The sequence below is a fragment of the Salmo salar genome, chromosome 11 (assembly GCF_965601325.2).
Source record: "Salmo salar chromosome 11, fSalSal1, whole genome shotgun sequence".
NCBI lineage: Eukaryota > Metazoa > Chordata > Actinopteri > Salmoniformes > Salmonidae > Salmo > Salmo salar.
In genome coordinates, this window is record NC_138301.1 from 7,536,191 (window position 1) to 7,680,369 (window position 144,179).

General features: G+C 42.5%; 2 protein-coding genes across 2 annotated transcripts; both read right to left on the reverse strand.

Annotated features, from left to right (window-relative positions):
* Window positions 1–276: 276 nt before the first annotated feature.
* Window positions 277–8,027, reverse strand: LOC145858956 (SH3 and multiple ankyrin repeat domains protein 2-like). The gene is made up of 5 exons (XM_082957617.1): window positions 7,970–8,027; window positions 7,660–7,788; window positions 4,847–5,279; window positions 858–991; window positions 277–329 (listed from the first exon to the last, which is right to left on the reverse strand). The coding sequence occupies exons 1-5, from the start codon at window positions 8,025–8,027 to the stop codon at window positions 277–279; spliced, it is 807 nt and encodes a 268-aa protein (XP_082813743.1).
* Window positions 8,028–19,140: 11,113 nt separating this feature from the next.
* LOC106561908 (SH3 and multiple ankyrin repeat domains protein 2) lies at window positions 19,141–64,697 on the reverse strand. The gene is made up of 10 exons (XM_082957618.1): window positions 64,527–64,697; window positions 52,364–52,567; window positions 42,185–42,256; window positions 40,623–40,731; window positions 36,792–36,943; window positions 36,292–36,459; window positions 26,976–27,092; window positions 23,338–23,415; window positions 19,373–19,439; window positions 19,141–19,175 (listed from the first exon to the last, which is right to left on the reverse strand). The coding sequence occupies exons 1-10, from the start codon at window positions 64,695–64,697 to the stop codon at window positions 19,141–19,143; spliced, it is 1,173 nt and encodes a 390-aa protein (XP_082813744.1).
* Window positions 64,698–144,179: the final 79,482 nt, after the last annotated feature.

Below are 144,179 nucleotides of genomic sequence, written 5' to 3' on the forward strand. Positions count from 1 at the left end.
CCCAACCACTCTCCTATTCCCAAATATCTGGGTCAGCATGCTTAATGACTTACGCATCCTCTCCTCGCTGGGCTTGGCAGGAATCTCCTCCACGCACTCCGCAGGAAACCAGCCCACCTGGCCCCGGGCACTGCCTTCCCAGAACCCCCCCTCTCCGATGCTCAGAACTGGAGCGAGGGGAGGGGGAGTGTGGTGAGAGAGAGAGAGAGAGAGAGAGAGAGAGAGAGAGAGAGAGAGAGGGAATCATTATAAACAGCACATGTACTGTAGTAAATGTCACTTGCGGATCGCATGGTACCTGTGTTTATCGAGCTCGCCAGCTTGTAGTCCTAAAAACCAGAAATGAATTACCTCTGGTTCGTTCAGCCATTCCTATGAATGGGGAAAGAGTGGGGTTTTGGGATAAACGCCGAAAATAAGGTCTGAGGTTAACACAGGCTAAGGAGATCTTATATGTTTTGTTGTATGAGCCAGTTAACATTACCTTTAAGAATTATGTAGCATTTATGTGGTTTATGTGCTTGTTTTAAATACATAAATACTTCAGCTGATGAAGATGATCTCATAGAACAAAACAAATAAGATCTCCTAAGCCTGTGTTTACCACAGAACTTATTTTCTGTGAGTATCCAGAAAACCCTCCAAACCCCCCATAAACTTTGGCCAACAATCCATTATTATTGCTCTCTATCAGTTTATTTCTCAGGGACGACATGCCCAACAAATGTTGCACCAGATTTAGCTATACACACAGCTAATTTCCATCTGTGTTACAAATGTTTCCAGTGGTAGAGCAGTGTTCAGCATAATACAATTATATCTGTATGTTCTCTCCTTAACACTCCGTAATGTCTCACCTTTAACTCTGTCGTTCTTGTAGAGGGTGATCTCTCCCTCGGCCTGTGGATGGTAGGCGTGGACCACCACAAAGTGCCTCCCTGGCACAGCACTGTACAGCTTCCTCCGCTGGACCACCACCTCCATATTACTACTGAGGATGGGACAGAGAGGTGGGAAGGAGGGAAGAGAGGAGAGGATATGGAAGAGAGGGTGAGAGAGAAGAGGAGATAGGAGAGACAGAGGAGGTAGATAGAGGAGGAGTGCATATCAGCACATGCCACATTTGGCAGAGTATTACAGTATACACAGTATATATTGTAAACTCTTAAGTTACACCGCTGTCCTTAACAGAACCAAGAGGGGAGCGAGGGGTACCGGAAGTGTCTGATTTATGGAGCTTGTAAATGGGGCAGGATGGAAGCTGGCCCACATAAAGTATCGCTGATCCCTGCAGTGTCCTCTGGGTAGGAAAAAGAGGACACTGGGTTCACCCACAACACAAACAGACAGACATCCCAACACAGGGAAGAGAGAAAGAGTCTGTCCTTACCTTTCTGAGATGCAATTGATACATTTCCCACAGAAAGTCTCAGATCTTTCTTATTATTTATTTTTTGCGAGTGTACAAGCCAAAACCCTGCCAGCATAACCAAAGGAGAAGAAGAAGCACACGTGTACATTTGCTTGAGTCCAACTACAGATGAAACCACAAGTTTACTACACTACTGAGATGGACCTAATGTTGTGTATTCATTGGTGTCTGGGTTGATCTGTTGTAGTATTGTATTGGAGCTCCACTTGGTGGTAAGCCCCAGCAACAGCACCATGGTAAGTACTCAAGCACAGCCACAGAGAGAGAGAGAGAGAGAGACAGCGAGAGAGACAGCGAGAGAGAGAGAGAGAGAGAGAGGAGAGAGAGAGAGAGAGAGAGAGAGAGAGAGAAGAGAAAGAGAGAGAGAGAGAGGGGGAGAGAGAGAGAGAGAGAGAGGGAGAGAGAGACAGGGAGAGAGAGAGAGAGAGACAGGGAGAGAGAGACAGGGAGAGAGAGACAGGGAGAGAGGGACATGGAGAGAGAGACATGGAGGGGGATAGAGAGAGAGAGAAGGTAAGTGGGTCGCCTTATCCTGAACACCACTCCCCTCCTCAACCCTGAGTCTATGGAGATCTAGCCCCATTCCAGATCTATACACACACACACACACACACACACACACACACACACACACACACACACACACACACACACACACACACACACACACACACACACACACACACACACACACACACACACACACACACACAGATTTGAATTATTATGACATTTCAGGACTTTTTGGGGAGTAAACATGTTTGACCATTAAAAATCATACTTTCCCTAACCCTTAACATAACCCTAACTTTAAACCTAACCCCAAAACCCTAAACCTAACCCTTAAGCTTAAAATAGCATTTGAACAAATTCAGGACATGAAAAAAGTCCTGACTTTTCAAAAAAGTTATTGTTTTTCTACCTTGTCAGGACATAGAGGTGAATTGTTAGGAAATTGGTGTGCTGATAAGGTAGAAAAAGAAGTACACAGACACACACACACACACACACACACACACACACACACACACACACACACACACACACACACACACACACACACACACACACACACACACACACACACACACACACACACACACACACACACACACACACACACACACACACACACACACACACACACACACAAACACACACACACACTTAGGGGAAAGCCAGGGTTGTATAAAATAAAATAGGGGGCATGACTTTCCAAACCATAAATAGAAAGAAAGAATGTACCGATCAAATGCAAAGACTTCCAAATGGCATCAGTTCTAAACGCTACTTAGCTCAACCCCTTTTGGGAAATATGGGCCAAGAGGAGTCCATCCTATTGCTTTGACCAATTCCATTGATCTCTCTTGATCAGTGACAACAATGGGGAAGGACGGGGAAAAGAGGAGAAAAAACAAAGGAGTGTTTCTTCTAGACGAATGGCCACATTGCCTGCTGTGTCTTGGCAATTAGTGGAGCGGCTTTGAAAATATGTTAATTAGACAATACTCAGTGTTGACTAAAAGCTCCTGTGTAAGTTCACTCTGTTAATCAATGATGCCCTAGGAGAGAGAGAGAGAAAGAAAGAGAGACTTGCCTTGACACATCCTCTCTCAGACGGTGCTCAGGCTGATTTTCAGTATAAAGGGATCGTCCACTCAAAATACAACCTAACCTGATTAAATCATTGTTGGTTATGTTCAACAGAGTTGGATGCTTCTTTTTTGTCCCAATTGATTGTAGAAACGAATCTGGGTCATTTCGGTGGCTGAAGACCACCTTAGCCTTCCAAGCTATAGCCCAAGGCATTACCTTTGGCAGCTAATATGCATCTTCAGGTTTCAGGTAAGGTTAAAACACACACCATACTAAGAAAGACTTCCAGAGTCAAATACTGATCTTATTTTATCTTTTAGTCCACATTGTATTTCTGTATTGGAAAGTCTTGGGTAAGAATATTCTTGCAGGAGAGAGGGAATCTGATTTGATTTGTCTAGACTCTCTGGAGAGTGTGTGAATTAGGCACAACTCAGGCTATAGGACGAGGATCCGTCGCCATAGTTTCTGATTCAGCTATGCCTTGAGTCTTCTTTCTAGAGCAAAAAAGTCAGAGGAGAGAGGGAAAGGGAAAAAAATAGAGGTGAGAGGATGGATGGACGGAAAGATAGAGAAGGGTTAACAAAAGGAGAGAAAAGAGGAAGAAGAGAAGCGATGGAAGAAGTTGCTGAAAAAATGGGATGGAGGGAGTGGGCAGAGGACAGAAGAAAGGCGTCCGCATGCTTCCCACCTGAAACAGTTTGGTAGAGTTCGGAACTGTATACTTGCTACGGCATCTCAAAATTGACAAACAGTACTATTGCCGCTTTTTTCTTGTTTTTTGATCTAAGTTCTTTTAAGAGAGTATTCGAGCACAGTCGTTCAGTTCGGCTAGGCGTCAGCTGAACTGAAACATGTTGACGCCTTAAGGGGGAAATGGAGGTAGTGGATGGACTGAGAGCGGAGAGGAGAGTATGATGGAATGACTGGTAAAAGGGAATTAATAAGGAGGGAAAGGCTGATGGATGGAAGGAGAAGGGATTGAAGGAGATGAAGAAGTGGAGAGGACAAGAGGCAAGATGGACATGAGATTGGAAAGGATTTGGAGGGGAGGATGGAGATAAAGTGAAACTCCAATGTCCAATCCATCCTGGGTTGCAGTGTTAAACATCCAAAATAGGAAAATGACATGGCTGTCATCATGTCAGGGCAAAAGACACACTTATCCCCTCATTCCCTTTTTGCTTTCTCTTGTTTTCCATCACTCAGGATGTCTTCTCTCCTCCCTATCTTGGGCTCCCGAGTGGTACAGCGGTCTAAGGCACTGCATCTCAGTGCTAGAGGCGTCACTACAGACCCTGGTTTGATTCCAGGCTGTAGCACAACAGGCCGTGATAAGGAGCCCAATATGGCGGCGCACAATTTGTCCAGTGTTGTCCGGGGTAGGCCGTCATTGTAAATAAGAATTTGTGCTTTACTGACTTGCCTAGTTAAATATAATAATTCAAGAAATATTCCTCCCTCTTGCCCATTGTTTCTCTTTGTCAAGCACTTAATTGTTCTCTCCTTCTTTCCCTCCTCGCTCTCTCTCTTTCTCTCTCTCCCTTGTTCCCAGACAGAAGGAATGTGATGGACAGTGTGTCAGAATGTGTGGACGAATGAGTGCCATTTGTCTGTATTAATCTGTCAAGGAGGACTGTGCAGATCCAAGGTTAAGTCACCAGCAATATAAAGCCTTCAGCGTCTAATCCGCAGTGCGCAAACACACACAAACATACAGCCACACACATGTACATACACATACATGTGTGTGGGTAAAGTGTGTGTGCCTACATGTCTGTGTTTCTGTCTGTTTCTGCTGCTTCTCCTCCTACTGACCTGGGCTGTCTGTGCTGCGTCTGCTGTGTCTGTACATGTGTCTGCGGGTGCGGCCTGCGGGCCTCCTCTCCCAGCCGGTTGAGGGACGGGGACCGACTCCGGGGGACCACCCCCACGCTGGTACTGCGGGACCCCTGGCCCATGGTGCTCACAGTGCCATTGGGGTTCCCCTGCATCTGCTGGAGCAGCTGCGGAGAGAGGATATGGTGGGAGGTGGAGGTGGGGGGTCCGACCCCTCCGTGTTGGGGTCCGTGGTGCTGGGGGTGTCCCTGGGGCTGGGACCAGTCCTGGGGGGGGCCCTGGCTCACCGTGAGGTTGTTGTCACTGTTGGAGCGCAGCAGGACCCGGGGGGCCGCCAGGGAGCTACCGCTGCTGCTGGTAGGGGGAAGGGCCCGACGCCGCTTGGAGTATTCCGGGACCTCGTGGAAAGGCACTGGGTATGAGAGAGAGAAAGAAAGAGCAAGAGATAGGGACATTCATTGATTATCTGATAAACCAGTTCTACCTGACCCTTGCAAGTAGGTGTCTGTGTCTTATGAGCCATTTCACTCTCTGTTCATGATCATGTCTTAGAGAGCTAGACTTTGTGGTGGAGAGACATGTGAGGAACAGAGTAGCACTCCTACCTTTCCTTTCCTTCACATCTACTGATATGGAACTAGTCTACCTGATAGGTAGGTAGAGAATGAAATGGAGAGCCCTCCAAGAGATAACCTTGAATAATTAATTTATTGCCCTGTGATTTTACTCACATTCACACAAGCACACATGCAGGCATGTTCGTATTTACGCACTTACTTGCTTACTAACACGCACGCACGCACGCAGACACACGAACACAGAATTTCAATCACTACTTGTACGGAGATGTGTCTGATTGATTTTCTTGATGGGAATCAGTCAAGATCAATTTTTTTCCCAAAGGCATCCATCTATCCCTAATTGTAAAACAGTTGCCCCCCCCCCACACACACACACACACACACACACACACACACACACACACACACACACACACACACACACACACACACACACACACACACACACACACACACACACACACACACACACACACACACACTTGCCTGGGGGATGTCTGCTCTGCATTATTCGATAGTCCTGTCTGGCCCTCTCATAAACATCCAAGTCATTATGATCTCAGTATGATGATTATTATTATTGCACTGAACACAGCTGAGCTCCTCTTGCCCACCAGCAATGGTGTGATTGAACCATAATGGAGGGCCATGCTTATTTCCCAGTGGAGTTTCAGCATTAGAGTATAATATCACACTGACAAGCGTGCAACTGCGGCACTTTCGTCTCCATTCGCAATTAAAGCAGTGGAGGAAGTAGCAGGAAGGAGCCTGCAGTCGCACCAAAGTCCCGACAACGCTTTCAATGTGAGAAGGTGATCAACAATAGAGCTAGCATTAGCATTTGTTGTTAAACTTAGACTTACAGTAGTAGATTGGATGCTAGGATTTTGATCACAGTGGCTAAGTGTCTTATAGGAATTAAATGCTAGTAGCTACAGCACAGCTAGCCACAGGTTAGCCTAGCCTCTAGTGCTAAAAGCGCTCACTTAGCCCTAGCCTCATCTAAGAGGGTTTCAATACATCATTGTCTGTGTCAGTGACAAAGTCCTAGACCGTTTTGCCATCACATCACTTTCTCTCTCCTTCACCAGGGTGTAGAGATGAAGAGAGACACTAATGGCTAATGAGTTAACATGCTAAGGTGCTGGCAGCTCTTCTGCCCATTAGAGGCTGGTGTGTGTGTGTGTGTGTGTGTGTGTGTGTGTGTGTGTGTGTGTGTGTGTGTGTGTGTGTGTGTGTGTGTGTGTGTGTGTGTGTGTGTGTGTGTGTGTGTGTGTGTGTGTGTGTGTGTGTATATGAGATATGAAGCAGCCTTTGAGTGCACTGGACTAGAACCACATGCATTTCACACACACTGCGGGGTTTGATACCTGAGAGAGTGTGTATGTGTGTTTGAGAGAGAGCGAGAGAGTGTGTGTATGTGCCAGCCAGGCTTTTGGCTTTAGCAGAGACTGGAGCCATCTTAATACACCTTCACGCTACCTAACAATAACCATTATCACAATCACAGCCTGATCAATTCTAACTCAACCTCAACCAGGCCCACACTGCTTTACAAACCACATCCTGTTTAATCACTAACACATACTCTGACCACAACCACACTTGAAGTAACACTTCACCACAAGAGTATATACCCTGACCACAACCTTTGACCACAACCTGGACCACATTGTTATCTTACCACACCTCCAACATTAACAAACCACATTCCAAACACTTACAGTAAACCATAAGAGTGCACAGCTTTTGTGTGGGCATGAAGACAGTATCCTCATGTGTAGGAGGATGCTGAACATGCTTGGCGTCACTGACGTGATTACGTTACACACAAAGGCTATGACTACACCTAAATCAAGACAAATTGTAAGGACCGACGCTGGAGATGAGAAGCAGGTACGGGGAGTCAACATTTAATACGGAACAGACAGGGAACAAGACAGGAACAGCATCAGCACACAGGTATACAACGACAAATGACAATTAATGCAGCAGCGGAGGAACAGAGATGGGGAACTGCCAAATATAGGGGAGGTAATAAACAGGTGATTGAGTCCAGGTGAGTCCAATAATACGCTGATGCGCGTGACGGGGAAAGGCAGGTGTGCGTACTGATGGTGGCAGGAGTGCGTAATGCTGGGGAGCCTGGCGCGAGAGCGGGAGCAGGCGTGACAGAACCCCCCCCTCTAGGGGCGCCACCCGGCATCCCACCTGGGCGAGCCTGACGGGCTGACCGAGGCACGGGCGCTGGACAAACTGGCTGGGCGTAAAATCCCAACGAACCGGCAGGGGCGTGGGAGCCTGGCGAACCGGCTGAGGCGTGGGAGCCTAACGATCCCGCTGAGGGGTGGAAGCCCTATGATCCGGCAGAGGCGTAGCAACCTGACGAACCGGCTGGGCGTAAAAACCTGACGATCCGGCTGAGGCCTGACGTAGGATGGGCGACTTCCGAGCCAACCGGGGCAAGAAACCTCTCGAGCCAGCTAGGGAGTGACAGCCCAATGAGCTGGCTTAGGCACACCCGGTTCCATCGGTGTCGGCCCCTGACCCGACGTCACCACCAACTGGAACGTCAGCATGCTTCGTATGATGGCTTCTGCATCTCTATAAAGACTGGCGCCGGAAATGAGAAGCAGGTACAGGGAGTCAACATTTAATACGGAACAGAAAGGGAACAAGACAGGAACAGCGTCAGCACACGGGTATACAACGACAAATGACAATTAACGCAGCAGCGGGGAACAGAGATAGGGAACTGACAAATATAGGGGAGGTAATAAACAGGTGATTGAGTCCAGGTGAATCCAATAATACGCTGATGCGCGTGATGGGGGAAGGCAGGTGTGCGTAATGATGGTGGCAGGAGTGTGTAATGCTGGGGAGCCTGGTGCCTTTGAGCACCAGGGAGGGGGAGCGGGAGCAGGCGTGACACAAATAAAACACTACATTTTCTGAAAGAGATATTCAAATAGTAAAAACAATAATAAAATAACAGTGGATATGAGAGACTAATGCATTATATTTTTATGTACATATTCGTATTCATTCCTTTACACTTGTGTGTATAAGGTAGTTGTTGTGGAATAGGTAGATTACTTGTTAGATATTACTGCATGGTCGGAACTAGAAGCACAAGCATTTCTCTACACTCGCATTAACATCTGCTAACCATGTGTATGTGACAAATACATTTGATTTGATGTGTCTTCCGCATTTAACCCAACCCCTCTGAACCAGACAGGTGCGGGGGGGTTGCCTTAATCGACATCCACGTCATCAGCACCCGGGGAACAGTGGGTTAACTGCCTTGCTCAGGGGCAGAACGACAGATTTTTACCTTGTCAGCTCGGTGATTCAATCCGGCAACCTTTAGTTTACTGGCCCAACGCTCCTACTCGCTAGGCCACATGAAGTTCAAACTTCTCGACTCCTTTGATTGGTTCTATTGTACTGGGAAAACTAAATAAAGTACTTGCAAGTATTTGCCATAGTTTGACCCAGAACTGACAGTCAGACATACATGCAAGTATGCAGTCATGTACATGCACACATGCACACACACACACACACACACACACACACATGCACACACTCAGCCCTTAATTGTGCTCACAATTGTGGAATGTAATAAGCACACATTCCCTCTGTAGGAATAGAGAACCAAGGAAAAGAACATGACAAACATCCAGAGCTGTCTTATATAAGAGAGGAAAGCAATCAGTGTGATATATATCATTTACTGCTGCTCTCTAATACTAAGAGAACTAAGGTCAAAGGCCAATGAGTGATCAGCTCTGGTCAGTGTCTTGCAACCAAGGGATTTGACATAATGTAGTGAAACCAATGAAACTATACCAAGCTTTGAAAGAAAACAAAAAAATGCAGTACTCATAGATCCAGTTTGAGTATATCTCATTGAGAAATATCATGTCAGGTGGAAGTAAAGGGTTAAGGAACCAACTGTTTTCACACACAGGCAGATGGATCCATAATGCACCCGGCAGAGCCGTTTTGGTGACGTACATCATCCACTCATTTTGGTGGGTGTGTTTTCTCCCCCGTGGACCAGGAGAACGATAGACACACTATGTGTCCTCTCGCTGGCTATAATCTACATACAGTAGTTGATTGGTGAAGGAGACTACTATAAATACCTTTTGTAGAAGACTGAATCATAACACATGTATTTGGAAACCACTCAAATGCGTGCCAACGTTAAATCTATGACATAAGCTATAATCTATCCTACATGTTAAATAACCTCTAGCCTAAAAAGAACGACACATGTAAAAACCACATAATTGTATAGGTGTTGCTAGTTTAAATCAGGACAACAATTGCATGCATGAATCCACAACGCAAAGACCTAGCTATATTCGTCACATTCAAAAAAAGCCCGAAATGTAGAATAACTTACTGGAGCAGATGAAATTATTGAAAGTGTGCCACGCAGCGATAAAACAATATCGCCTGAGAAAGTTGAAAGTGAACGCGTGGTAGCGAAGGAAGAGAATCCCATCTAATTATGAGACAAAAGCAAATAAAACTTGCACCCAGACTCGTAAAGGTGATAGACCTACCTTCCTTTTTTAAGGCATTGAGAAAAGACTTCATTTTCGCCCCTTTTTATGTTACTCCAATATTCAGAATACCTGCATAATCAGTGCACTTTTAAAAACAGCACAGGAAAAAAATAATAAAATCTCAGAATTCCACGGTGGTCACTGAAGAATGTAGCAGCAGGTACCATGGACAGCGACTGATGGAGTTTAGTGCCGGGGAAATCTGACGCCCGAGCGCAGCGCACAGGAACCGGCCTGGCAGAGGCGCGAAAGCACACTCACTGCCGCACCGCCAGTCATATCTCTCTCTCTCTCTCTCTCTCTCTCTCTCTCTCTCTCTCTCTCTCTCTCTCTCTCTCTCTCTCTCTGTGGGATTTTAAGGCGAACTTGACATGCTTCATTGACAAATGTTGTTAATTCATTAAAATATCATTCCATATGATTTCAATCATTTTCTGACTGCACTCCTTTTGATTTGAACAAAACCTTCCACACATATTCGCCCATGGTGGAAGTGGCCAGAAAGTTACATGAATGATAAAACATTCAGGAGATTGAGGTGCTCAAAGTTGACCCATTTTGCATACACCATCCGACCACGAGACATCCATGTCTTCATCGCTGAAAAAGATAAGCATTTGAGCTTGATATAATTTGAAAGCTTACAAACAGGGTGGTCAAACTATTCTATTATTTAGTTAAACAGGATCCTTAGCTTAGTGATGAGCTTTGAGGGCACTATGGTGTTGAACGCTGAGCTGATGTCAATGAATAGCATTCTCACATAAGGGTTCCTTTTGTCCAGGTGGGAAAGGGCAGTGTGGAGTGCAATAGAGATTGCATCATCTGTGGATCTGTTTGGGCGGTATGCCAATTGGAGTGGGTCTAGGGTTTCTGGGATAATGGTGTTGATGTGAGCCATGAGCAACTTTTCAAAGCACTTCATGGCTACAGACGTGAGTGCTACAGGTCTGTAGTCATTTAGGCAGGTTGCCTTTGTGTTCTTGGGCACAGGGATTATGGTGGTCTGCTTGAAACATGTTGGTATTACAGACTCAATCAGGGACATGTTGGACATGTTGGAATGCCTTGGAATGTCTTGGAACGCCTTACAAAATACTTTTAAACTGGAAGAACTTGTCCCGATTGGTATTTTTAAATCACTGATGAATGATCTTGAGACTGATTCCCTGACATGTCAATGTTTTTAATTTGCTGTTTTTGATGTTGTTATATTCTTTGTTAATTCTATGGTTTTTACTAGATTACTTGTAGTTTTTCATGTTGTTTCTCTGTAATTTTTGTAATGACTTGGCGCTGCCTATCTTGGCCAGGACGCTCTTGAAAAAGAGATTTTAAATCTCAATGAGCCCTTCCTGGTTAAATAAAGGTTAAATAAATAAATAAATGTTGAAAATGTCATTGAAGACACCTGCCAGTTGGTCAGCACATGCTTGGAGCACACGTCCTGGTAATCCATCTGGCCCCGCAGCCTTGTGAATGTTGACCTGTTTAAAAGTCTTACTCATGTCGGCTACGGAGAGCGTGATCACACAGTCGTCTGGAACAGCTGATACTCTCATGCATTCCTCAGTGTTGCTTGCCTCGAAGCGAGCATAGAAGTTATTTAGCTCGTCTGGTAGGCTCGTGTCACTGGGCAGCTTGTGGCTGTGCTTCCCTTTGTAGTCTGTAATAGTTTGCAAGCCCTGCCACATAAGACGAGTGTCGGAGCCGGTGTAGTATGATTCAATCTTAGCCCTGTACGCTTTGCCTGTTTGATGGTTCGTCGCAGGGCATAGCAGGATTTCTTGTAAGCTTCCGGGTTAGAGTCCCGCACCTTGAAAGCGGCAGTTCTACCCTTTAGCTCAGTGCGAATGTTGCCTGTATTCCATGGCTTCTGGTTGGGGTATGTATGTACAGTCACTGTGGGGACGACGTCCTCGATGCACTTATTGATAAAGCCAGTGACTGATGTGGTGTACTCCTCAATGCCATTGGAAGAATCCAGTCCTGTAGTTAAGCATCTGCTTCATCTGACCACTTTTTTATAGACCGAGTCACTGGTGCTTCGTGCTTTAATTTTTGCTTGTAAACAGGAATCAGGAGGATAGAGTTGTGGTCGGATTTACCAAATGGAGGGCCAGGGAGAGCTTTGCATGCGTCTCTGTGTGTGGAGTACAGGTGATCTACAATTATTTTCCCTCTGGTTGCACATTTATCATGTTGATGGAAATTTGGTGGAACTGATTTAAGTTTCCCTGCATTGAAGTCTCCAGCCAGTAGGAGTGCCGCCTCTGGGTGAGTGGTTTCCTGTTTGCTTATTTCCTTATACAGCTGACTGAGTGCGGTCTTAGTGCCAGCATCTCTCTGTGGTGGTAAATAAACAGCCACGAAAAGTATAGCTGAAAACTCTCTAGGCAAGTAGTGTGGCCTGCAATTTATCACAATATACTCTACTTCAGGCGAGCAAAATTTTGAGACTTCCTTAGATTTCGTGCACCAGCTGTTGTTTACAAATATGCACAGACCGTCCCCCCTCGTCTTACCAGAGTGTGCTGTTCTATCTTGCCGGTGCAGTGTATATCCTGCTAGCTGAATATCCATGTCGTCATTCAGCCACGATTCCGTGAAACATAGGATATTACAGTTTTTGATGTCCCGTTGGTAGGATATTTTATGATCGTACCTCGTCTAGTTTATTGTCCAATGATTGCACGTTGGCGAGTAGTATTGACGGTAACGGCAGCTTTCCCACTCGCCTTTTCCGGGTTCTGACCAGGCATCCGGCTCTTTGTCCTCTGTACTTGCGTATCTTCCTCTTGCAAATAACGGGGATGTTGGCCCTGTCGGGTGTTTGGAGAATGTCTTGTGTCTAATCCGAGGTGAGTGATCGCTGTCCTGATATCCAGAAGCTCTTTTTTGCCGTAAGATACGGTTGCAGAAACATTATGTACAAAATAAGTTACAAATAACGTGAAAAAACCCACATAATAGTACAATTGGTTGGGCGCCCGTAAAACTGCTGCTATTTCTTCCGGCGCCATTTACTTCAGTCCAGATCAGAGAAGGCCGTATTAAGACAGATTTAGACATTGCAAATAATTTAACAGTTCCATTTCATGTTATGCTGATCATATAAATTATTTATTATAATTTGCAATTATTTATCCTGGGAAAAGTGAATGGGTTTGGGCGGGAAAATCCGGTAAATCTCTGTAACCCGGTTCCTGCCATTAAACCCTAATCCACACCCACCACAACACACATGTTCCACTGCAGCAAACTAGGACACACAATACACTTCTCAACCTTCCGCTCAACAGCAGGAAGTTAGCTCTCCACTTCCTATCATCTTCCTGCGGCTGCCTGTTTTTAGTCTCCTCTAAATCCCATTACTATAGGGCACTCTCTGGCTGTCTCATCAAAAGCTGTGTAGAACAGGCTGCAGTGAACCGTGCCACCAGCTACTCAGAGCCACGCAGGCTGTGTTTGTTCTTTAATTAGGGAGACTGGATTAGCTAGTCAGTGACATTAAGACAAGAATGCATTACCATAGTACACTAAGGAGGAGACATAAGACTCCTTTGAACTGCTATAAAGTGCAATTAAGAAATTACGCCCTGCATGAGTATGCCATGTTGTCACTGACCATTGGTTGAGTGGGTGTTTGGTTGTCTGTGTGTTTAGTTGAGTGTTTGTTGGGATGGCCATTTGTGTGCTAAGGAGTGTGTTGAGTGTGTGTGTGTGTGTGTGTGTGTGTGTGTGTGTGTGTGTGTGTGTGTGTGTGTGTGTGTGTGTGTGTGTGTGTGCATGCACGTGTCTCTGTGTGCATGTGTGTGTATGACGCACACATTGTGTATCTGTGTGTTTGATTTGGCCACCATGGCGGATTATCACACTCTTGCAGCGTGAGGTCTAATACACACATCTGCCAATCATTCTTAGAGAGGCTTACCGGCAGAATGGGAAAAAAACTGACTGGATTTAAGAAACAGATTTACTGACCTATCTACCAAAGCAGAGTGTCTGGACACATTCATTTGCGCCTAGTTACTAAAGCACTGATCGATTGGACACATTGCACACTAACTCCTATCTCAATTTAACCCCCTTCCTAGCTCTACTTACTACCCCCTCTATCTACGTATACCCCTCACCATCTTTATTTGCCACCCCTCTCTGCTAAACTTCTCCCGGGGTGCTGCTCTGTGGCTGACTATGTTGCTGTGTCAGATTGATATGAGGATATGGATGAGTGCTTAACTGTGACCTAAATGTGTTTTTGGCATATTCCAATTGTCCCTGAGAAACCGGAGAGTGGGGTAACATCCAGGGTGCTCATTATCCAGTGACCCTGGAGCCTTGCTCATGGGCACATGGGTCGATTGTTCACCTTGTCAGCTTGTGGATTCAAACTAGCGACCTTTCGGTTTTCTGGCCCAGGAGTACTGTGTCAGTAAAAATATGAATTTCTGTGAAAATGGACAATAAAGTCCTATTCTATACTATTATCTTTCTACTAGATCCCTCTCTATCGCTACAGTACTTATTTCCCCTCCCTATCTCCATCTACAGTATTTGTCACGCCCCCTGATGTATTTCACCTGTCTTTGTGATTGTCTCCATCTTCCCCATTATCCCCTGTGTATTTATACTTCTGTTCTCTGTTTGTCTGTTGCCAGTTCGTCTTGTTTGTCAAGCTTACCAGCGTTTGTCCTGTCAGCTCCTTTTTTTCCCCAGCCTCTCTTTTTCTCGCCCTCCTGGTTTTTGACTCTGGCCTGTCCCGTCTCTGTACCCGCCTGCCTGATCACTCTGCCTGCCGCTGACCCTGAGCCTGCCTGCTGACCTGTACACTTGCCACATCTCTGGATTATTGACCCCTGCCTGCCTTGACCTGTCTCTTGCCTGCCCCTTGGACTATTAAACCATTGTTTATTGAACGTGTCTGCACCTGGGTCTCCTTGATTCCTGATAGTATTAGCCCTTTCCAACTATACTTTTTCTACAACATCTCTCCACCACCCCTATCTCCTTTATCTCCAATTATCCACTCTGTGTAACTTTCCTTTAAACTGGGAATTGTACCTCTGCCCAAATTTCTCTTACCATTTGGAGCATCAGCCAGACGCCATAGTCTTTTAATGATAAGCACACAAGCCCTGATGCCATGGTAACCTGGTTGCTGGTTCGGAGTGTGTTGCTTTCCCGAGGAGCAAGAGTCAGCTGACTCAAAGAGATGAACACTGCGAGACTCACATGCACACGTGCAAATGAACACACAATCACACGCATGACACACATTTATGGTTATTGACGCTTCACTCAGATTTAGGTTCTGTGACTTTATGTCTTGTACAGAACATGTGGATATTCCTAAGCCTCTCTGACTACATTACACACATTCCAATGCTATTCTCATTACTCCCGCCATTATCTGTGTCATTACTATGGATGTAGGTCACACACACACACACACACACACACACACACACACACACACACACACACACACACACGCACGCACACACACGCACACACACACACACAGACACACACACTTGAGAATTCTCACTATAGGCTGAGCTAAAGAATGATGCCTTGTCCTTCGAGGAGCATTATTTCTGCTCTATCCATCTATAATTCATCCACTTTATTATTCACATTGCAGCGGTTGCAGGACAGTATGTGCCAGCGAGTTTTCTTTGTTTTCTGGCTGCCAGGACTACGGACAGCAACGTGCAGTATTCCCCAGAGGCAGGACCATGGACAGCTCAGGTGAAAACTTCTAGACTGCAGCAGAACAGCCACACCTGTCTCCAGTTGTAATCAGAGCCAAACTGCAGACAGGTGAAACCAATCAGGGCCTCTACTTAACCTGTTAGGGCTAGGGGGCAGTATTGACATGGCTGGATAAAAAACGTACCCGATTTAATCTGGTTACTACTCCTGCCCAGTAACTAGAATATGCATATAATTATTGGCTTTGAATAGAAAACACCCTAAAGTTTCTAAAACTGTTTGAATGGTGTCTGTGAGTATAACAGAACTCCTATGGCAGGCCAAAACCTGAGAAGATTTCAAGTAGGAAGTGGTCTGTCTGAGAAGTAGTGTTTCATCTTGGCTCTTTTTATTGAAGACTCAGGATCTGTGCAATAACGTGACACTTCCTACGGCTTCCATAGGGTCTCAGAGCCCGGGAAAAAGTTGAACAATATCGAGGCAGGCTCTGGCTGAAACACTTTATCGCTTTTGGCAAGTGGCCACTCAGAGTACTATGGGCTTAGGCGCGTGCCCGCTTCGACCGAATGCTTTCTTTTCCTTTGTCTGTTTATCTAAACGCAGATTCCCGGTCGGAATATTATCGCTTTTTTATGAGAAAAATGGCATAAAAATTGATTTTAAACAGCGGTTGACATGCTTCGAAGAACGGTAATGGAATATTTAGAATTCTTTTGTCACGAATTGCGCCATGCTCGCAACCCTTATTTACCCTTTAGGATAGTGTCTAGAACGCACGAACAAAACGCCGCTGTTTGGATATAACGATGGATTATTTTGGACCAAACCAACATTTGTTATTGAAGTAGAAGCCCTGGGAGTGCATTCTGACGAAGACAACAAAGGTAATAACATTTTTCTTATAGTAAATCTGACTTTGATGAGTCCTAAACTTGCTGGGTGTTTAAATAGCTAGCCCTGTGATGCCGGGCTATCTACTGAGAATATTGCAAAATGTGCTTTCCCCGAAAAGCTATTTTAAAATTGGACATATCGAGTGCATAGAGGAGTTCTGTATCTATAATTCTTAAAATAATTGTTATGCTTTTTGTGAACGTTTATCGTGAGTAATTTAGTAAATTCACCGGCAGTGTTCGGTGGGAATGCTAGTCACATGCTAGTCACATGCTAATGTAAAAAGCTGGTTTTTAATATAAATATGAACTTGATCGAACAAAACATGCATGTATTGTATAACATAATGTCATAGGGTTGTCATCTGATGAAGATCATCAAAGGTTAGTGCTACATTTAGCTGTGGTTTGGGTTTATGTGACATTATATGCTAGCTTGAAAAATGGGTGTCTGATTATTTCTGGCTGGGTACTCTGCTGACATAATCTAATGTTTTGCTTTCGTTGTAAAGCCTTTTTGAAATCGGACAGTGTGGTTAGATTAACGAGAGTCTTATCTTTAAAATGGTGTAAAATAGTCATATTTTTGAAAAATTGAAGTAATATCATATCTAAGGTATTTGAATAACGCGCCACAGGATTCAACTGGCTGTTGAGTAGGCAAGCGTCCCACATAGCCCATAGAGGTTAACGACGCCCTGTTTTTTTTCCCCTTTGTCTTTTCTTTGACCCCAGGAGGTGAAGGAGTAGGATGTTATTGGGAAGACAGAACGTACGGTGGAGAAGGAGGTTTAACGGAAGGAAGGAATGGGGGGTTCCATTCAACAAGGATGGAACCCCCCAACGACCAAGATTGGAGGACCTGCCACTGGTGACGAAGTGTTTACTCTATTTGTTTTGTATATAAGGAACACTGCCGAAACCTGGTAGAAATAAACCGATTTAACCCTTCACTTGGACTGGTGGTGTGTGTATGTGTAAACCCTGCCTTAAAAAGATCTTTGCGCTGAAACCGCTACAATATCCTGTCACTATATTATTCAGTTAGCCTTGTGTTCACTAACCCAGTCCAAGAACCTAAACATACATTATATGGCAATATAACCCATCCACCATAATCTATCCAACCTGTTTCTATTGCTTTGGTCTGCCTCTCTGGTATCTCCTATGGGTCTAATACAGAGATTGAATAACAGACTAGTTAATTGAATATGAGTGTTGGGGCATACCATGTTAGTAATTCAATATTATACTGATTCATGAGCACGTTGAGTTGGGTTACAAGATAGGCTAGGCAGTGTCAGGAACAAGGGAGCGAGAAGGATTGAGGGAGAGGGAGTGAAGGTGTGTGAGTCTTAATGACGCATAGCTCTACTCACTCATTACTCTTTCTGGGCTAATGCTCTTTAGTGCACATTCTAAATACTGTATAGGCACACACACACACAATCAATTCTGTACCCATGCCAGGGTAGTGCCTCAGCTCAGGCAGGATAGACAATTACCCACCATACCGCAGATACACAATTCTACCTGTATCCCAACATAGCAAGCTACCGCCCACACGGAGCGGGCGAGAAGGGGACTAGAAATGGCAGGGAAGAGGGTAGAGGAGGTAGGAGAGTGGTGGTTGAGCTTCAGAGCACCCACCTTTCTCTGATTTGCAACATGCAGAACCCATGGCCGATAATCCAGCAAAGAAAATATCCCATTACAGACTCAGTGAGGCACGGCTGACAGTGACCCGAAAGATAGAGATAGAAAGAGTTAGAGTGAAAGTAAAAGCAACGAGGACTGTAATAGAGGACAGTTATCCAGGCCTTTTCATTCCACTAGAACGGCTAATGGTCAATGGCGGAGTTCGGGCACGGTATGCTCTCATGGCTCCACCGGAGTCGAGGTGTGACGGCGTCCCGGTGTGAGAAGGTTCATGCTGAACGTGGGGAGCAGGATGGGTGGCCCGAGAAGGGGGAGCGGGGACGATGGCGGCAGATGTGAGAGACGCGGGGTAATCCTGCAGCGCTGCGTTTCATCTAGCCCTCGCTGCAGCTGTGAGGCCTGGGGAATCTTGCTCGGGGGGGAAACAATTGTGGATTACATCTTTAGATTATTTTATTTATTTATCTATTCACTCTTTTTCTATTTATTTATTTCATTTTTATTTCATTTGTCTGGGGATGGTAATCCCTCCCGCTTAACCTTTTTCCCTCCATGTGAAATAGTTTAATTAAGAAAGATGATGCCGTTGTAGGGCAGTGGGGGGTGTGGGGTGCACGGCAGATAAACCCACAGAGAAAAACGAAAGAGTAGAAATCTATTTTTAAATTCCTTTGGGAGAAGGAAACAAATGTTTTTTTTTGCGGGATTTAGTATAGTCATTCTATCCCTCCCTAACCCTGCTCTCATATGCCACCTGAGGGATCCTGGATTCCCCAGTGTGATAGGGTAATCCCATGAAGGGAAGGGGGCGGGGGCAGTAGACTGAATGACAAATCCTGTCATGGTTCTCTAGCACCCACGCACAAACATGCACCTGCACGCACAAACACACACTCACACATGCGTGATGGAGAGCATACTTGCAGAAGGGAAGACGCACACACATATACAACAAGAAAAGATCATACACAAGAAAAGATCAACAACCTATTATCGAATAACATATACCTTTCAGACAGAGAAAAGTGGGAGGGGGAGGTGGAAAAGAGGAGGGTAACCATGGTTACTCACCTATATCTGTCTCTTTGTGGTTCTTGACCAGTTCGGCCAATTCAAAGTTCCCCGCGATGATGGCCACCTGTGAGAGGGAGAGAGAGAGGGGGATTGCAATTTGAGGGCCACATTTCATGTCCGTAAATCAGCCTTTACATTACTCTACAAATTCAAACAACTAATTGTGTGTGTCTGTGTAGCAATTCGGACATGATTCTACTAAATTCCTATCTGGATTTAACCATCTGCAGCCTGTTACGAATCCAGACCTTTTAGCATGACCGGGAACACACACGCACGTGCATACCAATGTGCATACACACATGCCCACACTCACCTACACCCACCATCGGAAGAGTGAAAGTTGGTGAGAGAGAGAGAGCAGTGGTGGAAGATAGCATGTGCGAGAAAGAAAGTGAGGAGAGGTAGCAAGTGCGGGATGAATGAGAAAGCAAAGGGTCGCTAGAGAGAGCAATATAGGGATATGTTGTGAGAAATGCTTGAGAGGTCATGCTACCAACATATGAGAGAGAGAGACAGAGTGTGGTGGCTGGTGGGTCAGCTCTAGCATCTTGTTAGCATGGCTCTAATGGAAGAAGGACCTTTTCACTAGCCCCGTGTGACGTGTTGGGTTCTGAAAATATGAAATATATTTATTCATGTCACTGAGGGAGAGAGGGGAATGTATAACGTTTACATTCTGTCCGGACATGTTATTGTTAGCCATCGGGGATCCTATGGGAGGAGAAGAGACACAGTCTGGTACAAGTCAACATGACAGCCGTGAGTTGGGGAGGAGCGAGCAATTTGGGGCTGAAGTCAGTTCAGATGAAGTGAGGAAGAACAGATATCACTAAGTTTCTGTCTAGCAACAGAGATGCATTGGCTGTTCAAATATGTGGGAGGAGACTCAGTATAGGATAAAGAGTTAAATATCAGTGCTTGTGTGAATATGTATTTTGTCTTATGCAGCTGTATGACCCAATGGGTGAATAAACTTTGTTTGAGCTTTATTAAGCGTCAGTGAGTTCTATTTGGTTCATTTAGAACTTAACACATGAAAGACTCATAAAACCCACATTCACCCTTCCCCTCTCTCATCTCACTCTCCTCTCTCATCTTTCTCGTTCTCTCCTTCTCTCTTCGCTTTCTCTTCATTTCCATTTCTCCATCAATGTGACAAAAACACATGTAAATATAGCAGCAAGCGGCCATGACAGTGTTAAAGCCTTATGGCACCACAGCGCCACTATAAGCTGGTCAACATGGCAGCATGGGCAACTATGGGTTGATGACAAGTCACCTCCAGTCCTACCCACTGGAGGAAAGGGAGCAATATCATAGTGTCCCCAGGGGGCAGTGGAAGTACAGTAGTGTACAGTGAGAGGAACAGAGCTTTGATTACATTACAGGAGAGATCATTCCTGGGAGAGGAAGTAGGGAGGGATTTGGAGGAGGGGGAGGGTGGGTTTACTGCAGTCTCTTTGGGCAACACTTAATAACAAAATACAAACCTTCTTTGCTTAAACATAACATGCCCTCATTGCTTATGAGCCATTGTGATAGGTATAACTCTGATTGCAGATCACTGGGTGTCATAATTTAACACTGGTAAACTGAGAGCGATAGCACTGTGAGGAGATGAAGGTATAGAATGAAGCCTACAGCTGAAGTGTACACTATTAGAAAAAAAAAAGTTATTCGGCTGTCTCCATAAGAGAACCCTTTGAAGAACCCCTTTTTGGTTCTACCTGGGTTCTACCTGGAACCCAAAAGGGGTCTCCTATGGGGACAACTGCAGAACCCTTTTTGAAAAAATTGTTCTCAGAGTGTATAGCTATAGTGTGATTTAAAGCCTAAAGACCACATCTAAGCCACAAGGCCGTAGTGTAGAGCACAGGCATGTATAGGGGAAAACACCCCACTGACGCCTTCATTGCCACCCCCTCCTTTACTCCCTCACTCCTTCATGTTCCCAACGCATAGGAATGCTGGGAATGACCCCTTGTTTCCATGAAGACACTGTTGTCTATGGTGGTGGATGAGAGGAGGAGGAGGAGGAAGAGAAGGAGGTAGGGGAGGAGGAATGGGTTGAGAATTGTGCCTGAAACTATATCCAACAAATCAGGGAGGAAATTCATTCTGATTCAAGACCAGGGAGAATCCTTAAAGGGCCAGGCACATAGGAGAATGCGAGTAGGGAAGATGGAGAAGACAGGAGGAAATTGGAAAGGAGGAATTGTTAGAGATACAGAGACAGACAGCAGAAATACTCTCTTTCCCTTCCCCTCGTTCTTGAATTTGCATGTTCTTGTTTCTCATCATGAGTCTCTCAATACTGATAAACATCATCCCATGCCCTGGGCTAAAGGGGTAGACTTTCGCTGAGAGACAGATAGCGATTGGAGCTTTAGTATAAAGTTGAATACTTCTGCATGTTTCTCATTCCAGTTTATTATTTCACTTCCCACTGGGCACAGACAGTTCAACGTAATTTACTTGAAATGACACAGAAACAAAGTTGATTCAACCAGTGTGTGTCCAGTGGGATTCCAGTCTCATCTGAATGCAACACATTGAAAGAAACTGACACCACAGGTGACAGAATGAAAGAGGGAGAGAGAGGGAGAGAAAGGAAAGGGAGAAATAAAATGGGAGAAAGGAAAGACAAGGAAGCAGAACATTTAGAGAGAGAGAGAGGAGAGAAAAGGAGAGAAATGTGAGAAATGAAAAGAGACAGAAGGAAGGTGGGGGAGAGGAAAGAAGAAAGAAAAGGAATAGAGGAGAAAAGGGGATAGTGAATAAATAATCAAATAAGAGACTGAAGAGGAGAGCGAGAGAAAAAAAAATGTGAAAGGGATAAAGGAGGAGGGAACTATAAAGACATTGACCATCACACATCTGGGAACAAGGGAGGAGTTGGAGAGTGAGGTTGAAATAGGCAAACGCTGTATAGAAGAATCTTGTGAAACACCTACATCCAGAGTCTGGGCCAACACAGGAGGGATTTTGAGCTACTCAGCAGAGCTCTAATTGTGCTGCTGGGACTCTATTTTTAGCTACAGACACACAGGCAGAGCAGCAGAGACACACACTATCACATATTTTCTCTACCCCAATAAGTGACATTACTTGATCAATTATTTGGCAACTTTGATAGAGCCATCTATATTTAGTTTCTGGGGCCCATACAGGAATTGTACCCACAGCCATGGTATTGGGAGCACCATGTTCTAACCCACTGAGCCATACTCTGCTTGTGTCTTCACCTTGTCTCCTCTAGATATTTCAAGTATAACAAAACCAGTGCAATTGGAAAAGAATAGGAGACAATTAGACAAGTTCAACTTTTGGGACCAACCCCACTGATGAAAGCCAGAGAAATTAAGAGGGCCACTGGAGTGCCTGTGGAGGGCCACCGAGGATCCGAGGACTGCCTTACATAAAAGCCTGCTTCAAAACGCTCCTTTGTGACTCAGACGTGACTCATGCAGGACTCTCATTGGAATCAATAGTGTCAGCTGCACTGCCTTCTGTGTATTCAAGCAATTATCTCTGCAAGACACACACAAAATATCTAGCTTAACCCATGGACGTATGCAACTTTGTAAGATGTCTACAACTGCATCACACACACAACTATGTGACCTAGTGACACTCAGCCCATTCCCTTCAGCACTTGCTTTTCAGATGCAGATAAAAGAGAAGAGTCAAGTAGAGGAGTTAGGTAGAGGAAGCCACTTCAGACTATTGAGATGCATCCTTGATATTACTTGGGACTTGAAACGTGTGTTTTTCTCAATAGAGTCCCATTCACACTGCCATCTCTGACCCAGGTTTTACCTGCTGATAAGAAAACTTCTTCAGTATATATTCTGTATATTGGATAAACTATGTAGCCCATGAAGGAATTAAACCCACAGCTCTGGTGTGTCAGAACTACAGTAATGGTTTTGGATGAGAGGATGTATTACAGGTCTCACCTGGAAGGGACTCTGGCTGTTGTAGTTCTTCACCGCTTTGTCGGCTCCACGGACCAGCAGCACCCTGGCACAGTTATCCTGGGAAAGAACAGGGAAGAACAGGAATTTGAGGAGTGGCTCTGAATTTCTTGGGAATGATCAATCTCTATTAGTCCCATGCTTCCCATACGACACAAAGACTAGACAGAACACTTGTACAGTAACCCCAATAGTCCAGAAGCCAGTTTTTGATTACTTGAACTAGCAGTGGAAAAAGGCAATATACATCCTCCTTTGAATCCCCAACTTTTAAAAACAAGAATGTAAGGAGAGGAGAGAGAGAGAGAGAGAGAGAGAGAGAGAGAGAGAGAGAGGAAGAGAGAGAATAAAATAGATATTGACAGAAACAGAGTGCCTGCTACATGTATGAAGGGAGATTCTGTGTGAAGAAAAGAAAAAAAGCTGTTGAACAGAGAGTGTGAAAGAGAGAAAGGGAGAGACAGATAAAGGGTCTGAATGTGCTGCACAACTCGCCCACAGAGTGCTCAACCATGCATGAACAGTATTGTATACAGAAACACACACACACACACACACACACACACACACACACACACACACACACACACACACACACACACACACACACACACACACACACACACACACACACACACACACACACACACAATTCTGTACTCATGCCAGTTTGCAAAGTAACTAACATGAAGGATGTCAATTCCGGCATTTGTAGGGTGTATAATATGTTCTCTATATTTTGACACGTTCAACAAACTAACAATCCCACATATTGGCATTTTATAACCTCCATTTGCGTTGAAGCTCATTTGGAAATAGAAATGGATGACGTGTAACCCCCCCCCCCCCCCCCCCTCTCATTCTGCCTGTATTCTTTCGCTCTCACTGACTATCTCACTCTGCCTCCCCCCTCCCCCATCTCTAATTGTAGCCCTGTCACAGGATAATACGACTTGAAGGATTAAATACCAGGAGAACAGTGTATGTGTGTACAGACACTAAACTACAGAACATTAGGAGACATGGGGATTCCGCCTCAACGGTTTGCAGAAAAATCCCCAAATGTGAAAGGGATGAAGAGAAAGAGAGAGAGATGAAGAGGAGGCGAGATATAAGACATGATAGAGGGACATGTTCAAAACATGAATTCGTTCCTTTTGCTGTTGGACTACTAAATGCAAAATACATTTTATCGGTACACGTACTTATCTATCCAGTGCAGTTGGGACAGCGGTCGGATGTGAGTGAATGTATTAATGTCCTCTATGTTGTTAGTGGATGCAACATGATGGACTGACTGGTTTAAATGTGTATAATGTGAGAATGTATGTGTGTGTGATCCTTTAATGGAAGGTGATGCCAAAGAAAAATGTCCATCCTGGATGGACAATAAAGTTGTATTCTATTCTATTCTAGGCCATAGCGCTAATTGAGTCAGGTGATTCAGAATACGGATATAGTGGGAGAGTAGAGAAACAAGTGGGTTGAGATGTGAAAAGCTTTTCAAGCAAGAGAAGGGTCAGGACTCAAATGCATTTAAGAAATGCTATGATGTAAGATTTGATGTCGAATAGAATACATTTACCTAATGAACATGTACAGTGGGGGAAAGAAGTATTTGATCCCCTGCTGATTTTGTACTTTTGCCCACTTACAAAGAAATGATCAGTCTATAATTTTAATGGTAGGTTTATTTGAACAGTGAGAGACAGAATAACAACAAAAAATCCAGAAAAACGCATGTCAAAAATGTTATAAAATGATTTGCATTTTAATGAGGGAAATAAGTATTTGACTCCTCTGCAAAACATGACTTAGTACTTGCTGGCAAAACCCTTGTTGGCAATCACAGTGGTCAGACGTTTCTTGTAGTTGGCCACCAGGTTTGCACACATCTCAGGAGGGATTTTGTCCTCTTTGCAGATCTTCTCCAAGTCATTAAGGTTTCGAGGCTGACGTTTGGCAACTCGAACCTTCAGCTCCCTCCACAGGTTTTCTATGGGATGAAGGTCTGGAGACTGGCTAGGCCACTCCAGGACCTTAATGTGCTTCTTCTTGAGCCACTCCTTTGTTGCCTTGGCCGTGTGTTTTGGGTCATTGTCATGCTGGAATACCCATCCACGACCCATTTTCAATGCCCTGGCTGAGGTTCTCACCCAAGATTTGACGGTACATGGCCCCGTCCATGTACATGGCCCCGTCCATCCCTTTGATGCGGTGAAGTTGTCCTGAACCCTTAGCAGAAAAACACCCCCAAAGCATAATGTTTCCACCTCCATGTTTGACGGTGGAGATGGTGTTCTTGGGGTCATAGGCAGCATTCCTCCTCCTCCAAACACGGCGAGTTGAGTTGATGCCAAAGAGCTCCATTTTGGTCTCATCTGACCACAACACTTTCACCAGTTGTCCTCTGAATCATTCAGATGTTCATTTGCAAACTTCAGACGGGCATGTTTATGTATTCTTGAGCAGGGGGACCTTGCGGGCGCTGCAGGATTTCAGTCCTTCACGGCGTAGTGTGTTACCAATTGTTTTCTTGGTGACTATGGTCCCAGCTGCCTTGAGATCATTGACAAGATCCTCCCATGTAGTTCTGGGCTGATTCCTCACCGTTCTCATGATCATTGCAACTCCACGAGGTGAGATCTTGCATGGAGCCCCAGCCCGAGGGAGACTGACAGTTCTTTTGTGTTTCTTCCATTTGCGAATAATTGTACCAACTGCTGTCACCTTCTCACCAAGCTGCTTGGCGAAGGTCTTGTAGCCCATTCCAGCCTTGTGTAGGTCTACAATCTTGTCCCTGACATCCTTGGAGAGCTCTTTGGTCTTGGCCATGGTGGAGAGTTTGGAATCTGATTGATTGATTGCTTCTGTGGACAGGTGTCTTTTATACAGGTAACAAGCTGCGGTTAGGAGCACTCCCTTTAAGAGTGTGCTCCTAATCTCAGCTCGTTACCTGTATAAAAGACACCTAGGAGCCAGAAATCTTTCTGATTGAGAGGGGGTCAAATACTTATTTTCCTCATTAAAATGCAAATCAATTTATAACATTTTTGACATGCGTTTTTCTGGATATTTTTGTTGTTATTTTGTCTCTCACTGTTCAAATAAACCTACCATTAAAATTATAGACTGATAATTTCTTTGTCAGTGGGCAAACGTACAAAATCAGCAGGGGATCAAATACCTTTTTCCCCCACTGTACAAATCTGGGGTCTAATTGAGTCTAGAGTAGGAGGAGAGCTGTGTGGTGGGAATGAGAGACAGACTTAACCCCTTGTCACTCATTCTCCACCCTTACTCATGATCCTCTCCTCCAATTGCTATTAATTGTGGAAAAGCATTATGTTAACGGAAATAACTGCCATTTAATTGTGGATTTACTTACATCTCATATGAACGTAACGAGAAGCAGATGTGTGTGTGTATGTGTGTAAGGTCAGTAATGAGTGGTGGTGGGTTCAGTTAATTCACTCAGACACTACAGACTTGAACACAAGTAGAACAGGTTAACAGAGAGACATCAGGGAGACCTCCAGGCCTACACAATCAAACCAGGTGGAAGAAGGGCAGTTACACTTGTATTAACAAACACACACGCGCGCACACACACAGCTCACCTGATTGTAGAGAGCACAAATGTGCAGCGCTGTGTTCCCTGAGGCGTTCTGTGCGCTCATGTCCGCCCCGTAGAACAGCAGATGCTCCAGGTGCTGGACAAAGCCATTCCGACAAGCCTGTACACACGCACACAAACACACAGAAAACAATAAATGTTTATTATAATTTATATATTTATTATACAGTACCTAGTGAAAGTCTACACACCGCATTCACAGTTGTCACATTCTAAACTTAAAAAGGATTACATAAAAAAAATCCTACAGATCTACACAACCTGCTGCACTTTTTCAAATTGAAAGAGATTGCGTATGTCTTCACACCCCAGAGTTAATACTTGGTGGAAGCACCTTTGTCAGCAATTACAACTATAAATATTTTTTTATATAACTCTACCAACTCTCTGCACAACTCTTAGGGCAACATATATCAATTGTTACTCGAGCTCATTCAATTTGGTTGGGAATCACGGATTGACAGCAATAGTCAAACCTTGTCTAACATTTTCAAGAAGATTTAAAGTCAGGACTGAGACTGGACCCCTTCGGAACACTCCACACGTTGTTGAGATGTGTTTGTTACTTGAAATCTGTGAAGCATTTATTTGGGCTGAAATTTCTGAGGTTAATAACACTAATGAACTTGTCCTCTGCAGCAGAGGTAACTCTGGGTCTTCCTTTCCTGTGGCGGTCCTCATGAGAACCAGTTTCATCATAGCGCTTGATGGTTTTTGCGAGTGCTCTTGAAGAAACTTTCAAAGTTCTTGAAATGTTCTGCATTGACTGACCTTCATGTCTTAAAGTAATGATGGATTGTCGTTTCTCTTTGCTTATTTGAGCTGTTCTTGCCATAATATGGACTGCATCTTTTACCAAATAGGGTTATCTTCTGTATACCCCCCTACCTTACCAAACACAACTGATTGGCTCAAACACATTAAGAAGGAAAGAAATTCCTTTTAAGAAGGCACACCTGTTAATTGAAATGCATTCCAGGTGTCTACCTCATGAAGCTGGTTGAGAGAATGCCAAGAGTGTGCAAAGCTGTCAGTCATATATTTTGATTTGTTTAACACTTTTTTTTGGTTATATAATTCTTTACATAATTTTTTGGTTACTACATAATGTGTGTCATTTATAGTTTCTATGACTTCACTAATAATCTACAATGTAGAAAATAGTAAAAAATAAAGTAAAATCCTTGAATGAGTAAGTAGGTGTTCTAAAACTTTTGACCGGTAGTGTACGTGTACAGTTGAAGTCGGAAGTTTACATACCCTTAGGTTGGAGTCATTAAATCTCATTTTTCAACCACTCCACAAATTCACTGTGTCACAATTCCAGTGGGTCAGAAGTTTACATACACTAAGTTGACTGTGCCTTTAAACAGCTTGGAAAATTCCAAAAAATTATGTCATGGCTATAGAAGCTTCTGATAAGCTACGACATCATTTGAGTCAATTGGAGGTGTACCTGTGGATGTATTTCAAGGCCTACCTTCAAACGTATTGCCTCTTTGCTTGACATCATGGGAAAATCTAAAGAAATCAGCCAAGACCTCATAAAAAAATTGTAGACCTTCACAAGTCTGGTTCATCCTTGGGAGCAATTTCCAAATGAAGGTACCACATTCATCTGTAGAAACAATAGTAAGCAAGTATAAACACCATGGGACACACGCAGCCGTCATACCGCTCAGGAAGGAGACGCGTTCTGTATCCTAGAGATGAATGTACTTTGGTGCAAAAAGTGCAAATCAATCCCAGAACAACAGCAAAGGACCTTGTGAAGATGCTGGAGGAAACAGGTACAAAAGTATCTATATCCACAGTAAAATGAGTCCTATATCGACATAACCTGAAAGGCTGCTCAGCAAGGAAGAAGCTACTGCTCCAAAACCGCCATAAAAAAGCCAGACTATGGTTTGCAACTGGACATAGGGACAAAGATCGTACTTTTTAGAGAAATGTCCTCTGGTCTGATGAAACAAAAATAGAACTGTTTGGCCATAATGACCATCGTTATGTTTGGAGGAAAAAGGGGAGGCTTGCAAGCCGAAGAACACCACCCCAACCTTGAAGCACGGGGTTGGCAGCACCATGTTGTGGGTGTGCTTTGCTGCAGGAAGGACTGGTGCACTTCACAAAATAGATGACATCATGAGGAGAAAATTATGTGGATATGTTGAAGCAACATCTCAAGACATCAGTCAGGAAGTTAAAGCTTGGTTGCAAATGGGTCTTCCAAATGGGTCTTCCAGTTAGTGGAAGACCCAAATTGTGGCAAAATGGCTTAAGGACAACAATGTCAAGGTATTGGAGTGGCCACCACAAAGTCCTGACCTCAATCCTACAGAAAATGTGTGGGCAGAACTGGAAGTGTGTGCGAGCAAGGAGGCCTACAAACCTGACTCAATTACAGCTCTGTCAGGCGAAATGGGCCAACATTCACCCAACTTATTGTGGGAAGCTTGTGGAAGGCTACCCGAAACGTTTGACCCAAGTTAAACAATTTAAAGGCAATGCTAACAAATACTAATTGAGTGTATGTAAACTTCTGACCCACTGGGAATGTGATGAAAGAAATAAAATATGAAAGAAATCATTCTCTCTACTATTATTCTGACATTTCACATTCTTAAAATAAAGTGGTGATCCTAACTGACCTAAGACCGGGAATTTTTACTAGGATTAAATGTCAGGAATTGTGAAAAACGGAGTTTAAATGCATTAGGCTAAGGTGTATGTAAACTTCCGACTTCAACTGTAGGTAGAATTATTAAAGTGACAGATAATGCATAGATAATAACAGAGAGTATCAGCAGCATAGAAGAGGGGGAGGGGGGCAATGCAAATAGTCTGGGTGGCCATTTCGTTAGATCTATATCTATAGGAGTGTTATGGCTTGGGGTTATAAGCTGTTTAGAAGCCTCTTGGACCAAGACTTGGCGCTCTGGTACCGCTTGCCGTGCGGTGGCAGAGAGAACAGTCTATGACTAGGGTGGCTGGAGTTTTTGACAATTTTTAGGGCCTTTCTCTGACACCACCTGGTATAGAGGTCCTGGATGGCAGGAAGCTTGGCCCCGGTGATGTACTGGGCCGTACTCACTACCCTCTGTAGTACCTTGCAGTTGGAGGCCGAGCAGTTGCCATAACAGGCATTTGTCCTTGCACCACACGGTCAGGTATCTGACCTCCTCCCTATAGGCTGTCTCATCGTTGTCGGTGATCAGGCCTACCACTGCTGTGTCATCGGCAAATGTAATGATGGTGTTGGAGTCATACCTGGCCGTGCAGTCATGAGTAAACAGGGAGTACAGGAGAGGACTGAGCACGCACCCCTGAGGGTCCCCCGTGTTGACGATCAGTGTGGCGGATGTGTTGTGACCTACCCTTACCACCTGGGGGCGGCCCGTCAGGAAGTCCAGGGTCCAGTTGCAGAGGGAGGTGTTTAGTCCCAGGGTCCTTAGCTTAGTGATGAGTTTTCAGGGCACTATGAGCTGTAGTCAATGAATAGCATTCTCACATAGGTGTTCCTTTTGTCCAGGTGTGAAAGGGCAATAGGGATTGCATCATCTGTGGATCTGTTGGGGCGTTATGCAAATTGGAGTGGGTCTAGGGTCTCTGGGATAATGGTGTTGATGTGAGCCATGACCAGCCTTTCAAAGCAGTGCTACAGGTCGGTAGTCATTTAGTCAGGTTACCTTAGTGTTCTTGGGCACAGGAAGTATGGTGGTCTGCTTGAAACATGTTGGTATTACAGACTCAGACAGGGAGAGGTTGAAAATGTCAGTAAAGATACTTGCCAGTTGGTCAGCACGTTTATAGGGAAAGACATTCAACATTTACAGCACTTACATAAATGACTGATGATTGGCTGAGAGAAATTGATAATAAAAATATTGTGTGTGCTGTTTTGTTAGACTTCAGTGCGGCTTATGACATTATCGATCTGCTGGAAAAATGTATGTGTTATGGCTTTACACCCCCTGCTGTGTTGTGGATAAAGAGTTACCTGTCTAACAGAACACAGAGGGTGTTCTTTAATGGAATCCTCTCCGACATAATCCAGGTAGAATCAGGAATTCGCAAGGGCCGCTGTTTAGGCCCCTTACTTTTTAACATTTTTACTAATGACATGCCACTGGCTGTGTCTATGTATGCGGATGACTCAACACTATACATGTCAGCTACCACAGCGGCTGATATGACTGCAACACTTAACAAAGAACTGCAGTTAGTATCATGACTTTCCCTCCTGGGTGAGGATCAAAGAGAGTGGGGCCGGTTCTAGGACTTTAACGTCCGGTCGTAAACTTTCTCTCTCGTGTATGGCAGTATGGAGAACTCAAAAATCCTTTGTGTGTTGAGAGAGAATCTGCAGTCAAAACTCCAACATCCAAAAGTGGACAATGAAACAATGTTTCTTCATAAAAAATGTGGGAAATGGTTGGTGGGGCTCCAAACAATAATCATGTCAAATAAGTTGTTTTGTGATATCATTAAGGATGGTATAACTAAATAACTGTATCTCTGAAAGTGTACACATTCAAGGGGTCAGGTTTACATATTTACGATGAGCGTATTATTCAACTGTATGCACGATAGTTTAATTCCTTTGTCTCTCCTTCTCCCACTCTTTCTTTCCCCACCCCTTTCATTGTGTAACCAGCTGTCATATCGGGTTAGTCCACTAGGGACTTTTCATTGCATTATGTTAGTAATCAATTCAACTTATACTGTGTGTTTATGTATTTTTGTGTAATTATTTATTTAGTTAGTAAATAAATAATTAAGCCAATTTGTGTAAGCTGAGTCATCATGTAGACTAGTGTTCGTGCAGATTTATAGAATATTATGACATTCAGAATGAGACTGATATGAGGTAAAAATACATTAATAAGTGACTGTTATCTATAGATATGAATACATCTTTTAAGAGTTTAATTCGGGAGATAGTAATTTGTTAAATAAGTTCTCACGGTGCCCCAAGATACTGATATAATTGTTACATGATTCATTTAATGTGGAAATTGAGCAAGTTGAGGTGACTAAACTGATTGGAGTAACCCTAGATTGTAGTTTAGTCACCACTCCCAAGTTGCGCAATGGTCTAAGGCACTGCATCTCAGTGCAAGAGGTGTCACTATAGTACCTGGTTCAAATCCAGGCTGTATCACATCTGACTGTGATTGGCAGTCCCATAGGGTGGGGCACAATTGGCCCAGCGTCGTCCAGATTTGGCCGGAGTAGGCCGTCATTGTAAATAAGAATTTGTTTTTAACTGACTTGCCTAGTTAACTTCTTTGAGATAGGGGGCAGTATTTTCACGGCCGGATAAAAAACGTACCCGATTTAATCTGGTTACTACTCCTGCCCAGAAACTAGAATATGCATATAATTAGTAGATTTGGATAGAAAACACTCTAAAGTTTCTAAAACTGTTTGAATGGTGTCTGTGAGTATAACAGAACTCATATGGCAGGCCAAAACCTGAGAAGATTCCATGCAGGAAGTGCCCTGTCTGACAATTTGTTGTCCTTCTGTTGCATCTCTATCGAAAATACAGCATCTGTGCTGTAACGTGACACTTTCTAAGGCTTCCATTGGCTCTCTAAAGCCGCCAGAAAGTGGAATGGGGTGTCTGCTGTCTCTGGGCAAAGTATAGGAGCAGAGTTTGTAAGTGGTCAGCCTGGGGACAGTGAGACTGGAGATGCGGGGTCACGAGAACTCGCCATGTTTTTCTTTCTCTCTTTGAATGAATACAACGTTGCCCGGTTGGAATATTATCACTATTTCACGAGAAAAATAGCATAAAAATTGATTTTAAACAGCGTTTGATATGCTTCTAGGTACGGTAATGGAATATTTAGAATTTTTTTTTCACTAAATACACTCGCGCGTTACCCTTTGTATAGTGACCTGAACGCACGAACAAAACGGAGGTATTTGGATATAACTATGGATTATTTGGAACTAAACAACATTTGTTGTTGAAGTAGAAGTCCTGGGAGTGCATTCTGACGAAGAACAGCAAAGGTAATCCAATTTTTCTAATAGTAATTCTGAGTTTAGGTGACCCCGAAGTTGGCGGATGTTAAAATAGCTAGCCGTGATGGCCGAGCTATGTACTCAGAATATTGCGAAATGTGCTTTCGCCAAAAAGCTATTTTAAAATCGAACATAGCGATTGCATAAAGGAGTTCTGTATCTATAATTCTTAAAATAATTGTTATGTATTTTGTCAACGTTTATCATGAGTAATTTAGTAAATTCACCGGAAGTTTTTGGTGGGTATGCTAGTTCTGAACATCACATGCTAATGTAAAAAGCTGTTTTTTGATATAAATATGAACTTGATTGAACAAAACATGCATGTATTGTATAACATAATGTCCTAGGGTTGTCATCTGATGAAGATCATCAAAGGTTAGTGCTGCATTTAGCTGTGGTTTGGGTTTATGTGACATATATGCTTGCTTGGAAAATGGCTGTGTGATTATTTGTGTCTATGTACTCTCCTAACATAATCGAATGTTTTGCTTTCGCTGTAAAGCCTTTTTGTAATCGGACAATGTGGTTAGATTAACGAGAGTCTTATCTTTAAAATGGTGTAAAATAGTTGATTGTTTGAGAAAATTGAATTGTGGTATTTTAGTTGGTTTTATATTTCGCGCCGTGCGATGCCATTGGCTGTTGGCTAGGGGTTCCGCAGGCGGAACAGGGTTCCGCTAGCGGAACGTCTGTCCTCAACAGGTTAAATAAAAAATAAATACAAAATTTAAACTGTCATTGTCAAAACATATTAATACATGAGTAGCTTAGATGGGGAGAAGTCTGTCCATAATAAAGCACTGCTCTCCCTTCTTAACAACGCAATCAACAAGGCAGGTCCTACAGGCTCTAGTTTTGTCACACCTGTACTACTGTTCAGTAGTGTGGTCAGGTGCCACAAAGAGGAACTTTAAAATGGAAAATTACAATTGGCTCTGAACAGGGCAGCTTGGCTGGCCCTTAAATGTACAGAGAGCTAACATTAATGAAATGGATGTCAATCTCTCATGGCTCAAAATGGAGGAGAGATTGACTTCATCCCTACTTGTTTTTGTAAGAAGTGTTGACAAGCTGAACGTACCGAGCTGCCTGTTTAAACTACTAGCACTTATTCTAAATTGTATTAGTTTTTTTCCTCATCAATCTACAAATAATACCCCATAATGACAAAGCAAAAACTGGTTTATAGAATTTTTTGCACATTTATTAAACTTTAAAAAAAAAGAAATATAAAACATTTACAAAAGTATTCAGGCCCTTTACTCAGCGCTTTGTTGAAGCACCTTTGGCAGCAATTACAGCCTCAAGTCTTCTTGGGTATGACGCTACAAGTTTGACACACCTCTATTTAGGGAGTTTCTCTCATTCTTCTCTGCAGATCATTTCAAGCTCTGTCAGGTTGGATGGGGAGCATCGCATTTCAGGTCTCTCCAGAGATGTTCGATCAGGTTCAAGTCCGGTCTCTGGCTGGGCTACTCAAGGACATTCAGAGACTTGTCCCGAAGCCACTCCTGCATTGTCTTGGCTGTGTGTTTAGGGTTGTTGTCCTGTTGGAAGGTGAACCTTCACCCCAGTCTGCGTTCCTGAGCGCTCTGGAGCAGGTTTTCATCAAGGATCTCTCTGTACTTTGTTCCGTTCATCTTTCCCTCGATCCTGACAAGTCTACCAGTCCCTCCCAATAATAAACATCCCCACAGCATGATGCTGCCACCACCATGCTTCAGCGTAGGGATGGTGCCAGGTTTCCTCCAGACGTGATGCTTGGCATTCAGGTCAAAGAGTTCAATGTTGGTTTCATCAGACCAGAGAATCTTGTTTCTCATGGTCTGAGAGTCCTTTAGGTGCCTTTTGGAAAACTCCAAGCAGGCTGTCATGTGCCTTTTACTGAGGAGTGGCTTCCGTCTAGCCACTCTACCATAAAAGTCTGAATTGTGGAGTGCTGCAGAGATGGTTGTACTTCTGGAAGGTTCTCCCATCTCCCCAGATGAACTCAGGAGCTCTGTCAGAGTGACCATCGGGTTCTTGGTCACCTCCCTGACCAAGGCTCTTCTCCCCCAATTGCTCAGTTTGGACGGGCGGCCAGCTCTTGGAATAGTCTTGGTGGTTCCAAACTTCTTCTATTTAAGAATGATAGACAGGTGTGTTGCCTTTCCAAATCATGTCCAATCAAATTAATTTACACAGGTGGACTCCAATCAAGTTATAGAAATGTCTCAAGGATTATCAATGGAAACAGGATGCACCTGAGCTCAATTTTGAGCCTCATAGCAAAGGGTCTGAATACATACCAATGTAATTAGAGCAGTAAAAATACATGTTTTGTCATACCCTTGGTATACGGTCTGATATACCACAGCTTTCAGCCAATCAGCATTCAGGGCTTGAACCACCCGTTTTATAATTAGAAACAGATACCACGGGTATGATACAAAAAATACTATTTACTGGTCTAATTACGTTGGTAACCAGTTTATAATTGCAATAAGGCACATTGGGGGTTTGTGGTATATGACCAATAAACACGACTAAGGACTGTATCCAGGCGCATGGTATATGTCCATATACCACACCCCCTCGTGCCTTATTGCTTAAACATACAACATATAATACAGATGGTGACACGAGCTATATAAGTCTCTGCTTTGGCTTTGCCCTAGAGTCAGGCCTCAGTTACATGCCAAGTCCACTAGATGTCAGTGTTCTGCAGAGTAGGCAGCACTGAGGCCCTGGAGTTTAGGATATTGTGTCCTTAGTTTGAACCCAGTCATCAGATGGAAGAATCAGTTCTAGGGGGATGTAGTGAACAGATGTAGAAAGACACCAGTGCTAAATAAGGAAAGATGTATCAAAGTATAATTTCAAAACCTACATAAATCCAAAGTAATTTAGAGTAACTGGTTGACAGAGAGTGAGCGAAAGAGAGTCAGTGGTGGAGCGAGGGAGGAGAGCGCAAAGGAAGCGGAGGCATTTCCGTAGCACATGGGCAAGGCTCGTTTTCGAAGGATGTAAATGCGTTTTGATGATAGTTAACTGATAGGCTAACCTAGAGGAGAGTTGTGTTTGATATGTTGACAGTGCCATGTTCTAGAGAAGAGAAAGTACTGCTGGCTAGAGCTGATAGCAATCAGAGTAGCACAGGAAGGGAGAGGGTCTAGGAGAGCTATCAACCATCTCTACACACACAAGCACGCGCACACACACGTACACACACGTACAGGGAAAACAGTATGTGTGCGTGTGTGTATGCCTGTGTGTGTGTGTACCTGGTGGACTTCGTGCCAGCCGTTTTCGTCTTGGCAGCAGACGGTGGCGTGTTCATGTAGCAGCAACTCACAGCACAACGGGTCTCCTCCCACCATGGCTGTGTGGTAGAGCGCCGTCAGACCCCGACTGTCCTTATAGTCTGGAGACAAACCAAGCTCCAACAGGGTCTGCAACACACACACATACACACAGACATATGCATGCAGGCAGGCACACACACATTGACATTAGATTTAGATCAAAATACACCTTATGGAACAGTGGGTCTGTGAAGAGACACAAACACAGGCACAGACACATGCATGCACAATCACATATGCACTATACACACACGCAAACATGGATTTTGTGTTGTAGATATGTGGTAGTAGAGTAGGGGCCTAACCCTAACACAAATACGTATCAATACAATGTATGGGTAACCATAAGAGTGGCAGGGTTAATGTTGTGTGTGTTCATGTGAGTACGCATGTGTGAGTGGGTGTGTGTGTCCCCGTACCATCAGAGTAACCTGGTTCTTGGACCTAGCAGCTTTGTGTAGGGCCGTCATGCCGTCTTTGGCCCTGAAGTCCAGGTGGGCCCCTCCATTCTTCAGAACCTTTATGATCTCCACCACGTTATCCAGGTGGGCCGCAAACGTCAGGGGGGTCTCTGTAGAATGACATCGACGGAATACAGTGTAGATCATGGGTCTTAAACTTCTTCTGCCTGGGGCCACACCCAATTGTCATACTTGAGTAAAAGTAAAGATAACTTAATAGAAAATGACTCAAGTAAAAGTGAAAGTCACCCAGTAAAATCCTACTTGAGTAAAAGTTTAAAAGTATTTGATTTTAAATATACTTAAGTATCAAGAGTAAATGTATTTGCTAGAAAATACTCAAATTCTTTATATTAAGCAAACCAGACAGCACCATTACATTGTTTTATTGTTTTATTTACAGATAGCCTGGGGCACGCTCCAACACTCAGACATCATTTACATTCGAAGCATGTGTTTAGTGTGTCCGCCAGATCAGATGCAGTAGGGATGACCGGGGATGTTCTCTTGATAAGTGCGTGAATTAGACAAGTTTCCTGTCCTGCTAAGTATTCCAAATTTAACAAATACTTTTGGGTGTCAGGGAAAATGTATGGAGTAAAAAGTACATCATTATCTTTAAGAATGTAGTGAATTAAAAGTAAAAGTAATAGTAAAGTACAGATACCCCCAAAAACGACTTAAGTAGTACTTTGAAGTATCTTTACTTAAGTACTTTACACCACTGCATAGAGGAAACACAACACAGACACAACAGACAACAGAAAAGAACGGCCAACAGAACAGATCAGAACAGCCAAAAGAACAGAACAGGACAAGATAGAACAGGCAACAGAACAGAACAGACAACAGAACATAACATAGACATGGAGAGAATAATGTGCATCAATAATACTCAGATCAGCAGTGATGGTGATAACACCATTACTCTGTGCTTACACAGTCATATTTTCTCAGAAATCGAAGTGGTCCTCCCAGAACTCTATTGTTCATCTTCACTTTTCTCTCCTCTGTCAGTGTCATTCATCATCAAATCACTGCAGCCACATGAAATCCCATCAATTCATCCACACTCAACCACTCATCCAGCTAGACTGATGTTCGCCCATGGGTCAATAAGTGGATTTATAATGGCCATAACACATTGATTAAAGGTCCAATGTAGCCATATTTTTCCCGTCTCAATACTATTTCCGGGTAACAATTAAGTACCTTACTAACCACGTTTCCATCCAACCATTTCATGAGGATGAATTTCTTGACGCATGAAAAAAGTCACGACTGGTCTGATGGAAACATGAAATGCTGGTACAATTTCTTAATGCAGACAGATAATTTGTTCACTCGACATGGTGGGTTCTTTTTGTGCCGGTAAAATGAATAATGCGAGAAATGGCTTTGGAAAAGCCTTTATGCTCAAATGTTGATATAATAACCATCATTTCGAAGTAAACTTGGGAGTCACGTGATGATATGTTTTGTGGTCCTCCCACTACGACTCGGGAAAGCATGCAGTTTACAGAGGAAATAAGTTATGATGAACTTCACAGGATGGTGAAAGTGCAAGGTGATTAAGTTGATGCTCCTTGATGATCCAATAAATGTCGAGGGTCTTATTCTGGTGACATAATGATCAATGCTCGGCTGCCTTTTGACAAATACAAATAATATCGCTTTTATTTATAATAATCTCATAATTTAGGTAGCTTTCCCACACAGTATCTGTGAGCTGTTGACTAAGGCGCATGTGTGATGGAAACCCATTTAACTTGTATTTTTCATTCGGTACATGGGAATTTAACGTCAAAAGTTATTTCTATGTGCACTACTATGCGCACAGCCTTTTATCCACAAAAAGTCAGTTTGATGGAAACACATCTCTGGTAGAAAATGCGCAAACTGTTTTTGCATTTGTGTGAAAATCTGTCGCAAATTGGATAGAAACATGTGATTGTTTTCAATTAAAATGGCCAAAAAGACACACAAATAGCTTCTTAGCAAAGAGCAATTTCTCAAGCAAGAATTTAGCTAGGACTGTCTGGGAGTGGTCTGTGTGGGGGGTAAACTAACCGTTATTGGCAGAGGTCTGGAAATCTCTGTCTTACTGGTATATTAACAAATTTGATTTCACCAGGCAGGCCAAAACTCCCTCCCACCAAAACAGACTGAAATTTCAGGCATTCTTTTCAAATAGCTCTTCAAATATCATGTTTTTGACTGCACTTGGCCTTTAACATACTCACTCTACTGTATTATTAAAAGACCTGAACAATACAGAAAAAAAAACAATCATATAACAGGCTTTGACCAGGTTCTACTGTACAGCGTTATACGGTTTTTATGAATGATACTGCCACACTGAAAGTGTCATCGTGGCAAAGTGTGTTCATTTAAAGGGGCAATCTGCAATTCAAACAACAACAAAGCGGGAATCCCACCACTTGTATTGGTAAACAGATGAGGAATGGCTGGAGAAATGCAACCACTTTCAAATGATTGAGCAGAGTTATGGATGCAAGGACTGACCATCCATGAGATCAAAATGATAGTTTTAACCATGTCATACTAGTAAACAGTGTTAGTTTACAATCACATTCTTTAGAAACAATGGAGTAAACAAGCTTATATTGTGGGTTCTGATGGGGTACGACAGTGAACTCACGAGGCCTTTCTACGTTATATTCTTCAAGAATCAATGGCTATATATCATTCATTCAAAAGTCCAAAACTGGATGTAGCAATCCCACATTGCACCTTTAAGACAGGCATACAAAGATGCCAATTACTCTGTGAGATTAAGAAATGTACTTCATCAATTCAAATGAATATGGAATAGAAAATAGTTGTATGAGACACAGAGGGAGGGGGCATGGTAGGGGGTGAGTGGGCATCTGGGCGACACAGTGGGTGGAAATATTTGGGGTCAATTGGTGTTGACCTACATCTGAGCCCCATGTAATTGTGACGTAATTAGCTTGGGATTTAGAACAGAACGTGCGTGTGTGTGTGTGCCTGGCTATGCTTATGTCCATGTCTGTGTGTGTACTTCTACAGCCAAAATCAATAGCGAGCCAGAGCTCTATAATTGACCGCTATTCTACAAGCTGCCCTTATCCATCAATCTCACAGCAACAAGGCTTAATCTACCAATACCACTTGTATCGCATTAATACCCCTTCAATTTCCCTGCTACAAGCCCTAATACCTCTAATAGCTGCACTGATTGCCTTAAAACCTCAACTAACCCCCCTCTTAGCCCCCAAATACCCTCCTTTCTTTGTTAATTGATGGTCAGAGCATTGGAGTACATTCTGGCAGTACATAATGCCAGTTCAATGATGCTTCGTCAGAGAAGGAGTACATTGGGTTGGACTGATAGCGAAGATAGTTTGTGCAGTTCTAATAGAGCATAAGTAATAGCAATCTCAAACAGATTTTTCTGAACTCTGTATGTTCATCTCCGCTCGCTCTTACCCTCTCCTTATCCCCTGTTGCTAACTCTGTATACACCACACAGGGAGGCTTATGGCCTCTCTCCCCTACGCTAATGATACAGATCTCTGAGTAGAGTTGAGTAGAGTCGCCATTGATCTGTGTGTTAATTTAAAAACCAATGGGATTGATCAGGGGCTAGGTTGTGCTGTCTTGGTAGTGGGTGGGAGGATTTAAATGTGAGGAGCCACGGGAGTATTTCTCAGCAGCATCTATCTTGTTAGCACTGTGATTATGTCAAACCACATGTGTTCATGATGTGTGAGTGTGTGCATGTGTGTGTGTGTGTAGTATTACCACCAGTCTCTGTATCCTGGTAGTTGGGGTCCAGCCCTCTCTCCAGCAGCCTAGAGACTTTCTCCACCTGATGGTGCTGGATGAGGTCCATAAACTTTCTCAAGTTGGCCTGGAGATGGAGAGCGAGAACAAAAGGAGAGTTAGAGAGAGAGAGAGCGAGAGAGAGAGTGGAGAGAGAGAGAGTGTGTGTGTGTGTGTGTGTGTGTGTGTGTGTGTGTGTAGGTCAGAGATATGGAGGAGAGAAGGTTAGAAAAAAGAGAGAAAGAGGGAGAACAAGAGGGACAGAAGAAGGGGGAGAGAGAGAGAGATAGATTGAATGATTGGGGTGTGCTGATTGGAGCATGGAGTGCACGGTGGGATGAGTGTTCTCATCTGCTTTCCAGGCCAGATATAAATAGGTAAGAGAACAGCTCCCAAAACACAATAGGAAGAGAGGAGATGAGAAAAGGAGAGGGAAAGGAGGAGAGGAGAAGAGGATGATGATGAAAATATGGAGAAGTAGAAAAGAGGGAGGAGGGAGGGAGGGGTGTTTGGTAGGAAAGGGTGAGGGAGAGAAGGAGAGGACAAAAATAAGAATCTTTGAAGAGATGGAGGTAGATAGAGAGAAATGTAGGGAGGAGGAAAGAGCAGAACATAGTAGGGGGTGGACCTGTATACACCTACATCTGCTCCATCACAGTCAATCTATATGTGTCAGAAATACAGTACATGGAACTGTACACCAGTATAGAAACCAGCATGAGCTCACTTCCCATCATCTCTGTTTCCCTCTCCCTTTGTTTTCCATCGGATACTGCTCTCTCAATACAGTGATGCTTTTTTGGCCCATAATACAAAGGTGTGCACTGCCTTAGCATAAATGCATTTATAACAACACAATTAGAAAGGAATGACACACCATCAAGTTACTTTTATCATTTACTCATTATTGTTATCTATCATGTATTCATAATATTTTCCTCATACAGTCAGTGAACATTTACCAGGGGCAGATATGTGCGTTCGTGCACGTGTGAGCACATGCACAACGATCCAGGTCAAGTTTGGCACAGGCGAGTCATGAAATATACGTCCATTGAATAATAATCTCTGTGGTTGACTACTGTGGAGCAAATAACTACCAACCTCCTCTCTCCATGTCACCACATTAACCAGGGGCGGATATGCAAAATGCTTATTTTGTGTGCTTATGTGCGTTTGTGCATATGTGAGCACATGCACAAGGATCCAGGTAAAGTGGGCACAGGCGAGACATGAAATATACATGACATGCCTCCTTGACTCTTACGGAAAGTAAAGATGCGGACTGGACAGTAGAGAGTAGAGAGAGACATGCAGACAGGATACTAGAGAGAGACTGCAGAGGCTAACAGTGATAACAGCTGACATAACTCAATATGTTTGTGTGTCTGTGTGTTGACAGTGAGATAAAGTGAGATAAAGTGACACTCCAGCATCTCTGTTGCTCCCAACAGTGTGTGTGTGTGTGTTTGTGTGCATGTGTGCAGTGAGACCCCAGCTGGTTGTTAGGAGAGAGTGTGAAGTTTGTCCACACCACTCACCTTGGTGTGAAGTTTGGCAATCTGCTTCTCTTCCACATGGGGCTGCCTGTAGACTCGGCTCTTGTAGCGGAACTGTGGAAAAGAGGATAGAGAAAAAAATGGATTTTGGTCAGTCAGTTATGTATGACATGGTGTCACGTAGCAATGACAGTTGTTCTTATTGGATGAAAAGGTAATAGCCTCCCTAGAGACGCCCATGGTAATTGGTTGGGACTCGGGAGTAACACTCTTTCAAAAATTGACCTCTTTATTTATCGATTGGCTAAAACAATGTGTCTAGAGGAGTGGCGCCTTTATCGATTGGCTGAGGGATACTGCAACATAAAATCTCTGGTACTGATTTACTCACTTGATTTGAGCAAGATGCTTACAACAGTAGAGTTGGGGGTTTGATTGATCCACACGGACCAATTATACCATTTGGTTGAGGGGTACAGCACCTCATCTCTAACAATCAAACAACTTTACTCATTGGCTGAGGAGTACTGGCCTTGGAGGTTGCCGCGCCATCGTCCTCTACCCTGTTTCCAACACAGGGGGATCCTACCTCGGGTTCAGATCTATAGAGCTCCCCCTCATCGGACCGTGAGGGTGTCTGAGACTTCGTCAGCCACGATAGATTCTACGGCTGACTTGGGTCATCGGGCCCCACCTCCCGTCGGTCCTCGAGGGGTCACCTAAAGAAACGTCCAGACCTCCTCGGCCATTTCCCCAGCTGTCATCATTGGCAGCTCTATGGTGAGAAACATCTCGGTTCCCAGGGCAAAAACACTGTGCTATCCTGAAGCATGCATACAGGACATTACAAGGCTGCTTCCAAGGCTAACACTGTTGTAGTCCATGTGGGGTCAAACGGCATTAGGAGGGCCAGCTCGGAACTGCTAAAACTAGACTTTAAAGAACTGATTCTAGTTCTGAAAGACTCAAAAAAGGGCCAATTATTTCAGGCCCTGTACCATCACTGGCATTGCACATCTGGATAAAAGACTACTGTAGCTCTGCTGGCCTAACTTTTAAAGATAACTTTGACACCTTTTGGAAATAGAAGATGCTCTACAGGAATGACGGAGTCCATCCAAATCACCTTGGTCTCTTATCAGTGACTAACCCAGCACAGATAATCATTATCATTGTGTTGCTGAGCTGTTGTAGTGCTGCTGCAAATGTACATTGTTCAAGGGGCATTGGAAATCATTAGGTAAGTAACCAAATGTATGTTCCTCTAATTCCCCTGAATTACAGGACAACAACCTCTCTCTCAACGTGATCAAGACAAAGGAGATGATTGTGGACTACAGGAAAAAGAGGACCGAGCACCACACTGACGGGGCTGCAGTGGAGCAGGTTGAGAACTTCAACACCATAGTGCCCTCAAAGCTCATCAATAAACTAAGGACCCTGGGACTAAACACCTCCCTCTGCAACTGGATCCTGGGCCTCCTACCGCAAGGCACTACAGAGGGTAGTGTGAACAGTCCAGTACATCACTGGGGCCAAGCTTCCTGCCATCCAGGACTTCTATACCAGGCGGTGTCAGAGGAAGGCCCTAACAATTGTCAAAGACTCCAGCCACCCTAGTCATAGACTGTTCTCTCTGCTACCGCACGGCAGGCGGTACCGGAGCGCCAAGTTTAGGTCCAAGAGGCTTCTAAACAGCTTCTACCCCCAAGCCATAAGACTCTTAAACATCTAGTCAAATGGCTACCCAGACAATTTGCAGTGCAACACCTGTTGTATTTGGTGCATGTGACTAATAACATTTGATATGATTTGATTTGCAGTTTTACTACGCAATAAAAACATGTAAAAGCTGCGTTAGACAGGATTACCTAGACAGACCTAGGCAGACCAATTCAAACTCATCTCAGCATGTCCAGCCCACTGTCACGACTTCCGTCAAAGTCCGCTCCTCTCCTTGTTCGGGCGGTGTTCGGCGATTGACGTCACTGGCTTTCTAACCATCACCGCGCCATTTTTCATATTCCCATTTGTTTTGTATTGTTCCATACACACCTGGTTTTCATTCCCTAATCACACTGAATGTATTTAGTCCTCTGTTTCCATCCATGTCTTTGTATGAAATTGTTTTGATGTTATGTGTGTATTGTTATGCGCCAGACTTTAGTTTATTGTTCCGTGTTTTGGGCACGTTGTATGTACTTCTGTGCTTTTGTTTGGACCGGAATTAAAAGTGCGCCTGTTAACTAAAAATGAATGGCAAATAAGTCTGGCTGCACAACCGATTGGCAAACATACTGTAAATTGAGAAATCATTTGACTAAGCTGAACAAAAAGAAGAAACTGTACAATGAAACTAAGATAAATTATATAAAGAATGATAATACAAAGCTTTGGAACACCTTAAATGAAATGTTGGGCAAAAAGGCGAACTCAGCTCCATCATTCATTGAATCAGATGGCTCATATTGGAAAGACTAGCAAACTTAGGCATGACATACAAACAACAAATTCTGAACCTACACAACCATACATAAGTCAACAAATTATGAAAGACAAGCACTGTAATTTTGAATTCCGTAAAGTGTGGAAGACGTGAAATAATTATTGGTGTCTATCAACAATGACAAGCCACCTGGGTCTGACAACTTGGATGGAAAATTACTGTGGATGATAGTGGATGATAATTATTATCCAAGATGGCGTAGCAGTTCAGACGTCCTCTACCCTCCTCTTGTCGTGTCCCGTGTATATATATATTTACATATTTTTCTTCACTTATATTTTTTCTTCTAAAAACTCAACCTCAAAGCACTCTCCTGCAACCCGCCTCACCAATTTAAAAAAGAAAGTATTATTTACCTCATCTGAAATCCACAACAGAAGCTAGCCAGAGGTTAGCCATTTTCACTGGCTAACGTTGGAGTTCAGCTAGCCACGGTTAGCTGTCCTCAGCTATCCATTAGCTTGAAAAGCTATCGCCAGTTTTTGTACAGCGCGACTCAGACCAGAGTATACCGGACCTATTCTCTCTCCTTTCCCCGATTTCTACCGCAGGCTCTGGACATTTACACCTGGATCTTGCAGCTAACTAGCTGCTACCTGAGTGACTATTGGCAACGTCGGTCCCGGAATTAACACACATTATTCCGGACCTAGCCAGCTGAAGAGTTCCGTCAGCCACTCCTGGGCTATTCCTGAGCTAGCCAGCTGAAGTGTCTCCTGGGCTACAATCACCAATCCTGACCGTTTTTACTGCCGATGCGGAGCCCCATCGGGCCTTCACGACTGGACCACCGACGTTATCTGCCCGAGGGAGTTATCCAACTGGCCCCTCCGTCACGACGTAACCTGATCGCCCATCTGCGGCCGGCTAATCGTTAGCTGTCTTATCGGCTGCGATCTGAATAGGTCTATCGGACACTTTTCTTGGGCCACTATAACTAACTATTTTGCCAACTTGGACAGGTCCCCCCTTCCACACGGAACCCCACTAACCCACAGACGGAAACGCACGAGGTGGCTAAAAACAGACCTCCCTCCATCTTCCACCAGCTTGCTACCTATGGCCCGGCTAGCTGTCTGAATCTCACTGGACCCTTTGATCACTCGGCTAAGCATGCCTCTCCTTAATGTCAATATGCAATGTCCATTGCTGTTCTGGTTAGTGTTTATTGGCTTATTTCACTGTAGAGCCTCTAGCCCTGCTCATTATACCTTATCCAACCTCTCAGTTCCTCCACCCACACATGCTATGACATCTTCTGGTTTCAATGATGTTTCTAGAGACAATATCTCTCTCATAATCACTAGTTGCCTAGGTTTACCTCCTCTGTATTCACATTCCACCATACCTTTGTCTGTACATTATACCTTGAAGCTATTTTATCGCCCCCAGAAACCTGCTCCTTTTTCTCTCTATTCTGGACGTCACAGACGACCAATTCTTATAGCTTTCAGCCGTACCCTCATACTTATTCTTCTCTGCTCCTCTGGAGATGTAGAGGTGAATCCAGGCCCTGCAGTGCCTGGCTCCACTCCTACTCCCCAGGCGCTCTCTTTTGATGACTTCTGTAACCGTAATAACCTTGGTTTCATGCATGTTAACATTAGAAGCCTCCTCCCTAAGTTTGTTTTATTCACTGCTTTAGCACACTCTGCCAACCTGGATGTCCTAGCTGTGTCTGAATCTTGGCTTAGGAAGTCCACCAAAATCTCTGAAATCTTCATCCCTAACTACAACGTTTTCAGACAAGATAGAACGACCAAAGGGGGCGGTGTTGCAATCTACTGCGGAGATAGCCTGCAGAGTTCTGTCCTGCTATCCAGGTCTGTACCCAAACAATTTGAACTTCTACTTTTAAAAATCCACCTCTCCAAAAACAAGTCTCTCACCGTCGCCGCCTGCTATAGACCCCCCTCGGACCCTAGCTGTGCTCTGGACACCATATGTGAACTGATTGCCCCCCATCTATCTTCAGAGCTCGTGCTACTAGGTGACCTAAACTGGGACATGCTTAACACCCCAGCCATCCTACAATCCAAGCTTGATGCCCTCAATCTCACACAAATTATTAATGAACCCACCAGGTACAACCCCAAAGCCGCAAACACTGGCACCCTCATAGATATCATCCTAACCAACGTGCCCTCTAAATACACCTCTGCTGTTTTCAACCAAGATCTCAGCGATCACTGCCTCATTGCCTGCACCCGTAATGGGTCAACGACCTCCACTCATCACTGTCAAACGCTCCCTGAAACATTTCAACGAGCAAGCCTTTCTAATCGACCTCGCCCTGGTATCCTGGAAGGATATTGACCTCACCCCTCAGTCGAGGATGCCTGGTTATTTTTTTTAAATGCCTTCCTCACCATCTTAAATAAGCATGCCCCTTTCAAGAAATTTAGAACCAGGAACAGATATAGCCCTTGGTTCTCCCCAGACCTGACTGCCCTTAACCAACACAAAAATATCCTGTGGCGTTCTGCATTAGCATCGAACTGCCCCCGCGATATGCAACTTTTCAGGGAAGTTAGAAACCAATACACACAGGCAGTTAGAAACGCCAAGGCTAGCTTTTTCAAACAGAAATTTGCTTCCTGCAACTCAAACTCTAAAAAGTTCTGGGACATTGTAAAGTCCATGGAGAATAAGAACACCTCCTCCCAACTGCCCACTGCACTGAGGATAGGAAACTCTGTCACCACCGATAAGCCCACTATAATTGAGAATTTCAATAAGCATTTTTCTACGGCTGGCCATGCTTTCCACCTAACTACCCCTACTGCATTCAACAGCACTACACCCCCCACAGCTACTCGCCCAAGCCTCCCCCATTTCTCCTTCTCCCAAATCCATTCAGCTGATGTTCTGAAAGAGCTGCAAAATCTGGACCCCTACAAATCAGCTGGGCTTGACAATCTGGATCTGCCGAAATTATTGCAACCCCTATTACTAGCCTGTTCAACCTCTCTTTCGTGTCGTCTGAGATTCCCATTGATTGGAAAGCAGCTGCTGTCATCCCCCTCTTCAAAGGAGGTGACACTCTTGACCCAAATTGCTACAGACCTATATCCATCCTACCCTGCCTTTCTAAGGTCTTCGAAAGCCAAGTCAACAAACAGATTACCGACCATTTCGAATCCCACCGCACCCTCTCCGCTATGCAATCTGGTTTCAGAGCTGGTCATGTGTGCACCTCAGCCACGCTCAAGGTCCTAAATGACATCGTAACCGCCATCGATAAGAAACAATACTGTGCTGCCGTATTCATTGACCTGGCCAAAGCTTTTGACTCTGTTAATCACCACATACTCATCGGCAGACTCAGTAGCCTTGGTTTCTCAAACGATTGCGTCGCCTGGTTCACCAACTACTTCTCTGACAGAGTTCAGTGTGTCAAATCGGAGGGCCTGCTGTCCGGACCTCTGGCAGTCTCTATGGGGGTACCACAGGGTTCAATTCTTGGGCCAACTCTTTTCTCTGAATACATCAATGATGTCGCTCTTGCTGCTGGTGAATCTCTGTTCCACCTCTACGCAGACGACACCATTCTGTATACTTCTGGCCCTTCTTTGGACACTGTGTTAACAACCCTCCAGACGAGCTTCAATGCCATTCAACTCTCCTTCCGTGGTCTCCAACTGCTCCTAAACACAAGTAAAACTAAATGCATGCTCTTCAACCGATCGCTGCCTGCACCTGCCCGCCTGTCCAGCATCACTTCTCTGGACGGTTCTAACTTAGAATTTGTGGACAACTACAAATACCTAGGTGTCTGGTTAGACTGTAAACTCTCTTTCCAGACTCACATCAATCATCTCCAATCCAAAGTTAAATCTAGAATTGGGTTCCTATTTCGCAACAAAGCATCCTTCACTCATGCTGCCAAACATACCCTCGTAAAACTGACCATCCTACCAATCCTCGACTTCGGTGATGTCATTTACAAAATAGCCTCCAATACCCTACTCAACAAGCTGGATGCAGTCTATCACAGTGCCATCCGTTTTGTCACCAAAGCCCCATAGTCTACCCACCACTGCGACCTGTATGCTCTCGTTGGCTGGCCTTCGCTTCATAATCGTCGCCAAACACATTGGCTCCAGGTCATCTACAAGACCCTGCTAGGTAAAGTCCCCCCTTATCTCCGCTCACTGGTCACCATAGCAGCACCCACCTGTAGCATGCGCTCCAGCAGGTATATCTCTCTGGTCACCCCTAAAGCCAACTCCTCCTTTGGTCGTCTCTCCTTCCAGTTCTCTGCTGCCAATGACTGGAACGAACTACAAAACTCTCTGAAACTGGAAACACTTATCTCCCTCACTAGCTTTAAGCACCAGCTATCAGAGCAGCTCCCAGATCACTGCACCTGTACATAGCCCATCTATAATTTAGCCCAAACTACTACCTCTTCCCCTACTGTATTTATTTATTTTGCTCCTTTGCACCATATTATTTATATTTTAACTTTGAACTTTCTTCAAACTACAAATCTACCATTCCAGTGTTTTACTTGCTATACTTTATTTACTTTGCCACCATGCCAACCTTCCCTGTAGCTCAGTTGGTAGAGCATGGTGTTTGCAACACATGGTGTTTGCAACGCCAGGGTTGTGGGTTCGATTCCCACGGGGGGCCAGTACGAAAAAAAATAAAAAGATAATGTATGAAATGTAAGTCGCTCTGGATAAGAGCGTCTGCTAAATGACTAAATGCAAATGTAAATGGCCTTTTTTGCCTTTACTTCCCTTATCTCACATCATTTTCTCACATTGTATATAGTCTTATTTTTTTCTACTGCATCATTGATTGTATGTTGTTTTACTCCATGTGTAACTCTGTGTTTTTGTATGTTGTCGAACTGCTTTGCTTTATCTTGGCCAGGTCGCAATTGTAAATGAGAACTTGTTCTCAACTTGCCTACCTGGTTAAATAAAGGTTAAATAAAAAATAAAAATAAATAAAAATAATGCCACTCCTATTTGCCATCTCATCAATCTAAGCCTACAGGAAAGTGTATGCCCTCAGGCATGGAGGGAAGCAAAAGTCATTCTGCTACCCATGAAGAGCAAAGCACCCTTTGCTGGCTCAAACAGCCGACCAATCCGCCTGCTACCAACCCTTAGTAAACTTCTGGAAAAATTGTGTTTAACCAGATACAATGCTATTTCACAGTAAACAAATGAACAACTGACTTTCAGCATGCTTATGTGGAAGGGCACTCAACATGTACAGCACTTACACAAGTGACTGATGATTGGCTGAAAGAAATTGATAATAAGAAGCTTGTGGAAGCTATTTTGTTAGACTTTAGTGCAGCTTTTTATCGATCCATAATCTGCTGAAAAACGTATGTGTTGGCTTTACATCTCCTGCTATATTGTGGATTGAGAGTTAACTGTCTAACAAAACACAGTGGGTATTCTTTATTGGAAGCCTCTCCAACCTAATCCAGGTAGAGTTGGACATTCCCCAGGGCTGTTGTCTAGGCCCCTTACTTTTTAAAATCTTTACTAACAACCTGCCACTGGCACTGAGTAAAGCCTGTGTGTCCAAATATGCTGATGACTCAACATTATACACGTTAGCTACCACAGCAATTGAAATCACTGCAACACTTAAGAGCTGCAGTCAGTTTTAGAATGGATGGCAAATATTAAACTAAATATAGAAAAATACAAAAAGCATTGTATTTGGGACAAACCATTCACTAAACCCTAAACTTAAACTGAATCTTGTAATGAATAATGTGGAAATTGATCAAGTTGAGCAGGATTTTAAACTGCCATGGTCAAAACATATTGATGCAACGGTAGCTAAGATGGGGAGAGGTCTGTCTGTAATAAATCGCTGTTCTCATTTCTTGACATTGCTATCAACAAAACAAGTCATACAGGCAATAGTTTTGTCGCACCTGGACTACTGCCCAGTCATATGGTCAAGTGCCACAAAATTACAATTGGCCCAGAACAGAGCAGCATGGCTGACCCTTAAATATACACAGAGAGCCAACATCAGTGACATGCATGTCAGTCTCTCCTAGGGCTGGGCGATATGGCCGAAATATCATATCACCATATTTAAAAACAATTAGACGGCATGACGGTATTTGACGGTATTTTATATTTTGGAATAATAAAGTTCTGAATTTGCTTTATGAGTAGTGCGTGACCCTCGGGTGGCAACACATGCATTCTAAATGATTTCAATGGGTCTTTCTCCATTGTGATTGTTTTATACTGTTCAATTCAACTTCAACCTAAAATAATTTTCAGCATTTTTATCAATTTCTGCATTTACTGCACTCATTTGAGATCCTTTCCACACTGCCACATAAGGCTGCATGATATTGGCAAATAATCTTTAACCAAATGTTGCAATTGCAATTTTACTTGCGATTTAGAGAAAAACACTCTGGGTGAATTTTTGGAATCATGGATATATAATTATTATTATAATACTATAGTTAGAATATAATAGTGGGCACGTTGAGTACTGTTTTGTTTTGACATGAAAACAAATTCAAATGCCAGGGAGGAGTTATTGTGACAGTGTAGGAACCAAAGTGTTGACAAGTGTTTCCTAGGGGACCCTATAATCTTTGGCTACATTGAATGTCTTCTCTTAGCTACTTCATGTAGCTAACATATTCATGCTTCACGGATTCTTCTTTGATTTAGAAGATACTGTTCCACAAACAACATGCTGATTTAGGTCTACACCATCACTGGTATTATCAGGCTGTATAGTTAATTATGTTTACACTGACTCAGTACATTTAGCTAGCCAGCTAACTAGCGATTAGCATTAACGGCTAACAAGATTAAGGCCCAATTTGCTAAGTCATACTAGCTGTTTGCAGATGTAAGAAACACAAACGAATAGTGTAATTATAGAACATAGTGGATTTATATTAAGAAGCAAAGTGAAAACAGCATTGTTGTCATCAACATTGTTGCATGTGCTGCATTCACCATGCAGACTGAATGCAAATGTCTCGTGGCCAATGAACAACAAAGGAAAGCTGTGTGGAAAGCAGCGTGGAGAGAGATGACTCAAGTAGCGAAGTAAACTATAAAAATGTACCTTATACACAGCGTATCGCATTTAACAAACCAAACATTCAAATACGCTATAGAAGGTCAAATAAAAACCTAAACTGGTCCGTGCATGAATACCGGTATATCGTAAAATACCAACCCTAAAAAACCCAACCCTAATCTCTCCTGGCTCAAAGTAGAGGAGAGATTGACTGCATCACTACTTGTCTTTGTGAGAGGTATTGACATGTTAAAAGCAACAAACTGTCTGTATGACTAGCACACAGCTCGGACACACATGCACACTCCGCAAGGCATGCTACCAGGGGTCTCTTCACAGTGCCCAAGTCCAGGACAGACTCTAGAATATGTACAGTACTACACAGAGCCGTAACTACGTGGAACTCTATTCCACATAAAGTAACTCCTGCAAGCAATAAAATCAGACTTAAAAAATTGATAAAACTACACTTTATGGAACAACACAGACTTCAAAGAGACACACACACACATGCATACTAACAGTTCTTCTACACACACGCACATTTTTTATATTGTTGTATGGTGATATTATACTGCCTTGGCAGCAGCTAATGGGGAGCCATAATAAACAGAAATACAAATATCACAGCTTTTTAAATATGTAACAACTTCAGTGATTTGCTGGCACTCTACCTCCAGAGATGGAACTCCTTTGCTGATTGGCTGTGGGTATTCCAGTAGGAGGCGTTCTTCATCCAGGAACTTCCCGTCTCGTCCGTTCATGGCGGGCTGGAAGAGGCCGTAGTTCAACACGTCCTTCAGACTCTGGTTCAACGTGCACAGGATCCTCTGCTTGGCAACCCACACGGTTGCGTTGGGGTTGAACCGCATACATTTCTGTGTGAGGGGTTTGGGTTATGGTTGAAAGGGGTGGGTTAGGGTTGAAAGGGGTAGGGTTAGAGAGGGGGAAAGAGAAAATCATGGTAAAAAAAAACGGATCACAGACTTTCAGTTGTAGGCCAAGAGCCTGGGCTTGAGCATTCCCACGCAAAACCATCACCAACATTTCCTTTACAAACACTATCCTACAAACACTAATACAGACACAGACCTAAAGGGATAGTTCACCCAAGTAAAACAATTACACATTGGTTTCCTTAACCTGTAAGCAGTCTATGGACAAGGTATGACAGCAATGCATGCTTTGGTTTAGTTCCACTTTCGACATGCTAACATTTTAGCATTTGTGGCACAAATCCCATTGAAGTCATGGGACCGATCTTAGCATTTGTTGCTCATCATGTCCAAATCATCCTGTTGTGACTTGGCTTCTAACAATAATCTGAAGACTGTTATTTATCTAATCAACCTAAATATGTTTAATTGTTACCCGATTAAATGAATCATTCAACAATTAACTCATCTGGGGCACCACAAGAGTGGTTCTTTAAAGAGTTACCATTTCCCAAACTAAACTCTTAAGGTCTTTACCTATTACATCTATAAACAGTCAATTTATTAATGATAACCTCGTATCATATCATCACTCTGAACAGTCGTAACCTCCTTACATCAGCCAAAACCCGAGCCTTACTTATGATTCAGTACTACACAAATTGGTTTAATGATTTATTTACTAGCTAACTAAATGGTAACACAGGATAAACATACACACTTAATTAATTAAAAACAGGTCCCTAGTGGACTGACAACAATATGGCTGCTTGTTACAAAAGACATGGAGAGGGTGAGAGAGAGAAAGGTACAGAGACACTTAACATTGGTACATTTTAGAAACTACTCTCACTGATAGCACTCCTATACTTTACACACGAACCGCTTGGAGTAAGAAATCATGAATGTATTTACGTGAAAATCCTTGGTTTCTCTCAGTGGCCATCTTGGAAAGGGTGTTGGACCTTTTTGGGGCACGCTTGTAAGGCTCTGATTGTCCAAAAGGGGTTTCTTGTTGTTCTCCTCTGCCGTCGTCCTGTATCCGGTGACTTGTTGTGTAGTCCTGAACTGAACTACAAGTTTATTGTCCTTCCATTCACTCTGGAAGATGCTTCTTTGAAGATAGGCTAGCCAGCTGTGTCGATGGTTCCCAGTGGGGTGGTGAGAGTAGCGTACTGCGTTGGTTTGAAAGGAGTAGTAGAATGGTTCCACTTCAATTCGCTTTTCTAGATACTTTACTTAGGACAGCTAATCAGCCGTCCCAGTGATTGTCCAGGAGGTGACTTTACCATCTCTACCTCGTGTTGAGATTCAGAGTTCAAACCACTTTAAACTTGAGCTGCAGCTCTACGTCTCTCTGGTCAGATATGTTAATTCTTAACCCATCATTTTATACAGTTTGTTCAAAAGGGCGGTTCTGTCAGGCTGATACGCTCTCTGACCTCACTCAGGGGGGTGACTTGTCACTGTGCAAAGTTAAGTATAACTATTATCTCTTATGGCTCCTAAAATCATGTCCCTCTCTTAACAAAAACACTTTAATTAGTTTTCATATTTCATGCACAACACAGTTTTAATGACATCACAAAATAACACACAATATGACATTAGTGTTTTATAGACCGCCTGTGACCATTCCCCACATTGTATTTTAGAAATGTTGTTCCAGTACTCGCTTTAGAACGTGTTAGAGTTTCGACGGGAAAAGTCTTCTTAAAACAAAGGACCATTCCTCTGGTGAACATTGGAGGGAAATGCTGAATGTTCTGTCCTTGATTTACAACAGGGTGTGAGGTGTTAGCCCCCACCAGTTCCCTCCCCCCCCCCTCTGCAGCTGAGAGGGGGTCTGGTGGAAGTTGTTTATGGCAAAGCTGACCTGAACTATTTGGATCCTAATAGGACAGTCATGACAATCCGACAGTATCTAAAATGTTTGTGAAGTTCAACAATCTCACTTATAGTTGATTTGAAAAAATACTAATATCTTAACTTGAATGGGATTTGTGCCACAAATGCTAAAACATTAGCATGTGGAAACAGTGCAAGGGAAACTAAACCAATGTATGGATTGCTGTCATACCTTGTCCATAGACTGCTTACAGGGTAAGGAAGCCAATATCATTTTGTAATGTGGGTGAACTATCCCTTTAAAAAACATTGCCCATACAAACACATGTCCCACATCCTCTCTAAGTGCCACAGCCTCAGCTATGGCGCGGGTACAGCATGACTCAGTCACACCACACCACCCCACTGACCCCTCTCCTGCACCCAGCCAGATTACCTCAGAGCTGAACAAACAAGCAATACAGCTGCATCTGCCAGACCTGGATGAATCAGAGAGGATTATGGGCCACGGGCCGTGTCATTCCGTGTTTGTTTGTTTGTGTTTGTCTCTCTCTCTCTGTGTGTGTGTGTGTGTGTGTGTGTGTGTGTGTGTGTGTGTGTGTGTGTGTGTGTGTGTGTGTGTGTGTGTGTGTGTGTGTGTGTGTGTGTGTGTGTTTGTGTGTTCACCTCCGGATCTGCTGCTCAGCTGGTGATAGTGGACCTGTGCCTGTGATAAAGACTGAGGCTGATGAACATTCTCTGAACTCTACCCATAATCCCCCCTGGCTGGCAGCAAGTAGGTGAGGAGGAGATGGAGGGATGGAGGGAAGGATAGAGGTGTACAGGAACAGATGTCTGGTACCTGTCTGTGGAGAGACAATGGGCTGTTTCCGCCTGGCTGAGGACCATTGCAACAGTACAGTATGTTACTTTGCTAGTACATCTCCCATCACGTTACATTATGCTCCAGCTTCATCGTGAGTGCATCTCAGAACAGTAAATAGAAAGGTTAGGTTTCAGGAGAAACTTTATGTAATATGGTCCTGTGTGCCTCAGTCGGTAAAACATGGTGCTTGCAACGCCAGGGTTGTGGGTTCAAATCAAAAATCGAATACAATATTCCCACAAGTTCGATTCCCACAAGAGACCAGTATGAAAAAAGTATGAAAATGTATAAAACTCAATACTGTAAGTCAATCTGGATAATAGCGTCTGCTAAATGACTAAAATGTAATTTTTGTTAATGAAATAGAACGCTAACATTTCAGGAGAAACTTTATAAAATAGTGAAGTAGCTATTTGACAGTGAAATGGCTGAAATGGGTTTGAAGTGCAACCCCAGCAGGCGTGGTATAGGGATGGAGAAAGAGAATAGAAGAGAAAGAAAAAGCAGAGGCAGTTTGTCACTGGGAAATACATCAACATACATGTAATCCTCTTTTCAATTCAAAGTGCTTTATTGGGATGGGAAACATATGTTTACATTGCCAAAGCAAGGGAAATAGATAATAAACAAAAGTGAAATAAACAACAATAAATGTACATTACACAATAAACATTACACTCAAAAAAGTTCCAAAAGAATAGAGACATTTCAAATATAGTCATATTGTGGCTACATACAGTGTTGTAACGATGTGAAAATAGTTAAAGTACAAAAGGGAACATAAATAGACATGGGTTGTTTTTACAATGGATGGTCTCTCTCTCTCGATAACACACACACACAGCCCACTGATGTTAAAACTACAGTCACCTGTCACGCCCTGGCCATAGAGAGGTTTTTATTCTCTATTTTGGTTAGGCCAGGGTGTGACTAGGGTGGGCATTCTATGTTCCTTTTTCTATGTTTTGGTATTTCTTTGTTTTGGCCGGGTATGGTTCTCAATCAGGGACAGCTGTCTATCGTTGTCTCTGATTGGGAACCATACTTAGGTAGCCTTTGCCCACAGGGTTGGTGTGGGTAGTTGTTTTCTGTTTGGTGTATTCACCTGACAGAGCTGTTGCGTTTTGTTCCACTTTGTTTTTTGTTTCAGTGTTCAGTTAAAATAAACATCATGAACACGTACCACGCTGCGCTTTGGTCTACTCCTTCTTCCACAGACGAACGTTACATCCCCAAGCGATAAACCGATCTAATGAAATCATCAAGTGCACTAACAAGCCCATGCTAATTATAATGAGTATATGATGACTCAACATTAATGAATTGTAATTCAACCTAATAAGTAAGTTAATTGAATATATATGAGAGAGGAGGAATAGTTAATCCCAGTACTTTGATTTATTCAACACTATATAGGGTAAAAAACGACCTCATTTCAGATGCTCTTATGTGGGTGGTCTTGTACTGTGTAATTTGTGTGTGTGTGTGTGTTGTACGGCGGGGACGTGTTGAATTATTCAACCGTGTTAGTTTTCCTAGTGGACTGTGTGACCCAATCATGTGATCAAATACCACAGCTGAGCACTCAGTTTTGATGAATTTGGAATTATGGGTATTAGCACATACATGTGTGATCTCTCACACACACACACACACACACACACACACACACACACACACACACACACACACACACACACACACACACACACACACACACACACACACACACACACACACACACACACACACACACACACACACACACACACACACACACACACACACCTTTCCCTCTACATTCTGTACCAAAGACCAAGTTCATTACATCACAATTACATCAGGTTCATATGTAGGTCAACACAAATTGACCCTGAAGATCACCACCCACTGCAGAACAGATGCCATAACAGACGGTGATACAGCTCGACAGGATGCTCTCGACTGTGCATCTGTAAAAGTTTGTGAGGGTTTTTGGTGACTTCTTCAGCCTCCTGAGGTTGAAGAGGCGCTGTTGCGCCTTCTTCACCAATGTCTGTGAGGGTGGACCATTTCAGTTTGTCCATGATGTGTACGCCGAGGAACTTAAAACTTTCAACCTTCTCCACTACTGTCCCATCGATGTGGATAGGGGGGTGCTCCCTCTGCTGTTTCCTGAAGTCCACGATCATCTCCTTTGTTTTTATTGACGTTGAACGTGAGGTTATTTTCCTGACACCACACTCCGAGGGCCCTCACCTCCTCCATGTAGGCCGTCTCGTCATTGTTGGTAATCAAGCCTACCACTGTAGTGTTGTCTGCAAACTTGATGATTGAGTTGGAGGTGTGCATGGCCACGCAGTCATGGGTGAACAGGGAGTACAGGAGAGGGATGAGAACGCACCTTTATGGGGCCCCAGTGTTGAGGATCAGCGAGGTGGAGATGTTTCCTACCCTCACCACCTGGGGGCGGCCCGTCAAAGTCCAGGACCCAGTTGCACAGGGTGGGGTTCAGACCCAGGGTCTCGAGCTTAAGGACGAGTTTGGAGGGTACTATGGTGTTAAATGCTGAGCTGTAGACGATGAACAGCATTCTTACATAGATATTCCTGTTGTCCAGATGGGATAGGGCAGTGTGCAGTGTGATTGTGATTGCGTCGTCTGTGGACCTATTGGGGCGGTAAGCAAATTGGAGTGGGTCTAGAGTATCAGGTAGAGTGGAGGTGATATGATCCTTGACTAGTCTCTCAAAGCATTTCATGATGACGGAAGAGAGTGCTACGGGGCGATAGTCGTTTAGCTCAGTTACCTTAGCTTTCTTGGGAACAGGAACAATGGTGGCCCTCTTGAAGCATGTGGGAACAGCAGACTGGGATAGGGATTGATTGAATATGTCCGTAAACACACCAGCCAGCTGGTCTGCGCATACTCTGAGGATGCGGCTAGGGATGCCGTCTGGGCCGGCAGCCTTGCGAGGGTTAACACGTTTAAATGTTTTATTCACGTTGGCTGCGGTGAAGGAGAGGCCACAGGTTTTGGTAGCGGGCCGTGTCGGTGGCACTGTATTGTCCTCAAAGCGAGCAAAGAGGTTGTTAAGTTTGTCTGGGAGCAAGACATCGGGGTCCGCGACGGGGCTGGTTTTCTTTTTGTAGTCTGTGATTGACTGTAGACCCTGCCACATACCTCTCGTGTCTGAGCCGTTGAATTGCGACTCTACTTTGTTTCTATATTGTCGCTGAGCATGTTTAATTGCCTTGCGGAGAGAATGGCTACACTGTTTGTATTCGGTCATGTTTCTGGTCGCCTTGCCCTGATTAAAAGCAGTGGTTCGCGCTTTTAGTTTTGCGCGAATGCTGCCATCAATCCACGGTTTCTGGTTGGGGAAGGTTTTAATTGTCGCCGTGGGTACAACATCACCGATGCACTTGCTAATAAACTCGCTCACCGAATCAGCGTATACATCAATGTTGTTGTTCGACGCTATCCGGAACATATCCCAGTCCACGTGATCGAAGCAATCTTGAAGCGTGGAATAAGATTGGTCGGACCAGCGTTGAACAGACCTTGCCTGGACTGGGCACCGGCGCAGAGGAAGGCTCCGGCCTTGGAGAGGTACTGGAACGCTGTGCCTGGACTGGGCACCGGCGCAGAGGAAGGCTCCGGCCATGGCACTGGCGCAGGAAGCTCCGGGCCGTGGACCGTCACTGGAGGCTCCGGACCGTTGACCGTCACTGGAAGCTCCGGGCCGTTGACAGTCACTGGAAGCTCTGGTCCATTGACCGTCACTGGAAGCTCCGGGCCGTTGACCGTCACTGGAGACTCTGGACTGTGAACCATCATTGGAAGCTCTGGACTGTAAACCGTCGCTGGAGGTTCCGGGCTGTAGAGGCGCACTGGAGGCCTTGTGCGGGGATCAGGAACAGGACGTACCGGGCTGGGGAGGCGCACTGGAGGCCTGGTGCATGGAGCCGGCACAGGACGTACCGGGCTGGGGAGGCGCACTGGAGGCCTGGTGCGTGGAGCCGGCACAGGTGGCACCGGACTGGTGACACGCACTTCAGGGCGAGTGCAGGGAGCAGGCACAGAACGTACCGGGCTGAGGTTGGCGCACTGGAGGCCTGGTGCGTGGAGTCGGCACAGGACGTACCGGGCTGGTGACACGCACTTCAGGGAGGGTGCGGGGAGCTAGCACAGGGCTCATCAGACTGCTGACAGGCTCTTCAGGTCGAGTGCCGTGCAGAACACACCTACATAAAATTTCTCTCCTCTCTCTCTCTCCCAACTTCTCCTTCTCCTCCCTGACGGTCTCTGGCTCTTCAGGGCGAGTGCGAGGAGCTGGCACAGATGGCACCGGACAGGTGTCACGCTCTTCAGCACGCCTGCGCTGCAGCATACTCCTAGCCAAAACCTCTCTCCGGTATCCCTCATTGAACTCCTCCAGAGACTCCCATTCAGGCTCTGGCACACTTCGCTGCTCAGCCGTCCGCCCCATGTGCCCCCCCCCCCAAAAAAAATAAATATTGGGGTTTCTGTGGCTGTGGTCCCCGGCGTTGTCGCTGTCCTTCCTGTGTCCTCTGCGACTCCCGCCAAGGAAGGGTCTCCTGTCCTCCCATGATCTCCTCCCATGTCCAAAACTCCTTTACCTCATGAACACGCTGCTTGGTCCTTGTGTGGTGGGATATTCTGTCACGGTGCTGATAAGAGACAGACCAAGGCGCAGCATTTGTTGAGTTCCACATATTTATTTAAAGTGAAACTTCTTCAACCAAAACAATAAACAAGCAACACAACGTGACTACGTGGTGTAACAACCACCACCACAAACAAACAATATCCCACAAAGCAGGTGGGAACAGGGAACCCTTAAGTATGATCCCCAATTAGAGACCACGAACATCAGCTGCCTCTAATTGGGAACCAAACTAAGAGCACCAACATAGAAATGGAAAGACTAGAACACCCCCCTAGTCACGCTCTGACCTAAACACCATAGAGAACCAAGGGCTCTAGGGTCAGGGCGTGACAACAGAAAAACAGTTGTTCATTGTAGGTGTTCTCCCTCCCTCCAATTCAAAAGGACTTTATTGGCATGGGAAACATGTGTTTACATTGCCAAAGCAAGTGAAATGAACAATAAACAAAAGTGAGAAGACACAAAACAATAACAAAAACATATTAGAATTTAACAATAATTTGTGTCGAGGCACAGATCTGGGGAAGGGTGACAAACCATTTCTGCAGCAGTCCCCAAGAACACAGTGTCCTCCATCATTCTTAAATCGAAGAAGTTTGGAACCACTAAAACTCTTCCTAGAGCTGGCCGCCCAGCCAAACTGAGCAATCGGGGTTGAAGGGCCTTGGTAGGAAGGTGACCAAGAACATGATGGTCACTCTGACAGAGCTCCAGAGTTCCTCTGTGGAGAGGGGAGAAACTGCCAGAAGGACAACTATCTCTGCAGCACTCCACCAATCAGGCCTTTATGGTAGAGTGGCCAGACGGAAGCCACTCCTCAGTAGAAGGCACATGACAGACCGTTTAGAGTTTGCCAAAAGGCACAAGAGTCTCTGGTCTGATGAAAGCAAGATTGAACTCTTTGGCCTGAATGCCAAGCGTCAGGTCTAGAGGAAACCATGCACCATACCTACGGTGAAGCATGGTAGTGGTAGCATCATGCTGTGGGGATGTTTTTCAGAGGCTGGAACTGGGAGACCAGTCAGGACCGAGGGAAAGATGAATGGAGCAAATTGCAGAGAGATCCTTGATGAAACCCTGCTCCAGACGCCCAGGACCTCAGACTGGGGCAAAGGTTCAACTTCCAGCAGGACAACAACCCTAAGCACCTTGCCAAGACAACATTGGAGTGGCTTCGCGACAAGTCTCTGAATGTCCTTGAGTGGCCCAGCCAGAGCCCGGACTTGAACCCAATCGAACATCTCTGAAGTGACCTGAAATTAGCTGTGCTCTCACAGTCCCCATCCAACCTGACAGAGCTTAAGAGGATCTGCAGAGAAGAATGGGAAAAACTCCACAAATACAGGTGTGCCAAGCTTGTAGCGTCATACCCAAGAAGACTCGAGACTGTAATTGCTGCCAAAGGTGCTTCAACAAAGTACTCAGTGAAGGTTCTGAATACTTGTGTAAATGTGATAGTTTTTTTTATTTTTAATACATTTGCAAAAAAAAATGTAAAACCAGTTTTTGTTCATCATTATGGGATATTGTGTGTAGATTGATGAGGGCTGAGGGGACTGTTCTCTAGGATCATCTCTCTGTAGGTGAGGGCTTTGTGGTGGAACGTGTGGGCATCGCTTCCTTTTAGGTGGTTGTAGAATTTAACAGCTCTTTTCTGGATAACTAGCAGGTATAGTCCCAATTATACTCTGCATGCATTATTTGGGGTTTTGCATTGTACACAAAGAATATTTTTGCAGGATTCTGCATGCAGTCTCATTTTGTGAATTCTTGGTTGGTGAGTGGACCCCAGACCTCACAACCATAGAGGGCATTGGGTTCTATAGCTGACTGAAATATTTTTTGCCAGATCCTAATTGGGATGTCGAGTTTGGATGTTTCTTTTGATGGCGTAGAAGGCCCTTCTTTCCTTGTCTCATAGAGCGTCCACAGTCTCGTGGAAGTTACCTGTGGTGTTTAGGTGTTTAGCCCGAAGTATGTATAGTTCTTTGTGTGCTCTAGGGCAACGGTGCCTTTTTTGGAACACCATTATTCACTGCCAGGGCAAAGTCTGTTAGAATCTGTGGTGAAGATATAGGTGCTGCCAAAGCTGTGGGAAGTAGGGGCGTTGAGGGTGCTGCAGCACCCCCTTTAAAATCGGATTAAAAAAAAATATATACATATATATATATATATATTATTTACTAGAATTAGCGAACCGATACAGACTACTGTAGCGCAAACAAATATTTTTATTCAGCATCTCCGCTTTGGAGAGGTAGTTGAATAATTAAGAACAGTATCTTGCAGGAAAGGTAGTTTATATTTAAGAACTGTATCTTGCAGGATTCAATTGTTGAAATTGTAAGAGTTGTTGCCCTGTCCCTTTCTCTGTGATTGTCATTCTGATGCAATCCATAAATAACAAAACCCTGTCCTCAAGCATTTATATCAAAAGGTACTTAATTATAGGCAAAGACACAAAACAGCCACAGCAAATTAAATATTTTTCTTGATCAAATAACATGGAAAACAACCACTTTTTGTGCAGTATTAATTTACCATACTTACAAATCACTAAATTGAAATGCACACTACAGTTCAAAAGTTTGGGGTCACTTAGAAATGTCCTTGTTTTTGACAGAAAAGCAATTTTTTTGTCCATTAAAATAACATCAAATTGATCAGAAATACAGTGTAGACATTGTTAATGTTGTAAATGACTATTGTAGCTGGAAACGGCTGATTCTTTATGGAATATCTACATAGGCGTACAGAGGCCCATTATCAGCAACCATCCCTCCTGTGTTCCAATGGCATGTTGGGTTAACTAATCCGTTTATCATTTTAAAAGGCTAAATGATCATTAGAAAACCCTTTTACAGTTATGTTAGCACAGCTGAAAACTGTTGTTCTGATTAAAGAAGCAATAAAACTGGCCGTCTTTAGACTATTTGAGTATCTGGAGCATCAGCTGTCACGTCCTGACCAGTAAAAGGGGTTATTTGTTATTGTAGTTTGGTCAGGGCATGGCAGGGGGTGTTTGTTTTGTGTGTTAAGGGGTTTTTGGTTTATGTTCTATGTTTTCTATTTCTATGTGGGTTTTCAAGTTTTTCTATTTCTATGTTAGTTTTGGGAACGGCCTCCAATTAGAAGCCGCAGGTTGTCGTTGCTTCTAATTGGAGGCCATATTTAAGTGGGTTTATTTTCTCTTGTGTTTGTGGGTGGTTGTTCCATGTATAGTCTATGTACCTTACAGGACTGGTTTTCGTCGTTCTTTTGTTCAGTGTTCATTTCTTTAATAAATCAAGAAGATGATTCACATCCCCGCTGCAGTTTGGTCCGATCATTACGACCCTATTGACATCTGCATTTCTGGGTTCGATTACAGGCTCAGAATTGCCAGAAACAAAGCACTTTCTTCTGAAACTCGTCAGTCTATTCTTGTTCTCAGAAAGGAAGGCTATTCCATGTGAGAAATTGCCAAGAAACTGAAGATCTTGTACAACGCTGTGTACTACTCCCTTAAAAGAAAAGCTCAAACTGGTTCTAACCACAATAGAAAGAGGAGTGGGAGGCCCCGGTGCACAACTGAGCAAGAGGACAAGTACATTAGAGTGTCTAGTTTGAGAAACAGAAGCCTCACAAGTCCTCAACTGGCAGCTTCATTAAATAGTACCCGCAAAACACCAGTCTCAACGTCAACAGTGAAGAGGCGACCCCGGGATGCTGGCCTTCTAGGCAGAGTTGCAAAGAAAAAGCCATATCTCAGACTGGCCAATAAAAAGGAAAGATTAAGATGGGCAAAAGAACACAGACACTGGACAGACGCCTCACAAGTCCCCCAAAACACCAGTATCAACATCAACAGAGAAGAGGCGATGCCGGGATGCTGCACCAGGCACGGTCAATCAATCCCAGCTCAATAATTTGAAAATATTCAAAATAGTATTTGAAGCCAGGTCTGGTAATAAGAGAGGAATGCAGAGGGATATGCATGTCCCCATATATTTGCGAGATACACACATCAACGCCCATACAACGCCCACAGATTGTTCACACAACGTGTGTTCTCCGACAGGCGAAATGATGCAACACAGCCAGGATAATGGATGGCCAGAGCTGGCTTAAATCAAAGGCATTATACCAAAGGGAAATGAGAGAAAGAGAGGATGTTAGCAAGTGTAATCTAAGACTTCATCATTTGAACTTCTTTTGCAAGCCAGGCATTCAAAACCTATGAGTCGGTCTATAAGTCTAGGAGTAAACAGTTCTATAAAGAAACGTGTGTAAAAAACACTCCAAAGGTAACCCATAAGTTGGTACATCAAACAATAGGGGCTTTACGGCTCATACAAACATACAACTCCTTCACACACGTTCCTGAGTAAATATAGGCAAGCGCACACACACACACACACACCACACACACACACACACACACACACACACACACACACACACACACACACACACACACACACACACACACACACACACACACACACACACACACACACACACACACACTCACTCACTGTCTGCTGCAGGTCGGGGATGACGATGCGGACGACCAGGGAGTGAGTGTGTATGTCGTCCATGTGTCTGGGGGCCGGCTCGGCGGTGGCTCTTATGGTCTCGTAGATGGTCTCCTCACGGGAGCTGTCAGAGGCGGAGTCCTCTGAGTAGTCAGAACAACTCTGGGCCATCTCATCCTCACATGGGACTCCGGGGCATAGTCAGTAGGCCGGACGAATTCAGCTATGGAGGAGTAGAAAACTATGAGTAAAAAACGTAGAAAAAACTATTTTGAGACGAATCCTAAATTCCACTTGTCAAATTTTCACTTAGTCTTTGCTCCCATTGATATGAATGCATGACTAAGTGAAAATCCGACGTTAGAATTCACCCCTTGTAGAAGATAAGCTCTAATAATGCTCTATGTAGCAACAGTTGAAGTCGGAAGTTTACATACACTTAGGTTGGAATCATTAAAAGTCATTTTTCAACCACTCCACAAATTTCTTGTTAACAAACAAGAGTTTGGCATGTCGGTTAGGACATCTACTTTGTTCATGACACAAGTAATTTTTCCAACAATTGTTTACAGACAGATTATTTCACTGTATCACAATTCCAGTGGGTCAGAAGTTTACATACACTAAGTTGACTGTGCCTTTAAACAGCTTGGAAAATTCCAGAAAATTATGTCATGGCTTTAGAAGCTTCTGATAGCCTAATTGACATAATTTGAGTAAATTGGAGGTGTACCTTTGGATGTATTTCAAGGCCTACCTTCAAACTCAGTGTCTCTTTGCTTGACATCATGGGAAAATCAAAAGGAATCAGCCAAGACCTCAGAAAACAATTGTAGACCTCCACAAGTCTGGTTCAATTTCCAGACGCCTGAAGGTACCACATTCAGCTGTACAAACAATAGTACGCAAGTATAAACACCATGGGACCATGCAGCCGTCATACCGCTCAGGAAGGAGAGAAGAACATACTTTGGTGCGAAAAATGCTAATCAATCCCAGAACAACAGCAAAGGACCTAGTGAAGATCCTGGAGGAAACAGGTACAAAAGTATCTATATCCACAGTAAAATGAGTCCTATATCGACATAACCTGAAAGGCCGCTCAGCAAGGATGAAGCCACTGCTCCAAAACCGCCATAAAAAAGCCAGATTACGGTTTGCAACTGCACATGGGGACAATGATCGTACTTTTTGGAGAGACGTCCTCTGGTCTGATAAAACAATAGTAGAACTGTTTGGCCATAATGACCATCATTATGTTTGGAGGAAAAAGGGGGAGGCTTGCAAGCCGAAGAAACCCATCCCAACCGTGAAGCACAGGGGTGGCAGCATCATGTTGTGGTGGTGCTTTGCTGCAGGAGGGACTGGTGCACTTCACAAAATAGATGGCATCGTGAGGAACAAAAATGATGTGGATATATTGAAGCAACATCTCAAGACATCAGTCAGGAAGTTAAATCTTGGTTGCAAATGGGTCTTCCAAATGGACAATGACCCCAAGCATACTTCCAAAGTTATGGCAAAATGGCTTAAGGACAACAAAGTCAAGGTATTGAGTGGCCATCACAAAGCCCTGACCTCAATCCTATAGAACATTTGTGGGCAGAACTGAAAATGTGTGTGCGAGCAAGGAGGCCTACAAACCTGACTCAGTTACACCAGCTCTGTCAGGAGGAATGGGCCAAAATTCACCCAACTTATTGTGGGAAGCTTGTGGAATGCTACCCGAAACGTTTGACCCAAGTTAAACAATTTAAAGGCAATGCTACCAAATACTAATTGAGTATATGTAAACTTCTGACCCACTGGGAATGTGATGAAAGAAATAAAAGCTGAAATAAATAATTCTCTCTACTATTATTCTGACAGTTCCCATTCTTAAAATAAAGTGGTGATCCTAACTGACCTAAGACAGGGAATTTCTACTAGGATTAAATGTCAGGATTTGTGAAAACTGAGTTTTCACTTCAACTGTATATAGTCATGTTCATGATGTGCTTATAAATATATATAGTTAATGTACAGAGAATAGAGATAATACTGTATACTGAGCTAATTGTACTTTTCTCTCACTTTAATGTGGTTTAGTACAAATATGATTCAGACAGTCAAGATTCAGATTCAGGGCAGTTCTCTCAATATTAGGCTACTGGGCAGATTGTACAATTCTTTCAGGTCAAAGTGGCCTAATAACAAAAATTACTTGACATACCTAACAATGGCTAGTCAACCTTTCAGAAAATTACCATAGTAAGATTATACAATACATTACATTTTATGTTACAGTACAAGCAAGCGAAAGACAAAGACATCATGGGATATCTCACTCAACATGGCACTGAAGGTTAAAAAAGCAATGATATGTGAACTAAGAAAATATATCTCTATCCTCTAAATAAATGCTTTTTGACAGTTGCAGGGCACAATTGTTATCTGTGTTCAATAAGGATTGATATGAGGGCATTAGGCTGTGTTTAGACAGGCAGCCCAATTGTGATCTTTTTTCCACAAATTGGTATTTTGACCAATCATATCAGATCTTTTCACATCAGAACTTTATCAGAGCTGATCTGATTGGTCAAAAGATCAATTAGTGAAAAAAAGATCACAATTGGGCTATTTATCTAAACACAGCCTTAGTGACACACCCCTCATCAACCCTCCACATTTCTATTCTGTTTCTCATTTCAATGAAATAGGTGACAAGTGCTTAGCCCTGATTGAGGAATCTCTTCACTCTTCACTCTCAAAACCAATAAAACATTGCTGTAACATTGTCTGAAGGTGGAATGGATGGAATCAGACAGGCAAACATAATCTTTCCATGGGCAACATCTGACATCTAAGACGTTCATCCATCATAATGATGAATTCAAATATTTTTATTTGTGTTGATATTATCCAGATATGAGACGCTATCAAATAAATTGGTACAATATAGCTTTAGGCACCAGTTTGATAGCTGGCATTTTCAGTCTTTGTATTACACTTCACCAACGAGGGTTGTGGATAGATGGAGTAGAGCTATGGACCAAGTTGCACGTTCGAGTCGCGTCGTGGACAATTGTAGCATTTTATTTTACCCAACCCCTTTTTCTTAGTTTAACCTAATTATCCTATCCTGCTACATTAATTATCCTAACCTGCTACTTTTGTTCTCCTTACCTGCTACAGTATGTAAGTCATCCCTCCAGTGGTGTGGAGGCTGTGCTTTGGCAAAGTGGGTGGGGTTATATCCTACCTGTTTGGCCCTGTCCGGGGGTTTCATCGGATGGGGCCACAGTGTCTCCTGACCCCTCCTGTCTCAGCCTCCAGTATTTATGCTGCAGTAGTTTATGTGTCGGGGGGCTAGGGTCAGTCTGTCACATCTGGAGTATTTCTTTCTTTCTTGTCTTTTCCGGTGTCCTGTGTGAATTTAAATATGCTCTCTCTAATTCTCTCTTTCTCTTTCTTTCTCTCTCTCGGAGGACCTGAGCCCTAGGACCATGCCTCAGGACTACCTGGCTTGATGACTCCTTGCTGTCCCCAGTTCACCTGGCCGTGCTGCTGCTCCAGGTCCAACTGTTCTGCCTGCAGCTATGGAACCCTGACCTGTTCACCGGACGTGTTACCTGTCCCAGACCTGTTGTCCCAGACCTGCTGGAACCCTGACCTATTCACCGGACGTGCTACCTGTCCCAGACCTGCTGTTTTCAACTCTCTAGAGACAGCAGGAGCGGTAGAGATACTCTCAAAGATCGGCTATGAAAAAGCCAACTGACACTTACTCTTGTGTTACTGACTTGTTGCACCCTCGACAACTACTATGATTATTATTATTTGACAATGCTGGTCATTTATGAACATTTGAACATCTAGGCCATGTGCTGTTATAATCTCCACCCGGCACAGCCAGAAGAGGACTGGCCACCCCTCATTGCCTCGTTCCTCTCTAGGTTTCTTCCTAGGTTTTGGCCTTTCTAGGGAGTTTTTCCTAGCCACCGGGCTTCTACACCTGCATTGCTTGCTGTTTGGGGTTTTAGGATGGGTTTCTGTACAGCACTTTGAGATATCAGCTGATGTAAGAAGGGCTATATAAATACATTTGATTTGATTTGATTTGATCACTGTCCATAGCTGCACTGCATCTAGCCAAAACCACAAAAGAGGGATCTTTTGCTTTTTCTCTAACCAAGACACAGATCCCATATGACTTAGATTGGCAGGAAATAAGTGGACAATTTGACCTGCTCAATGGTTTAGCACAAACACTGTCTTGTACACAGAGGCACACAGTTTTAGGTATCCAGGAAATGAACCAGTCTGGCCTAATACTCCACTCAGTATAACCACTCCCTTGACCCTATGGTCATTATATTACAGCTTATCTCATTAACCTTAATAAAACAAATGACACACTCACTCACTCACTCACTCACTCACTCACTCACTCACTCACTCACTCACTCACTCACTCACTCACTCACTCACTCACACTCACTCAAGATGTCAAATGCATTACAATAATCACCAAAAAAAATAGAAAATAGATTGTTATTCTCTATTTTTGTTGGTGATTATTGTAATGCATTTGACGTCTTGAGTGAGTGAGTGACTGTGTCATTTATAATTCCTGATCTCCAATGGTAATCAGCACTCATAGTTTAAACACTGGGTAAAAATAAAACAAATACACCGTAAAGCCCTTCCTTTAAGTCCCCTTTAATCTTGTGATGCAGAAAGGAAGATAATGAAATCATACAATTAGCATGTGAATGTTAATACTGTGTGGTGGAAACTAGCTTTTGGAGGTGATCTAAAAGATCAATGTCATTGAGTTCTTCTTGCAGAGTACTTCTTTGGCACTGACGGGAGTTCTAATGTAGTATTGACTGAATTAAAATCAGTTTCAGTTTCACTGCGATCAATTTTAGCTTTTCTCTTTTCAATTTACCTGATTCTGGATCAGTAGCCTGTAATTGTTAGCTATCTACTTTTTAGGACATGATTCAATATAATATAATATAATATAATATAATATAATATAATATAATATAATATGGGGCGGCAGGTGATTAACAGCATTGGGCCAGTAATTGAAAGGTCGCTGGTAAGAATCCCAAAGACAACTATGTTAAAAACCTGTCAATGTGCCCTCGAGCAAGGCATTTAACCCAAATTGCTCCTGTAAGTCACTCTTTAACCATGTGGTTGTGTGCAGAGGTAAAGGGGAAAAAAATATGAATTTACTTCTAACAGACACATACTGTTGTACAAGTGTCTTTGGTCAGAGCCCAAGCCCAGACAAGCCCAGTCCCCTATGAGCCTGAGGTAGTCAGAATAAACCCAGCTATTTCCTTCACTGTGTGTCCCTGTTACAGATGGTGTTACTATATTGACCAGATGCTTGTCAATAACACAGCATACATGAACAAGTGCACACAAGGCAATGTAGGGTAATTATGACTGTGTTATTCAATGATGACTAGCACAACGATGGATACAAGTAGTGTAAGCATCCGATTACCAGTACATTAGTCTAGTCACAGATCTGTTTGTCTGTTTTGCAAACTCCTTTATGTTAATCTATCTATTCTATATGTTAATCTATCACTTAGAGTATAGATGTTTGAAAGCCCAAGGAGAAAGAGCAACGTTTCGCTAACCTTCAAAAATCTTTCCTCTCGAGGGGCCACTAGAGGCGCAATGTGCGACTGACATGTTTTCCGTTAGCTCTCGCTTTATTCTTTAAATGTATGTACATTTTGCAGTAAAACCCTATTTATGGTGTACTGGGCCATACGCACTACACTCTGCAGTGTCTTGTGGTCGAATGCCTAGAAGTTGCCATACCAAGCGGTGATGCAGCCAGTCAAGATGCTCTCAGTGGTACAGCTGTAGAGCTTTTTGAGGATCTGATGGCTCATGCCTAATCTTTTCAGCCTACTGTTGTGGAAGAGGCGTTGTTGTGCCCTCTTCACGACTGTGTTGGTGTGTTTGGACCATGATTGTTCCTTAGTGATGTGGACACAGAAGAACTTGAAGCTCTCGATCCGCCCCATTACAGCCCTGTTGATGTGAATGGGGGCGTGTTTGGCCCTCTGTTTCCTGTAGTCCACGATAATCTCATTTGTCTTGCTCACGTTGAGGGAGAGGTTGTTGTCCTGGCACCACACTGCCAGGTCTCTGACATTCTCCCTGTAGGCTGTCTCATCATCATCAGTGATCAGGCCTACCACCATTGTGTCATCGTAAAACGCAATGATGGTGTTGAAGTCATATGCGGCCACGCAGTCGTGTGTGAACAGGGAGTACAGGAGGGGACTGAGCACGCACCCCTGAGGGGCCCCCGTGTTGAGGGTCAGAGTGGCGGGTATGTTGTTGCCTACCCTCACCACCTGGGGGCGGCCCATCATGAAGTCCAGTATCCAATTGCAGAGGGAGGTGTTCAGTCCCAGGGTCCTTAACTTAGTGAAGAGCTTGGAGGGCACTATGGAGTTGAATGCTGAGCTGTAGTCAATGAACAGCATTCTCACATAAGTGTTCCTTTTTTGTAGGTGGGAAAGGGCAGTGTTGAGTGCAATATAGATTGTGTCATCTTTGGGTCTGTTGGGGCGGTATGCGATTTGGAGTGGGTCCATGGTTTCTGGGATGATGGTGTTGATGTGAGCCATGACCAGCCTTTCAAAGTATGTCATGGCTACACATGTGAGTGCTACGGGGCGGTAATCATTTAGACAGGTTTATTGGCGCTCGTAGGCACAGGGACAATAGTGGTTTGCTTGAAACATGTAGATATTACAGACTGTGTCAGAGAGAGGTTTGAAAATGTCAGTGAAGACACATGCTGGTCAGCGTATGATCTGAGTACGCATCCTGGTAATCCAATCTGCGGCCTTGTGAATGTTAACCTGTTTAAAGGTCTTACTCACATTGGCTACGGAGAGCGTGATCATACCGTCGTCTGGAGCAGCTGGTGTTCTCATGTGTAGTTCAGTGTTTTGGCTTTTATATCGGGATTTCTTATAAGCATCCGGATTAGTGTCCTGCTCCTTGAAAGCTGTTGCTTGTAATCCATGGCTTCTGGTTGGGATACGTACAGTCGTGGCCAAAGGTTTTGAGAATGACACAAATATAAATTTTCACAAAGTCTGCTGCCTCAGTTTGTATGATGGCAATTTGCATATACTCCAGAATGTTATGAAGAGTGATCAGATGAATTGCAATTAATTGCAAAGTCCCTCTTTGCCATGCAAATGAACTGAATCCCCCAAAAACATTTCCACTGCATTTCAGCCCTGTCACAAAACGACCAGCTGACATCATGTCAGTGATTCTCTCGTTAAGACAGGTGTGAGTGTTGACGAGGACAAGGCTGGAGATCACTTTGTCATGCTGTTTGAACTCGAATAACAGAATGGAAGCTTCAAAAGGAGGGTGGTGCTTGGAATCATTGTTCTTCCTCCGTCAACCATGGTTACCTGCAAGGAAACACGTGCCGTCATCATTGCTTTGCACAAAAAGGGCTTCACAGGCAAGGATATTGCTGCCAGTAAGATTGCACCTAAATCAACCATTTATCGGATCATCAAGAACTTCAAGAAGAGCGGTTCAATTGTTGTGAAGAAGGCTTCAGGGCGCCCAAGAAAGTCCAGCAAGCACCAGGACCATCTCCTAAAGTTGATTCAGCTGCAGGATCGGGGCACAACCAGTACAGAGCTTGCTCAGGAATGGCAGCAGGCAGGTGTCAGTGCATCTGCACGCACAGTGAGGCGAAGACTTTTGGAGGATGGCCTGGTGTCAAGAAGGGCAGCAAAGAAGCCACTTCTCTCCAGGAAAAACATCAGGGACAGACTGATACTCTGCAAAAGGTACAGGGATTGGACTGCTGAGGACTGGGGTAAAGTCATTTTCTCTGATGAATCCCCTTTCCGATTGTTTGGGGCATCCAGAAAAAAGCTTGTCCGGAGAAGACAAGGTGAGCGCTACCATCAGTCAAGTCATGCCAACAGTAAAGCATCCTGACACCATTCATGTGTGGGGTTGCTTCTCAGCCAAGGGAGTGGGCTGACTCACAATTTTGCCTAAGAACACATCCATGAATAAAGAATGGTACCAACACATCCTCCGAGAGCAACTTCTCCCAACCATCCAGGAACAGTTTGGTGATGAACAATGCCTTTTCCAGCATGATGGAGAACCTTGCAATAAGGCAAATGTGATAACTAAGTGGCTTGGGGAACAAAACATCCATATTTTGGGTCCATGGCCAGGAAACTCCCCAGACCTTAATCCCATTGAGAATTTGTGGTCAATCCTCAAGAGGCGGGTGGACAAACAAAAACCCACAAATTCTGACAAACTCCAAGCATTGATTATGGAAGAATGGGCTGCCATCAGACAGGATGTGGCCCAGAAGTTAATTGACAGCATGCCAGGGCGGATTGCAGAGGTCTTGAAAAAGAAGGGTCAACACTGCAAATATTGACTCTTTGCATCAACTTCATGTAATTGTCAATAAAACCTTTGACACTTATGAAATGCTTGTAATTATACTTCAGTATTCCATAGTAACATCTGACAAACATATCTAAAGACACTGAAGCAGCAAACTTTGTGAAAATTAATATTTGTGTCATTCTCAAAACTTTTGGCCACAACTGTCCATATGGTCACTGTGGGGACAACGTCTTCGATGGACATTATTAATGAAGCTGGTGACTGGTTTCCTCAATACCATTGGATGAATCCCGGAAGATATTCCAGTCTCTGTTAGCAAAACAGTCCTGTAGCTTAGCATCCGATTCATCCGACCACTTCTGTATTGAGTGTGTCACTGGAACTTCCTGTTTGTGTTTTTGCTTGTAAGCAGGAGGATAGAGTTATGATCAGATTTTCCAAATGGAGGGCGGGGGAGAGCTTTGTATGTGTCTCTGTGCATGTAGTGAAGATGATCTTGAGTTTTTATCCTTTAGTTATATAGGTGACATGCTGATAGAAAATAGGTAAAATGGATTGCAGTTTTCCTGCATTAAAATCACCGTCCACTAGGAGCTCGCCTCTGAAGTGCTGCCTTTTATTGTTTGCTTATGTCCCTATACAACTCACTGAGTGCGGTCTTAGTAACAGCATCGGTTTGTGGTGGTAAATAGACAGCCATGAAAATACAGATAAAAACTGTCTTGGTAAATTGTATGGTCTACAGCTTATCATGAAGTATTCTAATATTAGAGATTGCGCACCAGTTGTTGTTAATAAAGAGACACGAACCACCACCCCTGATCTTACCGGACTCTGCTGTTCTGTCCTGCTGATGCATAGAAAAACCAGCTAGATTTATATAATCCATGTCCTTAATGCCGAGAAGCATAGTATATTACAGTTTTAAATGTGCCGAGGCTACGTTTTTTTGTTTGTTCTTTACTTCAACGTTGTACATTTTGAACGTTATTTATACCCAGCAAACTTTCAAAGTTGCACAGAAAATGATTTTGGCTGTACGTTGAGTCAACATCCAACTAGTTTGATTTTGGTAATTTTACTGGAGAGTGAATTATTTAGTTCTAATGTTGGCATGTTTCTTTTCCATACTTTTCCCAAGTATCTTACATTATTAGTCTGAGACAAGTTATCCTGGGGTTTTTGGGTATTCATTGCTTTTTCACTCTGTGCTCTAATGACAGGGGTGTATAACAGGGGGGCTCAGGGTGGCTGATATAATACCATCAAGTTGTAGCGGTATTGTTAGAGAGGAGTAAAGATAAAGATTTTGTTTGGGTGCCAGGTATTAACCCTGCCGAAAGGAAAAGAGAAGGATAGATAGAGTACCACCACCAGACACACACACATCAGCAGAAGCGACTGCATAGAGTGTAGCCTGTTTGCCAGATAGCTAGTCACACCCTGATCTGTTTCACCTGTCTTTGTGATTGTCTCCACCCCCCTCCAGGTGTCACCCATCTTCCCCATTATCCCCTGTGTATTTATACCTGTGTTCTCTGTTTGTCTGTTGCCAGTTTATCTTGTTTGTCAAGTCAACCAGCGTTTTTTGTATCAGATCTGCTTTTCCCCAGTCTCTCTTTTCTCGTCCCCCTGGTTTTGACAGTTCCCTGTCCTAACCCTGAGCCCGCCCGCCTGTCCACTCTGCCTGCCCCTGGCCCTGAGCCTGCCTGACGTCCTGTACCTTTGCCCATTTCCTGGGGTTCGCCAACTTCTATCGCCGCTTCATCCGGGGTTACAGCACCCTGGCTTCCCCCCTGTCAGCACTCACTTCTCCCAAGGTTCAGTTCATGTTGTCGCCTGCTGCTGACCGGGCGTTCAAGGACCTCAAACACCGCCTCACCACTGCTCCCATCCTGGTTCATCCTGACCCTTCCCGTCAGTTCGTGGTGGAGGCTGATGCGTCAGATGTAGGAGTGGGGGCGGTCCTGTCCCAGCGTTCTGCCCTGGTCCTGAAGCTACATCCCTTTGCCTTCTTCTCCCATCGCTTCAATGCCATGGAGAAAAACTACGATGTGGGAAATTGTGAGCTTCTCGCAGTGAAGATGGCGTTGGAGGAATGGAGGCACTGGCTGCAAGGGGCGGAACAACTGTTTATTGTATGGACCGACCACAAAAATCTGGAGTATCTCCGCACCGCCAAACACCTCAACTCCAGGCAAGCTAGATGGGCCCTGCTGTTCACATGGTTCAACTTCTCCCTCTCATATCGGCCGGGATCCAAGAATGTCAAGTCGGATGCACTGTCTCGCCATTATAGCTCCACGGCTATTACCCTGGAGCCAGAGACCATCCTTCCCACCTCGTGCCTGGCAACGGCACTCAGATGGTGTATAGGGAAACAGGTCCAGAAGGCATAGCGTTCCCAGCCAAACACCGGGGGGGTCCTGATAACCGGATGTTTGTGCCTGATGCAGTCCGCTCTGCAGTCCTGGAGTGGGCCCACTCCTCCAGACTAGCCTGCTGCCCGGGTTTGCGCCGGCCTTTGTGCGACGATGCTTTTGGTGGCCCACCATGGTTCCTGACGTCTCCGCATTTGTCGCTGCTTGCACAGTGTGTGCTCAGAACAAGACTTCTCGGCAAGCTCTGGCTGGCCTTCTGCAACCTCTGCGTGTTACTCACCGTCCCTGGTCCCACATATCCCTGGATTTCGTCATGGGTCTCTCCCCATCTGAGGGCAACACTGCCATCCTGACGGTGGTCAACCGGTTTTCCAAGGCCGCCCACTTCATTCCTCTCCCCAAACTACCCTCGGCCAAGGAGACGGCCCAGCTCATGGCGCAGCATGTCTTCCGGATCCATGGACTGGCCATGGACAAGGTCTCCGACCGGGGCCCTCAGTTCTTGTCCCGGTTCTGGAAGGCATTCTGCACCCTCATTGGGTCATTGGCCAGCCTGTCCTCTGGATTCCACCCCCAGTCCAATGGCCAGTCGGAGCGAGCCAACCAGGACCTTGAGACAACTCTACGCTGCCTGGTCTCCGCCTACCCCACCACCTGGAGCCAGCAGCTGGTGTGGGTGGAATACGCACGCAACCCCCTTCCCTGCTCTGCCAAGGGCATATTGCCTATTGAATGTTCCCTGGGGTATCAGCCCCCACTCTTCCCCGAGCAGGAGGAAAAAGTCAGTGTACCTTCTGCCCAGATGTTTGTCAGCCGCTGTCGTCGTACCTGGAGGAGAGCCCGGTCGGCCCTCCTCAAGAGCACCTCCAGGTATCGCCGACAAGCGAATCACCATTGGACCCCGACATCGTCTCGGGCAGAAGGTATGGCAATCCACCTGGGATCTGCCCCTCCGGGTGGAATCGCGCAAACTCTTTATTGGCCCGTTTCCCATCTCAAAAATGATTAGTCCCTCTGCTGTTCGTCTTCTGTTGCCCACTACCCTTTGTATACACCCCACCTTTCATGTGTCCTGAGTTAACCTGTTATGGCTAGGGGGCAGTATTTTCACGGCTGGATAAAAAACGTGCCCGATTTAATCTGGTTACCACTCCTACCCAGTAACTAGAATATGCATATACTTATTACATATGGATAGAAAACACCCTAAAGTTTCTAAAACTGTTTGAATGGTGTCTGTGAGTATAACAGAACTCATTTGGCAGGCAAAAACCTGACAAGGTTTCAGGCAGGAAGTGGCCTGTCTGACAAGGTGTTGTTCTTCTTGTCTCTGTTTATTGAAGAGTGAGGATCTTAGCTGTCCCGTGACACTTCCTACGGCTGCCATAGGGTCTCAGAAGGCGGTAAAAAGCTGAATCGTGGCTTTGCAGGCTCTGGCTGAAACAAAGTAGCGTGTTTGGGTAGTGGCTGGTTACAGTACTGAGAGACTCAGGCACGTGCCCGCGTCGACCGAATGCTTTGTTTTCTTTCCTCTGTTTAGCTAAAAGGAGATTCCCGGTCGGAATATTATCGCTTTTTTACGAGAAAAATGGCTTAAAAATTGATTTTAAACAGCGGTTGACATGCTTCGAAGTACGGTAATGGAATATTTCGATTTTTTTTGTCACGAATTGCGCCACGCGCGCGACCCTGATTTACCATTTCAGATAGTGTCTGGGACGCACGAACAAAACGCCGCTATTCGGATATAACGATGGATTATTTTGGACCAAACCAACATTTGTTATTGAAGTAGCAGTCCTGGGAGTGCATTCTGACGAAGACAACAAAAGGTAATGAAACTTTTATAATAGTAAAGCTGATATTGGTGAGTGCTAAACTTGCCGGGTGTCTAAATAGCTAGCCCGTGATGCCTGGGCTATGTACTTAGAATATTGCAAAATGTGCTTTCACCAAAAAGCTATTTTAAAATCGGACATATCGAGTGCATAGAGGAGGTCTGTATCTATAATTCTTAAAATAATTGTTATGCTTTTTGTGAACGTTTATCGTGAGTAATTTAGTAAAATGTTAGCGAATTCCCCGGAAGTATGCTAGTTCTGAGCGTCACATGCTAATGTAAAAAGCTGGTTTTGATATAAATATGAACTTGATTGAACAAAACATGCATGTATTGTATAACATAATGTCCTAGGGTTGTCATCTGATGAAGATCATCAAAGGTTAGTGTTGCATTTAGCTGTCTTCTAGGTTTTTGTGACATTATATGCTAGCTTGAAAAATGGGTGTCTGATTATTTCTGGCTTGGTACTCTGCTGACATAATCTAATGTTTTGCTTTCGTTGTAAAGCCTTTTTGAAATCGGACAGTGTGGTTAGATAAAGGAGAGTCTTATCTTTAAAATGCTGTGAAATAGTCATATGTTTGAAAAATGGAAGTTTTTGTATTTTAGAGGAGTTTGTATTTCGCGCCACGCCCATCATTGGATAATGGAGCAGGTGTTCCGCTAGCGGAACGTCTAGATGTAAGAGGTTAAACTCATGTCTCACAGCCCTTTGTCTCCTGTTTCCAGTTTACAATTTACAAGATAGAACCCAGTCATCAACATTAAAGGATTTGCAATAATGTGTATTACCTGCCAGTGGAGGATTGCAGAGGGTATGAATGGGAGGGGGGTTCACAGACAAAACAAAGGCCTTAAATGTCAAATCTTCTCGGCCACATGTTAATAGTACCACACCACATCAACACAGTTCAAATAACAATACACAATAAACTCGCAAGCAACCTCCCTTTAAAACCTGTTGGGGCTAGGGGGCAGTATTTGCACGGCCGGATAAAAAACGTACCCGATTTAAACTGGTTACTACTCTTGCCCAGAAACGAGAATATGCATATAATAGTAGATTTGGATAGAAAACACTCTAAAGTTTCTAAAACTGTTTGAATGGTGTCTGTGTGTATAACAGAACTCATATAGAAGGCCAAAACCTGAGAAGATTCCATACAGGAAGTGCCCTGTCTGACAATGTGTTGTCCTTCTGTTGCATCTCTATCGAAAATACAGCATCTGTGCTATACCTTGACATTTTCTAAGGCTTCCATTGGCTCTCTAAAGCCGCCAGAAAGTGGAATGGGGTGTCTGCTGTCTCTGGGCAAAGAACAGCAGCTCTGTTTGTAAGTGGTCAGCCTGGGGACAGTGAGACTGAGATGCGCAGTCACGAGACTACTCCATTTTTTTCTTTCAGCCTTTGAATGAATACAACGTTGCTCGGTTCGAATATTATTGCTATTTTATGAGAAAAATCACATAAAAATGGATTTTAAAGAGCGTTTGACATGCTTCTAAGTAAGGTAAATGAATATTTAGAATTTTTTTGTCACGAAATGCGCTCGCGCGTTACCCTTCGGATAGTGACCTGAACGCGCGAACAAAACGGAGGTATTTGGATATAACTATGGATTATTTGGAACCAAAACAACATTTGTTGTTGAAGTAGAAGTCCTGGGAGTGCATTCTGACGAAGAACAGCAAAGGTAATCCAATTTTTATAATAGTAATTCTGAGTTTAGTGAGCCCCAAACTTGGTGGGTGTCAAAATAGCTAGCCGTGATATCCGAGCTATGTACTCAGATTATTGCAAAATGTGCTTTCGCCAAAAAGCTATTTTAAAATCTGACATAGCGTTTGCATAAAGGAGTTCTGTATCTATAATTCTTAAAATAATTGTTATGTATTTTGTCAACGTTTATCATGAGTAATTTAGTAAATTCACCAGAAGTTTTCGGTGGGTATGCTAGTTCTGAACATCACATGCTAATGTAAAAAGCTGGTTTTTGATATAAATATGAACTTGATTGAACAAAACATGCATGTATTGTATAACATAATGTCCTAGGAGTGTCATCTGATGAAGATCATCAAAGGTTAGTGCTGCATTTAGCTGTGTTTTTGGTTTTTGTGACATATATGCTTGCTTTGAAAATGGCTGTGTGATTATTTTTGGCAGGGTACTCTCCTGACATAATCTAATGTTTTGCTTTCGCTGTAAAGCCTTTTTGAAATCGGACAATGTGGTTAGATTAACGAGAGTCTTGTCTTTAAAATGGTGTAAAATAGTCATATGTTTGAGAAATTAGAGCATTTTTGAGGTATTTGTATTTCGCGCCACGCGATTCCACTGGCTGTTGACTAGGGTGGGACGTTTAGCCCATAGAAGTTAACTAAAATGCCAACCCAAATACGTCTGGCAGGGCATGTAATAGTCCAGCGACACTGAACATCAATGGGAAGCGCATAAAAAAAAATCTGCTGCAGTGTAAAGCACTGGAACGATAGAGGGAAGAGAGAGGGGGTCTTAGCCGTTGACTTCAAGCTTCAAGCTTGTCTGTCTGTCTGATGTTTTGTTGCTTTGCACGTCACAGCTTCGCAACAATGTTGCTACTAATCCATGCGATTAATAACCGGTGCGGTCCCAAAAGATAACAACCACGACCTCGAGCAGTAACACTGTTGATCGCGTTAAAAACTTAAACACGCTGAAAATTAACAAGACTTCTGCAGCATTGCGCACACTATCAAACTGCCGTGCCAACCGAGAATTACCTCCAGAAAGCCAGAAGAGCTATCTTTATCTCCTCCCTACTGCTAAAGTGCTCCTAAAGTGGCAGCGCACGGTGAAGGCTGCGTGCAGGATTTTGCCACAAAGTGCATTTCATGGAACGGCAAAGGGGCTGTGACGATCGTCACATAATCTAAAGACATGCCTTTTATCAATAATCAGACATCGCAAACATTAATGGTTTATGAAAAGCACATATTCGTTAATGGTATAACCTGGGGTTTGCGATGTCCTTTTGGTAAATTATTACCTGGTATTTCCTCATTGATTGTAGAGAGTTATCTGTTAATTTCCTGGTCAGGGAATTGACGGGCAATGGGATGCGTTCAAGAGTGCATGATTTATTCAGTGTACGGGATAGTGGAAGTTTCGTATCCCGGGTGGACGTACATGTTCATATCCCAGATTGTATTCATGGTTGCACCATTATTGGTATGTGTGCTCAAGGTTATTGATGTGTGTGTAGTATCTGAAGACGTTTAGATGTTAATTCATGCTGTTGAATGTTAATTGAAAAGAATGTGAAAGGGCTTCTTCCCATTGGTCAGATGCATGATGGATATTGGTATCCAAACCTGGTCATTTCTGTGTTTGAGAGACAGATAGGGCCAAGACAGGGTAATGTGGGGTTAGCAATGTCCTTTAGGTAAATTATTACCTGGTACTTCGTCTTCAGATGCAACACAAACAACTGAGGACAGATGATTTTTACTTACTAAGTGCTTCATCACTCGGCAGTCCCGATCTGTAGGCTTGTGTGGCCAACCACTTTGCGGCTGAGCAGTTGTTTCTCCTAGACGTTTGCACTACACAATAACAGCACCTATAGTTGTCCGCTCTATTTGACGAACTGACTTGTATTGTTACATTCTCCCCTTCCGACAACCTACAACCATGGCCAGTGCATGTAACTCCACCCCCTGGGCTGACACCGAGGCTGACATTGGGCCAGCCTTCACTACTCCTCTGTCATCACACACAGCGTAACCCGTAACTCTCTTCCCTTCTGTGGTCATGTAACTAGAGCCATCTGTATACAATACTTTTCCCGATTCTAATGTTGTCTCTTGCAAATCAGGCCTAGGTTTTGGAGTGCAGTAAGTAGTACGGTGTGTGGTCCCGACCAACGCCGTCCCAACACTCCCACCTGGTGAATCTTGATGTACACTCAATCTCCAGGAGTCAGCCCGTGCTCTCGGTTATCTCCTGGCGCCTGTTCCCTGTGTGCAGCTTTCACCTGGGAATATACACACTGCAAAGCATGGGTCATTTTCTGACAATATGACAACATAGATTCTCCAATTATTGCCAAATCACTCATTTGTGAAATGTGAATAACAGCCCCTGGAACCCTCATCGGTCTGCCAGTCACCACTTCGTGTGGCTTGAGTCCAGTAGTGGCGTTAGTTGACGCCCTCATTGACATCAGTACCACGGGTAAATTCATAACCCAGTCTTTCCCTTCAGTACCTAAAGTCTTGGCCAATTTCTCCTTAATCGAACGATTCTGACGCTCTGTAATCCATGCCGCTTGCGGCCTATACAGACAATGATAAGCATGGGAGATTCCCAAAGCCTTACATGCCGCTTGTAGCACTTTAGAAGTGAAATGCGTTCTTTGATCGGTATCTAATGTCTGAAATAAGCCCCATCTCGGTATCACTTCCCTGATCCAAGTTTGTGCCACATAGTTCGCTGATGCTGTGGAAGTTGCAAATACTTCTGTCAATCTTGAAAATCTGTCCACCACCACCAATGCATGGGTCTTCCCCCTGCTTCGAGGGAGTGGCCCTATAAAATCATTCTGCAATGATGCGAATGGTCCTTCCGGCAAGGGTTGCTGTCGCGCAGGAGTAGGCATTGTTGGTGCAATATTATGTTGGGCACATATCAAACATATGTTTAACCCAGTCCCGAAATGTTCCTAACACGCCCTTTCCCCACCACGTCGTCTTGAACTGAGAGTACATGTTCACAGCTGATTGATGAGTTGGTCCATGATACATTTCAGAAAGAGTAACATGTATCCGACTTGGCGCCACGGGCCTTCCAGTGGTAGGGTTATACCATAACCCTTCACTGTCTACTTGGCACCCCTGCTCTAACCACACCCACATTTCTTTCTTGTTAGTTTGCTGCTGTAAATCTTTTAGTCTCACAATCCCAGCCTTCATATTCACAATATTTACATGTGGTTCTCTAACACTTTCTCTCACCAAGGCAGCCGCATTAGCCATTTCGTCTGCTCTACGATTACCTATGGCGATTTTATCTGTATGACTAGTATGAGCTTCACATTTCACTACTGCTAATTTACTGGGCAACTGACATGCTTCTAATAATGCCTCTACCTCTAGTCCATTTTTTATTGGTGTCAGGGATTTCTTCGTCTTCTGACAATATAACGAAATCGTCGTCGGAAAAGGTAGACCAATACGCAGCAGGTATGTGATTGTTCATTTTGAACATTTATTCACTTCAAAACGAATACAAAAACAACAAACAAGAAAACGAACGATTCACTGACAGTCTGCAAGGCACAAGGCTAACACAGAACAATCACCCACAAAAGCAAACACAAACACACCCTACTATATGGGACTCTCAATCAAAGGCAGATAGACAACACCTGCCTTCAACTGAGAGTCCCAACCCCAATTAATCAAACATAGACATACACTCACTAGACTCCACATAGAAATACCTAAACATAAACCAAAACCCGGAATTACTAAATCAAACACCCTTTTTACAAAACACACCACCCCGAACCACATAAAACGAATACCCTCTGCCACGTCCTGACCAAACTACAATACTAATTAACCCTTATACTGGCCAGGACGTGACAATTGGTGTTCCTGTCGCTGTTAACATGCCCCGTTGTGACCACAATGTACCAAAATCATGAACTACTCCAAATGCTTTTCATTTGTATTTAACCTTTATTTAACTAGGCAAGTCTGTTATTAAGAACACATTCTTATTTACAATGACGGTCTACGAAAAGGCAAATAGTCTCCTGCGGGGACGGGGGCTAGGATTAAAATAAAAAGAAATGTAATAAAAATATAGGACAAAACACGACAAGAGAGACAACACAACACTACATAAGGAGAGACTTAACCTGTCTGGGCCAGTGGGACGCTTGCGTCCCACCCTAATCAACAGCCAGTGGAATCGCGTCGCGCTAAATGCAAAACCTCATAAATGCTATAACTTCAATTTCTCAAACATATGACTATTTTACACCGTTTTATAGATACACCTCTCCTGAATCGAACCACGTTGTCCGATTTCAAAAAGGCTTTACAGCAAAAGCAAAACATTAGATTATGTCAGCAGAGTACCCAGCCAGAAATAATCACACAGCCATTTTCAAAGCAACTAGCATGCATCACAAATACCCAAAACACAGCTAAATGCAGCACTAACCTTTGACAACCTTCATCAGATGACACTCCTAGGACATCATGTTACACAACACATGCATTTTTTGTTCGATAAAGTTCATATTTATATATAAAAACAGCATTTTACATCGGCGCATGACGTTCAGAAAATCTTTTCCCTCAAATGCTTCCGATGAATCAGCGCTACAATTTACAAAATTACTATTCGAAAACATTGTTAAAATGTAATATTGTCATTCAAAGACTTATAGATTAACATGTCTTGAATGCCATCTCTTTGCCAGATTTAAAAATAACTTTACTGGGAAATCACACTTTGCAATAAACGACGTGGTATGCCCAGAAAAAAAGTCTAGGCTATAAATGTTGGAGCCATCTTGGAACGATCAACCATCAACAATACTATTGTAAATAATCCCTTACCTTTGATTATCTTTATCAGAAGGCCCTTCTAGGAATCCCAGGTCCATAACAAATGTAGTTTTGTTCAAAAAAGTTAATAATTTATGTCCCAGTAGTGTTAGCGCGCTCCGAAGGCTAGTGAAAATGTACCGTGTGCGTCTGACTTGTCGTCAGGAATGAGCAAAAAATATATATTTAAGTTCGTTCAAACATGTCAAACGTTGTATAACATAAATCTTTAGGGGCTTTTTCAACCAGGGCTTCAATAATATTCCATTGGGACGGTTGCATTGTCTTTCAAAACGTTTTGAAAAGGGAGAGTACCCATGGGCCCCGACGTCACAATGGTAATGGCCCATCCCCTGTGACCAAGATCAACAGCCTCTCTTTCAGTCAATTTTGATAGTAGGAGACTCAAACCACTTTGTAAAGACTGGGGACATCTAGTGGAAGCCATATGAAGTGCTAAATGATTCACAAGCCCCTGTGTGTTTCAATGGCAAATGTTTGAAGTGATATCCACACATCAGATTTCAGTTTCCTGTCAGGATTTGTCTCAGGGTTTTGACTGCCATATGAGTTCTGTTATACTCACAGACACCATTCAAACAGTTTTAGAAACGTTAGGGTGTTTTCTATCCAAATCAAACAATTATATGCATATTCTAGTTACTGGGCAGGAGTAGTAACCAGATTAAATTGGGTACGTTTTTTTATCCGGCCGTGCAAATACTGCCCCCTATCCCCAACAGGTTTTAAGACAACAACATAATATGGCAACAACACATGACAAAACAGCATGGTAGCAAGTAGAGGTCGACCAATTATGATTTTTCAACACCGATACCGATTATTGGGGGACCACAAAATGCCTATACCGATTAATCAGCCGATTTATATAATAATTTCATTATTACAAATATATATATATATATATATATATATATATATATATATATATATATATATATATATAATAATGAAACATGTTCAATTTGGTTTAAATAATGCAAAAACAAAGTGTTGGAGAAGAAAGTAAAAGTGCAATATTTGCCATGTAAAAAAGCTAACGTTTAAGTTCCTTGCTCAGAACATGAGAACATATGAAAGCTGGTGGTTCCTTTTAACATGAGTCTTCAATATTCCCAGGTAAGAAGTTTTAGGTTGTAGTTATTATAGAAATAATAGGACTATTTCTCTCTATACCATTTGTATTTCATATACCTTTGACTATTGGTTATTTATATTGTTTATATTGTGTTGTCTAACGGTGTGTGATGTGATGTGTGTAAACTAAATAAACAGAGTTTTCAAAGAAAAAATACAAAATTATTCTCTCTCTCAATTCTCGCATCAGGACCCACCCCCACCACACTTATACAATTGCTGGAGACAGACACAGATTTGTTTAACGCAGAGATTTCTCTAAACCCCCCGAAAGGATTACACCAAGCATTAGGGAAGCTGCTGTATCTCTTCCAATCTGGCAAAACAGCCCCGGCAAAGAGTCAATTTAGCAGAGTTAGCACCATATTTGTATTTGTATTTATTAAGAATCTCTTTTAGCTGCTGCCAAGACAGCAGCTACTCTTCCTGGGGTCCAGCAACATTAAGGCATTTATGTACATTTTAAAATATACATGACATTACAATTCATAACACATTAAGTGTGTACCCTCAGGCCACTACTATACTACCATGTATCTACAATACAAAAGCCATGAGTGTGTAGAGTGCGTGTCTTATCATGTGTTCAATAAGGTGTTCAATAAGGTGTATTTTTATAACATTTTTTCAAGACTCTAGAGTCCCCATTCCCCACATGAAGACACTGCAGCACCAGTCCAAACTAAAGTCTTTATTTTCCATTGACTAATTTAACAGCAATATACTTCTCACTAACCCCCAAATTCACTCATTTTGGAACTGCTTAGCTTAGCTTACATTTTACATTTTAGATTTTAGTCATTTAGCAGACATTCTTATCCAGAGCAACTTACAGTAGTGAATGCACACATTTCATACTTTTTTTTCCATACTGGAAAACTTTTAAGTGTTACTTTAGGTTTTTGGCATCTCTCCCTCCCTCACTTTTTCTTCTCTCGCTCATACTAGAACTGGGGTTGTTGTTACATCATGTGAGATTATCACTGGCTAAACTGAGGAACACAAGGGCATGTCTTACAGTATAACAGTATAATTGTTCTGGATAAGAGCATCTGCTAAATGACTCAAATGTAAGCCAATCTCTCCTCTACCTTGAGCCATTAGGGATTGACATGCATATTAGTAATGTTAGCTCTCAGTGTACATTTAAGGGACAGACTTCTCCCCATTTTAGCTACTATTGTACAAACATGTTTCGACCATGACAGATTACAATCCAGAATTACTCCAAGCAGTAGTCACCACAACTTGCTCAGTTTCCACATTATTCATTGCAAGAGTTAGTTAAGGTTTACGGTTTAGTGAATGATTTGTCCCAAATAAAATGTTTTTAGTTTTAGAAAAATGTAGGACTAACTTATTCCTCGCCACCCATTCTGAAAATAACTGCAGCTCTTTGTTAAGTGTTGTAGTCATTTCAGTTGCTGTAGTAGTTTATGTGTATAGCGTTGAGTCATCCGCATACATAGACAACCTGGCTTTAATCAAAGTAAAGATTGAAAAAAGTAAGGGGCCTAGACAGCTGACCTGGGGAATTCCTGATTCAACCTGGATTATGTTGGAGAGGCTTCCATTAAAGAACACCCTCTGTGTTCTGATAGACAGGTAAGTATTTTATCCTCAACATAGCAGGGGGTGTAAAGCCATTACACATTAGTTTTTCCAGCAGCAGACTATGACTGACAATGTCAAAAGCCACAATGAAGTCTCACAAAACAGCACCCAAAATGTGTTATCATCAATTTCTCTCAGCCAATCATCAGTCATCTGTGCTGTGATTGTTGAATGTCCTTCCCTATAAGTGTGCTGAAAGTCTGTTGTCATTTTGTTTACCGTAAAATAGCATTGTATCTGGTCAAACAGGCTGATTGTTTGGCTATTTGAGCCAGTAATGGGGGTTTTACTATTCTTGTGTAACGGAATTACTTTTACTTCCCTTCAGGCCTGATGGCACACACTTTCTAGTTGGCGTAGATCAGGGGTGGGCAGCTCCAGTCCTCGAGGGCCTGATTGGTGTCACACTTTTTCTCCATCACTAGCAAACACAGCTGATTAATCAAATTGCATTCTAAACTGAAGATCATGATTAGGTGATTATTGGAGTCCGGTGTGTTAGCTGGGGCTGGGGGAAAACTGTGACACCAATCAGGCCCTCGGGGACTGGAATTTCCCACCCCTAGCTTAGATTGAAGATATGGCAAACAGGAGTCCCAATATCGGCCGCTATTATCCCCAGTCATTTTCCATCCAAGTTGTCAGACCCTGGTGGCTTGTCATTGTTGATAGACAACAACAAAAAATTCACCTCTTCCACACTCACTTTATGGAATTCAAAATTGCAATGCTTGTCTTTCATAATTTGGTTAGTTATACTTGGATGTGTAGTGTCAACGTTTGTTGCTGGCATGTCATGCCTAAGTTTGCTAATCTTAACAATGAAAACCTCATTAAAGTAGTTGGCAATATCAGTGAGTTTTGTGATGAATGAGCCATCTGATTCAAAGAATGAAGGAGCTCAGTTTGCCTTTTTGCCCAAAATTTCATATAAGGGGCTCCAAATCTTTTTACTAACATTCTGGATATAATTTCTCTTTGTTTCTTATTTTTATTCAGTTTAGTCACGATTTCTCAATTTACAGTACGTTTGCCAATCGGATGTGCAGCCAGACTCATTTGCCATTCCTTTTGCCTGCAATTTTTTAATTCCTGATCAATCCAAGGGGGTTAAACAGTTTTTACCGTAATTTTCTTAAATCGATGCATGCTTATTAGTAGCAATTTGATTAATGTGTCAAGTGTAGCGTCTGGTTGCTCCTCATTACCCACAGACCTGCAATCAACATAGGAATCACTACAATAAGTATTTTATGACCTCTTATGCACTATATTAGACCCAGACTTTGGAACTTCGGTTTTCCTAGATATGGCTACTATATTTTGTTCACTACATCCAATGAATTTGGATACCGCTTTAAAGTACATTTCTGCAGCATTAGTAAAGATGGTTGACTGATAACATGAATCAGGTTGCAGGCACTGGTTACAGTTTGAAGCTTTTTCTTGAGTGGGCAACGTGATGAAAGCCAGCCAATATTGAAATCACCGAGAAATTATACCTTTCTGTTGATATCACATACATTATCAAGCATTTAACACATATTATTCAGATACTGACTGTTAGTACTTGGTGGTCTATAGCAGTTTCCCACAAGACTGGGCTTTAGGTGAGGCAGATTAACCTGTAGCCATACTACTTCAACAGTATCTGAATATAGACTGCAACACCGCCTCCATTTGCATTTCTGTCTTTTCTGTAGATGGTATAATTCTGTATTGTGACCACTGTATCATCAAATGTATTATCTAAGTGAGATTCAGAGATAGAATATGAATGTCATCTGTTACTAGCAAATTATTGAATTCATGAACCTTGTTCCTTACATATGTTAATGTTGGCTATTTTTAGCACTTTTCTGGGATGCTTGGTTGTTTTTATTGCTTTACTGGGAAGCTTATCAGAAGTAGACATGCTCATGTTATTTATGTTTGAGGTGATAGTGCAGGGTGAGCTGCACACAGTGGACTTCCTACTTGGGCACACTGCCTAAGTGTTAACATTATCATTTTGGTTCATAGGCACATGATTATGGCATACAATAGCTGTAGGATCAACAGAGGAGAAGAGTGAAACTGCTTTACAAATACATCAAAGTTAAGTTTAGTTTATTAGAAATAGTATTTATTAAAGTAATATTTTATGTAATAAAGTCATATTTTAGTTTATTACAAAGTGTTGAACAGAAGCATGGGCTAAAATCACCAAAAGAGCACACATAATGATGTAATGGTCAATGGTTTACTCGAGAGAGTTTTTCCTTGCCACAACCAAAGAGTAACCACAGACTGACCAATCAACTACATCTGTGTCCCATGTCCCACTAGGCGAGACCTGGGGATGAATCAATCCATTTGCTCCAACTGATCTATTGCACACAAACGATTGCCACGCATCCAAAGAGCAACCACAAGTTAGAAAAAAGAGAGGGATATGATTTGGACATCAGGGGAAATAGTGTGTTGGCATGATGTTTTTCAAAACCAAGAAAGCAGAAACATCACTTTGTATTCCTCTCATATCCGTTCTGCTGGTAAGTGGTCCTTATGCTCAGTGGAGTAGTCTGTTAGAGTGTGTTAACTTGGTTGAACTTGTGAATGGTCCGTAAAGTAGATTTTCAAATTTTTCAGCCCTTAAAGTGCATTTTCATAATTTCTCTCACTCAGCACAAAGATAATGTAAGAACTCAGTTATTCAAATTGCCACCATGATTTGAATAATTGTTTGGAATTGCATTGTACTGACAAATGATGTGCTCTGAAGAGTGAAGGTTGTGATAAGATCAGCATGAAGACACTTCCTGTCTGAATGCTAATTTGGATAGGTTCTTCTTCGCCTTACTTTTTACAAACTCTACATACACCCACACTTGTCGATATGAACAAATTGAATAGGTATAAGCAATATTGCAAGCAATACGATAAGCAATATAAAAAACAATAATCACACTGCAGTCCTTGCCAGCATGCCAGGAGCAGCCAGAGGCTTTGTGAAAGAGGATCTAATGATGAGAGATTCTCGTGACCTCTCTCTTGGTAACTGGCAGTCCTGGCCGATTACTTCACTCACACAGTGCGGTCAGGACTGCCTCACAACCGCCTCATTTCCAAAAGCACTTTAGACTGTTAGGAGTGTGGTTTTCTCTGCCGTCTGTATAGCTTCTCATGCATATTCAGCAAGCACTGGATGTAGCCTCCAGATGTTGTTGATAGGCAGAACTGGGTTGTATGTGCATTATTGAAACATCGCATGAAAATGTAATGGCATTCCTACATAGATATAGAAGGTCCTGGTGGGTAATGTCTTTGTGTGTTGATGGCTTTTACATGCCCTGTACAGACGTTTTTATTTATTTTTATTTCACCTTTATTTAACCAGGTAGGCTAGTTGAGAACAAGTTCTCATTTGCAACTGCGACCTGGCCAAGATAAAGCATAGCAATTCGACACATACAACAACACAGAGTTATACATGGAATAAAAAAAACATACAGTAGAACAAAAGAAAACAAAAAGTCTATATACAGTGAGTGCAAATGAGGTAAGTTAAGGCAATAAGTAGGCCATGGTGGCGAAGTAATTACAATATAGCAATTAAACACTGGAATGGTAGATGTGCAGAAGATGAATGTGCAAGTAGAGATACTGGGGTGCAAAGGAGCAAGATAAATAAATAAATACAGTATGGGGATGAGGTAGGTAGATGGGCTGTTTACAGATGGGCTACGTACAGGTGCAGTGATCTGTGAGCTGCTCTGACAGCTGGTGCTTAAAGCTAGTGAGGGAGATATGAGTCTCCAGCTTCAGAGATTTTTGCAGTTCGTTCCAGTCATTGGCAGCAGAGAACTGGAAGGAAAGATGACCAAAGGAGGAATTGGCTTTGGGGGTGACCAGTGAGATATACCTGCTGGAGCGCGTGCTACGAGTGGGTGCTGCTATGGTAACCAGTGAGCTGAGATAAGGCGGGGCTTTACCTAGCAGAGACTTGTAGATAACCTATAGCCAGTGGGTTTGGCGACGAGTATGAAGCGAGGGCCAACCAACGGGAGCGTACAGGTCGCAATGGTGGGTAGTGTATGGGGCTTTGGTGACAAAACGGATGGCACTGTGATAGACTGCATCCAGTTTGTTGAGTAGAGTGTTGGAGGCTATATTTTAGATGACATGACCGAAGTCGAGGATCGGTAGGATGGTCAGTTTTACGAGGGTATGTTTGGCAGCATGAGAGAAGGATGCTTTGTTGCGATATAGGAAGCCGATTCTACATTTAATTTTGGATTGGAGATGCTTAATGTGAGTCTGGGAGGAGAGTTTACAGTCTAACCAGACACCCAGATATTTGTAGTTGTCCACGTATCCTAAGTCAGAGCCGTCCAGAGTAGTGATGCTGGACGGGTGAGCAGGTGCGGGCAGTGATCGATTGAATAGCATGCATTTAGTTTTACTTGTGTTTAAGAGCAGTTGGAGGCCACGGAATGAGAGTTGTATGGCATTGAAGCTCGTCTGGAGGTTAGTTAACACAGTGTCCAAAGAGCGGCCAGAAGTATACAGAATGGTGTCGTCTGCATAGAGGTGGATCAGAGAATCACCAGCAGCAAGAGCAACATCATTGATGTATACAGAGAAGAGAGTCGGCCCGAGAATTGAACCCTGTGGCACACCCGTAGAGACTGCCAGAGGTCCGGACAACAGGTCCGGACAACAGAAGCCTCGTAGTGTAAGGGAAGGGGTGTATTTGGTTGAAGACAAATACAGTGCATGTATTGACACTTGATTGAGAATCCAACAAACATGAATTAAAATAAATTAGAGATAAAATAAGGTAACACTTAATTTGGATTGTCCAAAGTAGATGTTTTTTTAAATGTTCAGTAGATGTTAAATAACTGTCAACAACATAAAAATGTACTTTCCACTAACCCTAACCCTAAACTTAGCCCTTACCCTAGCCCCAAACCTTACCTTAGTCCTTACCCTAACCCTTATTCTAAACCTAACCCTAACCTTAGCAAGCATGTGCTTATCAATAGATAGTTTGTTGATAGTATGACCAGCCATTCATTGGTAACTTCAGCTAATTAACCCCTTTATTATCAAAGAATAACGTTTAAACACCTGACTTATTAGCAGCATCTCTCAAACCTCTTTATTTCCTATAAAAAATGTAAGTCGTTTTTGTTTGTTTCATTGGGTTTTAGTTTTTTCCCCTGTTTCAGGGGTATGAAATCTTTCATATTTTATTCAGTATTATTGAGAGTTTATTGTTCCAAAAATGGAACTGTAATGCCTCTAATAATAGTCTGGTGTGTCTGTAGGCACCTCAGAGGAGGAAGGGGAAGAGCATCCTACTCAGTGAAATTAAGAAAGAAAATGTAGAATGCAACATAAAAAGTTATCCTTTATAGATAAATCTATACTAAATATATTCACGTTACCAAATACATGATTAAAACACAATGCTTTGCAATGAAGGTCTACAGTAGTCTCAACAGCAGCCTAGAAAAACACCATGGTATAGCCAGAGGACAGCTATTTTACATCCTACTCTGGCTGTGATGCCTCCAAAACAATACTAAGGAGGCTCGTGGTTCTCACTCCCTTCCATAGACTTACACAGTAATTATGATGGCTTGGGGAGGACGTCCTCATACCCAAGTCAAACTATCAGATCTGTTACAGCATGTACTAACATCTTGTCAATTCAATCAAAGGAGCAGAAAATTAACCTAGTGCTACGCATGAGTGATTTAGAAGCATGGTAATGTCAAATGTGAAAAACACACTTTTTGCCTATGGCTGCTGACTGCGCTTTGCTACCACCGAAAAAACAAGGAAGATTGCCCATTATTTTGTTTTTGTAAGGACGCAAAAAACAGAGGCAGTGGGAGAACCTATTCAAGTAAGTAGATACATTTTGAAAATGTTAAAAACAATGCAGCCTATTATTAGCTAGCTAGCTACAGTAGGCTACTTTGTAGGCTAACTGAAATGAGCTGCTAGCTAACTTTACACACTGTTTAGCTAAGTGAATTACATTTAAATCAGCCAGTTAACTTCCCATTAGCTAGAATTCTTGAGGTAATCATTGTAAATTAAAAACACAATTTCCAAATGCATTTGTAAATAACAGCCATGGAAGAGGGTGAAATTGCAGCTGAAGCTGTCAGGGGGAGTTTGGGTACTGCTGGATAGGGCAGTTCCAGTCCCTAGAGGGGAACACTTTGAGGACAGAGGGATAATAGTGTTGGAATCGGCTAAACTTTGAACATTGAGATATTAAATAAATGATAGAGAATAAGCTTGGAAAAGAAAGAGTGGAAGAGAATGGGTTTTGTGTCAGAAGTTAAGGGTTCTTTGTAAAAAGCCAGAAGGCTTTGGGATGTGTTTGATGGAGGCGAGGAGAGCGATGTGTTGATATAGGGAAGACAGATGGATATCTGTGGATTAGGTGAAGGAGGGGTTGAGGTCAGGAGGTGAGGGGTGAGGTCAGTTCCCCTTAAGGGAGTAATCAGGGTTAGTATCTGGTTACCTTCTTTCTCTTGGGCATAAACTAAGGATTGGAGAGAGGGAGTGTCTTAAGTAGGATGTATATAACCAATGGAGAGAAATGTTTTGCTGTCTGATTACAGCTGTACAAAACCTTTGGGAAGAATTAAACTTGGTTAAAGCTTCTCTAGTGTCCGTGAGTTATTTACTCTGAAAAATAAGAACCTATCAATAGCAATAGAAAACCTGTTTGCAGATGAATTAGAGAAGTCCTAATGAATGTCCCAAGACTGGGCTTATCCTATATGCCATGAATTATATGTGTACCTACAGTACCACTCAAAAGTTCAGACACAACTACTCATTCAAGGGTTTTTCTTTATTTTTTACTATTTTCTACATTGTAAAATAATAGTGAAGAAGTCGAAACTATGAATGAACACATATGAAATCATGTAGTAAGCAAAAAAGTATTAAACAAATCAAAATATATTTTATATTTGAGATTCTTCAAATGAGTCACCCTTTGCCTTGATGACAGCTTTGCACACTCTTGGAATTCTCTAAACCAGCTTTATGAGGTAGTCAAGAAGAAGGCGGAGAAAGAGAGGCCGAAGTTCGGGCTGCTTTCTGAGAATTCGTAGGCGATTGATTGAACCCCCACTTCCCTCCATTCTGCTAGCAAACGTGCAATCTTTGGAGAATAAAAATTGACGAGTTATGCGGAAGATTAATCTACAAACTGCACATTAAAAACTAACATCTTATGCTTCACGGAGTCATGGTTGAACGATGACAATATCAACATACAGCTGGCTGGTTATACGATGTACTGTCAAGATAGAACAGCGGAGTCTGGTAAGAGAAGGGGCGGTGGTCTATGTATTTTTGTAAACAAAAGCTGGTGCACGATATCTAAGGAAGTCTTGAGCTATTGCTCGCCTGAGGTAGAGTATCTCAAGATAAGCTGTAGACCACACTACCTACCGAGAGAGTTTTCATCTGTATTCTTTGTAGCTGTTTACATACCCACACAGTCAGAGGCTGGCACCAAGACAGCATTGAATGAGCTGTATTCCGCCATAAGTAAACAAGAAAACGCTCACCCAGAGGCGGCGCTCCAAGTAGCCGGGGACTTTAACCTGTTTAGGATAGGGGGCAGTATTGACACGGCTGGATAAAAAACATACCCGATTTAATCTGGTTACCACTCCTACCCAGTAACTAGAATATGCATATACTTATTACATATGGATAGAAAACACCCTAAATTTTCTAAAACTGTTTGAATGGTGTCTGTGAGTATAACAGAACTCAAATGGCAGGTCAAAACCTGAGAGATTCCTTTACAGTTAGTGGCCTGTCTGACCATTTCTTGAACTTCTTTTCCATCTCTATCATTTACTAAGGATCTCTGCTCTAACGTGACACTTCCCACGTCGTCCATAGGCGCTCAGAGCCCGGGAAAAAACAGAATGTCGTCATTCCAGCCCCAGGCTGAAACACATTATCGCCTTTCTCAAGTGGCCGATCAAGGGACACTGGGCTTATGCGCGTGACCCCGACCGCCCCCGCCTTTGGGATTTTTTCCTCTGTTTGCCGAAAAGGAGATTCCCTGTCGGAATATTATCGCTTTTCTACGAGAAAAATGTCGTAAAAATTGATTTTAAACAGCGGTTGACATGCTTCGAAGTACGGTAATGGAATACTTAGAATTTTATTGTCACGAATTGCGCCATGCGCGCGACACTTCTTTACTATTTCGGATAGTGTCTGGAACGCACGAACAAAACGCCGCTATTCGGATATAACGATGGATTATTTTGGACCAAACCAACATTTGTTATTGAAGTAGCAGTCCTGGGTGTGCATTCTGACGAAGACAACAAAAGGTAATCAAACTTTTATAATAGTAAATATGATTATGGTGAGTGCTAAACTTGCCGGGTGTCTAAATAGCGAGCCCGTGATGCCTGGGCTATGTACTTAGAATATTGCAAAATGTGCTTTCACCAAAAAGCTATTTTAAAATCGGACATATCGAGTGCATAGAGGAGGTCTGTATCTATAATTCTTAAAATAATTGTTATGCTTTTTGTGAACGTTTATCGTGAGTAATTTAGTAAAATGTTAGCGAATTCCCCGGAAGTTTGCAGGGGGTATGCTAGTTCTGAACGTAACATGCTAATGTAAAAAGCTGGTTTTTGATATAAATATGAACTTGATTGAACAAAACATGCATGTATTGTATAACATAATGTCCTAGGGTTGTCATCTGATGAAGATCATCAAAGGTGAGTGCTGCATTTAGCTGTCTTCTGGGTTTTGGTGACATTATATGCTGGCTTGAAAAATGGGTGTCTGATTATTTCTGGCTTGGTACTCTGCTGACATAATCTAATGTTTTGCTTTCGTTGTAAAGCCTTTTTGAAATCGGACAGTGTGGTTAGATTAACGAGAGTCTTGTCTTTAAATGGCTGTAAAATAGTCATATGTTTGAGAAATTGAAGTAATAGGATTTTTAAGGTTTTGAAAATCGCGCCACAGGCTGGCAGTGGCTGTTACGTAGGTGGGACGAATTCGTCCCGCCTAGCCTAGAGAGGTTAATGCAGGGAAAATTAAATCAGTTTAACCAAATTTCTATCAGCATGTTACATTGGGGGAAAAAAGTATTTGATCCCCTGCTGATTTTGTACGTTTGCCCACTGACAAAGAACGGATCAGTCTATAATTTTAAAGGTACGTTTATTTGAACAGTAAGAGACAGAATAACAACAAAAATATCCAGAAAAACGCATGTCAAAAATGTTATAAATGAATTAGCATTTTAATGAGGGAAATAAGTATTTGACCCCCTCTCAATCAGAAAGATTTCTGGCTCCCAGGTGTCTTTTATATAGGTAACGAGCTGAGATTAGGAGCACATTAAAGGGAGTGCTCCTAACCGCAGCTTGTTACCTGTAAAAAAGACACCTGTCCACAGAAGCAATCAATCAATCAGATTCCAAACTCTCCAGCATGGCCAAGACCAAAGAGCTCTCCAAGGATGTCAGGGACAAGACTTTAGACCTACAGAAGGCTGGAATGGGCTACAAGACGATCGCCAAGCAACTTGGTGAGAAGGTGACAACAGTTGACGCGATTATTCGCAAATGGAAGAAACACAAAAGAACTGTCAATCTCCCTCGGCCTGGGGCTCCATGCAAGATCTCACCTCGTTGAGTTGCAATGATCATGAGAACGGTGAGGAATCAGCCCAGAACTACACGGGAGGATCTTGTCAATGATCTCAAGGCAGCTGGGACCATAATCACCAAGAAAACAATTGGTAACACACTACGCTGTGAAGAACTGAAATCCTACAGCGCCCACAAGGTCCCCCTGCTAAAGAATACATATACAGGCCTGTCTGAAGTCTGCCAATGAACATCTGAATGACTCAGAGGACAACTGGTGAAAGTGTTGTGGTCAGATGAGACCAAAATGGAGCTCTTTGACATCAACTCAACTCGCCGTGTTTGGAGGAGGAGGAATGCTGCTTATGACCCCAAGAACACTATCTCCACCGTCAAACATGGAGGTGGAAACATTATGCTTTGGGGGTGTTTTTCTGCTAAGGGGACAGGACAACTTCACCGCATCAAAGGGACGATGGACAGGGCCATGTACTGTCAAATCTTGGGTGAGAACCTCCTTCCCTCAGCCAGGGCATTGAAAATGGGTCATGGATGGGTATTCCAGCATGACAATGACCCAAAACACACAGCCAAGGCAACAAAGGAGTGGCTCAAGAAGAAGCACATTAAGGTCCTGGAGTGGCCTCACCAGTCTCCAGACCTTAAACCCGTAGAAAATCTGTGTAGGGAGCTGAAGGTTCGAGTTGCCAAATGTCAGCCTCGAAACCTTAATGACTTGGAGAAGATCTGCAAAGAGGAGTGGGACAAAATCCCTCCTGAGATGTGTGCAAACCTGGTGGCCAACTACAAGAAACGTCTGACCTCTGTGATTGCCAATAAGGGTTTTGCACTAAGTCATGTTTTGCAGAGGGGTCAAATACTTATTTCCCTCATTAAAATGCAAATCATTTTATAACATTTTTGACATGCGTTTTTCTGGATGTTTTTGTTGTTATTCTGTCTCTCACTGTTCAAATAAACCTACTATTAAAATTATAGAATGATCATTTCTTTGTAAGTGGGCAAACGTACAAAATCAGCAGGGGATCAAATACTTTTCCCCCCATTGTAAATGTGCATCCAGAGGAAAAAGAACTCTGGACCACCTATACTCCACACACAGAGCTCTCCCTCACCCTCCATTTGGCAAATCTGACCATAATTCTATCCACCTGATTCCTGCCTACAAGCAACAATTAAAAGCAGGAAGCACCAGTGACTAGATCAATAAAAAAGTGGTCAGAGGAAGCAGATACTAAGCTACAGGACTGTTTTTCTAGAACAGACTGGAATATGTTCCAGGATTTCTACAATGGCATTGAGGAGAACACAACATCAGTCATTGGCATCATCAATAAGTGCATTGATGACATCGTCCCCACAGTGACAGTACGTACATACCCCAACCAGAAGCCATGGATTACAGGCAGCATCCACACTGAGCTAAAGGCTAGAGCTGACACTTTCAAGGAGCGGGACTCGAACCCGGAAGCTTATAAGAAATCCCGTTATGCTATCAGATGGACCATCACACAGGCAACGCGTCAATACAGGACTAAGGTCGAAACGTACTACACCAGCTCTGACACTCGTCGGATGTGGCAGGGCTTGCAAACCATTACAGACTACAAAGGGAAGCACACCCGAGAGCTTCCCAGTGACACGAGCCTACCACATGAGCTAAACTACTTCTATGCTCGCTTCGAGGCAAATAACACTGAAACATGCATGAGAGCACCAGCTGTTCCGGAAGACTGTGTGATCACACTCTCCGCAGCCGATTGTGAGTAAGACCTTTACACAGGTCAACATTCACAAGGCCGCAGGGCCAGAAGGATTACCAGGATGTGTACTCAAAGCATGCGCTGACTGGTAATCATAGTAATCCGTCCTGACGGGTTGCATCACTGCCTGGTATGGCAACTGCTCGGCCTCCAACCACAAGGCACTACAGAGGGTAATGCGTACGGCCCAGTACATCACCGGGGCCAAGCTTCCTACCATCCAGGACCTCTATACCGGGCGGTATCAGAAGAAGGCCATAAAAATCGCCAAAGACTCCAGCCACCCTAGTCATAGACTGTTCTCTCTGCGACCAAATGGCAAGCGGTACCGGAGCACCAAGTCTAGGTCCAAGAGGCTTCTAAACAGCTTCTACCTCCAAGCCATAAGACTCCTGAAGAGTTAATCAAATGGCTACCCAGACTATTTGCACCCCCCACGCTGCTACTACCTCTCTGTTATTATCTATGTATAGCCACTTTAACAACCCTACCTGCATGTACATAATTATCTCAATTAGCTTGACACCAGTGCCCCCGCACATTGACTCTGTACCAGTACCCGCTGTATATAGCTCCACTAATGTTATTCACTGCTGCGCTTTAATTATTTTTTTTTCTTATCTCTTACTTTTTTCTTTATTTTTATTTTTTAGAAATTGTATTTAAACTGCATCGTTGGTTAAGGGCTTGTAAGTAAGCATTTCACTGTAAGGTCTACACCTGTTGTATTCGGCGCATGTGACAAATAAAATGTAATTTGATTTGACCAACTGGCAAATGTCTTCACTGATATTTTCAACCTCTCCCTCTCTGTGTCTGTAATACCAACATGTACTAAGCAGACCACCATAGTCCCTGAGCCCAAGAACACTAAGGTAACCTGACTAAATGACTATCAACCCGTAACACTCACATCTGTAGCCATGAAGTGCTTTGAAAGGCTGGTCATGGCTCACATCAACACCAACATCCCAGAAACCCTAGACCCACTCCAATTTGAACACCGCCCCAACAGATCCACAGATGATGCAATCTCTATTGCACTCCAGACTTCCCTTTCACACCTGGACAAATGGAACACCTACGTGAGAATGCTATTCATTGACTACAGCTCAGCGTTCAACACCATAGTGCCCTCCAAGATCATCTATAAGCTAAGGATCCTGGGACTAAACACCTCCCTCTGCAACTGGATCCTGGACTTCCTGACGGGCCGCACCCAGGTGGTGAGGGTAGGTAATAACACATCAGCCACGTTGATCCTCAACACAGGGGCACCTCAGGGGTGCGTGCTCAGTCCCCTGCTGTACTCCCTGTTCACTCATGACTGCACAGCCAGGCACAACTCCAACGCCATCATTAAATTTGCCGATGACACAACAGTGGTAGGCCTGATCACCGACAACAACGAGACAGCCTATAGGGAGGAGGTCAGAGACCTGGCCGTGTGGTGCCAGGACAACAACCTCTCCCTCATCGCGATCAAGACAAAGGAGATGATTGTGGACTACAGGAAAAACAGGACCGAGCACGCCCCCATTCTCATCGATGGGGCTGCAGTGGAGCAGGTTGAGAGCTTCAAGTTCCTTGGTGTCCAAATCACCAACAAACTAACATGATCCAAGCACACCAAGACAGTCGTGAAGAGGGCACGACAAAACCTATTCCTCCTCAGGAGCGGGAAAAGATTTGTCATGGGTCCTCAGATCCTCAAAAGTTTCTATAGCTGCACCATCAAGACCATCCTGACGGGTTGCATCACTGCCTGGTATGGCAACTGCTCGGCCTCTGACCACAAGGCACTACAGAGGGTAGTGAAAACGGCCAAGCTTCCTGCCATCCAGGACCTCTATACCAAGTGGTGTCAAAAAAGGCCCTAAAAATTGTCAGAGACTCCAGCCCTCTAGTCATAGACTGTTCTCTCTGCTACCACACGGCAAGCGGTATCGGAGCGCCAAGTCTAGGTCCAAGAGGCTTCTAAGACTCCTGAACATCTGGTCAAATGGCTACCCAAACTATGTGCAGTACCCCCCCCCCCCCCACACCCCCTCTTTACACCACTGTACTCTCTGTTGTCATCTATACATAGTCACTTTAATAACTCTACCTACATGTACATACTACCTCAACTAACCGGTGCCCTTGCACATTGACTGTATCGGTACCCCCCTGTATAAAGTCTCACTATTGTTATTTTACAGCTGCTCTTTCATTACTTGTTACTTTAATTTTTTATTCTTATCCGTATTTTTCCTTAACTGCATTGTTGGTTAACGGGCTCGTAAGTAAGCATTTCACTGTAAGGTCGACACCTGTTGTATTCGGCGCATGTGACTAATACAATTTGATTTGATTTGAGAATGCCAAGAGTGTACAAAGCTGTCATCAAGGCAAAGGGTGTCTACTTTGAAGAATCTCAAATATAACATATATTTTAATTTGTTTAATACTTTCTTGGTTACTACATGATTCCATATGTGTTATTTCATAGTTTTGATGTCTTCTCTATTATTCTACAATGTAGAAAATAGTAAAAATAAAGAAAAACCCTTGAATGAGTAGGCGTGTCCAAACTTTTGACTGGTACTGTATGTTAGCAATGTTGTATACAACAATACAGTTAAACATCACACACAATGTATAAACCTATTACAACTGGAGCAGACCAACCCTGCTGATGTGTGTGTAGGGTTCCCAGCGATAATAATATGCATGTCAATCTCTCCTGGCTTAAAGTAGAGGAGAGATTGACTCCATCACTACTTGTATTTGTGAGAGGTATTGACATGTTGAAAGCACCGAGGTGTCTGTTTAAACTACTAGCACACAGCTCAGACACCCATGCATACCCCACAAGACATGCCACCAGAGGTCTCTTCAGAGTCCCCAAGTCCAGAACAGACTATGGGAGGTGCACAGCACTACATAGAGCCATGATTACATGGAACTCTATTCCACATCAGGTAACTGATGCAAGCAGTAGAATCAGATTTAAAAAACATATAAAAATACACCTTATGGAACAGCGGGGACTGTGAAGCAACACAAACATAGGCCCAGACACATGAATACACACACAATAACATACGCACTATACACACAGGTACACATGGATTTTGTGTTGTAGATATGTGGTAGTGGAGTATGGGCCTGAGGGCACACACTTAGTGTGTTGTGAATTATGTAATGAATGTATTGTAATGTTTTTAAAATTGTATAACTGCATTAATTTTGCCGGACCCCAGGAAGAGTCGCTGCTTCCTTGGCAGCAGCTAATGGGGATCCATTATAAATACAAATACCTGATTCAACTTATCAAACCTAATGAGTTGATAATCAAGCATGCTATTGCTGGGCAGGAATAGAAGTCTGCTCACCCAGTAGATCAGGGATCAGAGCAGCACGGTTGGCCACTGCTTTTTGTTGTTGTTCACCTGAAATTATGCTTGAGTAATAAAAACAATTATTATCTATTGCTGTTTAGACTAATATGTCTACTTTTTACATATGAGTTAGCTTATTTCAACATTTTGAAGTGACAAAGTTTTGATTCTTTGAAGTGTTTAAATGAGTTTTTATTGTTAAACTATGTCAATGTTGATTAATCACGGATCACGTTCCTGTAATAAAGAGCGGAAGGGGTGATAACATTATCACTTACGTGTTGGATGCTTAGTCTAACTGCACATCTTCGTGGCGTTCGTCTTCACAGTGCAACCCTATTCTGCCCTGAGTGGAAGAGTTGAGCTCTTCTCCAACACCATCCATCCACGATGAACCTGGCCTGCACACTGATACTACCTTAACAAACTGGCCTTGTTCCATTCCCCATAATAATATGTTCTGAGGGCAAACGGTGTTCCTAATGTTTTGTACACTCAGTGTATGTTTCCAAGACTACCGTTTTAAAAGGAGTATCTCTCGCTCTCTGTAATTAGCGTAGTAATGAGGTAAGTATGAAAAGCAAACACAAGTCCTCAGTAATAATAACTGTGTGTATGAATGTAATTGGAATTGCTGGTTTGTATTGCTGAGTGTGGAGTATGTCGGTGTGGATTCCCTATCGTTTATTATGACTCAATGTTAAAACAAATACAGGAGAGTTGAGTATGTACAGAAGGAGGAGAAGAAGGGACCTCTTATATACATCCAGTGGCGATTTTAGCATGTAAATCTTGGTGGGGTGAAAAAAATATATATGTGGGCTGCATGCCAGCAAATCCACTACACAACACAACACTAAATAATACATTAATTGCACTATAACGGTGACAAATGGTGCCCACAAACTGTTAGGGCCTACATAAAGCTGTCCCAACAGCAGAGTCCCAACACCTTACCACTGCTACACCTGGCTTTCAGCAGAGCCTTGTCTGGCAGCGAAACAGTTCATTCAGCCTCATTTACTGCCTTTTTAAAAAACATAGTTGATATAGCTGATATGGCTGATATGACTGATATGGCTGATATAAAAAAAACATAGCTGATATGGCTTAAACAAATGTGGTTTCTACTGACAATTGAGATGTACAAACTATGGCATAAGGGGATGACAAGCAGGTAAGAGGCAATCTGTAATTTTGATTAAGACATTAATGAGCGAGCGACGACAGACGTCGTCAGTATAACTATTTGTTCAACACTTTTGAAATGTACAGTGACAGAATGTAGAACATGGGCCGTTCTTACAGTGTACTCCCTGTACAACAAGTCAGAACTGTAGGATAAATAAAGGGGGCATATAAACAGACAATGAAATCTCTTACAATATTCGATGATTACATTTCTCTAAAACAGGTTATAGGCTACATGTGCATCACCAAGTCAGAAAAGTAGGCAAAATTATTAAGGTGAAAATAGACGAAATTATTAGGGTGAGGCACATGGAACTCCGTTTGGGTCTTTGCATGTCAAAAAAGATACACGTCATATAACACTATTTGACGCGTTAAATAAGCTTTTAATTTGACACGTTAAATAACATAATTCTATTATAGAATGTTGTGTGTGCTGAATTTGCACATGCAAGCCAAGTGCCACCACTACTATCAGTAGCACTGTCAAAGCTGTACAAAAAAAGTTTGCAAACAAGCACACACCGGCCACGAACGATGTGTTTACAATACCGTGTTTGTGAAAATAGACCAAATTATTAGGGTGAGGCAGATGGGCTGCTAACAGCTTACTACACAACATACACATAGTATTACTTTCTTAGCTACAGTAATCATATCTCCGTTGCATATTACATCATTTATACAGCAGCATACAAGACATTTTTGGACTCACCTTGTGAAGGAGGCGCGGCGGAACTTTGTGGGCAAAATTTGTCATCAAACTTTATCATCAAAGTATGGTTTTTTCTGGATTTATGGTGTGAACTCGGTGGAAAAAACACAGCCACTCCATTGAATAGCAGGCTAACGTTAGTGGTTGCTTTGCAATGCTTGCAGTTAGCCACCGATTCCTTACAAACCACTCATTGCTGAATTTGCAATTTCCAACTTGTGTAATCTTTTTGTCCGATGAGCACCGATACGTTTTATCTATAATTTCTCTTCATTATTTCTCTTCATATGCCAAGAATTAAAAATGATTTGCCAGTAGATTGTCGACTTGATTCATGATGATGACTGCTAGCTAAGACTTTGAAAGTAAGATATTGACATGATCAGTCCAATCAAAGCTACTGTACATATAATGTGATTTGATGTAATTTTATCTGTGGCCAATGACATTGAACCTTCTATTGCAGGACCTAAAGGGCAGAAATGTTGGATGTCTACCCTTACTAAGGACTTAAACTTAGCGATGACTTAGTGTTCCCATGAGTGACAGAACACTGAGCCAATCACGGCTCAATGATCCTATTTTCTGCTGGCTCGCTCCACCACAGAAAGCACTGAGCTAGGCTGAAACACCTGTATTTTGGAGCTGCCTCACTCAAGAAAACAAAACAAGAGACCATATTTGTATGCAGATTTATTTACTCAATGATATATATATTTTTTACATTGTTTGCAAACTGATATGTGACATGTATTAATGCCAAAATAACATGCAAAACAGGCTCTGCCCCACCTGCCCTGAATGACGGGTCGCCACTGTGTACATCTGCCGTCTTTCATCTCTGCTGTGAAGGAAAATAATTGATTTTTGATTACTGTCATCCTCACCCACTGTGGGAGCTTCTTCAAACACAACCTCTGCAATGGATGAAAACATTGTGTGTGTGTTTGTGTTTGCAAAGCCAGCACTGCTATCTGTAGAGGAAGTCAGCAACCCATCTCCCATCTCCTGTTTTGACTTCTATATATGAAATCACCAACGTATTCATGCATTTGATTCTAAAAGGTAAATTCCTATCACCCCGAAATTAACATACACACAAAATTAACACATGCACACACGCATTCACGCATGCAGGCACACACACAGACACACACACAGCAGTGTGATGCTGACTCTTACCCAGCCCTATCTCCTCTCTGAAACATCATCAAGCAGGAACATCATGCCCTTCACCATCCCCCCTGCCTGGCATAATCAGAGAGTGCATAGAGAGCTAGTGTTGAGCAGAGTGAGCACCCTACCACAAGGACAGGGGTGAGGAAGAGGGGGGAAGGGGGTTAAGGGCTTGAGTGGATGGGATGAGTGGAAAGAAGGAGGTAATGATGAGGCAGAAGGGGGTCTGTGCACTTGAGTAATAAGTAATAAGGAGCAGCATGATCTGGAGTTTTCAGAACTTCTTAAATAGGATGAAAGTAAAGAAATCAGTGGTGAAAAGTACTTAAGTAAAAATACTTGAAAGTACTACTTAATTCGTTTTTTGGGGTATCTGTACTTTACTCTTTATATTTTGACAACTTTTACTTCACTATATTCCTGAATAAAATAATGTCGTTTTTACTCCATACATTTTCCTTGACACCCAAAAGTTCTCATTACATTTTCAATGCTTGGCAGGAATGGAAAATTGTCCAATTCACACACTTGTCAAGAGAACATCTGTCACGACTTCCGCCGAAGTCGATTCCTCTCCTTGTTCAGGCAGCGTTCGGCGGTCGGCGTCACCGGTCTTCTAGCCATCATCAATCCACTTTTAATTTTCCATTTGTTCTGCCTTGTCTTCCCACACACCTGGTTTCAATCCCCTCATTACATGTTGTGAATTTAACCCTCTGTTCCCCCCATGTCCTTGTCCGGAATTGTTTATTGTAAGTGCATGTGCACGTTTATCTGGTGTGCGACGGGTTTTGTACCCATTGATTGTTTGTTCTGGATTGCCGGTGGTTTTATGTATAAACTGCTCCATTGTAACCCAGTTTTTGCTCTCCTGCGCCTGACTTCCCTGCCGCCAGTACGCACACCTTACAACATCCCCGGTCATCCTTATGCATCTGATCTGGCGGACTCACTAAACATAAACGCTTTGCTTGTAAATTATGTTGGCGTGTTGGAGTGTGTCCTTGATAATCATTAAATCAATAAAAAACATGAATATAGTGCCCTCTGGTTTGCTAAATATAAGGAATTTGAAATTATTTCTACTTTGATTCTTAAGTATATTTTAAAGAAATACTACCCTACTTCTCTGCAACTTCCCTCACATTCTTGCCCTAGCTTTTTATCAACTGGCTACTTTTTGCTTTTGTTTGACCACCACCTCTGCCCATAAAAAACTCTTGGAATGCAGCGATACAGTAGCGGAGCATGTGTGTGTGCACATGCTTGTGTGTGTCTGTCTGTCTGTGTGTGTTCACCCAACAACACTTCTTGCATCCCTAACTTTATAGGGAAACCCTGTAATACATAGCTGGCTATGGCTATCCAACACGGGAACTCTTCCAAGTTAAGGTAAGCTTTTGGTTTTATAATCTAAACAAAAATATAAACGCAACACGGATTTTTTGGGGCAAAGGAGAAATGTGCACTAACACGGATGTAAATAAATGTGTGCACAACATTTTAAAGAAATAAGGTTTTTGTGCATGTGGAACATTTCTGGGATCTTTTATTTCAGCTCATGAAACATGGACCTACACTTTACATGATGCGTTTATATTTTTATTCAGTATAATTTATTGCCACTGTGGCCGCCGGTGTAACTGCTATATCCTTCTAACTGTACTGCATGATTGTAGCGGGTTTACTAACACGTTAGTTCTAGTAGCTACAGTATGTTGTTGACTTAACATTAGCTAATAGGGTGACAATGATGTAGGCTGTATGTAGTGGTTATGATAGGAAGGTTTTGGTTGGCAAGGTTTTGTCACCTGGTCACAGACGCCTTGATTTTTCTAATTTCTCTCGACCTGTGCACCTACATTGTAAACTTTCATTCATAGGCTAGGTTGCAGCAACCTCATGATAGGTATAGGGATAATTTAAGTCTCATGTAGTAAGTAACCTAAACCTATCGATAATACATTGAGCTGGGTGAATGGAATATGAATGACAGTCATCCTATATGCTGTAATAGAAATAAGGTCATGCTCATAAATAATCGTCCTCCTCATCTGTGTGTCTACAGACTAAGTAAATGACAGGTGTGATAGAAAACAGCGTAGTTACCTGATTTGTTTGATATTAATAGTTAGCAATTAATACTTAACAAATAAGAAGATATGTCTGTTCTGTTTAATTCTGTGTTTCTGTAAAGAGATGGATTCCACTCTAGCTTCCTGAAGTTAGTCTGGGCAAATGGTCAAGGAAATGGGTTTTGCTAGAGATAGCTTGAGCTGCCAATGACTTGGTGATAAAAACCTAAAGCTGGCATTCCATAGACAAGATGTGGTGTGTGTGACCCGAGATAGAGATAGCCTGGAGGAGTTTAGAACAACGGCTCATTGTCTCATCTTCCTGGCATCTGGGAAACTAAGTCAGGTTGGAAGTAAAACAACATCCCGTGCAGATAACCAGGAGATGGACCAAGGTGGCTTATGGGAGGGGTTGGAACCAGGCTGACTAAGCATTTTTAGGTCCTATATAAGATCTGTTTTTTCATTATCAGTTTGGCTGCTCAGCCCAACAGTCAAGACTGTTGAGTTGACCGGTTTCATTATGCAATAATTAATCGATATTGAATAAAAATTATTGTTTGAAGAAATGACAGTCTCTTCCACTTGATTAGAATATTCCACCACAATACTTGGCGACCCAGATGAGACCCCAAACTCCATCTGCTGATGGCTCCTGAGGAGGGAATATGACTGTCTAAACCCTTATGGGATTTTTTCTGTCAGTATAATACATTTAGAGAAAACTGACCCTAAGGCCTGAAAATGTGTTATTCGCAGTAAGAGATGAGTTGCTATATTTATTGAATAGAGGCACTAATAGAAGCGCACAAGCATTCTACCAATTCGGCTCAAATATGAAAAAATCTAATCATGGATGAAATTCGGCAGCATTTCCCTGCTGATAGTCAAATTCAGGGATGCAATGTGACTTGACACAATCCATAAAAGAAGAAGAATTAGCTCAATACACCAGCGTATTGACGTTAGTGCGATTACGCTGATAGAACGCTAACCTTGCGCACACACACACACACACACACACACACACACTTGTGTAAACTACTTAAGTAAAAATACTTGAAAGTAAAACTTAAGTAGTTTTGGGGGGTATCTGTACTTTACCATTTGTATTTTCACATTCCTAAAGAAAATGATGTACTTTTTACTCCATACATTTTCCTTAACACCCAAAAGTACTCGTTAAATTTTGAATGCTTAGCAGGTCAGGAAAATGGTCAAATTCACACACTTATCAAGATAACATCCCTGGTCATCCCTATGTTTTTATCCTACACTATAATTTCTTTAACATTATATAGGTATTTGCTATGCAGTATGTGTGTCGCCTAGTGCCTCAGTGACAGGTGTACTAAGCATTTGCACATTCAGAGGTCTACATGTACTTTATTACAGCAGCTTCAAGTAGGTCATTTCAGGAACAGAGGTAGTACCTGTTTAGTAAATCATTTATAGAATCATTATCGATAGAAGTTCAACTATTTAGTATGCTTTCTTTGAACCTAAATCTATAGGAATGATGGTCAAGGAGAGTATCCAGACAGAGCCAACAGATTGCAGAGCCGAGACCGAAACGAACTTAGCCACTAACCATGATCCCACGGGCAGTGAGAGTGATTTGGCAGAAAGCGGCTCGGCTCTCTGGACTGGACATAACCTCTCCTCATCCCCCTCTCATTCTCTCTTGGCCAGTCTGAAACAAGCATTTTTCAGCTAGCCCCCTACCCATTTGGTGCTCACAGATCAGAGGTGACTGAGTAAGTAAGTACTGTTGTAAAGCTGTCAGTCGACCGAAAAAGATTAGTTGATTAATCAGTAGATTAGTGGAATGAGCTGTCTTCAAACCAGGTCCCTTCCTCTCTTTATCTTCTCATCTTCACCCTTCCATTTTACTTTCACTTGTTATTGCTCCCTTTATTCTCTTTTTATTCTTTCTCTCGCAGACTCATCATCAAACGCTCATTCTCTCTCCTAATCTCTCAGTATCATGCCTTGCTCTCTTTTTACCTTTCCCTCTGTCTCTCAGCCTCTATTCACAACCTCCCAATTTCTCTCCCTTTCTCTCTCAATGCAACATGTGAACACAAATAGGCCAGCACACAGTGGAGCACTTTCTCCAAATTGAGAGGTGTCTAAATGGAGTGTATTAGCCCTCGTAAAAAGGCTGCCCTCATACAGAAGACCGAAATACAAATTGGAACACCCTCACAGACACAAAATGTCAGTCCTGTGTCTGCTATGATAACTAGCTAGCTAGCTACTTGGCTTATCACCTTGAGAAAGGGATGTGTCAGACTAGCATCTCCTCAAACAGAGCAGTGAAAGTGGTGCTGAAATACTTTTGGCTTCCCAACAGCCAATGACTTGAGGCCAGGGCCATGAGGGTCTGAGAGTTCCAGCCAAAAAACTAAGCGGCCAAATCCCATATGAACCCCTAAACACTACACCCCATGTACTTGTGGAGATCTGAGAGGATTTGACAGGTGCAATCTCTGATAGGCTAGGTTGAAGTTTCACCATATACCAATCCAATCCTCTCACTGTAGATCTGCACAAGTGCACAGGGTTAAGGGTCCTATTTGGGATTGGGCATGCTTTCTTCTCTCCTCCACCCTCTGTTCTTCCCTCCCTCCCTTCCTCCATCCTCTCGGTCAACAAGAGATGAAATGGTCAGGTATGGAGGCCAAATAACAGATGTATGATAACTTAATTAATCCATGGTTCAAGTCTCATCAGTCAGCCTAAGTGTGTGAGCTCACTACTCTGACAGGACAAAACAAAACATGGTTATGTAGGCTTTATCTCTGTAGTGGGTGGGTTATGGCCTAAAGAAGCTATTTCCACATATTTGTCTCACTAACAAATTCCAATGAGGTAGCTAGTGAAGGTGTGGACATGGACATTGCAGTATGGCCCAGAAGACAGCTGGTGGCTTACTACAGTATTACTGACAGAGAGCTAAGGCATTACTTGTTAGTCGTTCAAGGCAAGCCAGCACTTTTAATAAATAAATAAAAAGGAAGGAAGGAAGGTAGGAAGAGAGAGAAAGGAGCTTCTAGTACCGTTGTATTAAGAAGTATTGCTTTAGCCTTAAAACAACATCTCTGCCTTTCTCTTGAAATGCTCCCTCTCCTCCTGCTCTTGTACCTTTCATCAACGATGATATCCACTTATACCTTAAAGTTATTGGAAGTGATGAGTCCACCCTTGAGCGTGCACTGTACGCAAAGTAATACTCAAGGAATGTGACTGATAGGCCTACCAACACTCAAGGAATGTGAGTGATACCACAGTTACTCAAGGTGGATGATGCCATCATACAAGGGTAACACTTTCTATGCGCCACGCATGTGTGATGGTTTATGAATGCATGTATAGGCTGTTATAATGGGCTGTTCAATTAAAAACAAAAACGTTAAGTGAGAAGTAGACATTGGTCTGAAGCTGAAAAAAGAAAGGAAATTCATGAGCACCACAATGCCTACTTCACCTATGCTCTACCAAGGTTTTCCAGAACACACCTTTGACCTACTACAGTAGCTATGTTGGTCTATGCACTAACAATGTGTAGGCAGGTTTGTTACTATTCAAACAATGTGATTTATACTGCATACAAGGTCATGTATTGCATTCTTCCCAACCCACACTAAGACACTATCCCATTCCACAAACTTGTCAAGCTTTTTCTTAACTACATGAAAGCAAGCTTTGCTTTTATACTTACAAGACTGTCAGGCTTGATTGAGTGAGCTGTTTTGTCTTGTAGTAATGTGCTGCCTGCTTGTATTTCCTTAAACCTTTATTTTAACAATACATGTAATTGAGAAATAAATATTCAAAACACATTTTTTGGTCAATAGGTGCCCAACATAAGAACAGGTGGTGGTGTGTTGGAGACAGTCACTCATATAGATATAGACGTATGCATTCCTGATTTCTGTAACCATTAGCTTACCTGGGTAATATTTACATAAGCTCAGAACCACTTGTTTTGCAAACATGGTCCTTTTTTATCAATTGCAATTCCTCTGTCAAATGACTATGTAGCTCTACAGTTGTGTGCATTTGTATTTATTTAGCAATAAAGATGATGCTACAATAATACACATTTACAATTGGCCTATATCTAACAAATACATACAGCCTAATGATATACTGTATATACATCATTTTAATCCTTATACTTTTAATACGTGAGTTCCGAATATCTCTAACGGTCGCCCCTGCGTAAGTTGTTTTATGCACGTGATGTCAGAATGCACTCACTGTTCCAAAATGTGATTGTTACGCAACAGGGCAGTTATTATTGTTAGGTTCTAATTTTGAGTAAATAACTCACGGACACTAGAGAAGCTTAACCAAGTTTAATTATTCCTAAAGGGTCAATACAGCTGTAATTCAGACAACTGACATTTCACACAAGCACTGATATTTAACCCTTTCTCCTAGGCTGAGTCTCCTCCTCCACAACTGAACAGCCAATGCATCTCTGTTGCTAAACAGAACCTTAGTGATATCTGTTCTTCCGCACTTCATCTAACCTGACCTCTACCCCAAAGTGCCAACTCCTCCCCAACTCAAGGCTGTCATAGTTATTGATACCAGACTGTGTCTATTCTCCTTCCAGAGTTTCCCTGATGGCTAACAATAACATATCCTGGCATAATATAAATTTATACATTAGCCTCTCTCCCTCAGTGACATTGTTAGTTTCCAAGATCTCCACCTGTCTCCCCTTCTCAATGCCTGCCAGATGTAATTGCTTTCCTGCACTCAACACATTCCGAGCTTAGTTGCACACACTATATACCTTCCTCCTATAACCCTTAACTTCTTGTCTAGGCCCTCTTAACCTGTATGGGCTAGGGGGAAGTATTTTCACGGCTGGATAAAAAACGTACCCGATTTAAACTGGTTACTACTCTTGCCCAGAAACGAGAATATGCATATCATTAGTAGATTTGGATAGAAAACAATCTTAAGTTTCTAAAACTGTTTGAATGGTGTCTGTGAGTATAACATAACTCATATGGCAGGCAAAAACCTGAGAAAATTCCAAGCAGGAAGTGGCCTGTCTGCGAATTTGTAGTTCTCCATTTGCTTCTCTATCAAAACTACAGTCCCTGTAGGGTTATGTAGCACTTTCTAAGGCTTCCATTGGCTCTCTAAAGCCTTCAGAAAGCGGATTGAGGCGTCTCCTGTCTCTGGGCAGATAACAGGAGCACAGTTTGTCAGTGGACTGCCTGGTGACTAAGAGATTGGAAATGCGCGTTCACGAGACCTCACCATTTTTTCTCTTCCTTTTTGAATGAATACAGCATTGTCTGGTTGGAATATTATCGCTATTTTACGAGAAAAATACCATAAAAATGGATTTTAAACAGCGTTTGACATGCTTCTAAGTACGGTAATGGAACATTTTGAAATGTTTTGTCTCGAAATGCGCTCGCGCATTACCCTTTGGATAGTGACCTGAACGGACAAACAAAACGGAGGGATTTGCACATAACTATGGATTATTTGGAACAAAAACAACATTTGTTGTGGAAGTAGCAGTCCTGGGAGTGCATTCTGACGAAGAACCGCAAAGGTAATCCAATTTTTCTAATACTAATTCTGAGTTTAGTGAGCCCCGAACTTGGCGGGTGTCAAATTAGCTAGCCGTGATGGCTGAGCTATGTACTCAGAATATTGCAAAATGTGCTTTCGCCGAAAAGCTATTTTAAAATATGACATAGAGATTGCATAAAGGAGTTCTGTATCTATAAATCTTAAAATAATTGTTCTGTATTTTGTCAATGTTTATCATGAGTAATTTAGTAAATTCACCGGAAGTTTTCGGTGGGAAAACAATTTCTGAACATCACACGCCAATGTAAAAATCTGTTTTTGATATAAATATGAACTTGATTGAACAAAACATGCATGTATTGTATAACATAATGTCCTAGGAGTGTCATCTGATGAAGATCATCAAAGGTTAGTGCTGCATTTAGCTGTGTTTTGGGTTTTTGTGACATATATGCTTGCTTGAAAAATGGCTGTGTGGTTATTTGTGTCTATGTACTCTCCTAACATAATCGAATGTTTTGCTTTCGCTGTAAAGCCTTTTTGAAATCGGACAATGTGGTTAGATTAACGAGAGTCTTATCTTTCAAATTGTGTAAAATAGTCGTATGTTTGAAATATTGAAATTATAGCATTTTTGAGGTTTTCGTATTTCGCGCCACACTCTTCCACTGGCTGTTGAATAGAGTGGGACGCTAACGTCCCACCTAGCCCATAGAGGTTAACCTTAGCACTCCATCAGTGGAATGAATAAATATATTTTCATATTCTCAGAACCCAACATTATCTATAGGCTATGTTTCAACTTGTAAATTTCAAAATTATTTTCTAACAAGTTGTATTTTCTAACAACAGTTTGAATTGAGGTGTGTTCCGCCTCATCATTAATTCACATAGAAGTAGCCCATTTCAGCATTGCGGACAATTTATGTTTGAGGCTTTATTGAGCTGGACAAACTTCTATCTTCAAGGACAGCCCATGCACTTCACCAATGTTTCCTCAGATCAAGTATGCAGACATTTGCGCAGTCTTGCACAAATTGGCACATTTTCTGGCTGGCGCTCGCATTACCTTCCTTGTTGTTTTCCTTACAAATAATAACTTTGTATATGTGTGCAAACAGACCAAACTTATTCTAAATCATGCAAATATAACTTGTCTGTGTATAGCCTGTGGTGGTTAATTGCTGTATTATCAAATGAGGAGAGAAATTATCACACAAGTCAGAGTTATATTTAAACTAAATCTTTATTCACTTATAAGGAAAGCATGTCACACCACACCCACAAGTGAATGATGTGAGTGCTCTACAATAACGATGGCTGGTCAACAAATCACTCTTAGATGATTCGTTGAGAGCCCCGACACAAAGAATACAACACATTTTTATAGCTAAGATACACCCCCTTAATGTTCATGACAAACAACAGATGTATGGAATGGGTCACAAGGTTAGGATTCGTATGAAAGATACTAATAATTCACAGCAGACAGTATCTGCTTTAAAGACTGTTCTCATTGTGTAGAAACCAGGGACTTGCCCCCAAAACAAGGTTCCTCTCATAATTATCCATACTGGAGCCTTCTCCACCCTGGTACCTCAGTACAGAAATACCAACTCATGCTATGGAATGCGGTCTTGTTAGGTTTATCACCCAAGGCATCGTAAATCTTCTGTCAGCATTAAGCCCCCAGAGGCCCATTCTCAGTAGAACACATACAGATGAGAGACCAAAGACGTTATAATGAGGTGAAGGAATGGTTCACTCATCTTTCGGGTAAACTTCCGGAAGTGAATGATCATAGATGACACACCCCCTTCAACATGCATACTGCAAACAGACCAAACTCATCTTGTCTCCTCTTATCATCTTTGGTTGACGCGAATAACAAACATGGCGGCGCGCACCACCTACCCATCATCGGATTACTTTCAATTTCTAGAAAGTGCTTTACTCAATTATTTTGATCAATGTTGAGCTCACCCGTGATGTAATTAATTATAAATAGTAATTATATCAGCCGAGAGTTATATAAATATGAACGCTTGTGTTATGTCAATATTTCCTCAGCTAGCGCTAGGACAAATTTCCAGTTTGGTTGATTGTGTATGCTGTTGCTACTTCTGTGAATGTCAGAACATTGCATCCTAAAATAAACTTGTCACATTCAGGACATAACTTTGTAAGGACTGTGTTTGTGCAAAATGTTTCTGTGAAAATACAGTGTGGCTAGCTCAAATGCTGACTGTTGCTTCAATCGAAACTGGACGTTCTAAATAAGCATTCTAATCACACCAGTTTGAGTGTACGCTGCAGAGACCACTGTAGAATGATCACACCCATTTGTTGGTACGTGTGAAAAGGTTAAGTGTCTATTGACGCACCCGTGCATCAATCTAAGTAACATAATAAAAAAATCCCCATCAAAATCTGTCAGTTTAAACTAGAGATATGTTTTTTTTCATGGGCTGTGTCTCAATCCACCGCATCCGCCTATGTCAGCCTTCCCCATCTGCGGTGGAAGGTTGCCAAGCTACAGCGATGTTTGTCAGATCATGAGGCATCCTGAAAATCAGTCTCCTCATGAAAACATCTGTAGCGTCCGAACCGTTTAAGCCACAAACTAATATGACCCCACTGTGGAAAGATGAGTCTCATGTTTTGCTCTCCACTTTTTTACTCTACGACCCCCGCAAGTATCACGGGACTCGTCTGAAGGTAACCCATACAAATGAATGGAAGTATGGAGGTAGTTTTGTGCCAACAAAACTAAGGGGTTAAATATGTGTCCAAAAAAACAGAAATATTTCCTGAGCTTTCTTATATCTCCTAGATATAGGACAGACACTTCAAAACCGTATTCCTCATGGTCCATTTTTTGACTGTCTTTTTTGCCATTAATGAATGTGTTATTCTATGCGTTTCTATGGACTATAGTAGTAAATGCCAAATTCAATATTTTATCAAATATTTTTTATATTTGATAAAGTACTATGGGCTTAGGCGCGTGCCCGAGTCGACCCCATGCTTTATTTTCTTTCGTCTGTTTACCTAAACGCAGATTCCCGGTCGGAATATTATCGCTTTTTTATGAGAAAAATGGCATAAAAATTGATTTTAAACAGCGGTTGACATGCTTCGAAGTACGGTAATGGAATATTTAGACATTTTTTGTCACGAATTGCGCCATGCTCGTCACCCTTATTTACCCTTTCGGATAGTGTCTTGAACGCACGAACAAAACACCGCTATTTGGATATAACAATGGATTATTTGGGACCAAACCAACATTTGTTATTGAAGTAGAAGTCCTGGGAGTTCATTCTGACGAAGACAGCAAAGGTAATAACATTTTTCTTATAGTAAATCTGACTTTGGTGAGTGCTAAACTTGCTGGGTGTCTAAATAGCTAGCCCTGTGATGCCGGGCTATCTACTGAGAATATTGCAAAATGTGCTTTCACCGAAAAGCTATTTTAAAATCGGACATATCGAGTGCATAGAGGAGTTCTGTATCTATAATTCTTAAAATAATTGTTATGCTTTTTGTGAACATTTATTGTGAGTAATTTAGTAAATTCACCGGCAGTGTTCGGTGGGAATGCTAGTCACATGCTAATGTAAAAAGCTGGTTTTTGATATAAATATGAACTTGATTGAACAAAACATGCATGTATTGTATAACATAATGTCCTAGGGTTGTCATCTGATGAAGATCATCAAAGGTTAGTGCTGCATTTAGCTGTGGTTTGGGTTTATGTGACATTATATGCTAGCTTGAAAAATGGGTGTCTGATTATTTCTGGCTGGGTACTCTGCTTACATAATCTAATGTTTTGCTTTCGTTGTAAAGCCTTTTTGAAATCGGACAGTGTGGTTAGATTAACGAGAGTCTTGTCTTTAAAATGGTGTAAAATAGTCATATGTTTGAGAAATTGAAGTTTTTGCATTTTTTAGGTATTTGAATAACGCGCCATGGGATTACACTGGCTGTTGAGTAGGTGGGCCGTCCCACCTAGCCCATAGAGGTAAAATCTTTTCCAGAGCTGTATATTAGGCTGTTTGAGAAGGTTTGAATCCTAAGCAACCTGACTACACATTGTTGGAAGTACAATAGACCAACATAGCTACTGTAGTGGTCAAAGTTGTGTGCTGGAAAAGCTTATTAAAGCATGGGTGAAGAAGGCATTGTGGTGCTTCTCAATTAAAACATCGTTTTCCGTTTTTAAATTCCATGATTTTTACACCGAAAGGTGATTAAACAACATTTTTATACCACATATAGCATATAGCGTAACACAGCAATAAAAGTAAAAGTACAATCCGTCCCCCTTAAATTAAGCTGTGTGTCTCTTTGCAATACTGTAGGGATGACCATGCCGAAAGGATACAATAGGGATGGCTTGCATCTCAAGGATGAGGGCACCGATGACCTCTGATGAGCCATCAAACAAGAAAAATGACAATATAGGATTAGGATTGAATCCTACTACACCAGCTCAGATGCTTGTCGGATGTGGCAGGGCTAGCAAACCATTACGGACTACAAAGGGAAACCGAGCAGTGAGTTGCCCAGTGACGCAGACCTCCCAGACGAGCTAAATGGTTGCTTCGAGGAAAACACTGAGCCATGTATGAGAGCCCCTGCTGTCCCAGACGACTGTGTGATCTTGCTCTCCGTGGCCGATGTGAGTAAGACTTTTAAACAGATTAACTTGTAAGGCCGCTGGCACAGACGGAATACCAGGGCGCGTTCTCAGAGCACGTGAAGACCAGCTGGTAAGTGTCTTCACAAACATTTTCAACCTCTCCTTATCCCAGTCTGTGATTCCAACATGTTTCAAGCAGGCCACCATTGTCCCTGTTCCCAAGGAGGTAACCTGCCTAAATTACTATTGTACGGTAGCACTCACATCTGTAACCATGAAATGCTTGAAAGGCTGGTCATAGCACACATCAACACCATCACCCCAGACACCATAGACCCACTGAAATTTGTATACCGCTCAACAGATCCACAGATGACACAATATCTATTGCACGCCACACTGCTGTTTCCCATTTGGAAAAGAGGAATACCTATGTGAGAATGATGTTCATTGACTATAGCTCAGCATTCAACACCCTAGTCCCCTCCAAGCTCAGGACCCTGGGACTGAACACCTCCCTCTGCAACTGAATCCTGGAATACCTGACGTGCCATCCCTAGGAGGTGAGGGTAGGCAACAGCACACCCGCCACACTGACCCTAAATACGGGGAACCCTCAATGGTGTGTGCTTAGTCCACTCCTGTACTCCCTGTTAACCCATGACAGCGTGGCCACGCACGACTCCAACACCATCATCAAGCTTGCTGACGACACAACGCTGGTAGGCCTGATCACAGACAATGATGAGACAGCCTACAGGGAGGTGGTCAGAAGGCCCGAAAAATGGTCAGACTCCAGCCACCCAAGCCATAGTTCTCTCTGCTACCGCATGGGAAGCGGTACCGGAGTGCCAAGTCTGGGACCAAGAGGGTCCTGAAAAGCTTCTACTCTGAAGCCATAAGACTGCTAAATAGTTAATCAAATGGCTACCCGGACTATTTGCATTAATCATTTTTTTGCACTGACTCTATGCACACTCACTGGACTCTACCCACACACTCACACTCCAACACAGACATACAGTACATTACCAAAAGTGTGTCGACACCTGCTCGTCGAACAGCTCATTCCAAAATCATGGTAATTAATATGGCATTGGTCTCCCCTTTGCTGCTGTAACAGCCTCCACTCTTCTGGGAAGGCTTTCCACTAGATGTTTGAACATTGCTACAGGGACTTGCTTCCATTCAGCTACAAGAGCATGAGGTCGGGCACTGATGTTGGGCAATTAGGCCTGGCTTGCAGTCAGCTTTCCAATTCATCCCAAAGGTGTTCGATGGGGTTGAGGTCAGGACTATGTGCAGGCCAGTCAAGTTCTTCCACACCGATCTGAACAAACAATTTCTGCATGGACCTCGCTTTCTGCACACGGACATTGTCATGCTGAAACTGGAAAGGGCCTTCCCCAAACTGTTACCATGAAGTTGGAGGCACAAAATCGTCTAGAATGGTGTAGCGTTATGATTTCCCTTCACTGGAGCTAAGGGGCCAAGCCCGAACCATGAAGAACAGCCTCAGACCATTATTTCTCCTCCACCAAACTTAACAGTTGGCACTATGCATTGAGGCAGGTAGCGTTCTCCTGACATCTGCCAAACCCAGATTCGTCCATCAGCTTGATTCATCACTCCAGAGAACGTTTCCACTACTCCAGAGTCCAATGGTGGCGAGCTTTACACCACTCCAGCCGACATTTAGCGTGGTGATCTTAGGCTTGTGTGCAGCTGCTCGGCCGTTTCATGAAGCTATGATGGTGCCACGTTGAAAGTCACTGAGCTTTTCAGTGAGCCATTATACTGCCAATGTTTGTCTATGGAGATTGCATTGCTCTGTGCTCAATTTTATACACCTGTCAGCAACAGGTCTGGCTGAAATTACCAAATCCACTAATTTGTCCTCATACTATTGTATATATAGTGTACACACACACGTCTGTTTATTATCTATCCTGATTGACCAGTCACTTTACCTCTACCTACATGTACACATCTACCTCAACTACCTTGTACATTGACTAGGTACTGGTACTCCCTGTATATATATATATTTACATTACATTTTAATAATTTAGCAGACACTTTTATCCAGAGCAACTAGGGTTAAGTGCCTTGTTCAAGGGCACATCGACAAAATGTTTAACTACTCGGCTCTGGGATTCAAACCAGCAACCTTTTGGTTACTGGTTCAACACTCCTAACTGCTAGGCTACCTGCTGTTAGTGTAATTATGTTACTATTTTTAGATTTAGATTTATTACTTTTTAACTCTGTTTTGGGGCAAGGGTTCGCAAGTAAGCATTTGGTGCTTGTGAAAAATAACTTATGATTTGATTTTGAGAGTTTGAGAGCTGGTCTCTCCACTGTTCTCTCCTCCGTTGTAGCAAGACGAACGCAGTACTGGTACACACCACACTCCCTGTCCCTTGCCACTCAATGATGTTCCACAAACCCATAGTCTCTAAATTAAAATAATCAGACACCGTGCATGCGTGTGCACAATGGTGTGTGTGTGTGTGTGTGTGTGTCAAAACTATACATGAAAGAGAATAGTCAAAACATGCCTGGCAGTCTGGTTCTAGCGGTGGCAGTGATCGGTCAATGCCAACAAGACCCGCCGTACCAAACCAGCCATACCAACAGCGTCTGTGCCGATCAAGCTGACTGCACTACTGCCTACTCCTGAAGCCAAGGCACTTGATTCATCATTCTCTCACTCCTTTCTCATTTTCTCCCCCCTCCCCCCGAGGGCTTATGATGCCATCTGGACAATGACCGCCGCCAGACACTTTCAGTCCTCTCTTTTGTCGGATATAGAGAAAACGATAAAAAGAACAATACAAATGTACCTCTTCCGTGGCTGCCATCATTGTCAACCTAACAGTAGGTAGGTAGACACATTTATCTCCCCAGACCCCCCCTGCACGTACTCTGTATCTCACCACTGATAAGATAGAAAAGCCAGAATCTCAACGGCCACCCGCCTGCTCTAACAATCGAGCCGCGACAAAAGCCAAGAGGTCACTGATAAACAAAATGTCACGCCTCGTCTCCCGTTCTTGCCACCTGCAAAGTCTTCTGGGAAACATCTTCACAGCGAGCAAACCATACATTTCTCGGTTTGCCTCAGAAGTGACAAAGGACGTCAAACCTGCCTATTGTGTATTTTAGGGGAAAAGAGCACTGGTAGATTTCTGAGTGTTGATACACACCACAGCCTCTGAATGGTTTCCCCACTGAGCTCTCATTCTGCGGGATTTAATGAAGAGCAAAGGGGTGAGAGCTTCTCAAATGAGTATAATCATCACCCCTTATCTCCAAAATGGCTGTTTTGTTGTGTATAATTTCCCCTGGAGATCTATTAAGTCATGGAGAGCAGGGGCATTCAACACATATTACCTGAGGGATATTGAAAAATGTAAATATCCTCAATGAACACAATCCATTGTCAGAGTGGTAATAAGAAAACAGAGATAATTTGTTATCATTGTATTAATATGAGGCCTCAAGCAATAATTACCAAGTGTGGGGGATGTCGGATGTGTGTCAAATAAAAAATATACCATTCGTTAATGAGGAAGGCGCCTTCTGATTGCAGTCACACCTCAAGCTATTCCACATACGCGGTTTTGCTATAATTAGCTGAGCGACTCAATTAGTAAATTGCTAATGAATGATGCAGAAAGTTATTAGTAAACAATCCCTGTCAACATACTTTGAAATTGAAATCTTAAGGAATATTAAATTAATAATAAATAAATAATTTAACCATCCTATCTTTGACAGAGGAACAGTTGCAGAGTGAAACAGTGCAAAGTTCCCTTCTTCATGACAGCGAGATTTGGAAAGCTTGTCATACAGGTGGGGATTCCTGAACTTGTACAGTGTCAGCCTGGCATTATCTTTACCATTTGGAGGATAAGAAAATACTAGTGATAGGGGAAAATGTTTTTTTTATAGTTACATATTGCAATATTATTTTTGGACGATATAGAGCTCGCCAGCTTGTAGTTCTAAAATAACAGAAATGAGTTACCTCTGGGTCATTTAGCCATTCCTATAGGGAAAATTAATTGGGAAAGAATAGGGTTTGTGATTAACACTGAAAATAAGGTCTGAGGTTAACACGGGCTTAGGAGATATTATATGTTTTGTTCTATGAGATAAGTCAGTTAACATGATCTTTATGAATTGTGAAGCCTAAATGTGCTTTGTGATATTTTTTATTATATAAATGCTTCAAAATACACAAATAATTACATTAGCTGATAAAGATTATCTCATAGAACAAAACATAAGATCTTCTAAGCCTGTGTTTACCACAGAGCTGATTTTCAGCCTTTACCCAAAAACCCTACAAAAACACCACTGTTCTGGCCCCTGTAGTTGGGTTTGAGTTCCTTTAGGCTATAGTGTTGGTTGAGGTCAGGGGATTGTGGAGGCCAGGTCATCCGATGCAGCACTCCATCACTCTCCTTCTTGGTAAAATAGCCCTTACACAGCCTGGAGGTGTGTTGGGTCATTGTCCTGTTGAATAACAAATGATAGTCTCACTAAGAAACTTTAAAAGTTGTTGAAATTTTCCGTATTGACACCCCTTAAAATAATGATGGACTGTTATTTCTCTTTGCTTATTTGAGCTGTTCTTGCCATAATATGGACTTGGTCTTTTACCAAATAGGGCTATCTTCTGTATACCCCCCTACCTTGTCACAACACACTGACTGGCTGAAACACATTAAGAAGGAAAACATTTCCACAAATTAACTTAAGGCACACCTATTAGTTGAAATGCATTCCAGGTAACTACCTTATGAAGTTGGTTGAGAGAATGCCAAACGTGTGCTAAGCTGTCATCAAGGCAAAGGTTGGCTACTTGAAGAATCTCAAATATAACATATATGTAACGGGCGTCGTAAGGATTAGACCAAGGTGCAGCGGTCTAATGAATACTCATCTTTATTAAATCAAAAGAAGGAAAACCGTATACAAAACAACGAACGCCACTAAACAGTCCAGTCATGTGCACAGAGACAAAACAGGAGACAACTACCCACAAATCCCATTACAAAAACACCCCTATACATAGGACCTTCAATCAGAGGCAACGAGGAACAGCTGCCTCCAAATGAAGGTCAATCAACAAACCCTAAACATAGAAGTAGAAAACTAGACTGTACATAGAAAAACACTAACCTAGTACATAGACCAAAAACCCCGGAACACTCTAAACAAATACCCCTCTTACATAATAACATAGCCCAACAAACCCCAAACCACATAAAACAAACACCCCCTGCCACGTCCTGACCAAACTACAATAACAAAATACCCCTTTACTGATCAGGACGTGACAATATATTTCGATTTGTTTAACACTTTTTTGGCTACTACAGTATTCCATGTGTTATTTCATAGTTTTGATGTCTTCACTATTATTCGACAATGTAGAAAATAGTAAAAAATAAAGAAAAACCCTTGAATGAGTAGGTGTTCTAAAACTTTTGACCAGTAGTGAGTGAGGGTGTGTGTGTTTGCGCATTCAAACCCCTTCTCTTTTCCCACATTTTGTTACGTTAAAGCCTTATTCTAAAATGGATTAAGTCGTTTTTTCCCCCTCATCAATCTACACACAATACTCCATAATGACAAAGCAAACACAGTTTTTTTTTTACATTTCTGCAAATGTATATTTACATAAGTATTAAGACCATTTACTCAGTACTTTGTTGAAGCACCTTTGGCAGCAACTACAGCCTCGAGCCTTCTTGGATATGACGCTACAGTGTTGCTCCACTAAAAGTTTTGCAATTATGCTGCAGTACTTAGAGGTAATTTGTGGTTTAGTACGGTACCCTGTGTCACCAGTTCATTGCTCCAGACTAGCACAAGGGGGAGTTAGAACACTGATTATGCTTTTGGGTCCTACTGTGTCTCTAACTGACAATGAATGGGCAACATAAACCTAAATAGAAACTGATAATTGTGCACGTCTTCAGTATTACTTACTAAAACTGTTGTTACACTAAGGTTTTTATTATTTTATTTTGTCAGGATTATTTTGCTCTTACTGTAGTACTGTAGCCCACTCTGGACCGGTTATGTTGTACAGCGCCCGAGTGGTGCAATGGTATAAAACACTGTATAGCAGTGCAAGCTGTGTTGCTACAAATGCTGGTTCCGTGCCGGCCTCGACTGGGAAACCCATGAGATGACCGTAGGATTTTGGTTTCTCTCCCTCTAAAAACAGAAATAAATAATTCTAAATAACAAACCGGCTTTATTTACAAATTAGTAACAATGTCTCACCCCATGTCCTAGAATGGACTTTTTCCTCCCTCATTTTACGTTATTTGAAAATAACATCTCCAAAATATTTTTTAAACAATGCGATTATTATTAATAATTTACAATTATATAAAAGCCCCTTGGATATTCTCACAGATATATTTTTAACCCTGTTATTAGCAGGACAATATATATATATTGGTCATATTGGTCATGGCTCCCGGGTGGCACACAATGGAATTGCCTTGCAGATTTCCAGCTGTATCCATTGAAAGTGCGCCACACTGGTTAGCACAGAGCAACACTTTAAGGGACATTGCACTAATAATGGAGCTGACTAGGGAAACGTTCCCGCTGTTCTTTGTGCCAGTCTGCACGTTCAAACTAAAACAATGTAACTAATAATGGCATCTTTATGCTTTCGTTAATAAAATAATTACAAAAATACTATTTTCAAATGACTATATCACTGAATTACAGAAATATCCTCCAATCCTCTATATGTAATTATTCGAGGAGAGTCATGTCATATATTTCGATATAATGTAGGCCTACCGTAGGCGACATGAGTCTCACTAGTGTTGAGTAATGTGCTGTTAACTTCTTATGGGCAGGTTGGACGGTAGCGTCCCACCTGGCCAACATCCGGTGAAATTGCAGAGCGCGAAATTCAAACTACAGTATTATAAATATTTAACTTTCATAAAATCACAAGTGTAATACATACATAAAGCTTAACTTGTTGTTAATCCAGCCGCTGTGTCAGATTTAAAAAAGGCTTTACAGCGAAAGCAAACCATGCGATTGTCTGAGGACAGCGCCCCACATACAAACACAAGAAAAACATATTTCAACCAGGCAGGTGCGACACGAAAGTCAGAAATAGCGATATAAAAAATGCCTTACCTTTGATGATCTTCTTCTTTTGGCACTCCAAAAGGTCCCAGTTACATCACAAATTGTCATTTTGTTCCATAATGTCCTTCTTTATATCCATAAAAACTCAGTTTAGCTGGCGCGCTTCAGTCAATAATCCACCCAGTTTCCCTCCATCAAAATATATACAAAATTAATCCCAAAAGTTACTAATAAACTTTTCCAAACATGTCAATCAACGTTTATAATCAAACCTTAGGTACCCTAATACGTAAATAAATGATTACATTTAAGATGGAGAATTGTTATTGTCTTTTACCGGAGAAAAATACCAAAGAACGCGCTCTCTTCCATGCGCTTGGAAACACTACAGCCAAAATGGGAGCCACCTAGAAAAACTACAATTTCTGGCAAATTTTTTCAAAAACCAGCCTGAAACGCTTTCTAAGGACTGTTGACATCTAGTGGAAGCCCTAGGAACTGCACTCTGGGAGGACTTGACCTTATAATAAAAGTGATAGCCATTGAAAATAGTGGTAGGCTGAATTTTTTTGGGGGGGGATGGTTTGTCCTCGGGGTTTCGCCTGCCATATCAGTTCTGTTATATTCACAGACATAATTTTAACAGTTTTAGAAACTTTAGAGTGTTTTCTATCAAAATCTACCAATTTTATGCATATCCTAGCTTCTGGGCCTGAGTAACAGGCTGTTTACTTTGGGCATGCTTTTCATCCGGACGTCAAAAAACTGCCCCCTACCCAAGAGAGGTTAAAAGTGCTGTAGGTCTTATTTATTTGAAGAGCATATTGAAGTTAGAAGAGTCACTAGTGTGTGATGAGGCAAGGATATCCCTGCCGGCCAAACCCTTCCTAACCCAGACAGTACTAGGCCAATTGTGCACCACTCCATGGGCCTCCCGGTTGCAGCCAGCTGCAACAGAGCCTGGGCTTGATCCCAGAGTCTCTGGTGGCACAGCTAACACTGCGATGCAGTGCCTTAGACCACTGCGCCACCCGGGAGGCAACAGCATATCTCTTGTTGCCATCATGTTTCACCACTTATTTCCATGACTGATCAAAGCTTGTTTTCTCATGCTCTCATCTCTCTGCAGCCAGACATATGGTGAGCAATATGTTCAGAACCTCAAAATCGCAATAGATATAGAATCTTGACAACCGCAATACATATCGTATCGGCACCTAAGTATCGTGATAATATCATATTCTGAGGTTCCTGGCAATTCCCAGCCCTGGAAAATAGTCAAACTACGATTAGGGGAAACAACTTGTACCTTATTTCCAGAATGCGCTGACAGTTGCGTGTCTTAGGATGCCAACAGACAAAGTAAAGACAAAGAGGACAGTCATCTAAGGATACTTGGATTCTCTTATCCACCCACCCACAGAAGGGGAGACAGCAGTGTGGGAGGTTAGAGTTCCCCCTTCCCCCACCTCACCCGTTTCACCCTCATCCTGTTCCACTGAAAAGAACTAGACTACCTAGATCAAACATCGATCGTCTTTGGATTGATATCTGTCGCCTTGGTCACCACGGACCCAGCAACCATCTCCTACTGACAGGAAATTGGAAGGACTCACTGGGGCATGCAACCCTGCAAGCATATGAGTGTGTGTTAGATTGTGTGTGATTGAGAGAAGTGGTGTGTGTGTGTGTGTGTGTGTGTGTGTGTGTGTGTGTGTGTGTGTGTGTGTGTGTGTGTGTGTGTGTGTGTGTGTGTGTGTGTGTGTGTGTGTGTGTGTGTGTGTGTGTGTGTGTGTGTAGCATTGTTTTGGCTTCTCCCCAGGGTGAGCAAAAACAGTAGCTCATTTGGAATAATTGGCTTCTTAAAGGCCCTCTGACATTATAATGGCTGCTTTCGGGGGTCTGGAGGAATTTCTGTCATTTTCTCCGCTCACACACCATCTTATTTCACATCATGGCAACCCTAGATTTATGCTCCCAGGTCTCTGGGTTGGACACAAAGCTTTCCCCATTCCTCTGTGCCAGTGGTGAAATTGCCACTGCTTATATTACAGTATGTGGAACACATACACGCGCACACACACACCCATATCAATACTCCAGCGAGACAAGAGGATATATGAATTATGAATCCACTCACAGAAAAAAAACTGGAAAATGGGTCAATGTGCATTAAAGTGTAGTATGTTGTTTCCTGCCAACAGTCATAACGTATATAGGCCGTGTAGTATGGTAGCCTACTATAGTGGTGTATGGTGGTTCTAGGACCACCAGAGTAAAGAAAACATGAAGAAAGTAGAGTTGATAGAAAATACCGTGTGTGGGAAATTCCACAGTAAGAGACTAACACAGATTCTTCACTTGAAAATATAAGCAAAACCCTATGATGCAAAGTTAAACAAACCATACAACTCTATGCACAAGGACTTGAACAATTTCCACAAATAATCGTACAGAAACACATTTACTTGAAGAACAGTGCAGATACAAAGTTTGGAAACGGAATGACAGTTTGCGCTGTTTGTGCCGTCATTTTGTTAACAAACTTTGCATCTGCACTGTTCTTCGAGGAAATGTGTATTTTATATTTTTCTGCGGAAATTATTAAAAGTAGTCCTTGTGTATGGAGTTGTATTGTTTTTTCACTTTGCAATCATTGGTGAGATCATTGGCCTTGAGTAAGGCACTCTGATCCTCCCTTGGTGGTGGTCAAAGAACCATGGAGCACTAGGCTTCAGTAAAGAGATTGCCCCGTCTGCCGCCAGCTAACCCAATCAAATCCAATTACAGCAATGTTCAAGCCATGTTCCCCCAAGATTGACATTCAACTGATTTATTATCTGATTCCTCATCCATTCTTAGTCAGAATTTTGTTTCAATGGGCACTAGAACTGGTTATTGTGTCGGAAGCCTCTCCAAATCTCTCCATTTTGACATTATTGCTCATAATATGCTGCCGGAAAAACGTATGTGTTACATCCCCTGCTATATGGTGGATTGAGAGTTACTTGTCTAACAGAAGACACATGGTGTTCTTTTATGGAAGCCTCTCCAACATAATCCAGGTAGAGTCAGGCATTCCCCAGGGCAGCTGTCTAGGCCCGTTACTTTTTAAAATCTTTACTAATGACCTGGCACTGTTGTTGAGTAAAGTCTGCGTGTCTATGTATGCTGATGACTCAACACTATACACATCAGCTACCACAGCAATTGAAATTACTGCAACAGTAAACAAGAGCTGTAGTCAGTTTCAGAATGGTGGCAAGAAATAAGTTAGTCCTAAATATTTCAAAAACTAAATTGTATTTGGGACAAATCATTCACTAAAACTCATCTAAATCTTGTAATGAATAATGTTGAAATTGAGCAAGTTGAGGAGACTAAACTGCTTGGAGTAACCCTGGATTGTAAACTGTAATGGTAAAACATATTGATGCAACAGTAGCTAAGATGGGGAGAGGTCTGTCCATAATAAAGCGCTGCTCTGCCTTCTTAACAATGCTATCAACAAGGCAGGTCCTACAGGCCAGTTTTGCTGCACCTGGACTACTGTTCAGTCATTTGTTCAGGTTCCACAAAGATTACAATTGGCCCAGAACAAGGCAGCAAAACTGTTATTGATGTGTATAATAACGTGTATTATGAAGGTAGTTTAATGCGTTTACTGCATGTTGATGTGTATTGTGGCACTATACAGGGCTCATCTGCAAAAGATACCTTGGTCTCAGCAGGTACAAATAAAAATATAAAATTCAAACAAGTTTTAGACCAACCAGAGCTTTCTGTAAGGTAACAATGTCAGATTACGAATTGAAAAATGCACAAACATTTTATTGAATCTTCAACATAGAAATGGTACCAAAAATAATTTACAGAAACTCATTAGATGATGCAGTCATCCATGATTCAGTAAATCATAATTTGAAAGAGGAAGAAAAATATTATAGGCATATGTTTTATTTTCAGTCTCATGCATTTCCACTGAATGATGTTAACTGTAAGGATTTCTTTCCTAATAATAATAATAATAATAATTTAAAAAAAGTAAAATTAACACATTTACAGAAAGACATGTGTGAAGGCCAATTTACAGAAGAGGAACTTTGAGGCAATTCAATCTTTTCCGCCAGGAAACACACCAGGGCTTGATGGTATACCAGTAGATGTATATCATACTTTTTTGATGTACTCAAAGATCCATTATTAGCATGTTTAAATTACTCCTATAAAAATGGTAGACTTTCCGGTACTCAACAAGAAGGTATGATTCATTACTACTAAAACAGGACCCAGGTGGTAAGTATAAAGATCCAGTCCATTTAAAAAAAATGGAGGCCTATTACACTTCAATGTTGTGATGCAAAAATCCTGGCAAAATGCTTAACACATAGAAAACATGTTTATTTTACCACCAATTTTCGATCGTCTCATCGCTGCAACTCCCTAATTGGCTTGGGAGAGGCGAAGGTGGAGTCATGCGTCCTCTGAAACATGACCCGCCTAACCGCGCTCCCGTCAGCCCGTCAGCTTAACCCCCAATGTGGAAACACCGTTCAACTGGCGACCGGGGTCAGCCAGCAGGTACCCAGCCCACCACAAGGATTCACTAGAGCGCGATGAGCCAAGTAAAGCCCCACCGGCCAAACCCTCCCCTAACCCGGACTACGCTGGGCCAATTGTGCCCCGTTTAATGGGACTCCCGGCCACAGCCCGTTGTGGCACAGCCCGGGAATGAACCCGGGTCTGTAGTAAAACCTCTAGCACTGTGCCATTCGGGGGGCCAATAAAAAAAGGTTTTACCAGATATTGTTCATCCTGATCAGACAGGTTTTTTACATGGACGATATATTGGAGATAATATACGACAATTACTTGAAACAATTGAACATTATGAAACAAAGACACCAGGCCTGGTCTTCATAGCAGATTTTGAAATGGCGTTTGATAAAGAACGACTAGAATTTATATATAAATGCCTGGATCTATTATACAATGGGTTAAAGTTATTATAAAGTTATGTACAGCAACCCAACATGTAAAATAGTAAATAATGATTGCTTCTCAGAAAGTATTGAGCTTTTAAGAGGAGTAAAACAAGGCTGTCCGTTGTCTCCATATCTATTTATCATGGCCATTGAAATGCTAGCTATTAAAATTACATCCAACAAGAACATCGATGGGTCAGAAATCCAGGGGATAAAAACAAGTGTCAAAGTTTTTTCTTGAGTCTGCAATTTGGATCCCTGCACAGTGTAATTGAAGATCTTGATCACTTTTCTAGCCTCTCTGGAATTAACCTGTTGGGGCTAGGGGGCAGTATTGACACGGCCGGATAAAAAACGTACCCGATTTAATCTGGTTACTACTCCTGCCCAGTAACTAGAATATGCATATAATTATTGGCTTTGGATAGAAAACACCCTAAAGTTTCTAAAACTGTTTGAATGGTGTCTGTGAGTATAACAGAACTCATATGGCAGGCAAAAACCTGAGAGGATTCTATATGGGAAGTGGCCTGTCTGACAAGTTGTTGTTCATCTGGGCTATTTTTATTGAAGACTGAGGATCTTTGCTCTAACGTGACACTTCCTACGGCTCCCATAGGCTCTCAGAGCCCGGGAAAAAGCTGAACGATATCGAGGCAGGCTCTGGCTGAAACACATTATTGCTTTTGGCAAGTGGCCGATCAGAGTACTATGGGATTAGGCGCGTGCCCGAGTCGACCCCATGCTTTATTTTCTTTCGTCTGTTTACCTAAACGCAGATTCCCGGTCGGAATATTATCGCTTTTTTATGACAAAAATGGCATAAAAATTGATTATGCTTCGAAGTACGGTAATGGAATATTTAGACATTTTTTGTCACGAAATGCGCCATGCTCGTAACCCTTATTTACCCTTTCGGATAGTGTCTTGAACGCACGAACAAAACGGCGCTATTTGGATATAACAATGGATTATTTGGGACCAAACCAACATTTGTTATTGAAGTAGAAGTCCTGGGAGTGCATTCTGACGAAGAACACCAAAGGTAATAACATTTTTCTTATAGTAAATCTGACTTTGGTGAGTGCTAAACTTGCTGGGTGTCTAAATAGCTAGCCCTGTGATGCCGGGCTATCTACTGAGAATATTGCAAAATGTGCTTTCACCGAAAAGCTATTTTAAAATCGGACATATCGAGTGCATAGAGGAGTTCTGTATCTATAATTCTTAAAATAATTGTTATGCTTTTTGTGAACGTTTATCGTGAGTAATTTAGTAAATTCACCGGAAGTTTGCTAGTTCTGAACGTCACATGCTAATGTAAAAAGCTGGTTTTTGATATAAATATGAACTTGATTGAACAAAACATGCATGTATTGTATAACATAATGTCCTAGGTGTGTCATCTGATGAAGATCATCAAAGGTTAGTGCTGCATTTAGCTGTCTTCTGGGTTTTTGTGACATTATATGATAGCTTGAAAAATGGGTGTCTGATTATTTCTGGCTGGGTACTCTGCTGACATAATCTAATGTTTTGCTTTCGTTGTAAAGCCTTTTTGAAATCGGACAGTGTGGTTAGATTAATGAGAGTCTTGTCTTTAAAATGGTGTAAAATAGTCATATGTTTGAGAAATTGAAGTAATAGCATTTCTAAGGTATTTGAATAACGCGCCACAGGATTCCACTGGCTGTTACGTAGGTGGGACGATTTCGTCCCGCCGGCCTTAGAGAAGTTCAACTTAATTGACAAGTGTACCATATTACGTATTGGATTGTTAAAAAGACAGTGTTTACACTACCTTGTAGTTTACCAATAGAATGGGTGGATGGTGAAGTAGACATACTTGGTATTCACATCTCAAAAAATATAAATGAACTTACCACAATCAATTTCAATAGAAGTTTGAAAAAATAGATACAATTCTGCAGCCACGGAAAGGTAAATACTTGTCTATTTATGGAAAAATTACATGAATTACTCTTTGGTCCTATCACAGTTTACTTACTTACTAATGGCGGTGCCTACTCCAGATGACTCGTTTTTTAAATCATATGAGCAAAATATATTTCATTTTATTTGTAATGCTAAGCCAGACAAAATTAAACGTGCCTATTTATATAATGAATATGAGTTTGGGGGGCAAAATTTATTAGGTATTAAAGCTTTAAACCTCTCACTAAAAGCTTCACTCATACATAAGTTATACTTAAACTCAAAATGGTTCTCCAATAGATTATTAAGCTATATGGTAATTTTTAAACAAAGCTCATCCTTTGTTTAAAAATGTCATTTTTTGTCTTTATACTGATTACAACTGTTGATGTATCGCCCTTTCTTAAACAAGCATTACAAAGCTGGTTACAATTTCAGTTTTATCCTCCAGAAAATATAGAACATTTTTACAACAAAATGTTAAACTCAAATATACTGATGAATAAAAAAACATTCTTCATGGATTTTTTAAAATTGTATTATATTTATTAATGATATTATGAATAGAAACAACTGAGTTGTGTTGCATATGCAGCTATCAAATATATATGGGAATGTCTGCTCAATCCAAACTTACAACCAACTGATTGCAGCATTACCACAAAAATGGAGGAGGCAAGTAGAAAAGAGAGAAGGAAGGGAACTTGTTTGCCTGCCATATATTAAAGATACAAATAGGCTGAAAGGAATTGGCATAAATGAAAATATATACCAGTTTCATCTGAGGGCAAAAATGTTAACAGCTGCATCATACAAGTTGCAAAATAAATGGGAAGAGATTTTCGATTTACCGATTCCATGGCACATGGTTTATGAACTGGTACAAAAAACAACACTTGATTCAACACTTTGAGTCTTTCAATTAAAATGACTATTCAAAATTCTTGCCACCAACAGAATGCTATATATATATGGGGCATACAACAATCTCAGCTCTGTAGATTTTGCTGCGAAGAGACAGAACTACTAGATCATTTATTCTGGTATTGCCCCTATGTAGCCTGTTTCTGGTCACAGGTTCAGGAATGGTTAAAAAGAAAATCACAAGATTCACTTCAAATTAACCTTACAAATAGCAGTGTTGGGCGATTTGGAAAGCCATAGCCAGTCAATAAATAATATAATACTCGTAGGAAAGGATTTCATCTTTAGCTCACAATCTGTGGATACAGTACGATTAGAAACGATAGATACGATTCTCTTTTTTACATTGGATAACAGTAGCGACTCAGAGCTACAAAATGGTATAACATACACTGCATTTGAGGAAACAATGGGAAAGTAATTCTGCTTTGAAAGCTGATCATCTTGTAAACTCACTTTTGAGAAAACCATCTTTCAATGTCTTGGTACTACTATTGGAGAGCCCTTTGTCTACACCCATTCAGCATTAAGTCTTGGCCCCACCCATCTCTTTAAGGGTATATCCGAGAATTCTGTACTAACTTGCCAGCTACTTCCAGACATCTGAGAGAGAGAGAACAGCTCACTGAACATGCCCTAGCTGAGCTGGTTAGGCTGTCATGTTATCCAGAGCGTTGGTGATTGCAACTGTGCTGTCAGATTGTCCGTTCATAAATTCACAGCGTTTCGTGTTCAAAGCGCACACTGGACGCTCTGGCCAATAAGTAGGGTTGATAAGCTCTGACCTCACAATGACAGTCAAGCACCCAAGCTAACTGGCAAACATTGTCTAGCTACTTCCAGACACATAATGAGAGAACACCCCACTCTGACCATTTTACTCACCCTAGCAGAGCTGGTTAGGCTGTTTTCATGTTATCCAGAGCGTTGGTGAATGTATAACTGTGCTGCTGGCAACAATTGAATTACATTTTGTTGCCGACATTTACTGACACACTCAACGGGTGTTGAGCTATCAAAAATTAATCAGTTATTCTGTGCTCTGGCACACTAAGATGAGTCTTTTGTTAAGAAATGTAGCTAGATGGCTAGCTAGTTAAACAATGAATCCCAACGCATGACGTAACGTTACCTAGCAAGCCAGCTAACGTTAGCTATCTAGATAAAAGTACACTTTACTCTTGAAAGGAAAATACTTTGTCAAAATTAGATATGTGTAATATCTGAAAATGTAGCTAGCCTCTTGGAACGTTCGTCCCGCAGGCGGGATCAACATCCAGCGAAAAATCATATCGCCATATTCATAACCAAACCATAACAACATTTTTTTTTTCAAATATAGGACTATTTTATACCGTTTTATAGATACACCTCTCCTGAATTGAACCACATTGTCCGATTTCAAAAAGGCTTTACAGCAAAAGCAAAACATTAGATTATGTTAGAGGAGTGTATCGTCAAAGTAGCCACATAGCCATTTTCCGACCAACCACATGCGTCACAAATAACCAAAACACAGCTAAATGCAGCACTAACCTTTGACAATCTTCATCAGATGACACTCCTAGGACATCATGTTACACAATACATGCATTCTTTTGTTTGATAAAGTTCATATTTATATATAAAAACAGCATTTTACATCGGCGAGTGACGTTGAGAAACTATTTTCCCTCAAATGCATCCGGTGATCAGCGCTACAATTTACTAAATTACTATTCGAAAACATTGTTAAAATGTAATATTGTCATTCAAAGAATTATAGATTAGCATCTCGTGAATGCACCCGCATTCCCAGATTTAAAAATAACTTTACTGGGAAATCACACTTTGTAATAAAAGGGGATGCTAATGCTCAGAAAAAAATAGGCTAGGCAACAGGTTGGCGCCATCTTGGAACAATCTAATATCAAATCTAGTCTTGTATACTATTGTAAATATTCCCTTACCTTTGATTATCTTCATCAGAAGGCACTTCCAGGAATCCCAGGTCCACAACAAATGTAGTTTTGTTCGAAAAAGTTAATAATTTATGTCCCAATAGCTTCTTCTTGTTAGCGCGTTCCGAAGGCTATTCATATTGTACGAGGCTGGCTGGACTTGTCGTCACGAATGTGCAAAAAATATATATTTAAGTTCGTTCAAACATGTCAAGCGTTGTATTACTTAAATCTTTAGGGCCTTTTTCAACCAGAGCTTCAATAATATTCAAGGGGGACGGTTGCATTGTCTTTCTAAACGTTTCGAAAGGGGAGGGTAGCCAGGGGCACCCGCGTCATAATGGTAATGGCCCTCCCCCTGTGACCAAGATCAACAGCCTCTCTTTCGGTCAGTTTGTACTGTAGAAGACTCAAACCACTTTGTAAAGACTGGGGACATCCAGTGGAAGCCTTAGGAAGTGCTCAATGAATCAGATTTCCACTCCCTGTTAGGATCTGTCTCGGGGTTTTGACTGCCATATGAGTTCTGTTATACTCACAGACACCATTCAAACAGTTTTAGAAACTTTAGGGTGTTTTCTATCCACATCTACTAATTATATGCATATCCTAGCTTCTGAGTTTGAGTAGGAGGCCGTTTAAAATGGGCACGTATTTTTTTCAAAATTCGCTGTAGCGCCCCCTATCCTTGGCGTGCGTTAAGAGGCTAGCTAGACTATCTTACCCGTGGTCTGAAATCGGAGTAGATAGCCAGAGCGAATTTCCCAGCTAGTATGTCTATTAACAGTTCCAGTGACATTCTATTGAAATGGATACTTGCATAGTGGTGTCTTTTGATCAGACATGTAGCTAGCTAGCTAAACAATGGACCATAATCACAACTCATGATGTTACTACCGTGTTACTACTAGTCAAGCAAATGTGTCTGAGATACGAAGAATAAGATCATACACATAACGTTAGCTAGCGACCTAGCCAGCTAATGTAGCTAGCTAACAGTACACTTGAAATGAATCCACTTTGTCAAAATTAGAAACGTGTAATATCTTAAAATGTAGCTAGCTAGACTATCTTACCCGTATTCATCATGGTTGGACGCATCTCCTGTCTGATGCCATGCATGGTTGCCCTTAGTTTGAAGATGTAATCCAGACAGGTGTTTTCTCCATCTCCTTAGCTATCATACTCGAATTCCACTGATTTCAAAACTCAGTCCTCCTGAAAGTGGATAGCATACACGTAACGTTAGCTAGCGAGCCAACTATCTAACAGTACACTAACTTGACATTAAGTTTATGCAGTTTTACTACCCGATACATAAAAAAGTTGCGTTCAACATGATTACCTAGACATACTGACCAGCTCCAATAGACAGACGCGTGCTAAATGGCAGACCAATCCAAACTCTTTTCTCGGCAGGTCCAGCCCACTCATTATCTTAGCCAATCATGGCTAGTGGGAAGGTTGCTCACTTTTTATGTTGCTTAACCAACAAGGCTCATAATTTAACAAATTTGATTCGTATTTACAGATGGGATACACGTTTATTATTAAGGCACATGAAAGTTCACATGTTCAAGAAGGCATTTCTGCCATTAATGTACGTTCAAACTGCTCTCCTGTGAAGTCTTGACTTGCGACATACGCCTAGTTTCCTGAATCTGGTCACATATCTCAATCATTATTAGAATATATTGGTAACCCATTGTATAAAAGTGATAATGCCCGTGAAGCTGGTGTTTGGAGGATATATTGGCATGGGTGTTGTTAGGCTCGAGACTAAGAAAAAAAGATGGTACATGGAAACCAAACGAGAGTAGTCTATGGTTATAGGTGGGATGGGCTGAGAGTGGCTTAGGGGTGGGATTAAAGAGCTTATGTTTGGTAATGTATTATTGTTATGTGATTGCTTTATATAAAAGTACCATTACGTAAAATGTGAAATGTCTATGTAAAATGTATAAACATGTAGCAGAAAAGCTGTAGAAAAAAAAAAAGATATGAGTCCTCTGAAGAGGGGGAGTGGTGGATGGGTTAATAAAATAAAAAAAGATTTGCAGATTGCAGCTCTAACATAGCCTGGTTAACAGTTGGGGGAATGGCATACATAACAGTGTCACCTGCATACAGATGAATATTAACAGTTTTAACCTGTTGGGGCTAGGGGGCAGTATTTTCATGGCTGGATAAAAAAACGTACCCGATTTAATCTGGTTACTAATCCTACCCAGTAACTAGAATATGCATATACTTATTATATATGGATAGAAAACACCCTAAAGTTTCTAAAACTGTTTGAATGGTGTCTGTGAGTATAACAGAACTCATTTGGCAGGCAAAACCCTGAGACAGATTCTGACAGGAAGTGGATACCTGATGTGTTGAATTACCTTTAAGCCTATGCCATTGAAACACACAGAGGTTTATTAATGTTTTGGCACTTCCTATTGCTTCCACTAGATGTCACCAGCCTTTACAAAGTGTTTTGAGTCTTCTACTGTGAGATCTGACCGAACAAGAGCCTTGGAACGGTGATGGCCGATTAGACTCTGGCGCGCGAGGTCATGTTGGGTACCCTCGTTCCAATACGTTTTAAAAGAGAATGCATTCGTCCACCTTGAATATTATTCATGTTCTGGTTAAAAAAGGCACTAATGATTTATGCTATACAACGTTTGACATGTTTGAACGAACGTAAATATATTTTTTCCCCTCGTTCATGAAGTGAAGTCCTTCGGGCTTAGATCATGTGCTAACAACACGGACCTTTTTGGACATAAATGATGAGCTTTTTTGAACAAAACTACATTCGTTATGGACCTGGGATTCCTGGAAGTGACATCTGATGCAGAGAATCAAAGGTAATGGATTATTTACATAGTATTTTCGATTTTAGATCTCTCCAACATTGCGGTTAGTCTGTATCGCAAAGCGTATTTTTCTGGGCGCAGTGCTCAGATTATTGCAAAGTGTGATTTCCCAGTAAGGTTATTTTTAAATCTGGCAAGTCGATTGCGTTCAAGAGATGTAAATCTATAATTCTTTAAATGACAATATAATATTTTACCAATGTTTTCTAATATTAATTATTTAATTTGTTGTGCTGACTTGACTGCCGGTTATTGGAGGGAAACGATTTCCTGAACATCAACGCCATAGTAAAACGCTGTTTTTGGATATAAATATGAACTTGATAGAACTAAAAATGCATGTATTGTCTAACATAATGTCCTAGGAGTGTCATCTGATGGAGATTGTCAAAGGTTAGTGCATCATTTTAGCTGATTTTATGGTTTTGGTGACGCCTGTCTTTGAATTGACAAAACATTACACACAGCTATTGTCAATGTACTCTCCTAACATAATCTAACTTTATGCTTTCGCCGTAAAACCTTTTTGAAATCGGACAACGTGGTTAGATTAAGGAGATGTTTATCTTTCAAAGAGTGTAAGATAGTTGTATGTTTGAAAAATTTGAATTTTGACATTTATTTGGTTTCAAATTTCCCGCTCTTGAAATGCACCTGCTGTTGATAGGGTGCACCACGGGTGGCACGCTAGCGTCCCACATAGCCCCAAGAAGTTAACCTCTTACATCTAGACGTTCCGCTAGCGGAACACCTGCTCCAATATCCAATGATAGGCATGGCGCGAATTACAAATTCCTCAAAAATACAAAAACTTCAATTTTTCAAACATATGACTATTTCACAGCATTTTAAAGATAAGACTCTCCTTTATCTAACCACACTGTCCGATTTCAAAAAGGCTTTACAACGAAAGCAAAACATTAGATTATGTCAGCAGAGTACCAAGCCAGAAATAATCAGACACCCATTTTTCAAGCTAGCATATAATGTCACAAAAACCCAGAAGACAGCTAAATGCAGCACTAACCTTTGATGATCTTCATCAGATGACAACCCTAGGACATTATGTTATACAATACATGCATGTTTTGTTCAATCAAGTTCATATTTATATCAAAAACCAGCTTTTTACATTAGCATGTGACGTTCAGAACTAGCATACCCCCCGCAAACTTCCGGCGAATTCACTAAGAATTTACTAAATTACTCACGATAAACGTTCACAAAAAGCATAACAATTATTTTAACAATTATAGATACAGAACTCCTCTATGCACTCGATATGTCCGATTTTAAAATAGCTTTTTGGTGAAAGCACATTTTGCAATATTCTAAGTACATAGCCCAGGCATCACGGGCTAGCTATTTAGACACCCGGCAAGTTTAGCACTCACCAATATCAGGTTTACTATTATAAAAGTTTGATTACCTTTTGTTGTCTTCGTCAGAATGCACTCCCAGGACTGCTACTTCAATAACAAATGTTGGTTTGGTCCAAAATAATCCATCGTTATATCCGAATAGCGGCGTTTTGTTCGTGCGTCCCAGACACTATCTGAAATGGTAAATCAGGGCCGTGCGCATGGCGCAATTCGTGACAAAAAAAATCTAAATATTCCATTACCGTACTTCGAAGCATGTCAACCGCTGTTTAAAATCCATTTTTATGCAATTTTTCTCGTAAAAAAGCGATAATATTCCGACCGGGAATCTCCTTTTAGCTAAACAGAGGAAAGTAAACAAAGCTTTTGGTCGACGCGGGCACGAGCCTGAGTCTCACAGTACTGTAACCAGCCACTACCCAAACGCGCTACTTTTTTTCAGCCAGAGCCTGCAAAGCCACGATTCAGCTTTTTACCGCCTTCTGAGACCCTATGGTAGCCGTAGGAAGTGTCACGGGACAGCTAAGATCCTCACTCTTCAATAAACAGAGACAAGAAGAACGACACCTTGTCAGACAGGCCACTTCCTGCCTGAAACCTTGTCAGGTTTTTGCCTGCCAAATGAGTTCTGTTATACTCACAGACACCATTCAAACAGTTTTAGAAACTTTAGGGTGTTTTCTATCCATATGTAATAAGTATATGCATATTCTAGTTACTGGGTAGGAGTGGTAACCAGATTAAATCGGGTACGTTTTTTATCCAGCCGTGAAAATACTGCCCCCTAGCCATAACAGGTTAACAGATAGACCAATATTATTTATATAAATGTGACCCGAAACTAGGCATATGTCGCAAGTCATGACTTCACAGGAGAGCCGTTTGAACATAAATGTGTTTTTTTGGGGGAGAAATACCTTCTCGAACATTGCTGCCTTAATATCAAACTTGTATGCCATCTGTAAATATGAAGGAAACTGTTAAATTACGAGCCTAGTTGGTTTAGCAACAGAAAAAGTGAGCAACCTTCCCACTACCATGTACCGAGATTATGAGTGGGCTGGGCATGCTGAGAGATGAGTTTGGATTGGTCTGCGGTGTAACATCTTGTGTCTATAAAATGAGCTGCTCGTAATGCGTAGATAATCCTTTCAAAGCAGTTTTTTGAAAGATATAACGTTAGCCATGGAGAACTGCAAATACGTTGCTACTGCCTTGTATTTATCAGGAGCTATCGACAAAGGACAGTGAGAAAAAATTGTGATGACTACTTTCTGGAGGACGATCGTGCTATGCTGACTTGCTAACGTTACTCTATGGATAATAATAAAGAGTGACTTGACACAACAGGCCAAACAAGCTGTGCAAACTAAACGGAAATGACACAGGACGTCTTATTCAATAAAAGGGGTTGCAGTCTGCCATGAAGCTTTCATCCATACATACGGGTAAGAAACTAACATTGAACCTATATGGTTAACTTTAGCTAGCTATGACAATCGGTTAAGTATTGCTAGTCAAAGCTTGCTGTTAGCTAGCCAGCTGGACTTCGATGGCTGGCTTGCTAACGTTACACTATGGATTGGGATTTTAGTTCATTTTGTTGCTAGCTAACGTTAACGTTACATGTCTAAACAAAATACCAAGTTAAAGCTTGCTGTTAGCTAGCTAACGTTAGCGGAGGTTAGATGACTGGCTTGCTAGCTATCATTAACTTACATGTTACAATGACGTAAATGTGTGTAATGTTAGTATCTGGAATGTGTCTTTCAGCATCAGTTTAACACGCCTGACTCTCCTCCACCAGTCATACAAGGAGAATGGTGTAATGCCTCCCATCAAAAAGAGAGCTGGCCCAAGCAAGCATAGGTTACACCTGAAGCATGAGGAATTGCTGCAAGTGACGAACTTCATCAACAACGACGAAGAGGATAATGCTATAGTATTACCAGGACGCCACCCAGGACACAAACACTTTGGGGGAAAGCTGCAGCCATCCCATGTGACAAAACCAGCAGTGTGGCATCTCTACAAGGAATCGATGACAACACTTGGTATTTTTTTATTTATTTCACCTTTATTTAACCAGGTAGGCAAGTTGAGAACAAGTTCTCATTTACAATTGCGACCTGGCCAAGATAAAGCAAAGCAGTTCGACAACATACAAAAACACAGAGTTACACATGGAGTAAAACAACATACAATCAATGATACAGTAGACAAAAATAAGACTATATACAATGTGAGCAAATGATGTGAGATAAGGGAGGTAAAGGCAAAAAAAACACCATGGTGGCAAAGTAAATAAAGTATAGCAAGTAAAACACTGGAATGGTAGAATTATAATTTGAAGAAAGTTCAAAGTTAAAATATAAATAATACGGTGCAAAGGAGCAAAATAATAAATAAAATAAATAAATACAGTTGGGGAAGAGGTAGTAGTTTGGGCTAAATTATAGATGGGCTATGTACAGTTGCAGTGATCTGGGAGCTGCTCTGATAGCTGGTGCTTAAAGCTAGTGAGGGAGATAAGTGTTTCCAGTTTCAGAGATTTTTGTAGTTCGAATCCAGTCATTGGCAGCAGAGAACTGGAAGGAGAGACGACCAAAGGAGGAGTTGGCTTTAGGGGTGACCAGAGAGATATACCTGCTGGAGCGCGTGCTACAGGTGGGTGCTGCTATGGTGACCAGTGAGCGGAGATAAGGGGGGACTTTACCTAGCAGGGTCTTGTAGATGACCTGGAGCCAATGTGTTTGGCGACGATTATGAAGCGAAGGCCAGCCAACGAGAGCGTACAGGTCGCAGTGGTGGGTAGACTATGGGGCTTTGGTGACAAAACGGATGGCACTGTGATAGACTGCATCCAGCTTGTTGAGTAGGATATTGGAGGCTATTTTGTAAATGACATAGCCGAAGTCGAGGATTGGTAGGATGGTCAGTTTTACGAGGGTATGTTTGGCAGCATGAGTGAAGGATGCTTTGTTGCGAAATAGGAAGCCAATTCTAGATTTAACTTTGGATTGGAGATGATTGATGTGAGTCTGGAAGGAGAGTTTACAGTCTAACCAGACACCTAGGTATTTGTAGTTATCCACAAATTCTAAGTCAGAACCGTCCAGAGAAGTGATGCTGGACAGGCGGGCAGGTGCAGGCAGCGATCGGTTGAAGAGCATGCATTTAGTTTTACTTGTATTTAGGAGCAGTTGGAGACCACGGAAGGAGAGTTGTATAGCATTGAAGCTCGTCTGGAGGGTTGTTAACACAGTGTCCAAAGAAGGGCCAGAAGTATACAGAATGGTGTCGTCTGCGTAGAGGTGGATCAGAGATTCACCAGCAGCAAGAGCGACATCATTGATGTATACAGAGAAAAGAGTTGGCCCAAGAATTGAACCCTGTGGTACCCCCATAGAGACTGCCAGAGGTCCGGACAGCAGGCCCTCCGATTTGACACAATGAACTCTATCAGAGAAGTAGTTGGTGAACCAGGCGACGCAATCGTTTGAGAAACCAAGGCTACTGAGTCTGCCGATGAGGATGTGGTGATTAACAGAGTCAAAAGCTTTGGCCAGGTCAATGAATACGGCAGCACAGTATTGTTTCTTATCGATGGCGGTTACGATGTCGTTTAGGACCTTGAGCGTGGCTGAGGTGCACCCATGACCAGCTCTGAAACCAGATTGCATAGCGGAGAGGGTGCGGTGGGATTCGAAATGGTCGGTAATCTGTTTGTTGGCTTGGCCTTCGAAGACCTTAGAAAGGCAGGGTAGGATGGATATAGGTCTGTAGCAATTTGGGTCAAGAGTGTCACCTCCTTTGAAGAGGGGGATGACAGCAGCTGCTTTCCAATCTATGGGAATCTCAGACTACACGAAAGAGAGGTTGAACAGGCTAGTAATAGGGGTTGCAATAATTTTGGCAGATAATTTTAGAAAGAAAGGGTCCAGATTGTCAAGCCCAGCTGATTTGTAGGGGTCCAGATTTTGCAGCTCTTTCAGAACATCAGCTGAATGGATTTGGGAGAAGGAGAAATGGGGGAGGCTTGGGCGAGTAGCTGTGGGGGGTGCAGTGCTGTTGGATGCAGTAGGGGTAGTTAGGTGGAAAGCATGGCCAGCTGTAGAAAAATGCTTATTGAAATTCTCAATTATAGTGGGTTTATCGGTGGTGACAGAGTTTCCTATCCTTAGTGCAGTGGGCAGTTGGGAGGAGGTGTTCTTATTCTCCATGGACTTTACAATGTCCCAGAACTTTTTAGAGTTTGAATTGCAGGAAGCAAATTTCTGTTTGAAAAAGCTAGCCTTGGCGTTTCTAACTGCCTGTGTGTATTGGTTTCTAACTTCCCTGAAAAGTTGCATATCGCGGGGGCAGTTCGATGCTAATGCAGAACGCCACAGGATATTTTTGTGTCTTGGTTAAGGGCAGTCAGGTCTGGGGAGAACCAAGGGCTATATCTGTTCCTGGTTCTAAATTTCTTGAAAGGGGCATGCTTATTTAAGATGGTGAGGAAGGCATTTAAAAAAAATAACCAGGCATCCTCTACTGACGGGATGAGGTCAATATCTTTCCAGGATACCAGGGCCAGGTCGATTAGAAAGGCTTGCTTGTTGAAATGTTTCAGGGAGCGTTTGACAGTGATGTGTGGAGGGCGTTTGACCTCTGAACCATTACGGGTGCAGGCAATGAGGCAGTGATCGCTGAGATCTTGGTTGAAAACAGCAGAGGTGTATTTAGAGGGCACATTGGTTAGGATGATATCTATGAGGGTGCCAGTGTTTGCGGCTTTGGGGTTGTACCTGGTGGGTTCATTAATAATTTGTGTGAGATAGAGGGCATCAAGCTTGGATTGTAGGATGGCTGGGGTGTTAAGCATGTCCCAGTTTAGGTCACCTAGTAGCACGAGCTCTGAAGATAACATGGGGGGCAATCAGTTCACATATGGTGTCCAGAGCACAGCTAGGGGCCGAGGGGGGTCTATAGCAGGCGGCGACGGTGAGAGACTTGTTTTTGGAGAGGTGGATTTTTAAAAGTAGAAGTTCAAATTGTTTGGGTACAGACCTGGATAGCAGGACAGAGCTCTGCAGGCTATCTCTGCAGTAGATTGCAACACCGCCCCCTTTGGTCGTTCTATCTTGTCTGAAAACGTTGTAGTTAGGGATGAAGATTTCAGAGTTTTTGGTGGACTTCCTAAGCCAAGATTCAGACACAGCTAGGACATCCGGGTTGGCAGAGTGTGCTAAAGCAGTGAATAAAACAAACTTAGGGAGGAGGCTTCTAATGTTAACATGCATGAAACCAAGTCTATTACGGTTACAGAAGTCATCAAAAGAGAGCGCCTGGGGAGTAGGAGTGGAGCCAGGCACTGCAGGGCCTGGATTCACCTCTACATCCCCAGAGGAGCAGAGAAGAATTAGTATAAGGGTACGGCTAAAAGCTATAAGAATTGGTCGTCTGTGACGTCCAGAATAGAGAGAAAAAGGAGCAGGTTTCTGGGGGCGATAAAATAGCTTCAAGGTATAATGTACAGACAAAGGTATGGTGGGATGTGAATACAGAGGTAAACCTAGGCATTTAGTGATGATGAGAGAGATATTGTCTCTAGCAACATCATTGAAACCAGAAGAGCATGTGTGGGTGGAGGAACTGAGAGGTTGGATAAGGTATAATGAGCAGGGCTAGAGGCTCTACAGTGAAATAAGCCAATAAACACTAACCAGAACAGCAATGGACATTGCATATTGACATTGAGGAGAGGCATGCTTAGCCGAGTGATCAAAGGGTCCAGTGAGATTCAGACAGCTAGCCGGGCCATAGGTAGCAAGCTGGTGGAAGATGGAGGGAGGTCTGTTTTTAGCCACCTCGTGCATTTCCGTCTGTGGGTTAGTGGGGTTCCGTGTGGAAGGGGGGACCAGTCCAAGTTGGCAAAATAGTTAGTTATAGTGGCCCAAGAAAAGTGTCCGATAGACCTATTCAGATCGCAGCCGATAAGACAGCTAACGATTAACGAATAGTGGGCCGCAGATGGGCGATCAGGTTACGTCGCGACGGAGGGGCCAGTTGGATAACTCCCTCGGGCAGATAAACGTCGGTGGTCCAGTCGTGAGGGCCCGATGGGGCTCCGCATCGGCAGTAAAGCGGGTCAGGATAGGTGATTGTAGCCCAGGGGACACTTCAGCTGGCTAGCTCAGGAAAAGCCCACGAGTGGCTGACGGAACTCTTCAGCTGGCTAGCTCCGGG

Bases quoted from the DNA above. Each gene is read 5' to 3' on its own strand.
- LOC145858956 (XM_082957617.1), bottom strand. From the start codon at position 8,027: ATGCTGACGTTCCAGTTGGTGGTGACGTCGGGTCAGGGGCCGACACCG. The intron at 7,789-7,969 runs GTGTGCCTAAGC...TCCACCCCTCAG, and splicing joins GCCGACACCGATGGAACCGG to CGGGATCGTTAGGCTCCCAC. The intron at 992-4,846 runs GTCAGTAGGAGG...TCCCATCCTCAG, and splicing joins ACGCAGCACAGACAGCCCAG to TAGTAATATGGAGGTGGTGG.
- LOC106561908 (XM_082957618.1), bottom strand. From the start codon at position 64,697: ATGGCCCAGAGTTGTTCTGACTACTCAGAGGACTCCGCCTCTGACAGC. The intron at 36,460-36,791 runs GTACGGGGACAC...TGTGTGTTGCAG, and splicing joins AGAACCAGGTTACTCTGATG to ACCCTGTTGGAGCTTGGTTT. The intron at 27,093-36,291 runs GTACACACACAC...GCGTGTGTACAG, and splicing joins GCTGGCACGAAGTCCACCAG to GCTTGTCGGAATGGCTTTGT.